Source organism: Temnothorax longispinosus, chromosome 2 (assembly GCF_030848805.1).
Source record: "Temnothorax longispinosus isolate EJ_2023e chromosome 2, Tlon_JGU_v1, whole genome shotgun sequence".
Classification (NCBI taxonomy): domain Eukaryota; kingdom Metazoa; phylum Arthropoda; class Insecta; order Hymenoptera; family Formicidae; genus Temnothorax; species Temnothorax longispinosus.
In genome coordinates this window covers 13,190,323-13,330,931 of record NC_092359.1, presented here as the reverse complement: position 1 = coordinate 13,330,931, position 140,609 = coordinate 13,190,323, and the positions used below count along the sequence as shown (strand labels likewise).

The following is a 140,609-nucleotide window of genomic DNA, read 5'->3' as shown; positions in this document are numbered from 1 at the left end:
ATATTGAGCTGCTATCTTAGAGGCACACGCGGCCGCCACACCATATATTTAGTAAGATATATCTTATTCAGTAAGACATTTTATAATTATACAGAGTAAGCCAAAAGTCGGGGTACAGTCGAATATCTCGTAAATAATGCATTTTAGAAAAAAAATGTTTTAGACAAAAGTTGTAGGGTTTAAAAAGATATATTTATTGATCTTATTAGTTTGATCTTAGGTGGCGTACTTAAGGTCAAGTTAGAGTCACTTTGAATTTTTTAAATTAGACCCTCTATTTTTAATTGCATATTCTTGTAGCTTTTATCGAGACATTTTCAAAACTATAATAAAGCTCACTTTTGTTAAGAATTTTCTGAGATGTTTTAAATTTTGTCATGATATTTTAAATATAAAATATGAAATATCTCGTAAAGTATTCACTTTTCGATGACTTTACCTTGATACTTTTGTACGTAGAATAATGAAAGGAATCGATTGTTGTAAAAAGAGATTTAAAAAAATTCTATTGCGTTTTGTAGACGCATTAAATTTTGCAAAATCGCAAATATAAAAATTTATATTATTATTCGCTTCCTTTCATTCTACGTATAAAAGTCTCAAGGTAAAGTCATCGAAAAGTGAATACTTTACGAGATATTTTATAACTATATTAAAAACATGAAAAAATTTAAAATATTTCAGGAAATTCTTAACAAAAGTGAGCTTTATTATAGTGTTTCGAAAATGTCTCGACAAAGGCTACAATAATATGCAATTAATAGGAGGTCCAATTATATATATATATATATATAATTTAAAGTGACTCTAAACCCTAACTTGACCTTAAGGACGCCACTTAATATCAAACTGATAAGATCAGTAAATAGATCTGTTTCCCTTTTTTTCTAAAATGCATTGTTTACGAGATATTCGACTGTACTTAGACTTTTGGTCCACCCTGTATATACATATTTTATTACATGCGTATATACAGGGTGTCCTAAAATTGAACCGAAAAACTTTGTGTAGTTATAAAGGACACTATAACAAGCATTTATTATCAATGAAACCCATGTCCACAAATAAACCGTTTTGGTTTTTGAATTGAAAACAGTTATTCAAAGTGGTGACCATTTATTTCCATACTGAAATTGCAACGTCGATTTATGAATTTATGAACCCTGAAAATAATGTTACTTCAACTAGCTAGATATAAATTAGTCTTTGATTCACTCTAGTGCCAAAATAGGTCATTTGCGGACATGAGTTTATTGATAAAAAATGCTTGTTATAGCGTTTTTTATAACTACCCTAAACTATAAGTTTGTCGGTCCAGTTTTGGGACACCCTGTATATCTAAGAAATTTTATTTTTGAAGATTAGTAGGAGATGCTTTTAAAGATTCAAAACTTGCTTTATCAATAACTGCTTTTCAACGAAATTTAATACATATATATACAGTTTATATTATCTTTTACCGTTGTCTACTGCTTAGTTTCTCTGGGCTTTTTAATAAGTTTAGTTTCTACAAGCTCGAGCTCATTAGTCTTAAGGCCTGTGTCTACGATGCTAGAATTTGGTCCAAGTTCTCGATTCAAGTTCTCAAATAGAAGTAGTTGTACTTTGATGACTCTAGATAGCGTTATAGTAAAAAAATGTAGGGTCGAGAGCTGAGTATGTCCTCAGACAAGTGGAATATATACATATATATAATCCTCTTTTCTCTATTTAAGATTTATGAAAGTTATATACATTTCCGTTGTCCAACGTCACATTGACCATCATTGATTAGCTATTTATAAAGTAATAATGTTGGCAAAAAGAAATGGAATCCGTATGAATCTAGTAACTAGTACGAAAAAATGGGACGTGCCGCATTTTTTCATTCGAGGTTTTTATTCGAGTTTTGCCTCCAAGTTCAGTGTGTCCACGATCCAAGTTTTAGTAACTTTCCCTTGGTCCGAGAACTTGGACCAAGTTCTAGCATCGTAGACACAGACCTTTACGCCTCAATCTCTTATGACTTATAAAATGTGAATGGGATAAGAATCGGGGGGTCGAAGATTGAAGTATATGTGGAACGAGAATCGGGATTTGCCGACTAGAGTCAACTGCTCTTGCACGAAATCACGCGTCACCGTGTGAAATATAATAATATAATTATTAAAATTCATGCATAAATTCACGTGGAAAAATATTATTAGACACAAAAGATCCAGCCCGACCGTATATTGGCACATTTTTTATTTACTTGATTGTTACATCATAACGGTTATGACTCACTTAATATGATATTAAAATACTATTCTACTTATCATCACCATCATTAACGGCATTACAACTTAATTTGAGTCTTAGTTCTTGGAGAAAAACGAATCGCTCATTTGTTACAACAATGACATAACTCACAAATTGTTATTTTTGAACTCTTTGCAAAAGAAGGGTGAAAATTCAATACACTGAATGGGGAGCTAATATATAACTAGATATTTTTGTTCCTCTACAATCAGTTCTTGTACCAAAATTGCATTTAAAAGTATAATATTAAAAATTTTTAATGATTCAAAACATTCAAACTTATTTTTTGGAAAATTTTGTTTTCTGAGTTATGTCATTGTTGTAGCAAATGAGCGAAATCTACGATTGGGAACATTCAACACTCTCTATACGTCTATCAGATTTATAAAGATCAAAAACAGACTATTTGCATACGTTACGCATTGATTTTTTATTTATATTTTGTATTCTCACACCTCGTTTCTACGTGTCACAGTTTTAAATATATTTTGGAGGATTTTTAACGCAAATAACAGTGTAAATAAGTTTAAGATTCTATTTTTCTACAGCATGTCTCGGCATTTTAACATTTTCAATATTGGAAATTATATTAAATAATAAATCATTATAAATTAGCTGTCTCGAAAACTTATATAGACTTATTTATATGCTCATATAAGTCTGTACGGTCTCGACTCTCGACTGTATGTCTAGTATCTATAAAATCATTTCAAATTTGATTTTTGAGCGCAATTACTGCGCCGATTGGTTTGCTGCTTTGACCAATAGACATCGAATCGCGAATCAGCTACCGAACGTGCCGCAACAGATCGCGAAGTCGCATTCAAACTGTCCCGTTTTTCACGATTATAACTATGTAAAATAAGTGAATCTCGTTCCCGAAGGATTATCGGAGGCGTCTCTCACAAAATATACCCAACGTGGATGTTGTGCACAATCGCGATTATACGCCAAGATCGTTATTTCGGTATCGATGACTCGCTTCTGCGCCCGGGATCAACCGAGATATTCGCCATGTGTTTTAATCCAAGTGCATCGATAATGCAACGAGTCCGCGATTGTTATCAGGTATGTATATACATGCGCTTCGTTATTCTACAATTAAGTAAAAACATCTTGAATATTCATATATTTTTTGCGTCGAGTACAACTACCGCGTTCGGTTCACGTTACGTCAACGGTATCGATACTTGAAGAATCATGATATCGCTTTTCGATAAATTCCGCGTCGCAAGTCGCGGTCGCAACGCCCGCGGAAAGTTGCATTCGAATTGCTCCTGTGGTTTCTATCGCGATTGTCATCATTTTTATAAAAACGCATGTTGCGCGCGTGGGCAAAATCATCGCGAATGTCTCGCGCGGCATCTCATCGCACTTGTTATCGCACGCATTGGTCAATCGTGCGCAACTATACTAATCCCACCGAAGATGGACCGAGAAATCGCCAACGAGGATGCCAGCCCCATAAATACGCATCCACGTTATTCTGCAATTATAACCCCGCTCCACATTCGTTCTTTTTTTATATTTAGAAATATAATATGTGGCACGAGTAAGTATCAAGTATTTTGGCGTATATACTATATATATACAGTTTTTATATCAATCGTAATTCGACGTTACACTCCTCGCATTCCTGTGGCTGCCCTCGCCATACATACACTATACGAGAAAACAACGACGTTCACGCGTCACTGTTGGTAATTAGCGACACGCGGGCCGTCCGGTTACTGATAGCGGCCGGCCGAGACCGCCACGCGACGAGAGGCGAGAGCGAGGGCGAGGAGACGTGACGTGACGGGGTGGCTTGTAAGGGCCTTGGCACATAGAAAAACTTAAGCAGTAAAACTTTAAGCAGTAAGAAATCAACAGTATGGATTCGCTACCGCTTAGGGCCGTGCCTTAAGTTCTTGACTGTGATTGGCTGATTTGCTTACTGGTTGAGTTTTACTGCTTAAGTTTTTCTATGTGCCAAGGCCTTAATTGTAAGCGGAGTAGTGGCACAGACTGTGGTAGCGGAGTAAGCGGCAAGCGGCTTGCTGCGGCGCGCGCGCGCGTATCGATCGCTCGGCCGGCCAGTGGCAGCGGCATAAGCATAATCAGACGAGGCGCGACGTCGCAAGTCGCGAGGAGCGAGGATGCCGCTGCCGCCGCTTCCGCGCGGCTTTTGCAGTTGGTGCGCGGCTGGCTGGCCTACCGGCAGTACCGGCTCGTCTCCATTCACGTCGCTACGAACCTGATTCACCCCCGCGCCGTCAGGCCGTCAGGCAGGCTACCACACAGGCTACTCAGACTCAGGCTACTATGTCGCCGCCACCGCCGCTCCCCTCGTAGTGATCGTTTAGCTGTCATCTGTCGTCGCGGGGCCAATCTCTACTCTCGACGGGCAGCTCGCGCCCGCCTCGGGAACGGATTTGCGCCTCCTCCTCCCCATCATCCTTCCATCCCCCGAGAGACGAATGTCCGCAGGTAAGGCGATCATCCCCCGTCGCTTTTCAGCCGTAGGCTCTCGTTTCGTCCCACCGCGTTTTCGACGCGCGAAGCGCGTTTCGCGGGACTCACGCGCGCGAGAAAGAGAAGAGAGAGAGAGAGAGAGAGAGAGAGAGAGAAGAGAGACGAAATGTCGAGACTGTCGAGAGTCTGTAATTGAAACGAACAGGTTCGATCGTCGCTGCGCGCGACGTTTATAACCTGTCGCGAGCACATTGGCAGTCAATCGCCATCGACTTGCCAATTATACGCGACGACGAGCCTATGCCCCGCGACAAAATTTCGAATTTGCTAATTTGGTTTGGTTTATTGATTGTTTGGCCGCCGGAGATAAAGTCGCGGTAATACGTCAATCGTTTTTATCACCTTCACTTCTCTTCGTTTTCCTTGGCGTTTTTTAATAACGGCTAAACTGAGACCTATATATTTTTATTTTGTGTAGGTGTATATGTCAGTACATTCGTGCATTTATTTTTTGCCGCGTACATTTTGTTACATTTTTAAATCATTTTTCCCGCAAAGAACATGATATTCCCGTATATTTAATCAAATGAAAGATATTAACGTATTCCACACGCGCACACACACACACACACACACACACACACACACACACACACACACACACACACACACACACACACACACACCACAACAACAATAACGCAAGTTAATTAATGAAATTAACGCCTTTTTAAAATGAAATTAACGACCTCTGCCTTTTTCAGTTCAAATCCACAGACAAAAAAATCAGCTAATTTTGGGCTAATCTGTTTATTACGATTTCAAGTAATGAATTATTTATATATACATATATATATATATATATAAATTACCTACGCCACACATAATTCTCAGTTAATAAATAATTCAAAGAGCGATCATTATTTCTCGATCGAAATGAAACGTTGGTCATGAACGGATTTGTTACAAGCGCTCGCATACGCATACACCTGTACACGCACACATACACCCATATCCACATTTACCGCCGCGACGCAAAAGGATGATTTGTTTATGCGCGCGATCTCATCTTACTGTTTCGAATTTCGATGATTCTCAGTGCTGAGATGTCCTACGTGTACGATACCGATACCCATACCGGCATTGACACCGACACCGACACCGACGCTGATACCGATACGACGGCTTTACGCGCGCAAATCGCGCGGCGGCGCGCAGCAGCGCCGATCGATGCGGCCCAATTCTGAGCGTGCCATAAATTTCGATCGCCGATACTATCCGAAATGTCTGACGCGGCACGACCGACGACTCTTCGTTTCAGACCCGGTATGCCAGAACCGCCGCGCCGTGCGTGATCCGCAACGACGATCTTTAAGTCCGAACGCGAGAAGTTACCGGGGGAGCCTAACGCTCGGTGGTCCGACAATCCACGATTTTGCTCCGAGAATGTCGGTTTTCCGAAAAATCATTAATCTCACTTTGTCGAGATAGCAGAGGAAATGTCAAAGACCGGTACGTCTTAAAATATACAGAAATCAGATTCTACATTTAACGAGGAAATCTGTTTTTAACATTTTATTTTAATTACACGCGTGGAAGACGTCTTTCTTTTCTCTGGGAAGAGTTGATAAATGATAAAAATGGTTATATATATATATATATATATATATATATATATATATATATATAAACATTGAATTTGTTTTAATATATAATCATTGTATCACAGACTATTTTCTCATCTAATCATGATTATTTTACATAATGTATTTTCATTATTTATTAGGATCTGTACTTTTTACATCTTTAATACTGGATTTAATCGTTTATAGTACAACTTGTAATTCTTGTGCTTTCTCATTTTTTTCATTTTCCAATGCTAATGTTTAATTATACATTTATGAGTATAAATTTTTACAGGCAGATAATACCGATTTATATTCGACAGCGAGTTTGGAGGAAAAAAGTGGAGCAAGTTCATAATTTACGACGCCCACTTTGAATATGAAGATATATCTAAAGGAAATTTTACAAATTATGGACTTATTCTACTCTTATTCCGACTCCTTTCATTCTTCTTCTTATACCCTTCCGCTAGAAGTAACTTCTACTGAAAGTCTCGAACAGTCATTTACAACCACTCTTAGCTATTATAATCAATTCACTTCAGACTAACGTTAGATATATTTCAAACAATTCCTAAGGAAATCTCAAAGCGAAACTTTATTCCGCGAAGTAAGTCTTCGTTCGCACTGGTTCGGTTTATCAGCCTTTTCGGCTTTATCGACTTATCGGTCTTACATTATCTTTATTATGACCGAGTTTTCTCGCTCGTGCAAATTGACGCGCGGAAGGGATGATTTTGTGACTAAAAGAATATCCCTTCTAGATCCCTCCTATCTCTATCCCGCTCATCCGGCATGCCATTGTCGAAGAATGGTGGATTTTAATATAACGCATCCACGAACGCAAACGCATCTTCACGACGACGAGTTTTTCATTTAGTGCTACTTGTCGAAGTGGGATCTTCGGGGACAATCACGAGCAATGTCGGGAGAGGGCTGAGAGAAAGAGAGAGAGAGAGAGAGAGGGGGGGGGGAGGATCGAAGAAAAGCTGGGCACAGGACGCTTTCTGTCTGCGCGCTTTGCAATTTTAATGTCGAGCGGCGATTTTTTGTTCCCCTTCTATCCCTATGTTCGAATCGAGTTCGAACATCGGATTTACGTGTCGCGCTATTACGGAAATCCGCGAATGTCGATATCGCTTATTAAAAATTCTGAGAAGCATCGCAGGAGCTTGTCCTAATCCTCGTTTTCCCTAAAGACGCGGTAAACACTTCTTTACGCCATCCATAACCGAAGCCCTAAAATATGCCAAACGATATTTTCATCCAGGAACTGAAGCACGGAGAGGGGTAATCAAATTTTTATATTATATGGACACACAAAGTGTTACACAACATATTGTACAAACTAAAGGAGAATGTTTTTAATATAAATTGAAGTAGAACATGTTTTATAAGTGGTCCAATTTCAAACAGTTTTCCATCTACAAGTGTTTAAAGATTATAAATAATAGCACAATTTTTTGGGGAACATTTTTTTCTCAATTTTTTTTTATTTAAAATGGAAAATAAAAGAAAACAAAAATCGCAATAAATTATTCAAATTGATATACTTTGGTATTAATACGGTATGGTGTGATCTAAAATGAATTGAGTAGTCGCATGAAAACCATGATTATTGCTTACTTCTTCACACGCGTCATTAATATGCTGTATTAATTCAGCTTGAGTACCTATTAATCTTTTCTATATCACTTTTTTTACATGGCCTACAGATATCAAAAGATGTGAGATTTGATGATCTCGGGGGCCAAGCAAGATTGATAATCATTTGTGAACAAAATAAATAATCATTTTGAATTAGGCTTATATTTAATATTTATTGTACATTTTCTGATTTATATTAGAAACATGCTCCTTTAGTTTGTACAGTATGTTATGTAACATCCCTAATAATTATATAAATAATACTTATTCAGAAAAAAAATAAAATAACTGATACGACTCGCATAAAATATCAAAAATGGACTTGTGTTGCATTTCACGATTTTAATGCAGTATAAATGTTAAGCTGTCATTTACCGTTGCTCGAATATGGCGAATGATGTGCGCATCATTACCGCGGTATGCGTTTATGATTCTAAAAAAAATCGCGTCTGACCTGTCTAATATTGTACGTACGCTCGAGTAAAATTACAGCATGCTTGCCTCCGTCTTCCTTGCTCTTTTCATTCTTTTTTTTTCTTTTATTTTAGCCTACCATCTGGCCCTTTATGTGGTCTTTATATGCGCGCGTTACGCGAGGCAAAATTACAGGAGGGCTAATTACATGCTGGTCATGCGATTCGCGTACTCGGGGAATGCGTCGACGACGATTAAAAGGCTAAAGAAGCGTGTCGCCGGGTCGTTTTGATGACCGACCTAGCCTACGCAAATGCCTCGGACCGACGCTGATGACGCTCATATTTGCAAGTCTTTGCGAAATTTTCTCATATTCTCGCATCTATTAAATCGGTCAGTTCGAAAAGGAATACGAGATATTTTTACGAAGTTTAAGTAAAGAATTTTATTATGAAAATGAATGATATATACATATATAGACTAGTAGATAGTTTTTTATCCACGCTAAGAGATATTATATTACCAATAAAGATAGGATTTCTATGCATCTGAGAAGTTCCCATTTTTCTATTGCATTGTAATAATCTGTGGAAAGAGGAAAGCATATATACTATACAGTAATAAATAGTAGCTGCAACTTTTATTTCTTAGAAAGAAGTTTACCTTTAACAATTTATGCCTTTCCTGAAACAATTGATTCAGTCATATATGTATATATATATATCAATGAAACCAACTGACATTTTCACAGTCATGCGATTCGTGTTACTCAGGAGATGCGTCGGCAACAATTAAATAAAGTAGCTAAAATAGCATGTCGCTGGGTTGTCTTGATGACCGACCTACCCTATACGAATATTTCGAACCAATATTTATATTTGCAACTTTTTGCGAAATATTTTCACCCTGTCACATCAGTTAAATCGCTTAATTTAAGAAGATATAAAAAAATTCTTTTACGAAATTAAGGTAAAATGTTTTAGAGGAAGTTCGGGTATTTTGAACCATCCTAAGCCTTTTTCAATATAACTTGAAAACTATTAAAGATAGCTGAACTTTGTTTACGCATTGAGTTGTAATGCCAAATGTTTGTTACAACGTGTTCCTAACCAATTTTGTTTATTTATAGTGAGTTTAATGTTATAACAAAATTTTCGAAGGTAGATTTTTGTCGGGTAATTTAAACCATGTCGGGCAAGATAAACCACTTTATTAATCTTGCAAACAAATAATTTTTTATCGTGTTTTGAGGCGTTAATAATAAGTGTTTAAGGTGTTAATAATAAATTAGTCTATAATAATAATTATATTATACATTTATTTTATTGTAATTTATTATAATCTTTACCAGCTTCTCCATCATGAAATTGATTTTTTAGCTTATTTTGGATAGCGAGTTGATAGGCCATGGATCTCAAATCTCGTCTTGTTAAGCCGTAAATATTTTGCTTCCATTATCTCGACTTATCCGACATCACTATTTTTACCTTTTATCGTATAAAATAGAAATGTAACCATATAACACTTGCTAAATATACCACACTATACTCCGTTCAACGAGAGATTGAGAGTAGATCGGACGAAAACTCGTCCGTCTCGCGCAGGTTTCCCCCCACGGAAGGCCTAGAAAGCCCCCCTCCACACTGTCATGCCGTATACGAGCGCGCTACGCTCTCCCCACTTTACCCGCCTATGCGCAGAACTACTCTCAATCTCTCGTTGAACGGAGTATAAAGCGGGGAGCACACACTTTTGCATAACGCATAATGCGTAAGCATAAGAAAATTGATTGGTCTATTTCCTTATGCACATGTGTATGGACCAATCAATTTTCTTATGCTTACGCATTATGCGTTATGCAGAAGTGTGTGCTCCCCGCTCAAACTTCTATCTTAGTTTTACATGCAACAAAAAGCAATTAAGAATCTGTTAAGATAGATTAACTGCGAAATAAAAGTTTATATGTAGGTATGCGGTATATGCCAAATTTTCAATTTTAATTTGTTATTTAACGACAGGTTGTGCCACGTTGCCGCTTTGTACGTTATGTTATGGGACCGGCAGCTTATTCTAATTCTACTGCTGTCCGCTAAATTGTAACACTTAATATTCTGTAGATAACGTGGTGGTTCTATTGATAAGAGTATTTCACCTTACCCGAATTTCCTCTATTATCAAAATTAAAAACATTAGAATAGTTTTATAGCTTTATACTTATACACGCAAAAAGATTTTAAATTATGTTAATTACGCTAAAAGACAGGTTTTCTATTTAGCTTAAAATTTTTCATTCTTTCATTGCGTTGTAAAAAGGAGAAAGGATATAGTAACAAATAATAACTACAACTTTTCTTTAGCTTTTATAAAGAATATAAAGTTTACTTTGACGTCTTTCCTGAAACAATCGATTCAATCATATATATGTAAGTAAATAATATCTTGAGACCATTGACATTTCTGCGGAAATCTGTCGCGAATGCAGTCTCCGATTACTCACACCGTGAATTTCGCGACCGCGAAACGACGTGCTGTTCGTTTTTGTTCGTAACTCGTGAAAGTTTTTTGATCGACTACGCGAGGAACCTCTTTGCGTCCATCGCATCCGTCCTCAAACTCCTCCTATCTCTAGTTCTAATCATCCGAACGTCACAAAAAGCGCAGTCACGGAAAATGATCCGTCGTTTCCACCGTTCTCGACCACAACGGCAAAAAGAGCCGCACGTGGAACAAGCAATTTATTGCAGGACGGGATCGCGACGTTTACTTTCAGTCATTAGTTATCACTCATGTTTCGCTTTATCTCCAAATCTACGAAGCGTCGACCCGTGAATTCGTCAGAGTCGATAAGAGAGAACGATAAGGCATGACAAGAGTCGTGCAAATGAGATATTCAAAGGCGTCGATCGCGAAACCGTAAATATTTCTTTTCACGTAGACTCAACCATTTTCACAGTTCTTCTACGATTCTTCATAAAAAAATCTGAAAAAATGAATCGAATTAAGCATAAAGAAGTGATCTTTATACGGAGAGGTTATATTTAAAGAATTTTCATTCCATATTCGAAATTTCGCGTTTGATACGCTCGCGCAGATACACCGACGACAATGTTACGTACGCGCGGAATATCTCTTTGTCTCTCTTCGATGAGAGATGGCGTCCGGCCGAGCGATCAAAGCTTTCCAGAGGCCTAACGAGCCTCGGATGACGTCGATCGCTTCTGTTTTCCGTCGTCGTCGCAAGCTTCGATGAGCAGCTTTTTCCATCCCGCTGTGGGCAGATCGCGCAAAAGCTCGGTTTTCCCTTTTCACGGTATAGGAAAGAGAGAGAAAGAGAGTCCTCCCTCTTCGGGTTCGGTCCACCGTGACACGGATAAAATTAGATCGACGACACTGCCGATCCTATCTATTCATCTTTCTCTCTCTCTCTCTTTCCACTTGTCATTTTTCTAGCCCTATCTTCCTCCTTTTTTTTACGCTATCAGGCAATTTGGCGAAGCGCGCGCGACGACTAAGGCTTTCGTGACATTTTTTTAATCAAACTTACGAAACTAAATTATGGTATCCTACATGTTGAAGGAAATTGAATATTTTCACACCGATCGATATTTCTTTCCTTTATACTGTCGTTCATTATGTCAGGATTGAATATCACAAATAAGGAAAGAAAAATCGCTCTGCGTATCAGTTTTACTCAATTCCGTAGGTACTTCTCTCGCAGGCGAATCGTGCGCTTTGAACTATCGAAATTAGAACCATTTATATTGATACAATGGAACAATATACATTTATGATAAAAACGCTACATCCTACGTCATGTGATCATTATGATTTATTATATTTAGGAATGGTGGTTATCAGAAAAAAGTCACGTAGTTTTGCGATGTATTCGTTTGTTACGCAATCTAATTTAAAACGAGATGAGAATCTGTTTGCTATTCTTAGAGGTACAAACTAATTCATAGTGACGTACTGCGTTTCTTAAGGACACTTTAACTTTAACTTGTAGCTATCTAAAGAGTTGTAGATATATACACGCGTCTCTAGCTCTGCCGTCTTTAGCTCTGCCAAGTAATTCGTTTAGATTTTCCCGTTTGGACGCTATATCTATCTTGGGTCCACACTCCACACGCGCGTCATTGTCGCGTCGTGGTGTCGGTGACGTTGTTGGAAACATAACTCCGTCCAAGAATACAATAAGCGGCCAGCATTGTGGAATGTAATTAAGCTAGCGTCGCTGATGGAAGACAGCTAATGTCAAATTACAAGGAGCGTTAATGGCCACCACTTTCTCTCCCTCTCTCCTCTCTCTCTCTCTCTCTCTCTCTCTCTCTCTCTCTCTTTCTCTGTCCCTCTCACTCACTCACTATCTTGCGCTTCCTCGTCGCTTGTCGCTCTTGTCAAACGATTTACCTGCCACCATTCAATCTTGCTATGACCTAGGCTTCGGCTGACTTATTACCTTATTGACGAATATATGGGTGCAGTATATTAAAGGAAGAGAAATTGAAGCCAAAGATGATTAAGTGCGTTAATTTGTTACTCGATGAAAATTCCCGTTGCGCCATTTTAACCAGCGATTATCCCGCAAGTCCGTTATTGAATTACAGAGCGTGTGGCGCGTGCTGTCAGAAGAGCGCGATCGATTTTTCGCTATCATACTGATGGTGGCGGGAAGTCCGCGTGCCGGTAAACTGCTCCGCGGTTCTAAATTATAGTAGTTTCGGGTCGAAAGTTCGGCCTGAACGCCGAGCCCCGTTCGCGGACAATGCGTTCTCGATGCTCACATATGAAGGTGTGTGGGAATCCACACGGCCGGTGAATTTCGCCGTACGCGCCGGCTATTGCCAAAGTTTTGAGATATAGGAATACTTGTTTTTACAAAAGCGAGGCGCAATCACGTTAAAAGCAAGAGCAAAATCCAGCGTCGTTTAAGCACGTCGGTCATGAATAATCTCAGATGGCACTGTGACTGTCTGAAAGTATATGACGTAGGGTAGACCGGGGACAAAAGTAACAAGGTACAGTTGTAACATCGTGAATATTTTTTAAACTATAAAAGGTACGTGTGTATGACCGCGAGGCGAGATCCGCTAGATAGAGCGGCATTTGTTCCTTAGTTCATTGCCGCCCCTCGCGGAACGTGCACGTGTGCAGGAGAAGAAGTTACTTTTTTCCTTCCTGAAGTAAGTTTTCTTACGTGCATAAAATATGAAATATTTTTCTTTCTTTATGCCGAAGGTATAAGGTTTTATTTTTATATGTTTTAGTGATTATTTATGTTGATGATTTGCATAATACGATTGACTTTCATCCAGATATTTATGTAAAAAATTTACTTCGAATCATAAAATATCATTAGGGGACAATTGTAACATCAATGCCTGAGAACAGTTGTAGCGTTACAATTGTCCCCGTTGCTCGGGGACAACTTCAACTTAACCTAACCCTTTAAATATATATGATTATAAATAATCTTTCAGTTGAGAAAACAGTATTATTTGTTTTTGTTTGCTATAATGTAAAAATACTGATATTGTCATGTAACAAATTATTTTATCATTAAAGTTGCATTTTTTATAGAAAATTCGTAAGATTGATTACATAAACTTACTAAATAACCATTATTTTGTTTATAGATGATGTGGTACAATCGTTCCCCTCTGCTGTTACAATTGTCCCGTGGGTTGGGACGGTTGTAACAGTATTCCTCATATTCTTTAAACAATAATAACTTTTTTCCTAGTTACATTACTGAATTCAGCACAAGAAAATTTTGTAGTCAAATAAATTCTACATCTAAAGGTACAGGTCTTTTTTAAGTAGATATTATATTTTAACTGTTATAAAATCTTAAACTCAAAATGTTACTTTTGTCCCCGGTCTACCCTATATCCTGTTACTTTAGTCTCGATTCTGAAAATCTAAACGATAGTTATTCACTACTAACGGATACATTTTAGATGTTATATTATTTCAGAATTGACGGTGAATATACAATGTTATAGATTAGCGTCTGAAAGTAATGTTAAATATTATAGTCAAATTTTCGCCGAGAGAGTCTTAGATCATTAATCTCAAATTTCCTACATTTTAACATTTTACTCATAAGATCAATTAGGATTAGACTTTAACGAAATCTCTAACGAATTATGGGTCTCATGAGAGATTCACTTCTTAATTCTAAAAATTCTTGATTCTCAATAAATTATAAATCGAGAGCTATTAATGCCACTTTCATTGGTAAAAACAGACTTTGGATATCACGAATAATAATGCTATATGCTCACGGTTCTGGGACGTTATATATTGCACTCCGTTATTCGGCACGTTGCTGCATCATACGGCATCAGTGCATTATCTCGTTTCCGCACCAAGTATGGTATAGTCGCGCGTAGAAGCGATTAGTTTTGCTACTTTATCGTTTAGAGAACCGCGTACAATGATGCGACGCGGACGGGGCGAAAGGTCGGCGATGCTAAACCCAAACCCTTTAGTAACTCGAGCTGTCGTTAGAACCATCTGCCATGATCCCACTTGCGCACCTCGTTTCCTTGGCGACAAGGCTTGTCGCCTATAAATGTAGCAAAACGGCCGAATATCAAACATAAGTATGGGTTACGTCTCGTCCTCTTCGCGTTTTGGTACCTATACTCGCTGACAGGTTTATCGATACTTAATAAACAAATAAACGTAGATTAAATTTAAAACGTGTTGCCTCGTTGATTTTATTCCGACTCGTTACCTCGTTAGATATTTATTTTGTTTTTTTAAGGCAAAATAACAAGTTGATGGAATAATCGATGCCATGTCGGTATTTTATTTAAATAAATAGGATTTAATTTGCGCTTAAAATATTTCAAAATATCAAAATTTATCTTCTGTCAAACTTAAATAATCAACATCTTCAGTTCGATCGGAAATGTAATTTACTGTCGCGCCGCGCTGATTGACACGCTCACTTTCGACAGGACAGATTTTTCTTCTCCAAGTTAGCCGTAAAGTATCTGTTACAATTTTACGGAAGCTTTCTGTTCTCGAATTGCCAGGATAAGGAAGAAGATTCAATTGGCGGGAAACAATTTGCAGGCGGACTCGATCGTGAGTCGTGACATATTCGTCCGATCGTCCCCTATGGGACCTCTCGAGTCTGACCCTCGTAATTGTGTCGAGCTTCCTTTCCTATCACCCACGCACATGGTGTGTGAGATTAATTTTCCGCTGCTCGTTGTAGTCTTTATGGGCCGACGAACACCTGCAAGCATTCTTAATCAGTCATCAAGGCCCGCTCTCACCTCGAATTCCGAAACAAATCTAGCAAATAACTTCTGTTCCGATTTGCCACTCATCGTTACGTCCACTTTCTTACGCTAAGGATAAGGTGATGATTAAAGTAATTAATGAAAGTCTTCTTTTCTTGAAAGAAAAAGAAAGAGAATCTTGTAAAAAAAAAATATATATATATATATATATATACAATGTTCAGTATATATGTCGCAACGACCGAACTCTAGACACATTTTATCGATGTAACCCGATATATATATAACGTGTTACTCGTTATATCAAGATAAATACCACGCTGGGAAGTATACCTATGTATTTTTACACAATGGGACAACACGATACTTTTTTGCTCTTCGCGTATCATAGAATTACATTTTCTTTGATTCCTCATCTTGATTGTACCTTATTTCGCTTGAGTATTGACCGACCATGTTTATTGCGGAAGACGAGAAGCTGGGAGCATCTGGAGACGAAATCGAACAAAAAGAAGGCCCAGAAAAGAGAGAGAACAGGAACGAGGAGAAGAAAGAACCTAAAATAACATACGAGGCTAGCGTTCAAATCCTCTGACACTGCGTGCCCCGACTGTCCCACATATGGTTTACACATATATATTTCCTTCTCGCCTTCGATCCTCCAGGGTATTACGAAGGGATCTCACCGGCTCCGATGCGCGAATCCTCGCGGAATCGTGAGTTACGGTCGCGCCAGCGTCGCCTAGGACGCCTCTACGCCGTTATTTCGCCGTTGACGTGTTTCTCCCGCGTCGGAATGGAAGCCGCGGGATACGCATTTCGGGGAAAAATAGCGTCACGAGACTCACACGGCGCTTCACACGTAAACCGCGCTCAGTGACATAACGTCAATATAAAGCGTAATGGTGCGGCAAAAGATGATAGAAACGGAAGGTAGGTGTGCTAAAACGCGAGGCAAGATCCGGCGAGATCGAGGAAACACAAGGAGGCGAACGCAGAGCGTAAACACGAAGAATGTCCGTTGTAAGTTGTAAGTCTCGCACGGAGCTCGCCAAAGTACCGAGGGTTTACTCCCCCCCCCTCTCTCTCTCTCTCTCTCTCTCAGCACTTTAGGGAGCCAAAATCAGGACGAACTTGTTTGACGTTAAGACCCAGGAGACGGGATACAATGTGTCAAGTAGTTGTTGCATACTTCTTGTTCTTGGACGGGTAGCGCTTACTTTGACGCAGCGCCAGCGCCAGCGCCGCAACGCGGAAAACACAGTGCATATAACGAATCACCTCGATAAAATGTACGCGCAGAATTGCTTCGTCACGATGTATAACGGATTTGGTATCGAGTGTCCTTTTTCATTTCCAGCGTTGCTCATGGCGAATAACGTGAAATCTTGCTCGATAAATTCCACACGATTTTCCGAGTTTACATCCTCCGCCTTCTCTCCGTGCATCTTGGGAACGTTCTATCCGTATATTCACTAACGTGAATATTATGCATCTCGATTGTTCTCGAGCGAAAGTTCGGGAAAGTTTTCACCGTTTACCGAAGGTACCCAGGTGTCTTTGGCCGCTACTCTCTATAAGCTATGGAAAATTGAGAATCACCAAGTTTCCGGCCGCTCGCTCTATCCTTTTTCCCCCTCCTTTAATTTATATTCATCCCTCCGCCCTCCGGTCGATGCGATGAAGAATCTCGAAGCAACCGTGCATTAACAAATCGCTATCGAGAAACATGGAGCGGGGATGGAAATAATTGTATTCTTGCGACAATGCGTGCGACATGCGATTTCATGCAAGAGAGATTAGCGAGCGAGATTAGCATAATCGACGCGTAATCAGCCTACGGACTCAATTCACACGCGAACTTGCGACAGCAGGTACTCACTGGCATCATCGATGTCAATTGAGCTTGTCACGTCGTGCATATGTTAAACGATATATTTTTCCTATATCTGCGATAGTATATCAGTGATAAATTAATTGAAAAATTATTATTTTGTTTTATATCGCAGTGAAAATATAATTGTAACAAGGCTGCAAAAGGCAACAGCGAGACAAAGTTACTGATCATACGAAACATCCAATTATTCGTGTTTGGACAAAGAATTGGCGCGGGTCGATATACCTCATAATTAATATAACAATTTATCGTGTGCGGCCGTATATATACATATATAAAGGACCTACGACTTACTTTCATAAAAATTCCAGAACCGTTGGGAAAATATGTAAAAAGTGAGGAAGCGGTTGGAAGGGAGTGGCGGGTATACCGACCCCATATTCCGGGAAAAATGTTATTAAAAGTACCAGGCGGCCACACACACACACATACGTGATTATAACGGTTCGCAAGATAACTTCGATTTTTGAAAAATATTCCAGCAGCTTCGCCGAGTTAAGTTTCGTCGTTTAAATTTACTTCTAATAAATTTATGCGTCCACGCTTTAACATACGCACATCTACGTTTTAGTATAATTCAATAAGTGCGATTAGGTCAGAATTTCCATTTCGAGCTATTTACCAATTTACCAGGGTGCTACCAGTGGACTGTACAAATTTCTATTCATGCACAATGCCGTATGTAATAACCACGATAGAATGTATTATTTAGTCCCTTTGTTATTACTCTGAATGTTTGTAATTATCGATAATTTTATCGGTTAGCCGTTCGATAAATCAGTAAAATAAACCCAATTAAGAATTTAATGAATTTAATCGACTGTACTGGCAATGATTATAATCGTGGCAACGATTATAATCGTCGTGACAAATTGTCACCGCGTTTCGACCAAGGATTCTGGTCATTCTAAAATTGATGTAATTTTAGATGCTTATAATATAAGCATCTTAATTAAATAATTAAATTTATTGCGAAAAATATTACCTCATCCAGGGTTCGAACCTGGAACCTCTCTCATTCCGTGACGGGTATCGTACCAATTCGACCACTGAGACATGTGCATATGGTAATATTTATCGCAATAACATGTATTAAGATGACAAACAATAATAAGATGGAAAACACTTACTTTCAGTCAAAGGTGTATATTCAAACCGAATAAGTAACATTTACTTCGCCAGTCAATAATTAACCCAATTAAGAATTTAATCGATAATAATCGTCAATAATTGGGTTAATTATTGACTGGCGAAGTAAATGTTACTTATTCGGTTTGAATATACACCTTTGACTGAAAATAGGTGTTTTCCAACTTATAAATTTTATTGTTTGTCATCTTAATACATGTTATTGAGATAAATATTACCACATGCTTCAGTGGTCGAATTGGTACGACACCTGTCACAGAATGAGGGAGGTTCCAGGTTCAAACTCTGGCTGAGGTAATATTTTTCACAATAAATTTAATTATTTAATTAAGAAGCTTATATTATAAGCATCTAAAATTACATTAATTTTAGAATGACCAGAATCCTTGGTCGAAACGCAGTGACAATTTGTCACGACGATTATAATCGTCGCCACGATTATAATCATTGCCAGGACTGTCGATTAAATTCTTAAAACAAAGTTCATATTTTACTACAATGGAAAAAAAAGAAAACCATCAAAAGAGATCATAATTGCGCAGCATATCTGGAGTTTCGCGCTTTTTTTTACAGTCCAACTGTCAGCGATAAAAGGGTGAAGGCATAAACGGGTAAAGTCGCTGCCTAAAGCTTACGACTCGGTAGAAAGTTCGCAGGCCAGTAGAATAAATTCGTCGGACGCAGACATTTTTATAGCGTGTCGTAAATATTCCGCGATGCGTGTTAGTCACGCACTATCGCGCAATACCGGAAAAATTTCAGATAAATTGCTATAAAGAGAATACGATTTCGATAACAAGCGATAGTCGACATTGTCTCCGGTTTATGGTAATTATGCTGATAATATCGCAACGAGATTGATATCGATGATCTCGTTATCTAACGAGCGTGATGAATAATTAATTGCGCTTGATGAATCTGTCACTCTCTCGACCGCTTTGACGAGCACGCAAAATTGCGGTATGTAATGTAAACGTTACGATAGACATCAATTTTCTGGCGTACTATGTTTATTTTGGCGCCGCTACTTCGAGATACATTACAAACGATCGTGCGTACGATCTGTTTGCGAAGTTTATCGCCGCCCTTTTCGCATTCGACGTCCACTCGACGACAGAAAAAGTAACACAGAAGGAGAATTTATATGAAGCGCGCGCGCGAACTCTTTACCTCTCTTCACTTCTCGTCTTTTTCATCGAGTACTCTCGCAGACTCTCGCTCTGTTCTCGTCACCCGATTTATCTTGAGTCTTGAGACGAAAGTGTCCTCTGAATTCTGTTATATTCTGACTGAACATTGATTAAAGAATGTACCTAGTCTTTTCAAAAAGATCATATCTTCGAAAGGGAATTTTGTATAAGAGATATTATTTTTTCTATAATGAGCCGAAGGAAAAACATGTGATTATTTATTTCACAAGTCTAAGAAAGTTACTATTTTTTCGCAAGAAATGAATATTTTTTTCCCGAGATTAATACGAGTGTTTTATATGACTATAGGAAAATAGTAAAAAGTAAAAATACAGCTTTTTCAATATAACAAATTTTGTAGAAATAGATTTTAATACTATTTATTGCTATCATATTGAAAATGTGTTTAATTTTGTGATTAATAAAATAATGCAAATGTAATTAATACAATAATTGAAACAAATAAATATAACTTTGTGATCGACTTGTCGTAAAGCATTAATAGTCGCTATTTTATGTCACATTTCTTTCTAACTTGTAAGTTGCGTTTCTACTTACAATTAGCGAAATTTTTGGAATAAATGAAGAAGTAAATCTCAATCGCGGCGCGTATTCGGCGAACGTTTCGCTCTTTCCCCTGTTCTTCTTACTTTCCGCAGGTGGTTCTACCACTTTATCCTCGAGTTTGGTAAATCCGTCATACAATAGGCTTCGCCGTTTAATCCGGCTCGCGACTAATCCAGTTGGGAAACTTGTCTCGATGCAACTTCGTCTTCCTGCTTCCTACGAGACCGGATAACCAGTTATGTCGCGAGCGAAAACATATTCCGCGTATAGATGAAAAACTTTCTTTACGTCGAGCTCTTTGCGAGAAACTGAAATACTCGCTGCAAGAAGAATGGAAGCCTTTCTTTCTTCAGCTTTATCCTCTTTAAATCTCAGATAGATATGTTTTGGTGATTAAATATAGAAATAGGATTAAACGCGCGAACTTACGAATAAGAAGTCGATACGTTGGTTGAAGTCATTTATAATTTTTTCCTCAAAATATTTTTCAAAGTCGCATGATTCAAAGTCGATATGACAAGCTGACTCACACCGTCCGACAGGCTTACTCACCGCTGAAGAACACGCGTTGAAGAACTCTTCAGTTTCAAATAAGTAATGCTATAGCAGTAAAAACGCTGAGCTATGGGTTCCGTAGGTATCATATGCATTAGGGGAGACGCAAAGTGCTTAAATCTCGAAGAGTTCCATTGTTTCACGCGACTCTTTCTCTTTGATTTCCTTCAAAATCTATCATCGGCCATATCTTACGTGTAAAATTTAATCAATCTCGAAGGGTCTATAACGTGCGTAAAAAAAATTCATCAACGTGATGGATTTGATCACCGTGTGTGTTAAAGGGAAAAAAGATATTCAGCTCGAAACTGATTCCGCAATAAAAATCCTCGCGATACCGCTATAAAATTATTAAATACCTGAAATTGGTTCAAACGTAAAACGTTTAGTCGTATTTTAGCACGGTTTAAAGTCAATGAGCCATCTGATATCATTAGTTGTTCGCACCGGAAGATCGCACAAATTATCTCTTCCTTCGAAGATGAGGACCGAGGGAAACGCGGATCGTCGTAATGAACGACTAAATAAATACCGTCGTTATCTCGATTATCGATTGCCGCGGCCGCATTGCACCGTAAATCGAAATATGATGTGGCCCGCACAAAGGGGGAGTGCGAAAACGAAGAAAAGACGCGTATCTTTCCGCGTGAGCACGCACGGGAAAATGCGAATCTCCGCTTAGCTTCCGTCTGCGTCCCTGCGTACCGGCGCAGGGGTACGCCCGTCGCCGTTAGACTACTTAGTCTAACGAGAATATAATCGATGATATACTACCTCGCGGCTTAATCACGCGAAGAGATAAAACCCCTCTCTCTCTCCCCCCGCCCTCGTCCCCCTTGTCGGCCCTTTATCTCCCGCCGGGAGGAGCGAGCGCGCGGGGCTAAATCTAATTCCCGGCCGTGTCATCCCCGTCTCTCGTCCTTTCTTACTCCCGTAGCCGGAACGCCGCTCATTATACTCGAGGAGACAGGAAGATTTTATTACGTCATCCACAAAGACTCTTTACACGGTACTTTTTTCCTTTCGGCCGGTCGGGCCCTCGACCGGAGCGTCGTATTTCACCGCGACATGTTGAAGGAAGAAGGAAAATGGAAAAGGAAAAAAGGAGAAGCGAACGTCGCAATGGCGTAATTTCGCGGAAATTGCTACGTTAGAATCGCGAAGCCAAATTAGCGCGCTGCATCTTGAGACAGTTAGCTCGAATACGGCCCACTCGATGCTTTACATTTTTTAGCTCTCCAGATGAAAATAACCATTTCCATTATGGATAATTTTTTGAGTACTTATACCTTATATATACAAGTACTTGAGGAATGGGGTGACGCATGGCTCCATGCTAGCGCGGAAGATTAACAACTGAAGGATCCTGGGTTCGATCCCGACCCGGCCTTTATCCTCACATTTTCTTCGTTTGAAGCACTGATTGTGAAATATAGAAATGTGCCATTTTCCGATATAGGTATCGCTAGCACCACAAGCAGGTACTTGAGGAAACGTCATGCTGATACGATTCCACTAATATTTTTGTTGAAAGACAGACAATTTTCAAAGTTTAGTTGGGCTATACTAGAAAGAACACCGTGTTTATTAGCACCCGCTTTCAGCAAAACTCAATTTTCAATCAAAGTATCGTAGAAAATCGCATTTCCCAGTTTTCGCTGTGTCTGAAATCTAATGTGTCGCATGTGTTGCATGCCGTAAAATTTTATGCTCGTAAAAGAACATCGCGCAAGTACGTAAATTCTGGCAGTACACAACAAAACAGTCAATTTTTACGAGCAGTTTCACGAAGCTTTTCGGTAGCAAGACGATCCGGCCTTCCTTCCCCTTTTCCTTTTTCTTTTCATCATCTTCTCGCGCTCTTCCTCTATTTCTCGTCGTTCGTAAAGATCGGTTAGCTATTCCGACGCAACCGATCTCTGTTTGCACTTCGTGAGCTTCCACGGGAATGGTCTCGGTTTTAACACTCTCGCTGTAGATTAGGCACGGTTTCGCCTCCTCCCTTTCTCCCCCTCCCTCCCTCCTCTCTCTCTCTCTCTCTCTCTCCAACATTTTTGAATTTACTCGACTAGTATAGAATTTTCGGTGGCTTTTACTCGTCGCGTCGAATAAACGAGCTCACTCGCACAAGACCCTTTATTAAATTAACAAACGAAGTACCGTAGAATTATTCATCGCGGTTTCTTTTTCCATTGGAGAATATTCAAAATTTCATACTAAATATTGCTTTTCATTTTTTTACAGTAACACATTTTCCTGTACAGATATAATTGACAGAATTTATTTTAGAAAAAACTTTATTCTAAAAATGTAAAAAATGTTTCGCTCTAGTAACTTTTTTTTTATGTAGTTGAGCTTTTTATATAAACTCACGTTTATGTATAAAGGGGATTCTATTACAGCTATTAAGGTGATTGGGCCATGTACCATATGAGTCAATATAAGGCCTAAAATTTATTTTAAGAAAAACCATTTTTATGGATATATTCTAGACACTTGTATAATTACTGATTTTATAATGTAACTTTTCATTCGATTACGTATCAATTTATCTACTGATAAATGTAAACAGTTCAAGATTTGACTTCAGTTGACATTCGTACAAGAGAAATGTCGCGACATTGCATCTCTTCGCTGTAGGCAGCTATCATGCCAGTGCCATGTGTTTGAGTGAGGTTATGTATTGTGTTTATGTTGAAAAATAATGGAAGGTAACAAACAATTTCGATAACGGGAGATTTGCTTGCAAAAGAATAGTGCTGTGGAAAGAAAACACTACACGGTGCGGCGTTGCCACATGTCCACGTCGCGTACAGCTGATCGAAAGGCCGACAAAAAACGCGACGATTCATCAACTTTTGATTGAATTTTTGGCCTTATTACACGTCAACGTCGTTTTGTCTTATACTTAACAAGTGCTAGAAGAATCAAATAATGTTATTTTCAGTTTTTTGAACTTGTTTCTTTACAGACAGTGAGTGAACTTCTCGAAAAATGTATGTTTCCGGTACAATTTCCCATAAAACCTATGTTAAAAATGCCAACTTTGAGATTTAATATCTCAAAAACTAGACGTCAGATCTTCTCAAAATTGCAAATTTAAGCGTATTTAGGTCTTTTTTATAACATATATTTAATTCGGATTTTTTTCTTTGACATGCTCTGATGGCCCAATCACCTTAATATAGAAACAATAATGGAATAGAGTGATACTTGGAATGGAACGTTTTTATGAAGTCGAATTAATGTTATCGAATACATTTTTAGTATTGCCTAAAAAATATAGATTTTTTTCGAACTGGGAATGTTCTCCGAAACATATAACTGGTTTAATTACCTATTTGAAAGAGGAATCGATGGGTGACTGTTTGTACGGCACGGCCAAAAATTTTCCCACGCAAGTTTATTCGCGATACACTGTTAATTGATTCTTATTCCGTAATGAAGTATCGTTTCGATTGTTGGACCACCTAAATGTGATTCACGAGCGATATGTGCGCGCGTTGTCGTACGTTTCGCACAACGGCGAACGCCATTTGCATACTGCTGCAGCTTTGTGAGAGAACGTACGTCGGTGTGTCGGGGCGAAGCTTGTGGAGCTTGCAGGGCTCGCTGGGCTCGTAGGGCCGCAGGCGGCTAAAAGGGGCAAATACAATGTTCTCGAATACCTACCGAAAATCACTCGCGTTACAAAGCTATCGTGCGGACGCGGAATATTTGTTTCTAGCAAAGTTCCAAATCCGAATACCGACCCGGTCGGACTTACAGCTCTTCACCCGAAAAAAAAACAAAAAAAAAAAAAAAAGAAAATAGGTAGGATGGTTCTAATGTGTTCATGAATCTCGTCGCGGTGGACACCGAAACGCATCTCGCTAACGCAATGCGCGCGACGCAAATTTCACAATTTCGTTCGTAATTCCACGTGAAATTCCACGATGATTCTCATCCCGCAACGAAGAATTTAATAATGAAGTCCGTAACCGAGTGAAAACATTTACATTTGCAATAAACACGTGTAACGACCTGTTTTATAAAGCTTTGTTCGGAGCAGAACGACGTTAAGCGTAAGTCGATTATAACAGAATCGAAAAATATTTGTTGGCTCGCGAATGTGAGCAAGCGGGCGAGCGTCAAGCGTATCGAAAATCGAAGTCTCTCCGCTACGTACGAGAGTACAACCATCTACCTTGATGCAGCTATTCCGACCGACCGGCCGATTCGATCTGCCCGATAAATTCAGCCTTCTGGCAACAATGAGCCACGCGGCCGGGAAAGGCGACGATAATTTTCGTGTCGTCCATTAAATCGTCCTGGTCATCCGGCTCAATCAACCGTGCGAGAAAGCCGTCAAGCTCAGACGTGCCTTTTTGCTCCTTTTTTCCTCTTTTTTTCTTTTGTCACCGCCGTTTCACCCGTCTACGGATATTGGACACAGGGTCAAAGGTGGTCGTTACGACGCTGCGGCATGAAATATTGTAAGTAAGGGAAGCGAGAGAGGAGAGAAAGAGACCGATAATATATATATCTTGATCTCTTTTGATATATATTTAATATATATATATATATAATATATATATATATATATATATATATACATATATATATATATATATATATATCACTGGTCAATTTGCGATTGACTTCGCGAATCACCAGATATTACGAACAAAAATAATATCTTTACCATATCCCTCGAGGCAACGATTCGAGACATGGCAATAGTAGTGGATTAAGGTTAGAACCTGTTTAGAGATCGGTATGAATTTTAGTGCTTTCAACGCGCGCTGAATTTTTTACGAATAACATATATGGTCGTATGGAGCGAGAGTCCCTTTCATTTTGCATGCACGATTCTTTGAAAAATGCAACGAAAGTATTCTCTTATCTAGAACAGAGTGCAATCCGCCTGACAGGCGAATATAAATTACGGGTATTCAGACAAATTAGATCGTATCGAAATGATACTTTCTTCCTCGAATGTAGCGTTTTATGTGGGATATCAAACGAATTTTAACGGGTACAATGATCGAGACGAGAATAAAATTTGTTCCGTACCGTTACGAGGACCGTTACGGGAAAGTAAGCTTCGAGCAAAAATAGAAATTGTACGAACATGTTTCTTTTGAAGCTCTTACACGAAAAGTTAGGTGTAATATTAATCAATACCTATTCTATTGCATATTGGAAGATAAGTTTGCGCTTATAATATAGATAAATAAGTAAAAAAAAAAGAGAATTGCATCTCATCAGCCTCACCTATTGTGTACTATACGCTCGAATTCTTTATCTAAGTTAAAAAATTGCGCATTAATTGTATTATCTTCTGATGTAGCAAAAATCGTAAATTCGAGGCAGTAGATAATACTACGAAACGAGAGAATTATAATTGCAAAAATTATTCTACATATAAAACGCGGACAGATAAATGAACGTTTTAATTGTCTCAATGCGAAAAATGCCTTATATAAATGGATATTCGTATTCTCCCAGTAGTTCATTTCGTGCAACTTTCGCTGCTGATTACCGTGGAATTAAATATATATCGAGAGGAGCACTAAACGGTGGCGTATATACGGTGGCCCGGATATGCACTCGCATCTAGATCCAATTCCATCCCGACGGAATTTCACGTAGCCGCAGGTGCTCGTTTTTCCATGGTGGGAGGCCGCAACTTATATTAACCTCAGCGGAACCAGACCCTTTGCCACAGAGTGGAAGGGGTTTCTAGCTTTTCGCTAGATTAATTTCGGTAGCCGGCTGATATAAATCTCCCAATATCTACTAGGAAAACCGAGTGTTACGCAAAGACTAGTCAGTGAAACCAGTCGAAGGCACTAGGCACCATCGGACCATCGCTTTGGCCAGTTGCCAAACACGTCATCTGAGTGTCTATCGATTAAAAATTCCACATAGTTACGCAAAAAAAGCATGCGAAAAAGGTTTCCTCGTTGACGCAATCGCTCGCGTTAAACGCCCTTCTGCGAATCGAGTCGCTTTAAACCGATTAAGAGTTCGAATTATATATGCAAATACAAAATCGTTGAATTCATATCCGAAGTACATTTAAGAGTCAACGTAATATCGAGACGCGTACTCAACGGTTATTCCGCCTGAGATAGACGGCTTTATCCGACCGGGACCGATTTTCCTGTCGTCCTAATAATGTTCGTGAAATCGAGCGAGAATTCCCGTTGTTCTCCTCTCTTCTTTCGCCAGTTTCGCTGGAACTCTCCGTCGCGACGTTTTTTCCGGCGCGATGATTTTTCGTGGTAGGTGAATTACACGCCTGTCGGACGCAGCGCGCTATGCTTCGCCACACGACGCCGATGGAGAGGTCTCGTTGGAACTTGCAACGGGGCGAGTCGTGACGAACCGCAAAAAGAAGCAGGACGAAACGTAGCGGTGCGGCGCGACGGTTTATCGCTTAACGTGGCATTAACGAAATCGAGCGTGACGCGTGTCGCGATAATTGCATCACGACAAAACGTCTGTTATCAGTGTGCGCAAAAATTTCTGACATTTTATACATTGTTTTGTTCACTCGATACCATCGTATTCTCTTTCAATGATTAAAAAGTAGATTAGATTATTTATTTCGCGACGAGTCGTGAACGTAACGTTTTCAGATATGCAGAATGACAATCGAGAAATTAAATAGCTATTATTTTGTAGCAAGTATGAAATAAATTTTAATAAATTAAACATTATTCACTGGAGAAAAATCTGTCGTTAGCACAAAATGCCAAAACTCATGTGAATATAGAATCTTTTGTGCTCTGAGCACTGAGCACAAAGCACTGCTTTTCTATGTGAATATATATCTTTTACTAATTGTAAGCAGATTCGAGATGACGCTCGTGTATGCGATTTCGAGATGTGACGCTTGTCGTTGGAGAAAGGCGAAGATATAGATATAGATTTTGGATTCTCGCGTTTACGTTGGAAGGCGAAATGGAACGGGTACTTGCATCGCGAGATTAAAGACGTCAGTCTGGAAGAGACAATCTTTTAAAACAACCGCGCGTCGCGTGTAATTTGCGAGAGGAGCTCGGACGTGCCCATCGCTGCCGCGTTCTGCAAGTTGTTCACAATCGGATTGAAATGCTCGGCACGCAGCTCCGCTCCGACAAAGTCCGTCGCGTGGAAGGAACTGAAGGAAGGGAAGGTCCCGCCCGACTCTCGCGTCGCGATGCCACGCGAAAGCAATTTTTATATTAAAGCTGCAGCCATTATAGACGAACGCGTTGCATCACAAAAAAAATCTTACCTATCTAGTCGATGATATCCACTTCTCTGCCTTGTACATATGTATACAACGTTCCGAAGTTTTCATGTTTCAACTATAAATTCATCGATCAATCTTTTTCTTTAACCCTTTTCGGTCACACTTCCCGAGAATCCCGTACCGGTCACACTGGGTGAAATACACCCCCATCGTGTTTGCACGTGTATAAAAAATTGTAGGTGACCTTAAGGAAAAAAAAATATCCTGTCGTAGTTTAAGTCTTTCTTACAAAGACTGTATAGGTTTGATTTGCAAAAAATTAATTTAACATATGTAAAAAAATTGTTGAAAAAAAAGTCGGAAAAGTGACTTTTCACAAAAACTAATGTAACTTTTTCAATTTTTAAGATATTTTAATTTTTCAAACGGTTTTTTCATCCTCAGATGACGCACTTTTCACTCATTATTGCAGTTTATGCGGCCGTTCCAAAAAGTATGTTGATTTTGAGGTATGAAGGTGCGATTTTTTGCAGAAAAAAAATGCCGAGAGAGAACTAATGGGCCAAAAAATATACCACCGACGGGAATCGATACTTGAAGGTCCCAACTACCTGTAGATAGCGGCACAAGGCCCAATTCCATTGGTTTACTGGGTCGTTTTCGAAGTCAAAAAAACGCTGGGGTGTAGACCCCATAGTGTGACCGTTAAGGGTTAAAAATTTTTCTTTCCTTTTCAGCGAAGATTTCTCTTATAGCGCCTTTTGCGAATTAATATATATTTTTCTTATTAATTTTATTAATTAAAAAATATTTTTTTATATTTTTTAATGAGGAAAGAGCGGTGGATGCGGACACGAGTTCGGAAAGGGCTTTTGAATAGCGTAAAGTCTCTCGGGTTGCTTCGCACGTTTCGTTTTCTCTTTCCTTCGCCTCACAGCCGAGCCGGCGGCATACGTGCGAGACGGAGTGCAGTTTATGGCCCCGTGCCTCACGTAGATGCATATTTATTACCGCATTAGTAGCAGGCGACGCGTAGGGGAGCGCATCATACAGACACGCGTATACACATCCCCGGCGAAGACTGCCGGGCTAGGATTCTGTTGGTTTACCAAGAAGGCTTCTGTATTTTCCTACCGCAAAATATCCCGCCTCAAGGATTTAGTCGTCCCGTTTTCACATTACCGGAAACGACCAAAACCCGTAGGCGGAATTTTCTCTCTTCTCATTTTTTCCATGTTTGTTGTTCTTTTTCTCCTCTGTGTGTAATAGAAGTGAAAGAAGCGGTGATTATTCAACGTCTTCATTTTTATATATATGTAATTTCTAAAGTACACTAAACATAAACTATATATCAGAAACTTCTGCTCTGTCGATACATGATGTTATCAAATTCTGTCTATAGCTATCAAAATCTGAAAAAATTGATAGCTATTCAAAATGAGAACCACGGAATAAACTTATAATTTTATTTATAATTATAAAATATTTTATTTTATAAATTTTATAAACAAAATATTTTAAACGAAAAAAATTGTAATATAATCGCTTTAACGTTATTCCTGAAAATATAATTCAATTGCACTCTAAAAATACCAGATGAGAACATCATTAATATTTACATTTTTCATACAAGTTTATCGAATATGAGTGCGAATTATATATAAATATAATAAAACAAAAATTTTGTATTCCCACATAAAAGTACATTACAACGTTCGTCTGTTAAGCTTCAGAGAACATGTTATCCTTTTGTAAGCTACGCACGACAGTCAAAACATGTTTTCCATTCCGACCTCGATTCTACTTTCATTCTTTACGTAACTTATCGCACAAGAGCCGCGACGCAGTTTCCCGAACGAAACGAAATGATTTTCAGGCGGCATTCTCGCGGGCGCGGGCAGCGACGCGCAAAATGACGCACGAGCGCGCGTCGATTATACTTACCTGACGCGAGGACGAATAATATGAGGAAGGGCAAAAGGACCATTGAGCGCAAGTACATTATTCCGTAATGGTGAAACGATTAGTCAGATCACCCTCCGGACCCTACCCAGTGCTGACAGTTGCACGCGCAACCTGCACATGATTAATAATCACGCGTCGGCCATCGTTATCGGCGCGCGACCGTTATCGCTATCTTCCGCTTATCTGCTCCCGCACTTTGACGCGCCATTTTCGGAAATTAATCCATTCGGTGGTAGAGAGAAAAGTACGGTTCTGTACTCGCCTGAGAATCTATTCGAGTCACGTACACCTCCGTCATTGAAAGTTAGACAGTCAAAAGTCCGGCTCCGGCACATCTAGCCCGCGGAACGAGGAATTAAGATTTTCTATCTGTCGGTCCCTTAACACGTGAAATTAAATCAACCGCCGCGATTCGGCGTTCTGTACGCGAATTTTGACCATCAGCCACCGTAAGACCCATTTTGTCGCGCAGCGTGGGACACGTATTGATCCAGAAATATGGCCAATAAGAATAAAGAAATGTAGATAAAAGACTTCTTATTGATCAAATAAAATAGAATTAGAAAATGCACCAGACATTTGCTCTTCTATTTTTCTTTTATCGGTAAACCACTTCAAAGCTGTATCAGTTGATCCCACACTTTTCCGAGGGAAAACTCGCGTCTTCCGACAGTTGATTAAACCTCGACGTAAAACGTTGCGAATCGTGGCAAACTGATTGTACTTTAATACGGTGACACGCGATGCACACGCCGTGATGAATATCACCGCGGCGGCGACGGCATGTGCAGCACATTTTTCGAGACAAAGAGACGACGGAGAGGTGGAAGAGTGGCGGGGTTAGGCGGGGCGAGACGAGACCAGGGCAAGGGATGAATTATTCGTTGTCTCTTGCACTCTGCACCCTCGGACACTGACGCCACGTTATCCTGTCTACCGTGTCGACCCTCTGCCGCTGACAGTGTCATCCATAATGTCCGTAGCGAGCGCGAGTGACATTTGCACCCCAGCGCTCTTTCCGCGGGAGAATTTTTACCGCGCCTTTCCGGGAATACTTTTTACGAGTTCTTCCGTCGGGCAACGTAAAAATACGTTAACTCTTTCGCGTGAAGATAACGAGTGAGCAGGGAGTTGAGATGCGTCCGATTGCAAAAAAAATCAGTCTGGATTATTAAATGCGTCCGTCTGCGTTGGAATCCATCTTTTTCTCGATTGTTGCCTCACTTAAGAGACACACACAGCAGGAAAAGAAAATTAATCAAAGTTCATTCCAATTAAGCGATGATGTTGGCATAAGTCGTCCGAGCGGACGACGAGAGCAGCGTTTATGTACAGAGCTTTTTCCAATATTTCCTCCCCTCCCTCTTTCCCAGAAACTTTCGCAGTTACTGGCCGATATATCCCGAAGTCGATATTATCCTACCATATAAAATATCGCCAACGCGGATTTCGACGAAAATACAGCTTCATCGTTCGTGCGCGTGGGTATCACGCGGGCGTATGGGTATGCGCGTTCACCAAATATCTAAGCACGGCGGCAGCGCTAATTAATTGGCTCGTAAATTAACGCGGCAACAATACGCGGGCGCGGGTAGGCTCCCTGTGCCGCCAGCCACCGTCGAATCACGGAATTACCGGCACGCGTTGCGAACGTAAGAATATGCGTGATGTATGCGGTATTCCGACCGACCGCCCTCTCGGTCTATTCTCGCGTACAACGCGCCACCCCCGTCCGCCCTTCGCATCGCCGCTGCTTTCCCGCATCTTCGCAAGGATTTTAACACCATCGACCGAGGGGCTGCTTTGTGTAATATGACAATTCGACGCCTAAGCTTACGCTTTATCAATGACAGATTGACCCTTGAAGCAACGTAAGACAGATTTGGAAGAAGGAAAGAGAAAGAGAGAGAATCGTCTATAAAGTCCGTTGTTCGCGATTTTGTAAAAATACGCTAGGCATTCTTAACGCGACGAGCATCGGAGTGTCACATAGAAGGCAGGTACATCGTATCGCGCATAAAAGCAGGTCGCGAAGGGTCACAAATTGAGTGCACCTGTTGCAACAACGCGGCAACTTATGTACACGCCTCGTAGGTACTTCACACGGCCGTCAAGTCGAGGAAGTGCTCACCTTTATTGTGCCCCATCGTGCTCGAAGAGAAGTCCAGAATTTTGCAATCTTTTATAAAAATTACGTCGCGCGTCGAGCGTTGTACGCGCCATTTCCGCGAACGCACGCAAGTTGCACAATCGATTGTACGGAACATTGATTGCCTCTATTATCTAATAATAGAAATAAAACATTTTCCAAAACTTTCCATGATAAAGCTGAAAATGTTTTCATACATGCAAGTTTAAATAAATTTTTTCGATTTTTTTTAAATTTAATTAATTATAAAACTAGTTTTAATATAATTATTTTGGCAATTTTAATATTTATTTTTGAAAAACTTTTTAATAAAAATTTTTCATTTTTTAGTTAGAGAAGCTTGCTAGGTTCCTTTATTTACAGTTTACACCTGAAAACGATAAAATACAATAAAATACCAAATAAAATTGCATTGACGCAATATTATGAAAAATTAAAGAACGTTAGGTTTTGCTCTCATATTCCCCACTTGTGGTGAGAGGTTCGCATTTTGAAAATTTTATTAAAACATAATGATCGGCGTACAGGAAGCAGAGGAAGAGATCGATCATGCAACAATAGCGTCTAACCGAGACGAGAAGGTACAGCAAGTGTCCGTGGAGTATCCGGCGTGTCGTATTTCCGTGCATCGATCCGTGTCCTCCCCCCCGTCGTTCATCGACACCGACATTGTGACGACCTGCGGTTTTTTGTCGCGGTGATCGTTAAGTGCGTAACAGCCATCGCGCAATAGATAAGCCTTTTAACACTTCACGGGACTCGGCACTGTATAATGCCGCGTGTACGCGCGATTCGTCCGATTCGTCGTCGCGCGGCTCCGCTCCGCGTTGTGTGTTATTGAGTGGAAGACTGATAACGGCGGCAGAGAGAAGCCGCCCTCGACGTAACATCGTGGCTGCAACGACGAAATGCAACCGCGATAACAGTGTAATCGAGAGCGGACATAGCGCGCAGGGATGTTATTGACGTGATCGACGTTGCGTGAGCGGCAACGCACTCGGGGAGCGAAGGGAAGCGGGACGAATATTTTCTCTCGGCGATACGTTTCTCGCCTACAATTTTATCCCAACATTTTTAATCGCCACGGCGATCCTGCACAAGTTGTAGCTGATGCGTTTTCGTTCAAACTGTATACGATCGAATTCGTTTACGATCAAGGGCTTCACTTTTCGCTCGATCCCCTATGCGAGAACGATGAATCGAATACGAATGCGAGTTGGAGAGAAATACATTCTTTTAAACTGAATCAGTGAAGATTGCATTGACAAAATAAAGATTAGTATTTCACTTATCTTCAATGTAAACGCTCACACTTTGTTCTTCCATCTTATATCTCACTAATTATAATAAGTAGAAATAAAATGTAAAACTAGTAACAGTTGTACATTCGTAAGATATAACTTGAAAAGTTTCCTAAATTAAAAAAATTTTTTTTTACAGAAACCTTTATATCTATCGAATGAAATTCATATAACTATTTAATTCAAAATCATATTACATTTTTCTTTACTCTTAAGCTTACTGTTCACAGTCAGTAGTCTAATATTGATTAAAATAGTAATCTTACTAATTAATGAGATTTTACTGTAAAATTATACATATTTGTAAAATATAGCTTTCGAAAACTTTTTATATTTTGGACCGATATTTTTTGAGGAAAATTCTTCATATATTGTAGAATAAAGCTGACATAACTCAAATTCAGAGGCATATGTCATGTTTTTTTACTCTTGAGTTTTCTGTTAATCCAGCAATTATAATATTACTGGATTTGAACAGTCTACTACTAACTGATTCTTTTCGGAGAGATCTCACTAAATGCAGCGCTATATTTTAATTGCTACTATACTTTTCGCTCTGCTTTTAAACAATAATATAATAAAATCGTTTGTTTAACCTTTTGTCTGTCTAAAGAATTTTATATGTTTTACCATGTACCTCTACGCCACAGTAGAATTTTTATTATCATAAGCATATATACGGAAAGAACGGTTTTGCTGAAGTATCTAAAAATTTAGCTAGATTTTGTTGCACCATCAAAATAATTATAGTAGATCGCTGAAGTATGATGATAATACTGTAAAGAATGTTGACATTTTAGCAATCAGTTTGAATGTTCTACATAATTATTTTTATGGTGCAAAATTATCTTCAGATCTGTATCTAGCTAAACTTTTAGATACTTCAGCAAAATCGTTCTTTCCGTATAGTGACAAAATATAGTATAATATGATTAAATAAGACTATATTCTTATGTGTTGAATTACGCACTTCTTACTTTAAATACATCGTTTATTTACCTATTTATCATTAAAAATTTTACATTCCGTCCATCCAACGGCATTACAGCTCAAAGATCAGGCTCTGGCATCATTTATTATTACATTAAACGTCGCCCTCAGTCAAAATTTTATATTAGACATTTATTTGTTACAAGAGTTGAAAATTTTCGATTACGCTGGTCACTAGATGATTATTAGGGCATTACTAAAAAATCAGATGTCGATTATGGATGACTACAATGGCAATCACATGTTAAGAGAGCAATGTCGTGTACAGATGCCGAAAAAATGCGTTGTTTGCGCACATACGATGCGGCAATCGAAGTGTTAATGCGTTCCGCGTGTGCTCTTATTATTTACATGATCGCGACGACGCGACGTCGACGGCGCGGTCATTTTTGCATGCCAAGTGTCAAGCCGGTCCCGCATTAAGATCCACGTGTTGGCAATGCTATGCGTTCCCGCTTATCGTCGCTGCCGTTTTATCTGCTACGCAAGTCCGACTCACATTCCTTTCATCAGTAACAAATGAGCCGGTGTGCGAAGCCGCCACGAAGCCACGTACGTAACGCCGTTGCGTTGGCAGGTGGACGGAGACAGCGCGCAAATCGATGCTCGCGCATTGATTTATTAACGCGATACGCCGCGCCGCGCCGTACGGTATAACGTCACATTCGCTCGGTATTGTGATACACTGGCTGCTTGGTAATAAATGCAAAAGTTGAAATAACTTTTTTTCCATTCGCATTTCTCTCCAGTCTCTATTTCTTGACCTTGGATTGCGCCGTTTCGAGTCCAGCTTATTGATCTCCCTGGCAATATTTGCTTTGAATCTCGATAAATAGTATTTTAATCTCGAATCGAAATTCTATTATAAACTCTACATTGAGATGACAATCGGATGTTATTTCTGGCATCTACAATTCCCACATAACAATTCACCGAAATATCTACTAATTTGATTTTATTTGTTAATATATAATTACGATTGCAACTGAATCAGCTGAATGCTAAAAATAGCTGGTCTCAATGCGCCAATTTGTATATGAAAAATTAATGGTTGAGAGCTTGCAATAATGCAGCATGCCTGTCTATAGATCGAAAATTTGAGCGCAGCGGTGCGAACGACGGAGACAGCTAGAGTGGATAAGAAACTAGAGTTCCCCGAGAACGACGTTAGCGAATAAAGGGTTAAGTAGTTGTGGCGTCTGGGGTGCGTCATCAACGCGGCAGTGGCAGCGACAGAGGGAGACTAGACTAGACTCGACTCGCGGCTGTATCGGCTTGCGGCTGGGCCTATTAGCGTGACGCGATGCATCGTCTACATAAATACCCACCGACGCTGCGGCCGGTACCACCGGTTGCCAGTTGCCACTTTGTGGCAACGCGAGCTAGCGAGCGAGCAAGCGAGCAAGCGAACGAGAGGACAAGCGAACAAACGCAACGCACGAGCGGAGCGCCGGGCGCAAGCGCTCTGACGTAACGTTATATCACTCTCGAGGCTTTATACATACTCTATCGAGAGGAGGTCTCCCCCCTACCCCAAGCGCGGCTCCATGTGGCGCCTGAGCAGCGCCGGTGGGGGTAGAGCTCTCCTCTTCCGCGAGACACCCTCGGCGGCGACGATGTCAAACTCAGTCGCGAGTCGAGTATCGTGTCGCTCGTGCGTGTGTCGTATCGCGTAGTGTCGTGTCATTGCGCGTCCTCCGTGTCGTTGTATCGCGCGCGCGATACGATAAGACAAAGGGCCGCGTTATCTTTCGCGGCCTTTCTCGAACGTGGGAGAGAAAGAGGGAGAGAGACAGAGAAAGGGAGAGATAGACCGAGTGCACGTCAGGTTCGTCTCTACAATTCTCACCCCACTCCAGTCCTCTCTCTCTCTCTCTCTCTCTCTCTCTCTCTCTCTCTCTCTCTCTCTCTCTCCTCTCTCTTTTTTCTCTCTCTCTTTGCCGTTGTTGTCGTTTTGCGATAGTAGGGTGGAAAAAGTAGTCGAGTGAATAAAACAGCGCGCCGCTTCAGCGCTAACTCGCTCCGATAACGTTCTCCTCTCTCGCGGATTCTTGATATACTCCGATTTTCTCGTGCGCAACGTTCCACGGTGCATCTCACCGCCGGCGGTAGTTGACGAGTTTCGCGAAATAGTCCGATATCGGAGCGATTCAAACCGCCCAAGCCCACGACGACGGATTCTCGCGAAGCGCTCTCGGTCCTTTTCCGACCGGGAATATCGGGAGGGATATCGGAAGATTTGGTATACGTGCGTGAGCCAAAATCGATAACCGTGGGGCACGGATACACGAAACGTTCTGGCAGACGCGTCGCGACGCCACGCCACGAGTCGCGACACTATATGTGAATTGTACGTATACGTTTAACCCTTAAATTTCTCTCTGATGAGAATTTTCACATCGAGGATGCCAAGGCGTAAGAATATATAGGACGCTACCAGCGTATTTACGTGTTTCTCTACTTGTATTTCAGACTTTAAATAAAGATCATTATCTTGCTTTATATCTTGCTTTACATTTCAAGCGCGATTGTAATTAATAGTAATTACATACAAAATCTAAATACAAAATCTACGAGTACTATCTAGATTGGTTAGTTGGAAATAATTTAAATTTTAATCATTTACTATTATACATATATGTATAAAATTAACTTTACATCGAAAACTCGAATACAATTGAATTAAGGGTTAGAATTTAAGGGTTAAATGCATGGTTTTGGTTACTACAAAATTGCCGTATAGGTAACACGCGATAATTATTAAAAGGTATAGAAATTAGCTTCGCGAGCAATAAGCATTTATATAGCGTCATCAACGAAATATATAAACTCCGATTTTGCCGCGATGCGGTAAGTCGCTCTAGTTTTTTGTTGCACTGTTGAGGCAGCCACGTGTCCTCGATCGATATAGGTTAACGAAGTTCGCACGTGCAACGATTATGTAGAATTGTAGATCGTTAATCCGGTGGCAACGAGCTAGAGAAGTGACGAAAAGCGGAAGTATTAAACCGACGGGGGGGGGGGCAATAGATGAAGGAGGGAAATGGGAGGGAGAACGGAAAGAATGGGACGAAATGAGGGAGAGATAAAAGGAAAGCGTGTGATTTCCCAGGAATGCACACAGCGATCGCGGATACCGGCCCATATAACTGAGGGAGAAGCATGCGGCGTGTACAGCGCACACAGAGAGATACCCGTAACCCGGGTGCAATCCCGATTGCAGTGCTGATGTATCCCGGCGCTCCGAGAATCGCCACCGATCGCGTTGTCCTAACATCGTGTCTCTCCATGTAGGTATATAATATAAGGTACACAATACACTCTGTATTGCATTCTGCGCGCGCATATGGATTTTCGAGAGGGGATTTAAGTTTGGATTTTCGTTACAGCATGCCGCTACGCGTTTCGTAATAAGGCGCTCAGCGAACAAAACAAACGTGCATGCTTATGCAAAGAGCCGCAGTTTTATTTGAAAGCTATAACACGTATTTCCGCAATGAGCGAGATACGAGGAATTTAAATTTTTCCCATCAAGTGACTACACCGATCTGAAAGCGTGTTCTGCGTTTTCGATTAAGAGAATTGCGCCGTTAAGTCCGTTGGGTCAAGATACGTCTTCCTGGACCGGTATACGGACCGGCGAAATCGCGAGATACACGCGAAGACGGGATGATAGTTATTTCGAATCCGATCGGTGGTGCTTTGCCCGCCGAACCGGCGAAACAGACTGGACCAGATGTTGTCTAAATCCGTACCATCACGCCGACATGAACTTTTCTCCTCGCCTCTCTCTCTTCTCCTTTGCTTCTCGGTACTACTGTGCAGAGCCATTTTCCATCCTTACTACTACTAGCTGTCACCGTCAAGACTAACATCCGAAGATTCCCTATCTTTCTGTCTAAACTAAGATGTACACCGGCGAAACTTCCCACTTTTCACATTCCGAGATTCAAGGAAAAAAGGAAAGAAAAAAGTAAAGTAAGAAATGTTTATGTTCAAGTTTCGATTAGTTCCTCGGGCATTTTTGCATTCAATTATTTGGCACGGAAGGTAATGTGGAAGTTTTAGACGCGATCGATTGGGCACGCGCAATAAAGGGTAGTAAAGGGACAATAGCTATCAAAAATTTGAATGTATTTATCGCGCTCCCCATCTCGTTACTCGCTCGCTACATTCGCGCGTGGAGTCGCGCGCGTGCGGCGACGACGGACGCGGACGGCGCGTGTATATTTCTGGCGGAAAGTCAAGTGGGATAAGAAGAGTATTTCTCAAAGCAGTTGAGAGGTGCACCGGCCGCCTCGCAAAGGTCGAGTTTCGAGGGACTCGAAACGCGAATCGAATGTCGTTTACACGTTCTAAATCCCTAGCGTCTTTCAAGGGAAAAGAAAACGTACACGGAATTGCGATTACAGTTGTCGACGCAATTGACGTACGTGGACGTCGTTATTCTTGCTGAAAAGATTAATGCGGCTCAAACACGTCCAACTTACGTCCGTTCGCTTCAGCGTCATTGGTCGGCCGAGCTGAGAGGATCGTTTAGTACAGGTCGCTGGGTTGGAGAGTTTTTCTTCGAAGACCTCTGAAATTTTATTTATTTACTTATTTAATGACACGAAAGTCCGAGATGATGTTTGCTCAACGTCAACCGTGCGTAAATTTACTTTCTTACGTGCAAACTTTTGTTTGTTGTTCCATTTATTCAACCATTTATTTTCTGTTAAAAGACGAACCTTGTAAAGAATAAGTAACAAAGGACAAAAAACCTGTGATTTTGTTTCTTACAGATATATACTTATTCATATCCGCGCAGAAGATTGCCGGACTCGATATTACGACGCGCGACGTTACGAGGCAATTGCCGACTTCAGTTGCGTTGCTGGTTTTCACCATTTCGGTGAATTTTACCGCGCACGTCATAAAACCGTACGAATCAAATGTCCAAGTTTACGGTTCGTAATGCGGAACGACAAATCACTTCAGACATCGTTGTTGATAGGCGAAACGATTACGTTGAAATCCTGTAATAAATCGCTCGCGTGACGCGCGTTGGCAAAACCGCATTTATTTCTCATATCGCTGCGTGCGATTAAATGTGTGTCTTCGCAATTGTCATATTGCACGTACGAAGATGCTATTTATTATCAGGTTATGGAATTTATTGTACCATTTTTTGATCTTAATCTACTTGCCGTGACATTTGTTAGCGCCAGTAATATTACATTATTAATTTAATAATGTGATATTACATTTCCAGCTTTGGCATAAAACTGCATTTCAAGTCTAAACAGTAATCGCATGGTTCAAAAATATAAAAGCGAAATTAAATAAAATTCCCTAAAATTGTTGTAAGGCTTAAGATCCCGCCCGATGACCTGATAAAAATAAATATTTAAGTATTATTTAGACGCTTAGCGTCGTAAGTTAAATCGAATAATCGATTTAATTAGGGGGATGGAAGGGGTTTTTAGGTACTCTAAGCTGTGTTGTAAGTCTGACAAGTTAATCGGCGCGCAGTTTATTAAAGTTGGAAAAAATAGATGTGTAGTACACAAAAAAATATTATTAGGCTGCTAAGATCCAAGCTCGGACCGTATTTGGCTTGTTTAAAATTGATTTATTGTATATCATAACACGGTCGTGTTTTCTCTTATTATCAATACTTATTTATTTATTCTATGTTATCTCTGTTGCCATATACAGGGTGTTTTCTAAGTAAGTACAAAAAATTGGAGGAGATATTCTGGGGAGTTTATTTTAGGAAGAAAAGGTTTAATAAAGGCTTAATAAACATATGCTCTAGACTGCTTTGTTTTCAAAATACAGGGTGTCAAAGTTGTAAAAAAAATTAAAAAATATGAAAATTTCGAAAATTTCAAAAATGTTTGAAGATATTTTATTCAAACAAAACAAGTAGCTTTCTTCGCCAGTAAATAAATTCAAAACAGAAGTCGTTTTTTTGACCCAACTGGCCAAATAATTAATATATTTAAACTCACAACGTTTCGACCGGAATTTCGGTCCTTCTCAAGTGAGAAAATTAATCAAGCCATACATCCTCAAAAACCGCGTACAAAATATCCATTACGTCGCTGACATCGTGCCCTAACCACATCATGCATACGTAAAGCTAAAAAGTGAAATAAACTGACGATAGTCAATAAGATAAAATAATTGCTCAGAAGTCATAAGATGAAAAGTTAGAATAAAAAATAGAATTAAATTAAAGTGAAAAATGTACAGAGTAAAATAAAAAGTGAATAGGAGAGGCAATTAGAGCCAAGCGCGGTAATCAAAGCGCAAACAATTTGTAAAAATAAATATATATATATTAACGTACGTTTCGACACATTATTCGTGTCCTCTTCAGCGTTAAAAGTTACATATACGAAGATTAACAAAGATAATAAAAAGAAGTCGTGTACAAGGCGTAGTCAATAGACGAACAAAGCATAAAAGACGCAGTCAAAATTAAAAAAAACAAGGATTGAAATCCTATGGATGTACCGTTGTCGAAATCCCAGATACGCCGGTAAACGCTCGCTCCGCATCCCTCGCATCTTAGAAATAATCTCGCCAGGTTGAAAGACCAGGTGGGTAAGAAAGATTCGAAAGCCCTACCTGTACCATCAAACGGAGTCGCAATGTGGTAGAGGCGTAAATTATTTATGTTAAAATCCGATGACTAATAGATTTACTTACAGCGCAATTGCAGACCGGAATATCGCATTGTCACAACAAACTTCACGGTTCGAAACGTCGCGAATGAGTGAGGCATAGGTGGGAAGGTTAACATAATAGAGACTGGTGTATAAGCCAGAGGAGGGGATAAACTCTCGCATCAAGTTATTCTAAATTTTAGACAGTCTCTCGATTACATTTAAATACGCGTCCGGTAAACTCTCCGCATCGGTCTGTAAATTCAAACCGTTTGCCTGCCTTTTTATGTATATCATTTCCGAAATCAGACGTTTATAACCATAGGATTCATTATCTAAGATTTCAACGCTATTCCAATCGAAATCATGATTCCATTCTAATCTGTGTTCAGTTATGACAGAATGATTTGGAGTACTCCAATTAATATGATTACGATGCTCCTTGATTCTTGTTTGCAATTGCCTACCCGTTTGGCCCACATAAGAAGCATCGCAATCATTACAATTCACCTTATAAACCACGTTACATTTATTCGGCCGTGGGAGACTGTCCTTGTGCGCCTTGATGAATGTACGCATTTTATTTAAGCTGTTATAAGACAGTCTCACATTCAAATCCCTTGTGGCGTTCCTAAGCTTTTCAGTAATCGTCGGGACGTACGGTAACGTGAAAAAAGGAGCAACTTCCTCTTCACTCTGTCTTACATTCGTATTCGAGTCTCTGTTAAACAGAAACTTAAGACGATCGCGTAAAATTCTAAAGATGAATTCCAATGGGTAACAATTATTGAGTAAGATTTCAATGACCAGTCTGAGATTTTTAGCATGCAAGGACGGATGCGACAACAAAAATGCCCTATCTATTAGGCCTATGGCCGTACCTCTTTTTGGCATGCAGGATGCTGCGAAAAAAAGTTTAAATATCTGCCAGAAAATGTCGGTTTATGGAACCAATCAAAAGTTAGCCTATTGTTGTTCAATATCATTGTAATCTCCAAAAAATTCAACGTGTCGTTTTCACCGATTTCTATGGTAAATTTCAGCCTAGGATGGAAGGAGTTAAAAACATCTAAGGTATGCTGTAAAAAAGCCAAAGGTGCAGCAAGTGTTATGTCGTCAATGTACCTTTTATAAAACGGTGGGATATATTTCAAGGTAGCGAGAGCTATGGTCTCCAAATCTTGCAACACTATATCCGCCGCCATGGGGGAAAGAGGAGAACCCATGGGAACGCCGAAAGTCTGTCGATAGATTTTCCCATTAAATATAAAAAAAGTGGAATTTAATACAAGCCTGACAGCAATAAAAAACTCCGCTTTAGGGATTTTGCAATTTTTGGAAATAAAATTCCATCTGACTGTTATACTGTCCAATACCCTTTCAATGGGAACATTCGTAAACAATGAAACGACATCCAATGAAATTAATTTGTACCCGTCATTTACATGTGCGTTCCCAAGTTCTTCCACTAAATCTATGCTATTCTTTACAAAGCTGCGGGCTTTCGGAAAGCTTTGGAACATTATACGGTGGAGGAAGGAGGCCAGATCATATAAAGGGCTATTTATAGAAGATATAATAAGTCTAAAGGGACAGTTCGGTTTATGGATTTTTGGAAGTCCATATGCCCTCGGTAAAACCCCGTCGCTACAATAAAGAGATTTGTAAGTTGACCCTGTGATATAATTAGCGTTCTTCCATCTAGTTAGTAATTCTCTTGAGCTTGAGATGAGTTTTTTGGTGGGATCCGTCGTGATGGATATGTAGGTGTCTCTATCATTTAGCATTGTTTCAATTGCAGAGATGTATTTGTCTTTGTCGAGCGCGACTGTTACATTCCCTTTGTCCGCCCTTGTGAGAATTAAATTCGTGTTGTTGTTGAGGAATTTTTTAGTTGCGGACAGTAATTAAGGATATTGTTGTTAAAGTTGTTTCTGGGAATTGTATAATTCGGAATATTGTTAATGATAGGTGCCACTCGATTCCTCAATGCGGCCTGTTTGGCAAGGGAAAACTTTCTCAAATTATTTTCTATGCTCTTAATGAATTCACACGTCAGATATGAAGGCTTTGCTACAGGAAGGCTGAAATTATCACCCAGCTGTAATAAACATTGTATATCTCTTGGTACAGCTATAGATGATAGATTAATAAACCACTTGTCATTGATTACGTTTATCGATGATTGTGTTCCATTAAACGATTCCGGATTGATTTCGACCTCTATCGAGGAATGGTCCGGGGGAATATGCAAAGGCTCGAAGGAGAATTTCATGCTTCGTTGTGTGGGAGGGATCCTACAAAAATACTTTATCCGATTGATATTTCTCGACTGGTCATTGAATCTCGAGACAAGTAACGCAAATTTCTTGTCCATCCTAGCCCGTTGACTCGCAAAGAATGAATACATTGGTCCGCTTTGTCTATTAAAAAATGAATTACAAATGGACATCGGGATGTCTCCGTATAACGATCTCGATATTTTAAAAATTTGTGTGTGCGCAAACCTAACATAACAATATGTGTCACTGAGTTCGATATGTAGAAGTTGTCTGGTGAAACGGCGCTTATAATGTTTATATTTACCCATTGCCCTACGATCGAACCAAGCGTTATCGAACTTCGTTAAACAATTCGAGATGTGCGACGGTGTGACGTTATGTTCAATGCATTTACGTAAGAAATCGATTCTAAGGTTGCATTTGATAATGATCTTATTGTACTTAATCCAATGCTTAAAAGATTTGACCACGTGCTGTCCATAATGATATTTAATACTTTGAAAGAAAGAAAGACGCATTTCTCAGCCTGCGTAAGATACAATAAAGAAAGATATAGGCTCTCTAGATTAATAATGTGAATAGGAGAGGCAATTAGAGCCAAGCGCGGTAATCAAAGCGCAAACAATTTGTAAAAATAAATATATATATATTAACGTACGTTTCGACACATTATTCGTGTCCTCTTCAGCGTTAAAAGTTACATATACGAAGATTAACAAAGATAATAAAAAGAAGTCGTGTACAAGGCGTAGTCAATAGACGAACAAAGCATAAAAGACGCAGTCAAAATTAAAAAAACAAGGATTGAAATCCTATGGATGTACCGTTGTCGAAATCCCAGATACGCCGGTAAACGCTCGCTCCGCATCCCTCGCATCTTAGAAATAATCTCGCCAGGTTGAAAGACCAGGCTATATCTTTCTTTATTGTAAAATAAAAAGCTTACATATCCTGTGCGTCAAGTTGTTCCACGCTGTACTGTTCTTATTTTTTGTCTTGACGCACAAGATATGTGAGCTTTTTATTTTACTCTGTACATTTTTTACTTTAATTTAATTCTATTTTTTATTCTAACTTTTTATTTTACTAGTTAGAAGAGGATGATTTCTGAGCAATTATTTTATTTTATTGACTATCGTGAGTTTATTTTACTTTTTAGCTTTACGTATGCATGATGTGGTTAGGGCACGATGTCAGCGACGTAATGGATATTTTGTACGCGGTTTTTGAGGATGTATGGCTTGATTAATTTTCTCACTTGAGAAGGACCGAAATTCCGGTCGAAACGTTGTGAGTTTAAATATATTAATTATTTGGCCAGTTGGGTAAAAAAAACGACTTCTGTTTTGATATTTTATTCAAATTTGGTATGCGTAATGTAGTATTAAGAACCATTTTCCAGGACCAATAAAACATTTTTAGATCCACCAGGGGCGAGCGTATAAGTAATTTTGTTTTTGAAAACGAAGCAGCTTAGGGAATATGTTTATAGAACTTTTACTTTCGAAAATATGCCACGGAATATCTCCTCCAATTTTGTGTACTTACTTAGGAAACACCCTGTATATTTTTAATTTTTGAAATATTTTGCATACAGTGTTGCATTCAAGTGCAAATTTTTAAATGTTCGGCGAGGAACGGGCATTCCCGGTCATGGCATTGTGCTAAAATAAAATATCTCTCGCGTCAATTAAACGTATTTACGTCTCTTGCTAAATGCGCACCGCAGTAACACGCGGTGGTTAGTTTCTTGCAGTTTTCAATGACGTGCACGATGGAAGTTGTCGGTTCGAGGACAAAAGCGATTCGAGCCGGTGTCTTCTGGTTGCAGGTGGATTCTCGAATGAAAAAGTGGAAGCGCGGGGAGGGAGAAAAAAAAGAGGGAAGAGAGAGAGCGGGAGTGAAACAGTCTTCGACTGCGTGGCTTTCTCATTATCGCGATTGTTCTGCAATGAGTACCGACAATGGCCGACACAACGACAATTTTTTTCGTCGCGACTTGAAAGAAGAATACCCTTCCACTTTCCACCTCTATCCGCGCATTCCCTTCTTCCCCGCGACCCCACCGTCCCTTCGCTCGTCCGGTCACATCTTTCTGTCGTGATTGAACGTAACTGAAACGAGGTTACAGAGCGTGTCAATATTACGTCATCGGTTCCTGCCTTCTTGTTTCCTACTTGAAACGGAGTTTCGTTGTCGCCTCGTCTTGACACCGAACACAAAGATTCCGCGAGTCAAAATCAGGTTTAAATTAAATAAATAGCGCAGGCAAACCCGCGTGTTTTTTTTATCTTTACGGATAAACTTGTAAGGGAACTAAGGGAAGTATCTTGTTGGCGGAGCGATATTTTTTTTTAATCTGTCGAAATTAGGCGCGCGTGTGCATCGGTCGAGAGGTTTGGCGCACATTCAAAAGTGCGGGTTCCAGTTGGACCTGGCATTCGAACGTCCAGACCTGTGCCAATTTTTTCTCCAGCGACTCATCATTCCTCGCGGTCGTGGGTTTACGATACCTCGCCGCGATAAATCCGTTCCAATTTCTTTATGCCGCTGAAACGAGAACTCGAGAAACGTATTCATAAATGGAGAACTTGATCCGAGCATGAATCGCGGGGGTATATCCGGAGGCACCATTTATTGGCGTCCGGAAGGCATTCCGATAGAAAAGGGAGACGCGGGGAGACGCGAATACGATCGATAGCCGGTGTCTTTCCCGATCGTGTGTAAAATGTCGCTCGTTTAATAATTATTATCCGCGCTTAGGCTAAGAGCTACTATTTGATGCATGATACAACGACGTGGGTTGCCGAGAGGAGAAATTTATGGTGACGTTGCCGGCCTTGCCAATTTCTTATTTATCTCTATTTACGCGTCTACCCCCGTGTAACCGAGCTGTAACATTTCATAAGTTCAGTCTTTATTACTGCAGGCAATTACTTTGCGAGTGCCGCTTCGTGTTTCATGCCTCCCCGCTTTTCCTTCGAGAGTAACGAAGATCGCCTAACGTTTGTCAAATTTATCGCTCTGTCGAATCTGTTACGAGGTCGATTAGTTTCGTGAGTTCTACGAGAGAATCGACGTGTCAGTTTGGGAAAAAGACTATCGATGTTTGGAATGGAATCTATAAAATTCACGGGAGTCTTTCCGAGTTTTTCCGACGCATACATCGCGTTAATTACTAACAAGATGAGAGGCGAAGATCTTGTTGGCAGTTCCTCGGCCAAGTTCTTTTCCTCATCATTTATTTAAGCTTCCGTTAAACCATTTCAATCACTCACCTTTAAAAGACTTCAGTTTAGCTAAGGGACCGCGTTAGAGTAAAGACCACGGGGCCCATCGCTATTCCACCGTCCGGTCTCGTTCTCGTCAAGCTACGTCCGTTTCGTTACAGCGGTGAATGATGTCGCGAAGACGACAGGTGGAACTCAGGAGAACGCGGCCGGCCAAGGAGACTAACCTAATTTGCGGAGATAAAACGGTAGGCGAAAGTGCGCGTACCCGGGAAATCCATTAAAGTTTCTGCGGCTTTTCACATTTTCTAAAATTAAAGTATTACACGTGATTCTCGCGGTATCCTTGGTTAGCCTCGAAATTCGCACTTGCGCGATTATATCTTGTCTCAGAATTTACATATGTATAATTATCAAGTTCTCTATGGACTATGAGCGTTGCATATACGTATATATTTAGATGCATTTTTATCTCTTTGAGTTTTCAAATCGAAAGATTATAGGAGGTTTTCTAGAGGCATCCTATTATCACAAAACAATAAAACATAACAATTGTCTCAAATTAGTACACGGAAAGAACGGTTTTGTCGAAGTATATAAAAATTAAAGCAAATATTGATCTGAAAATAATTATGTTAAGCTGTTTAAATAATTACGTAGAACACGCTCAAGCACATGATGGCAATGCTGTAAAAAGTTTTGATTTAGCAACCAGTGTCCAATATAATTATTTAGATGGTCTAACATAATTATTTTTCTGGGCAACGATCACGTAACTTTTCCCGTAGGGCGGAAACGTGAAAAATGAAAAGTTTCATGTAACTATCTCTCTTTCTATTGGTGTTGAATAGAAAGAGATAGTCACATGAAATTTTTCACTTTTCACGTTTCCGCTCTAGGGGAAAAGTTACGTGATCGCTGCTCAGATCTGTATTTAACCTAATTTTTATATATATCTTTAGTAATAAAACCGTTCTTTCGGTATACTATTTAATCAAAACAAATTCGCGACGCATTCTCTACTCCTAGTTAACGTTAATTCACAAAAATTCAATGTATATCAACTATCCATGTTGTCATTGCCTGGTATCAAAGCCTGAAAATTTACGTTAGTAGATTGAGTAGAGATTAATATATTTAAAAAAAGCTGGGGGAGGGAAAGAAAGAGGAAGGGGGAAGCTTGAGCGAGAGAGCGTGTCTCTCTGACCGCGAGCGACGTTTAATCGGGCCGAGCGGTACGTGGACCATGACCAACGAGAAACCGTGCCCATTCTGGTTCGCCCACGTGACGACGACGACCACGGCGATTCTGGCACGGTATCCGATCCGTGCCGAACGTTTGTCGTTGACTTTCGCGACGCCTATGATGGATCGCCGCTCCGGGATTACCGCAGCAGCCGCGGCACTCCATTCGTTCAAACAACACGGAGATTAAATCCAAATATACTCGCCATGTCAATTTGGAGCAATGAGCGATCTAGCGAAGTTCTCGAGACCCGCGTACGTCGATTTCCCGCCGACGCGCGACGGATGGCGATGGAAATGCCATGATGGAAGTGACCACCGATGACTATGGAGACACGTGCGAGCGCATCTGAATGTCTTTACGATGCATCGATTAAAATTTCATAGAGACCATGCGGTAGACATATCTCACAGAGATTTCACTATACGGAATAAAATTTATTTTGCTGTCTATTCGATAACGTATCGCGAGTGTTTTACGTTACAGAGAGAAGAAAAACGGTTACAACGCAACCGTAAAATAGATTCTAACAACGATCGCGTTATTTATAGTTAGCGGGAACGTGCGCGAGATTTTTCAAAAGACATTTACGATCAGCGTACAACTTTGCATACAGCTGTAAAAATCTACGCGCACGTATATTATACGCACGAGCTTATGCCAACTTCATTCATTCTATACATTTACATTTCCATCGTTTTAATACTTCAATACAAGCTACAAATTATTATGCGATGCGAGATAATAAATCTTTAATAAATGAATCGTAAATTTTATTTGTGGCTTACAAATCTCAGAACTCGATCGTTGATTCTTAACATTTGCTGTTCTCGCATCGTTCATATTATTGCCCGCTGAAAAGTTGCCGAAACGCGCGAGACACGCGATACGAGATTACGAGAAAGAGAGAGATGAGTCGCGTCGTCTGTATCCTGGCACCGTGCACCCATTCGATCGCATTCGTTCGCATTCGTTCGCTTTTATTGCCGCGGTACACTGCATAAAATGCCTGCGCCGCGCACCGTGCAAATGGCGAAAGAGGATTTACGACTTCCTAGTCAGACCAGATGGAGAAAGTAGACGCGATTCGCGCCGTGCCGGCCGGCGAGCCGTGCACCGTCTTCCGTTTATATAGTCGAGAACGACCCACTGTGTAATAGCTGTTCCATCCTGGCTGTCTCGATGTTATAGCGTATCGTGTCTTTTCGCGGCATTGATCACAAACCGCGAGCAGCAAACACGCTATTTCAACAACGTCATTTTTCTTCCCGTCTGTCGTGAATCGAAATATTGTACATTTTCGAATTAACGCGGAAATATTTACGCCGGAATATTATGAATATTACAAAATCGATAATCTATCGACGCGATTAAATGTGGCGAGCGTTGATGCTTCACGGTTGAAACTGACGCGATTGAATATGACGGATCTTCGATTTTTCGCGATGAACGAGACGCGGCGAGCACTTATTTCATTATTTACGGCACACCGGCTGCATTGGTTATAATAGCACTTTGATTTTGTCAATGTTGATTAGCCCGTTCGGGCGGGCAGTATACATTTCTCGCATGTTTGTTCGCTATATTCGCCAGTTAGCAAAGTTTGCGCCGTAGAACTTGGACGAGTGGCGACTAGCGAGTGGCGCCGTGCTCTTCTGCAAGTTGATAAATAAGGAATAATCATGTTGATAGAAATAATTATTGGCGGGGAACGCTGGATTTTCATGCCGCGCCGTGCCGCGCCGCGTCGCGCCGCGCCGTCGTGAAAACGCGAAGGTTTTCGTGATTTCGAAAGCGAGGAAACGCGTGCGCCGGTCCATTTCGGTCCTCGCAATATGCGGAGAATAAATTTCAAGCTGCTTTCGAGAGGAGCACGGCGGATATACGACTTGTTTCCTTCGTCCGCGTTGCCAATTATCTTTTCGAAATGCTGCTGTTGAAAATATTTCAACGTCGTTGACGCAGTACTGCAGCAAGCCGCTCATTCCCGTCAGGCATTTTGCAGAGATAATAGCGTTGTCTCTCGGTCGCTGTCATTCGCGAGCCGGCGGAATCGTGCCCCTTATCACCGCCGTACGAGCGGACAAACAATGGCGGCGGACAATGGCAGCGCTCGATCGACGACAATGGATTTTGTCGTGTTCTCTCTAATCCGCACCGGGACAGGACGCGGCGCATCGTCCGCCTCGACGAGATGCGTTTCTCTCTGCACTCGGATATTCTCGCTAATTAGCGAGAATTTGTCTTCTCATTCTTCGACGCGATGTACGATGGCGCGCGCCAAGAATTTACCAAATTTTTGCGAGCGTAATTTTTGTTTATCGGTTTAAACCTCTCTCTAAACCGAAAAAATTTGAACCTTGAATTTTTTCAAGTACCGCTTGAAAATTTTAGATACTCCTAAATATCTCGAATTAATAATTTCTTTTACATTTATTCGGATTTTTCGTTGCGACTTGACGTTTTTACGTCTGGCTGCGATACGCTATACATGCACGTACGAGAAACGATGTATACAGTAGTCTCTGCTAATCCTGCTAATCGAGAGTTAACCCTTGCTCCAGGAAATCACCTCGGAAAGCCTCAACGAGATTTCCGCGCGCCAGGGATGATCCCCTCGTTATTATACGAAGAGGGTGGAGTCAGAGGGTAGCGGGACTCCCCGATTTTTCAATATTTGTCCTGCGTCTCGGCAGGATGACAGTCGAGACGCTAAATGTCGGGATAATTTTTAAAGAGCAGAAGTTTTAAATTATTTTAATAGTCATTTTGTGACTTTGTTTTCCCTATGTAAACAGGAACTATAATGTAAAACCGATATTGCTAAATTTTTCAGCAGAAGCTATGTGATTTATTAACTATTGTATCTTGTGCTTTGAGCATTCCACCATCTAACGCGTTTGTTTGTGGAGCTAGTATTTTCCTACATGTCACTGAAATGGATAAATATTAGAATAAAAGGCCATACTAATGAAAAGATAAAATATACTACATGCATACTTGTAAATGTTTCTATTTTTTAAACTTACTTCCCTCTTTCCCCAATCAAAAGTCCCGATTTCTGTTAAGGAAAAGGTGCAGGAGAGAATTTTTTGTTATATTTTACCCTTAAATTCACTATAAACTTGGGACAACTTTGGCAACCAAGGAATTTTTGAAATATACAAAAGACATTTTACAAACAACGTGATAAAAATTACCAAGCAGATTAGTAATTTTGAAAAATTATTGAAATTTTCTAGATATATTTTAGTGAAATTAATCAAACATATTTTGTATTTTAATATAATAGATATTAATACTTTTTATTATGGTATAGATATTAATCAGAATAGCTCACACAAAATTCTTGGTCGATACATGTTGTCCTACAACTACCATGATTTCAGGGTAAATTCTAAGAGAAAATTCTCTCCGTGTGGTAACCCTGGGTAGTGGAGTAGATGATCGAATAATTTCGCTATTACCGACATCGATATCTACGACATATCATGAAAACCCGACTGGAAATTGGCCCGACATATCATAAGGACCTGACCGGGTATTCTTAAGGCATGCCTTACTAAGGCCAACCCGATTAGGTCCTTATTATTACTCAATCGGGCTAATTATAACACGGTTGAAAGTAAAGTTTAATCAAGTATTCTGATCAGGTCTTTATGAGGACCCTGTATACATGCCTTATCGGAAAATTAATTACAAATGCCGAATTTTATAGGGTTACATAAACAGGCCCCGATTAGGACATGTTAGTCTTGTTCTATCAGAAGTTTGATAGGGTTATATAATTAGGTCCTGATCGAGATAATGTACATGTGCTTAATCGAATAAAAGTTGTACTTATAATGTATATAAAAGTTTTGTGAAGCTAATACATCTAGGATCTAAGTAGCCTAATGATATATCTGTGTAAATTTTTGTATACTGTTTCCAGCTCGTGTTGCGCGCCGATTAATAATTAATTATTAAAAATGCACAATTTTGAATATCCTTGAAAACGATCTTCTGATGCTATCTGCCAGACATAATGTCAAACTTCACACAGTTAACTGTACTGCCAGAGTGCGTACACATTATTCAAAGGATTTTGACAGTTTTGACAGTTAAGGTTACAATTACGGTGGTTTATTACAATTACGGTGGTTTTTATTTACAATTACGGTTTACTTATATATTCATTAACATGGATTTATTTGATAGAAGATTGGCAAGAAAACGTGCAGCAACACGTTTAAGAGTGCAAAAATATCGCGTACTTGGAAAAAGAAATTGGAACGAAAATTCTTCTGTAGAAAATAGCATAAGTAATAGTCTATCAGTGCCGTCTGAAATAGATAATAAAGAACAAAACTATTTTAACATGCAGTCATCAATTAATGTACAAAACAGTCTTTATTTGGAAAACGAAACACATAATTCAGATGATAATGCTACTAGCGAAGACAATAATAATGCTTTGGATATATCAGAAGATGAACCTGCAGATATTGCTTCTCTCTCTTCGATTTCATCAGACTCAATGAATAATAAAGTAATACTGAATAACACTATAAATGATCTTCGAGAATGGGCATTTCAATTTCCACCACTTGCCCATTCTCGCTTGGATGGTTTATTAAATATATTACGACCCATCATACCTCAATTGCCCAAAAGTTCAAAAACATTTTTACAGACTACATGTGAGAGTTATAAGATTGAGAAACTTGATGAACATGATGATGGCCTATTTGTGTATTTCGGTTTAACTTCACATCTTATAAAGTGTCTTAATCCTGATTTACATTTAAATAGTATACAGTTAATTATAAATGTAGATGGTTTACCACTATTTAAGTCTAGTTCAACGAGTTTTTGGCCAATTTTATGCAAAATTTTTCACCAACCTGACATTTATAAACCATTCCCAGTGGCAATATATTGTGGGCTTCACAAACCAGGAAATGTCAAAAAATATTTTAAAAAGTTTATTGAGGAAATAAACCTGCTCCAAATTGAAGGATTAAATGTAAATGTTCTTTCAAGTTTCTATTAAAGCTTTTATTTGTGATAGGCCAGCTCGTTCGTTTGTCGAATGTATAAAAAATCATAATGGATTTTGGGCATGTGAACGTTGTTTTGTACGTGGCGAACGATATAAAAATCGAACCATTTACCCAGATGGTAATTATGAATTAAGAACGGATCGTTCCTTCAGAGAGCAAACAAATGACGAACATCATAGAGGAATATCTCCTTTAATTAATATTGAACCCCCAATAGACATGATTAACAGCTTTCCACTTGATGCAATGCATCTCCTCTATTTAGGAGTAATGAAAAAACTGTTGGAGTGCTGGCTCGAGGGTACGGAAGATAAAAAATATATTAAAAAATTATCATACGGTTCAAAAGCACGATTATCATTTTTAATGACGAAAATTCAGTGATGCATCCCTGAAGAGTTCCAAAGAACAACTCGATCCCTTTCTGATTTTAAGAAATTTAAAGCTACCGCGAATTTCAGTTTCTCCTATTATATATTGGGCCATTATTTTTTTAAAAAAATTTACCAAAAGTATTTATAAGCATTTTATGCTTCTTCATACAGCTATTCGAATTTTGTCGGGAAAAGACACAGCGTTAAAATACTATACGCATGCACGAAACTTGTTAAAAAAATTTGTACATCGTATACCAAACTTTTATGGAAATGAATTTTTAATCGGCAACGTTCATAATCTGCTGCACATTGCTGATGATGTATCATTCATGCAATGTCCTCTCTCAGATATTACATCATTTCCGTTCGAAAATGCATTAGGAAAAATGAAAAAATTATTGCGTAATGGTAATAAGCCATTATCACAAATATGTCGTCGTTATAATGAAATATCTTGTGTTCATAAAGCACAACCAAAGATATCGCCTCCAATTGTAATTCTAAAAAAATTAAACTGTGAACATTTAGGAAAAATAAATATAAAAAATTACGATATAAAGATGTGCTAATAACAACAAGATCACCAAATAATACAGTTTTACTCTCTAATGGTGAAATAATACAAATTAATAATATCTATCTTCCTGAGAACCGATCTCAGTTAAAATACATAGAAATTTGTGGTGATAAAATCTATGTATAATTATCCATGTGATTCGGAAGATTGCTAGCCTGGACTGTAACTAAGAGAAACAGTAAAACTGTTACATGTAAAGTGAATGAGATTCAAAAAAAAATGCTAACTATAAATCTCAGTGAATTTGAAAAAGAAAAAATATATGTATTAGGACTACTGCATATGTAACAAAGTATAATGATATAATTATAATATAATGATGAAGAGAAGTTGGCGCAGTTGGCGCCTACGGGCGTTTGTTTTATCTACGTAGCAACTATTATTTGCGAGAAAATTCACGTTATCTTCTTGTGTCGTTATCTTCTCGTATTCTTTGGTGTTGGTTAAAATTTAAAATTACTTATATTACTACATTTTGTATTCTAATAAAAATTCACGAGTTACATAAAATATCTTTTTTACTAATAAAAATTCTTGTTGAGTTTGAAAAAAAAAAAATAATGTTAAAAGTGTAGATATAGTGCCAAGCCAATGAATTAATATGGGATGACAAAAAAGTACTTAATGTGCTATTTTAAACCGCCTTATAGCAAAGAAAAATTAATAAAATTACGAAATCTTATAAAAACTTGTAGCGACCAGATCACAATCACGTGGAAAAGCAAGTAAGTTACGTTCTCAGAAATATTACTTTAAAATATTATACATATGTGTGTGTGTGTGTGTGTGTGTGTGTGTGTGTGGTGTGTGTGTGTGTGGTGTGTGTGTGTGTGTGTGTGTGTGTGTGTGTGTGTGTGGTGTGTGTGTGTGTGTGTGTGTGTGTGTGTGTGTGTGTGTGTGTGTGTGTGTGTGTGTGTGTGTGTGTGTGTGTACACATGTATATATACTTACAATTTTTGAGGTATTTTTTCATTTAATTTCAATTTTTCATCAAATTGCCTCATGCTATTACATGACAATTCAATTAAAATAATACTCAAATAAAATAATAAATTAAATAATATTCTAAAAACGCTATTTAACACTCTAGGAATATATACTGAGGCGGAAGAAAAATTAAAAAAATTAAACGTTCAACAATACGCGTTTACAACAGACAGTGAGTTGGATGCTGCGACAAAATCAAAACATGATTTAGAAGAGTTAAAAATAAGAGAAACTCAAAATAAAAAAAGATTATCCACGCAAGAAATTTTTAACTCTTTGCGCAGATTAATTTAAAAAAAAATATTCATGATGAATCTTTTCGTAAGTAATAATAACAATTTTTTGGTTTTTTTTTGCTTTTTGGTTTTTTTGTTTTTAAATTTTTTGGTCTTTTGGGTTTTTTATTATTTTCGTTAATATCGGTATATTTAATTCTGAAAATATTTATTTTATAGAAAAAAAAAATAAAAAATCAAGTATTAAAGGAAAACTACCAGTATCTTCTTCTTCATCAGACGATTTAGAGATACCCTGTAGTATTCCTCAAAAATCAAATAAAAACCAATATTCAGCAAAAAAATCACCACCCCCTTCTAAAAAACATAAATTAAACGAAAAAAATTACGAACATGAAGGTAAATCTAACTAATTGTGAAATGTGGTTGATAATTTGTGTACTTATATTTTGGAAATATACTTTTTCATGACCTTTCAGAAACTTTTGCCGAAACAGACGTGCAGAGACATTCAGAGACATGCAGTACTTCTCAAAAATCAAATAAAAAATATCATTACTCAACAAAAAGATCATTGTCACCTTCTAAAAAACATACAGAAAGTAACTACGAGTATGAAGGTAAATATTATTTATTAATAATAAATAAATAAATAGAAAATAATTAACAAATAATAAATAAATAAATTATAAATAAATTATAAATAAATAAAATAAATAAATAATATAAATAATTAATAATTAATAATTAATAAAAAAATTTCAATAATTTACTTATATTTGGGAAATGGTTTTTCCAGAACTTTCAGAAACTTTTGCCGAAAGAACGGAAGAACAATTAAAAGAATTAAAAAACGAATTAACTCTTCTTAAAGGATCAATTTTAAAACTTACAGTGGATGTGGAAAATATTTTATCAATATTAAAAAAACAAGTGAAAGTTCAATCAGGAATTTCATCAGAAGACGAAGAAAATGATGATGATTTAATTAAATTGCCATGTGATAGCATAGAGCAATTTGAAAAATTTAATAAAAAATTAAAATCAAATAAAAATACCAAAAAAAAATTGTAAGTATATATATATAATATCTTTCTATCTATGAGGTTTAGGTTATCCGAATAAATGAACCAAATTTGTTTCTCTGTAAATAAGAGATTTTATCTTATAATCGATGTTACTATTTACAATATATACACAAGTTACCAGTTACCTGTAAATAAGAGAAACGACAATTAAGGTTAATTATTCGTCTCTCTTTCACAACTCTTCTTTAATCACCTCTATCGTTTATAGCAATTGATTCTCTTTATGTAACCTTTTTATTCTCACACGTGTTTTCTCTTATATTTCTTCTCCCTGCTCAGCTGTTCCTTTAGTGGTCGACGGGACAGCCAGCGGGTGTCATAGAAACGCGCGTGGAGCCTACTAAGCGCGCTAGATTTAAAGAGAGTGTACTCTCTTTACATATATACATATTTATGTATACATATATGATATACTAGATATTTAGTATAATTTATATATTGTATAGATTACATCTATGCACACAATTCACATACACTATATTGTATGATTTTCGTGGCGATCGTGGCAAACCACCGAGAGTATCTTGCCATGAGAACCCCTTCTATATTTGTCGATCGGAACCGCGTTAAACTGTAGGTCTCATTTTTCAGATCTATCTTATAAAACGTTCCATCGATGAATGTCGTGCATTAGCCCGTAATATTGGCACTATTATGCGACAATACATGTGCCAAAATGTTGCGCAAAATTTTACTGCCGTCAAACAAGTCCCTGGAAAAAGTATATTTAAAGGGACAGACTTTTATAAATGCATAGAAGGTGTTTATTAAAATTACAATTTTTTTAAATGTAAAAATTAAAAATTGTTTCATATTATAATTAAATATTTTGTTTTATTATTATATTCTAGCTGCTGTATCAACAAGATTTAAAAAGGATGATAATCCGTTAACTGAGAGGCAATTTAAGCAAGCAATTCAGGCAGTATTAAATAATGTAAAAAACTGGAACGGAAAACGGACGAAACGTCGCGGCGTCGGGAGAACGCCAAAGATGCTACTGCTACACCCGAGCGTAACACTGCTACACCCGAGCGTAACGCTGCTACGGTCCCGAGCATAACACTGCTATGCCCGAGCGTAACAGTGCTGAAGAAGATTCTACAGATTATACTGATAGTGATTATTTATTTTTTTAAATATTTAAATTCAATATTAATAACAGTGTTGGGTAGTATCTAGATACATATGTATCTAGATACTACCCAACACTGTTATTAATATTAAATTTAAATATTTAAAATAAATAATACTACCCAACACTCAGATATGTTTTCACGTATTTTTGTTTTGAAAATTAACAGAGATATTGCGAGCGACCCAACTGGCCAATTTTATTGATTTACAACGCTACGTTTCGACCGTGGATCCGGTCCTTTTCAAGCGCTCTCTCACAAATATATTCGTCAGGCATAATGCCCTAACTACGCCGAATCTAGAAACTAAACGACATATTTCAGTACTCCGCAATAAGTAAAAGACAATCAAAAATCCGTAATTATACAATTAGAAACTTACATATTTGTGCGTCAGGATCGAACAATACAATATAAAATATTCGTTAAACGGCATACTTCGTTAGATGTTTGTGTCATGTCAGAGCCGTGCGGTGGTAAAATTTAGACTGACGAACTTGACAATATAAAAACAAACAGTTGCCGTAGTAATAAGCTAGGACGTAGAGAGGGAAGTAGCGAAGAAGGGGAAGGAGTTATAATTCTTTTATGATATGTTCGTAGAGACGTTAAGATTCTCCGTGTCCTTTTGTAAATTGATAGTGCCGTCAAATTTTTTAATAAAAACATCTCCGCTAATTCCCTCTTTCTAGTATGTCTTTCTTGGTGTAATATTTCTGGCTTCCCCCAGTCAAAATCATGCCCATAAGACATTCTGTGTTCGCTCACTACGGAATGATTACTAGTGTGCTTTCTGATATCGCCCTGGTGTTCCCTGAGGCGCGTGCACAAATGTCTCTTAGTCTGCCCAATATACGTAGCCTTGCAATCCCTGCAGTTTATCTTGTATACTGTGTCGTTTTTTTAAGGTCGTCAATTCTATCCTTACCTCGTCTTATTAGGCAATCGAGTTTTTTAGGGACTGTAAATAAGGTGGTAATGTGGATTTCTTTTAACGTGCGACAAATGCTATCACTCAACTTTTGATATAAGGTAAAGGTATGCAGTTTTTAAATCGAAGGTTGCATTATGGTCAATCGAGGTGTTATGTGTATTGTTGCGTGTTTTGAGAATGTTTAGACGCTTGGCGATGTGTTTATTAACGATTGGTTTAGGAAAGCTATTATTGTACAAAATTTCTTTGACTATTTTAATATTGCCGTCATGAAATTTTTCATCTGAGAGTAATATGGCGCGGTCAACCAAACTGGTGATAGTGTTTAATTTATATTTTACCGGATGGTTAGAATGAAAATTTATGTACCGTCCCGAGAACGTTGGTTGACACAAACATCTAACGAAGTATGCCGTTTAACGAATATTTTATATTGTATTGTTTGATCCTGACGCACAAATATGTAAGTTTCTAATTGTATAATTACGGATTTTTGATTGTCTTTTACTTATTGCGGAGTACTGAAATATGTCGTTTAGTTTTTAGATTCGGCGTAGTTAGGGCATTATGCCTGACGAATATATTTGTGAGAGAGCGCTTGAAAAGGACCGGATCCACGGTCGAAACGTAGCGTTGTAAATCAATAAAATTTGGCCAGTTGGGTCGCTCGCAATATCTCTGTTAATTTTAATTATTCACTGGCGACTCAAATTCTCTAATTTTGTTTTTAAAGTTTAACAATTATAAAATAAATATAATTAATGTTTAATACAATTTTAAATGTAATACAATGTTAATGTTAATTCAATTTTAATGTTTAATAAAAAATAACGTTTAATAATAATGTTTAATAATAATGTTTAATAATAAATAATGTTTAATGTTAAAAAATTTAAATTACATCACAATATATGGAAGGGTAAAAACCACAGTGGTGTAAGTCAATTTTTTAAAAATATTTTCTCGTGTACATAGATGCAATTTATATATTGTACAGATTGCATCTATGCACACAAGGAAATATTTTTAAAAATTTGACTTACACCACTGTGGGTTTTTACCCCCTCCATATATATTATATTCATTATCAGATCCTCTTTAGATTACATTATTCATGACCTTATTTCCCTTATGAGGACCTAATATAATTTTACAAGGGCCTGATTGTGATAACTTATAAGGACCTTATAGAAAAACTGCGTTACACGATTACTTAGGTACCGATAAGGCAATAGTATCAGTTCCTGACAACTAAATCAGGCAAATATTATATGGTCCTTATTTGGACCCTAGTTTAATTTCCAGTCGGGAATCGTTCGGCCGTTTGTCTTACGATTGTTACAAGTCGGAAAATACGGCGTCACGTCGAACAATGAGAATAGCATACGACTATACCGAAGTTCGTCGGGATTTACATGTGTAACGAGCGAGCTGTACTCCGTGAATGTTTAAAAACCAGCGCGCAAAAGTGGGCATTGCAAGGAACACGGGAAAAGAATGGAGAAAGAGAGAAGAAAGGGAGGGAAAAGACAGTAAAGAGAGAGTAAAGGAGTCCAGGAGAATGGGAATCCATTAACGAGTGCCGTTTTCATACCTCCTCTATGCCGTTCTCGTGCAATCGCCCTTCGCCTCTCAGTCCTGGTCCTCTCGCCACTCGCTCTTAGCCGGCTGTATATCCTCCTCTCTCTTTTTTTCTCTCTCTTTCTCCATCTTGTTGCATTCACCGGCACAATAGATCGTTCATTACCGATACCAGGATTCGCAAAGCAGAAAGATAGTAATGCGAGAAAAGGGGTGGCCGAGGGGTGAGTTTCTAAGTGTGCGTTTTACTCCGGAAACATATAGTGAGAACGTATAGGAGGCGGGCACAAAGAGAGGCGGTTGGTACTTTTAAAGAAGATAGCCGGATCTCCATATTTTCTATATTTATAAAAGCAACTTCACAGATCACAATTATGACAAAATCATGTCCGATATTGATTTAAATTTAAACTCGCTCTTCACTTTTAACTGCTTTACTCAACGATTTAATCGGTAGTCATATATGTATATGTATGTATTTATTTAATTTTAATATATTGTATATGTATATTTAATATGCAATATATAAATATATGTATCAGTTTCTCTCGATATTATGTATATAAAAGATTAAAGTAATTTTATCTAAAAAATTATTAATTTACGAGCTGTTTCATATTTTATTCTGACACATTTTTATGTAAAATACAAAATATTCGGTAAAATATTTACATTTCGATACCTTAATACCATTAATAATATCGAAAAAAAAACGACTTATGTGTAAGATTTGTGTATGATTTTGTGTTTTAAAAAGTGTGGTTGAGAGAGAGAGAGAGAGAGAGAGAGACTTTGACGTAGTTTTGAAAAATTAAAGAACAAAATTATTTGTTCTATCAAATTCTATATAAAAAATGATAAAAACACACGGAAAGAACGGTTTTGCTAAAGTATCTATAAAAGCTAGATATAGATCTGAAAATAATTTTTTGGCACCATCAAAATAATTATAGTAGGATGATGATGCCTGAAGAATGATGATAATGCTGTAAAAAAATATTGACATTTTAGCAATCAGTTTGAGTGTTCTACATAATTATTTTGATGGTGCAACAAAATTATTTTTAGATCTGTATCTAGCTAAATTTTTAGGTACTTCAGCAAAACCGTCCTTTCCGTGTGTACAGTTTGTTACATTCTTTTCATATGTTTCCTCTCGTTTAGCAATTATTTCAAACATCACTTATCTAGAGATATTATGGCCGGTATTCATAGTCGGTTCTTATATATAAGACCGTCTTAAGATGTCATGAACCAATCACAGAGCCGTATTAGCATCTTAAGACATTACAAGACGGTCTTGAAATAAGAACCGACTATGAATACCGGCCTATGTATATCTAAGAATAGTTGCAATAAATATTCTCGAGAGAATTACTTTTTGGTTAAATAATAAACTAAAATGTCATCCATGTCATAGCATATAAAAACATCTGTAGTATATAGATAAAGTCATATTTCTTTCGTGTATTTTAAACGAAATTTAAGATGTTTATAATATACCTATATTTTTGAATAATTTATTTCTATTATATTTTCTTCCGTGATAAAACTAAAAATGTTTCAATACTCTTGACAATTTATAATTGATTCTTGCCGAAGATATTAAATTGAAAACTTTTCAGTTATGCCGTAGCTTTTCTCATGGTTTTTGGATCATAATTTTTGTTTTTTGTCTATTCCAGTGATGTATTAGGACTGTGAAGAGGATTCAGAAGTGACGGAACTAGCGGACATTAGTCGCGACCATCGATGGCGGCCGCGAGTTTTCCTCCAAACTTCTCGAACGTCGGTGTACTAGAGAATTGGTAAGTGTATCTTTATCCTAAAATTGTTAGAACATAAATTTGCCTCTACGACAAATAAAAAGCTGAGATCTTGTTTCGTCGTCGCGCTCCAAATCAATAGAGTAGCTATTATTTATACATATATATTCGTAAAACTAATCTTCTTACAATATTGAGCTTCGTATTTGTAGACTCTTATGCTAAGACTTATTAATAATATAACAATCTGCTGCAATAAGCGATAACAAATAATTAACGGAAATCCGGGAACAATTTATTGATGATTTTCGCGGATTAAACTTCCTGTTCAAATCCCCTTCGACTGCTTAGCATTTAATAAAAAAAAAAAAAGTTACTGCAGTGAGTGATAAATTTATATCAGGCTGTTGAGTTTGTCCGTTATCTCAGGGCTGTAAATTATTGCTTACTCGGCAATATTAATTTTAGAAGTATACATATTTATATCTGAATATAAATTGCGCGACCATATCAAAGATATTGTAATTGGTTTTAATGCATGAGAACTCAGCTTTAATCGCAAATAGATTAGGCTTACACTATGTCTGCATGTCGGTAATGCGTAAACTTATACTACCTGTCTCAAGCTGTTTTACGATCATTGTATACACAGTGCACGATACACGTTGTAAGAAGATACATTCTCATCTACGATGATCTCGATGGTATCGCCATCTATTCAATCAGCTTAACGAAATTATCTTATTTGCATTTTTCCTCGCTATTGAATATTTTTTCACAGAATACAGTTGATAAATTACAAACTGTCTCTACATGCGAAATCAGTATTTGTAATATCTACAATAGATATTTAACGAACCGTTTCTGAAATATTTTTAAGGATGTTGGAACAGCATTAATCATCATCGCATCTTTTAAACATTTTGATGGCTAAATTAAGAAAATTAAAATTTTGCTAAAGTCTGGTCTGCTCGAATTCAATCGAGGAACAAAATTCTGTCACCTAATTATGCAGTCCTCGAGCTTAAATCGCGAAAATTTCCTCATTTCTCATTAATTTCGTCTTAATCTTAATCAAGGAGTCCGTTTCGCTTATGTTAGTTGCAAATCGCCCTGCATACTCGAGCGAGTCGAGATCCGGCATGATATTCGGACGTCGCCGAGCACAATAAAGTGGCTTAGACAATGCGGCATTGTTGTATTCACGTTTCGAGATATCTTACACGGAAGGTCAGACGCCGTATTATCGTCCGCCCGTTACGGACGGAATGGAATGGTTACGGCAGCGGCGAAAAGACAGCGGAATGAAAAGTAGGTTTCTTCTATTTTTCAGTTTTGATTAAAGTTCCTTTAGCAAGAACGAACATAACGATTCTTCATGCGCGCGCGTATATACAAATATATATGTATACAGGTACGGAACACATATAGCGGATGAAAGAAAACTCGTGCGCCACGCATGCCTTTATTCGTATCTCTTTCTCCCTGAGACATTTCCGTCATGTTTCCGCGATTCTCTAGCCGAAAGAGAAACAGGGAGATTCGTATATTTGCGATTAGGCCTTTCTCCTAACATCGCCCTTTGTTCCTGACCTGCGAACCTTATACTCGCCAGAGATCGAACAAGGAGAATAGTAATCAGAAGGACCTTTGTAGCGAAGTAGTAACAACGCGAATGTTTTTCTTAGGAAAACCGTGTGCCGATGTGTTGACTCGCTCGCGAGATGAATCGCTACTATCTACGTGACTGCTGATTATCTGTCGGCCGCGGCGGGACCGTAAACGGGAAGCGCCAATATTACATGTCACGTTACGCTTCGTAAGCGAACGCAATTCCGAATCCCGAAATAGTTGAGAAGTCGCGCGTGGTTTAATCGTACGTGAATTTGTAATATCCGGATACGTGCGCGTGCATATGTGTACATACATATATGTCGTGAGATACTTAAGCGATATTTATAACCGTATATGTGCGACGAACCGCTTCGTAACGCTTTTCATTATTGCGATTAAATGCCGCATCGATCCCTCGAATGTCGATTAGCGACATTAGCGCCGAGAAGGATTATATCGTTCACCGCGACTGATTCGCGTCGAATTCAGCCGTATATCGGCTTGTATCTATCTCGTTAAAAGAATTTAATAATAGATAGGCTCTCTACGATCGATGTAATGAACATAAAACGTTATATTTGCCATTTAAAATCGGACATTGCGTCGCGCAGTGTATATACTACTTTAATGTGCTCCGATTATTATATTCGTACTTTCCGAGAGATACTCTTGAAAAGATTTCTTTCTTTTTTTTTATATATTTTCAATTTTGATCCGCCGGCCGCGACGTATTCTATATATGCAGTTGTAATGTACTTTGAGTCACATTGACTCGCCATGTTTTAAAACACGAGGTCTCGTTTGTGAACATTCCTCAGGGTTCAGGCATTAATCTATTTGCAGACGTGTTGTTGCAGCAGCGGGTGCATCCGCTGCGTTGGCATATTTGGCATTTCGGCGCTTCCTCGTTACGCGCTTATATCCGTAACGAGAGGATGTTAAATGACGAAACAACGCGGCGCGATTCATTCTCATTGTACTTTGTTGCGAGAGCGAGAACGGCTGAGCGACGAGCGGGCCCGCTCGTATTTTCGGACGGTCCATTGAGAAAGGAGGCAGTCGCGCTCTCGCTGACAGCCGCGCGTTGACAGGTTCCTTCGCAGTTGACGCGACTGAGGCGCGCGTGTGTGAGGGCGACGGGCAGGTGCTAGGTCGCCCACGCGACGTATATTGGTCGACGAGATAGAGTGGGTGGCGTCCACAATTAGTCGACGTTAGCGCGCGCGTACGTCATAAATTGATATTACGCCAGCGGCGGACGTGAACGTGTCGCGCGTACTCGTGTCGGTGACAAACCGTTCGGATTTTTGCTAGCGGCGCGTGGAATTAATTTGCGCGACGGTGGCGGAAATAGAGATTGAAACGAATCCGCCGGCCGAGATTTTCCAGGGGAGACGAGGCGGCCGTATCGCGACGCCAGCCGCTCGACCCCGCTCTCGCACCCGCACCCGTTCTCGCCGAGAGCCCAGCAGAAACTTCTAAATGAGTTTGAATATTTGATAAATTCGGGAAACATCGCGTCGTGCTATTTCGCATGTCCGCTTTTATTTAGATCTATTACAGTGACCTGGTTATCAGCAAAATAGCAACGTCGTCATTGTTTTTTTTTTTTTTTTTTTACCTTTTTCTCATCCGGAATGTCATTTCTTTCGCGCACTTCTGCTATTGTTCTATTTTATCTACGGACGAGTGACGTAAGCGTGTCACTTGTAGAGCAGTCGTTTGGATTACTTCTGTTTTCATGCATGAGAGACTTACACAGCGATGGACATTTACGGAAATTTTGAATCTTCGAAGCTGTTTCGAAGATATTTTGGAATGCATTTTTTGCGCACGATGAGTCGATGAAGACTCAACCGCATGCGTATCCGGCAGACTTAATATCGGATAAAACCTTCCATCTTTCGGTCGATTTCCATTCCATCGGAGCTTAAGATTTTCGTCGGGAATTCTATTAGCGGTATTAACTCTCGCGCGGATATGATTTTGCACATTGCGCTACCACTATCTTGAATTTTACACAAGCCAATGTGCTCGTTGATAATCCCTCAAAAGCAAATCCGGAACAAGAAATCCCAAATGGAGCCAAATGGAGGGCGATCAAAGTACTCTCTATATCGACTTTGAAAAAAGTAATCTTTGTAAAAATAAAAATATCGTGATTAATCAGAAGGTATCGCGCATCTATCTGACGATATGATGTGTATTTCCAGAACAAAATTATAATGTTAAAATCTGTCACAAGGATAAACGTAACTCGTTATTTTAATTAAATTAAATTAAATTAAATTTTAATTAAATAAAAAAAATTTTTTATAGAGACCACATGTATAAATGTGAAAAATAATATTAAGTATCGCGGGGAGAAAGGCCAAGTATCTCTGTATAATAGGATTATCAAGATCACGACTGCGAGAAAATTGCGCGAAATCACTTTTATTGCGTAATCCGTGCGCGAGGGACAATCCTCGAAACGATCTTAGTGGCTCGGAAGAGGGTGTATCACCTCTTGTATCGCACGTTCTCGTTTCCACCGGCGGGGAAACCACAGCGATGGCCCTACATACCACATAGCAGGGTCGTATAAACGAGTTTTCGGTGGAAGTGGCTCGACCCACGAGTTTCCGGTGTCGCAGAATTGCCTTGGCCGGTAACGCCTTTGCCACGGTGTACCGCACGGCCGCAATCTGTTCTACATTATCCCCATGTCTAAAATCGCCGATAGAACGTCACTACGTGATCTCGACATTTTATTTTGAGCTGTCTCGTTACGATATAATAGCACCATTGACATACTATCGCATTTGTAACTTATACCTCGTTAAGATATAACGCATTATCGACATATTGATTTAAATATATAGATACGTGACACTATTCATAGCTGAATTTTCATTTTTGGATTCCTATATATAGAGAAAATAGACACTACCGTTCAAAAGTTTGGAAGCACTACTTTTTTAAGAAAAATAAAACAATAATGTTAATACTTTCAAAGAAAAATGTTATATGAGAAACTTTACTGTCTGTTTTAACTATTATAGGTATTTAACACAATATTATTTGTTTCTAATTATTTTTCAAGAAAGTATTTCATTAAAAAAATTTTATCGAGTGAACATGCTATACTACATGCTACATGTTCTGCTATGAAGAAAGAACAAGTTTTCATGGATTAAGTAAAATATAATAATTGTTAAAAGGTACCTATATGTATTTTCATTTTTGATTAATTAATAATTTTTTGGTGGTCGATCACTAGCCTTTTTTTTTATTTAATTTATTATTTTGTACACATACGAGCGAGTAATTCATTTATTTTAATAATAATTGGTATTGTCATACTTATTATATTTTACTCAAACCATGAAAACTTGTTCTTTCTTCATATAACAGAGCAGTAGTATAGCATGTTCACTCGGTAAAATTCTTTAAATAAAATATTTTCTTGGAAAATGATTAGAAACAAATAATATTGTGTTGAATATAATAGTTAAAACAGACAGTAAGGTTTCTCATATTAGAACATTTTTCTTTGAAAGTATTAGCACCATTGTTTTGTTTTTCTTAAAAAAGTAGTGCTTCCAAACTTTTGAACGGTAATGTATATCTAAAAAAATATAGTGCTTCGTTAAATTTTTAATATTTTCAGAAGTTTGAACGTTAAACATTAAATAACCGTTGCTAACGATAACATAAAAATATCTCTAATCTTTTTATATATATAGAAACGTATTACGATATTTGTCTAATTTAATAAAAGTACCAAAGACCTCTTTTTCGTATCCTGTGCCGTAAGAATACCAGAATATCCATTCCGATTTCTTTTCGTGGTGACCTCCCAGATCGATACGATATCAAGCTTGACAAGCGAAACAGAAAGTCTGTGTTTACGGTAAGCTTTTGGTAACGATTTCACCGGGTGATATCGCTACCAGGATATCAAAAACCGATGTGGCCGCGATACACGCGACTATACACCGGTAATCCTTTGCGGACTACATATTTTTCGTTAGGTCATATTTCTTTGCCGCGTTATATTATTAAGAATTGTATGAAAAGGAAACTAAAAGGAAACTCTCAAAAGTCTTTTAAAATTCAATATTTTTACTTAACAAGACTGTTACCAACAAAACAATTTTGCTTGGCAACATACAATCTTCCGGTTTTATTAAATTAACAAAACAATTTTGTTGATTTTTTAATTTATTGATCCAATTATTTATTTTATTGAACTAAGTACACGTCTATTATTTGAATAAAATGAAATAATTGAATTCTGAAAATGGTATCATACAAAATCATTTTTTTTCAAGTTAATGATCAATTTTGTTAACTCAATAAAATAATTTTGTTGAACCAAGAACATACGTTTTTAAAAATAGTAAATTTATTCAAAGAAATATTTAGTTAAAAAGAACAAATCAATATAGTCAACAAACAAAATAGTCAAAAAGAACAAAGAACAAAACATTTTATACAAATATTTTGTTAAGCCAATCAAATCATCTGCTTGGCAACATACAATCTTCCGGTTTTATTAAATCAACAAAATTTTTTTTGAAAAAAATAATTATTTCTCTCAGTGTATCAAACTTTCCAGTAAAGATCTTTGAAGACAAAATAATTTTAACAATATTAAGAGAAACCAGACAATATTAAGATAATTTTAATTAACAAAATTATCATTAGATTATTTTTAGAACATTGCCTTTCTCAAATTACCATTTGTTCCTCTGTTATTTAAAGAACATCGCAGAATAAACCAATAAAATTACAATGACAAATTTATTGACCAAGTCTTTAAAATATAGCATGAATCATTTCTAAGAGCGATTAATTATTTCGAATATATGTATATAATCCGTTTCATTCCTTTCCGTCATATATTAATTGTATTAATTCTTAATACTTTTATGAGCATGGTATATTGCAAAATGTGTGTCATTTATACACGAATCGTCTATATGGCATCGTGGTACAATAATTATTTGATTCTTCTACACAACCATACATTTGTTTGCTTTACACAACCAAAGTAGATAGTTGTCTCTGAAGGGAAACTCGTCACGGCGTGTACCAGCTGGCACGCCAGGCACAAGACAGGTTGTACTACTTGCGAGAGAACCTCCTCCGCTATACATCCGTTCGCGATACTCCTTTTTCCCCTCTGTCGTTATTGAAAACCCATTATTATGCATTTCGCTTTCTCATTTTACTTTTTCAGGTGAGGAAATATGAAAAATGTATCAATCTCTTTATAAATCTGTATTTCGCGCGGTGCCCTACATGAAAATTTTTAAGAGTAAAATTTAATATCGGAATTAAAATTTTATGTATTTTCTGCCGCGACTAAATGATTTAAATTGACTATAACGTATCGCACTGATGCCAAGTAATCTAGCCTGATTATATCGCGAAAATCACAGATCTACTATCATGCCCAGTTTCAGAATAACTGGTATTTAGAATCTGAAAAATTTTACCATGATTTTATAGAGCTAATGCATTAGCTCAAATTTAAAGTAAAATGATGTTATGCTATTCTCTAAAAATTATTTGAAACTTTTATAATACCATTTTATTGGCAATACTCGCTTCTTAAGGCTCCTGGTCTTTGAGCCGAGAACTCTGCGTTGACGGTGGCGCCATACCGTCGCGGCAGAAATAAGAACTCTCTCCTCTCACTCTCTCCAATGGAGAATTCTGTCTTGTGACATGTTGACAACCTTATTTTAAGTTGCGGTATATTTCTTTATTATTCGCTCTGTACTTGTGCTCTAACGTTTAACGTATTCGTGAAACTCGTAAAATTGACCGTATGGTAAGATTTGCAAGAAATATATATGCGGAAGGAACATTCACCACTCCTTTCGATAGTCGTCAAACGGCTTGTTTTCCGTATGTTTAGGCTTCGTTTTATGGCTGTTTGTTTATTGTCGAGGGAAAAGGATAGTATCCGGTCAATTTTTGAAGTGTGCTGAAACGATCTGTCGTGATTTCTTATTGAAATGTCTTTTTATTTCGGAAAATACCGCAACTTAAAATTAGTTGTTTTCCTCGCCTCGATAGTAAGAATCCAATATGGCCGCGGTGACTACCCAGGAGCCTTAAAAAAGAAACAAAATACTCCCGGCACGAGTATTCACCGAGTTATCACTCTATTTGTCTACGAATTGTTTCTCGTAAGTACTCGTTAAACTATGACGATAACGAACGATATAACGTTGAATTTTGGAAAATAACCGCTTTGCGAGGGATGCGCGAAACATTTTATATTATTGTCGAGAGGTAAAAGCACTCGCGTTTTCTCCGTATATTTTCTTCAATACAGTGATGCACTCAGCCACCTCCTTCTCTTGCTCTTTAGTAAAAGCTCTTTTGCTACGGCCAGTTCATATCCTCGTTTAACGTCTTCCTACTTTTCAATTATTTTGTTATCGCTCACATTTCAAACTACGAACAAATATGAATTTGCAGACGATATTTCACTATTCATATTCTTCCTATGAATGCTTTATCATTTAAGAAATTCTTCCGATCATTTAAGAGATGTGAACTTGAGGACAAATATTGCCGATTCGAAAATAATACAGATTTTTACACCTTGTTATTCATATATATGTATATATACATATGTATATATGTACATAGTGTTTATATATGTATGTGTGTAAGTATAGTATATGAAGGATACAAAAGGGGAAAAACGATCAATGTCCATCCGGAGTAATTTCGAGAAAAATGCAATTTTAAGTTTCAAGACATCAGATATCTTAGGAAGTTATTGAAAAAAGTATTGGCAGTGAATATCGGAATGCATAGTGTTTGCTTAGTGTTTACATTGTATGTTGGACACTAATAGTCCACAAGTGCATGGAATATGATCGTTTTTCCCCAGCACGGTACACTTTTCGGCTTTATTTGCAATGAATTGTAACTGTTCTTGATTAAAACAGATAAGAATTATGACAGTTCTTTGAAAATGCCATAAAATAACATGATCTGATCAATTTCGACAAAAAGTTGACAGTTTGATCGTTTTTCCCCTGTACTCTTCATATGTATACTTATTTGAGTTCATTGAGATTCATATGTATACTCAGGTATACTTATTTGAGTTTGAAAACGTTATAAGTTTACAGAGTCACGCTCTGGAAAATTCCTCAAGCATTTACAACGTAGACGCTATGACGTCTTACCAATTTCAGAGAAATATAAAAAAATATTGTAATGAACATCTCGTACATTATGCACATATTTGCTAGACGTCGGCCGTGTAATCGTTATTTTACGATACTTATGGGGTTCTTATTCGGTTTCCCTATGGCACATGGGCACACCAGCTTCGTATTTCTTGCCCCAGTATCTCGGCATCTCGCGACCTGTTCTCGAAGGTAGGAAACGTAGGTAGACGGAAGATGAAAGAGAGGGCCGTCGTTTACGGGCGGTAAGTCGGCCAATTTATGGCACTCAGAAATTTATAGGTTCAATTTCCGCGATATTTAAACGACTCGACGGCAAAATCCCCGCCCGCCCGCCACCAAGCTCACTTGCGCGCACGCACGAAGTTTTCGCCGGTTTTTATTACTCCAACGTGACATAATTAAATAATTATTATTGTTTTTCCACGTATCTTCCAAGTGTTATGCGGACTATTTTGAACTATATATATATATATATATATATATATTCGCGGCTTGAATAAAATTAACAATTGGAATAATTTTTTCTAGTTTTGTGTTACTAGCGATTTAAATCATGAATGCATTTATACAAACTTTTATTTAGTATATATTGCATATTTTATTGAGTAAAACTGACTTAGAATATAACGACAACGACGTTTAATTGCTATTATGCTTAATTTGGTTTCAATTTACCGCTTACAAATTTCGTTGCACGCCGTTAATAATTGTTGCTTTCCGTTGCGCGGATCGCGGTATTTATCAAAACATTGTACTTTCCGGTATGCGTACGTTCTAGAAACGACCTCGATGGAGTTTTCGCGAGGCGAAGTACGTACAACACAATCCTCGGCAAATATACAGACACGTTACTCCTGCCTGGAGAACGACGAATATACGAGCGCGCTGGAATATTAATTTAAGCCAACATTATTTCGCACACGCGGCATTAGAATGGGGTGTGATTAAGGTGAGCGTATAATTCGAAGTATTTTGATTTCGAGACGACAAAAGAAATAACGACAGATAAGCAACGAACAAGGATTTTAAAGCCGTTAGGCTTATCAGGAAGGATATTTTTTTGAACGTTTTTTGAGGGTAATCGTTAACGCGGCCAGTAACCCGATGTCTCTCTAATGATACGTCCTCTCTCTTTCCTACCTCGTTTGGGTAAAATCAATTTAAATATAGTTCGTTAGCCCGACGCGTTGTTATCTCCCAGAGGAAAAGAAACGCGGTTATATAGCGACGACGAGTATTGGGAACCACCGAGGAGCTGCCGAGTAACGCCGCCGCCACGCCGGTCGCACTATGCAAATTGAATTTACGTAATAAAATTGCGCGATTCTCCATCGTCCCGGTCGGAATTCAGAACTCGGAACTCGCAGTGTCTTTACGGAAGTGACTCTCCCTCACTGTTGCAACCCTCCCACCTCTCCCCCTCCGCCGGTGGAAGCGCTACGAGTGCAGGGATAAACCCCAGGTGTCTGCCTCATCTCGAGTGGAGTGTCGTGTTACAGGGCTGCGGAGGACTGCCGGAGAGAGCAGCATTTCCTGCTCTTTGTCTTCGACGATTCGTGCGGAAATCGTTTGCTAGCAAGCCGGCGTGAGTATTCGCGAGTCTGTTAGTCGCGTGATACCATCCGCGAAACTCATTCGCAGACAAGCTGACTCTACCCGCTTGTCGGTAGAAATCTTTCTCGAGGCTCTGCGCTCGTACGCGCAGCCGTGGATGTAAAATTACACGAAAGTCAGGCTACTTGCTAAAAAGCGCATTCGCATATTTTTACGTACGTCAATCTGCAGACGGCGGCGCGGGCGCGTGTTACGAAATACTACTCGCGAAATCGATTTTGTTTTTCCTTCCTCGCAGTATTTTCGTTATATTGTAACGTCTTTCGTAAAGGCTATTATACGTGAGAATATTACGAAGTAAATTTTCTTGCTACGTATTGCGAGACATTCTATTCAGTATATCTGTTGCAACGCAACGTTAGTAAGACGTTATTTTGCAAGCAACGACAACGACGAGTAGCCATCGCTGCCCATAATTATATGATCGGCGTTCGAGTCGTCAAAACACTCTTTATTTAGTAAATCAAAATCGATAACGAAACTTTACTAATAGTCTACTAATGTATTTTCCGAAACAAAATAATTATTACTTGGATAATTACTGCCGTTCTCAACTTTTCTCAACCTACACGTACCTATTAGTCTGTAAATCCGCGGTATAGCTACTAAAGAAAAAGCGTCTCGAGTCTCGACTATTCTGGCGTCAATTATACATATTATTTCAACGAGGTTCGCTCATACTTCCGGCCTCTACCCGGCGCACACGTAGGTACGTCCAGAATCTGACCGGGGCAACCCGGGCAACAATTTGGAGGCAAGCCAGGGCACGCTGAATCCCGACTTGCCCCCGTGTAACATTTACGTTGCGTTCGTGTGATTTCCGTACCACGCGAGTCCGTCGTCCAAGCGAGATGGCAAACGAGGGCGAGAACACGAGCGTGAAGATCGGTTACGTGAGCGTTGCAGGAAAACGGGCGAATTCGAGACGACGCCGACGTGGCCGCGTCGCGTTCGTAAAGAGCATTGTTACATGTATAATCTCGGAGCATCATGTATCCCGCATCCCGTATCTCGCATCCTGCGCACGTTTTCGTCTCGCACGTTATCACCCGCCGGTTTACGTCTTTCCGCTCTCAATTATGCAAAATCGCAGAGGTGCATTTTCGTAAAACACGCCGAGGATCCGCGATTAAGCCGCTCTCCTCTTATCTCCCGAAACCTGGCGAAAGTGTTCGCGGCCGCTTAAAATTGCTCGATCGAGGGAGCAAAGGTCGGAGTCGTTACTTAACCAGGAATTTAGGCAGGAATCGCGAATAGGGTGGAAGATACTCGATGAGTCGACCGTTTACTTATTCGAGCCATAATTTATATCATAAATACGCTTTTACCATCACAGAACTACAAATTGACCAGGTTAGGAGCACGTCTCCAATCATCTGTATATAAAATAAAAAGTTCCGCGTCGAGAAACATCGAGAAACACGTGTTAATTCGACGCTTCTCGCATACCTCGATTTAACAGGGCACATAATATTTCATTCAAATTACATTTCCCATGTTTGCTTAACACATATTGTGCGGAACGTGTAATCGCGATTATTGCATAACCAATGGCGTCGGGCTGCAATATCCTTTCGCTTTATGGTCTCCATACTGGTTTCTTCGTCGGGCCCACGTTCCTTTGTGTCTCCGCACGCACATGACCGGATTTGCAACAATACCGAGGCGGCAATTTTCTCGTGTCGTTCCCTCGCGAAGACTGTCAGCTGCAAATGTGAATCCAAAAGGAAATAACTTGAACGAATTTGTCGTAAATTGGGAGCCTAACATTTGTAAAACGGCACGGAATCGCGCGAATGAGCCCGCAATATCGTCAACTGTCGGAAAATACAGTTCCGGAATAACTATGGGACACCCTGTACATCCGCCTCGGTCTAATTATACGTTCGATATTGTAAAATTGATTACGCTCTAGGTGCGGCATCGGAGATTTTATCTACTATCAATTTTCTACTACGTAACCGAGCAGAAGGGAGGAAGAGGGCAGGTGCAGTCGCTCCGGTTAATCGAAGTCTGCTATTAATTAGCAAATATTATGAAATACATCTTCGTGCATTTACGCAGGAATGTCGCAAACATTTCGCGCTTATGTAAAAACACACGAGTTACGCGAGATAAAATTACGAAGGTGGGCGAATGATATCCTGGATGGTTTAATTCACGGGATATCGTCGGAAGTTTAAATTTAAAATAACCGAGGGGGGAGGAGGGCGAGAAAACTGAGCGATGGTTTTAGGTTTTAGATTATCAATTTTCAGATCTCGAGGATCAGCCCCCCGATCGTTCTGCTCGGGAGGCCTTTTCGTAAGAAATCCTCCGAAATTATGACAGGGGCCGAAAATGGGCGGTTGAGCACCGCTGCGAGGACTCCTTGGGCGTCCGCGCCGCGCCGAGCCGAGCCGCGCACGGCCGCACGGCCGCACGGACGGCACGCCATGCGCCAGTCTTTTACCAAAGCGAAGGGCAGAGCAGCGAAACTGCGAACCGGCGGCACCGGCGCGACGCGGAGGCCGGCGGTATATCGCATCGGCACACATTCTACTCCGTCTGCACGGCGCGGCGCGGCCGGAGCGGCGCGCATGCACACACGTGCACACGCACCAGACACCACACATACACACGTGGCGCTCGTACGTAGTACGCGCGGCTGCCGCGGCGCGTAAGGGTGCGCTGGCATTCCCCTCGCGTCCCAACCTAACCTACCCCTACCTCGTCTGGGATCCCTTCAGCCGGCCGACCCCAGACCCAGAACCCCTATCCCCACCCGTCCCCGCAGCAGTTGGCGCCCCACCATTGCGGCGTGTAGACGACTGGAGCGGAGCGCGTACACACAGCTGCCACACATCGCCGCGCTTCGTTCGGAGTGCGCGAGGCCCGTCGCGAGAGACGCGAAACCGCGAGACCGCGCGCATCGACTCCGTCGTTCCCGTCTCTGGCCGGTCGGCCGCTAACCTAAAAATCGCCAAAAAACTTGAGGGGACCGGGACGCCACCGGCGCGAACCGGCGGAAGCCCCCGCGGCACGTAACACGCCGGTTCTTTGTGCGTCGCCGCGCCGCGTCGCGCCGCGTCGTGCCGTGCCGTGCCACGCGATCCTTTGTCTCGAGTCTCTCGACGCCTCTCGGCCTCTCTCGCCGACGGTAAACGTCGAGAGATCGGCGCGAACCGGTGTTCCTCCGTGCGCGCGCTTCTAACCTAACGCCGTACGCGGACACGGACGTTCATACCTGCCTGCCTTAATCTACCGCGACCTTGAACTTGTGTGCCTGTGCCTGTTTCGCGGCCGATCGCCCTCTCTCGAGACGGCAGCCGAGGGTGGGAGGAACGAGGGAGAAAAAGTGGGTGAAACCGAGAACGAGGCGACGCGAGCGAGGGAGCCGGCGACGTCGGGATCCTGGAAGTGAACGAGAATGTTCTCCTACGCGACCTTCCCGGCAATGGGGTAAGATGACCCAAGCTCTTCTCTCTACCGTGTTCCGCGTCCCGCGAGGGTGTTCCGGTCCGGAATTCACCCTAAAAGCGCGATCTCGCGCCCACGAATCGCCTTCTCGACGTTTTTTTTCCCCGCGTGGATACTTTTCGGGCGCGGGCGAGTTTTTCGGCGCCGTAAAAACATCCGCCTGCGTTTTTGCTCTCCCATCGGAGGACCACGCGCCGCGGACGTTAGTTGGACGGTTCCTCGATTGAGTTTCGATTCCCAAAAAGCCCATCGGTTCTCCTCCTCCGCTTCCGCGAAACGCGATTTTCCGAGGGCGGATTTTTATTTTTCCCGACCGTGGGAAACATCCGCATCCCGGCGACGCGCGTTTCTATTTTGTTCCAAAACCGGAATGGACCGCTCGGACCGCTTCACGCCGCACTCCGCAGCCGGCCGAGCGCGCGGGCCGGGGTCGTCTCGAGAGCGGCGCGATTGTGATTCAGGTGAGGAAGAGCGATGGCATTTCGTGAGGAAGCAACGAACGAGCCACGTTGTAAATCTCGAAGGCGAAACGTAGCACGTAGCTGCTTGCCGCGTGCGTTTTCCTCGAATTCCCTCTCGACCTTCCCTCGGTTTGTTTTTGTTACGCTGTCACGCTCTCGGCCGTGCTTCGATCGTCGTTTTGTGTACGTATCCGCTCGGCGTATTTCGTTAAACCGTATTTCCTTCAAGAGAGGTACGTTAAACATCCGTAAATATGTCCCGTTACTAAACAGGAACGTCTCGGGAGAGACTCCGTTGTTTGACCAGTTAGAAAAGTATTAAGTTCCGAACATTCTTATGGCAAATGTAACGTTACGTTTGAGATTAACATTGATGTCAAACGAGTTATCAGAGATCGTCGCAAGATTGACACCTGCTAAAAACGCTTCTGTCTGTTCTTCGCGTTTGTTGCGTCTCGAGAAGACGTTAGTTTATTAACGGAAGACGTATTTACGCGACACTCCAAATACGCTCTACGCTTGCTTCTTTCTGTCTCCTTTATCTCGCAAACATTCGACAGTTTCTCGGTTTCTTCTTCTCTCTCTCACTCTCTCTCTCCTTCCTTTCCCGCGCGATCATCTGGTCGCTTTTTCGGTCGCTTTCACGCCGACGCCGACGCCTCGTCGCGGAATCGTGCCTCGTGGACGACAAATCGTGTTTAAATCGATTCGACGGGGGACGGGGATCAAACCGTCAGTCGTCACGCCGATCTCTGTGTGTCGGGGGTCGGGGGAGAAAAAAGGCGAGAGGGAACTGAGGGAAAGACGGGCCAAACGGCGGCGGCGATCGCGCCTTCTCTCTTCTTCGCGCTCGCTTCTTTTCGTTGAAAAGCTTCTCTCCGTTGTCCTGGCAACGGGATATCGCGCCGTGGTGGGGAGGCAGAGAACACGAGACGACGCGACGAGCTGTCACGATCATGTTAGGTTAGATTAGGTTAGCTTAGGTCGGCAACTCCTTCGTCTGCTTCTCTCTTTCTCTCTCCCATCCACCGCGAGATCGGGCCGTCATGGCAACGTCAAAACAAGACGCGGAATATCCAATGATGCACGGAAAATCTTGACGGTTCCGCGTCAATCGTGCGGATGATCCGTCAATAACTTACCCTAGGTAGGTTCGTCCCTCGGTGAGAAACGACCGCTGAGTCTGTCGGGCATTAGATATATCTTAGGTACACATAACTTCTCTCTACCGATTTTCGGTGAGTTAACTCAGGTAGGCAGCTTCCTCGTCTCTTTTATCTCTTCACTATCAAGTTGTTATGACGTTATATGACTGCCGAAACGCATTCTTTCGGAATCTTATATGATATCGCAGAAGAAAGTAACTAATAAACGGTACGTTTACATGCAAAAGTAACGTGAAGTCTTAAACCGGTTCTACAATACATCGCAAACGATGGCAACTGCTAGTTGAAAAGTGTTACTTTTGACTGCCGATTGCCAGTTACTGATCGTTACCGATCGCCAAAAAATTTTAAAAGTTCGCCAACTCTCTTTTGACATTTTGACAATCGCAATTGACAAGCGCAACATAGAAATAACACTTTTCAACTAGCAGTTGCCATCGTTTGCGACGTATTGTAGAATGGCCCTTATTTACACGCAGATGATTCCAAATGAAGCGAATTGCAATAGTATTGGTGTCTTTTAGTTTACAAAAATAAAGGTTATTTTTTTATATATCGTGTAACGCGGACGTCTTTTTTACGCGTGGATTGTCCGGAGTGAGCGATACAGCGATATCGAAAATCCACATAGTTTCACGAGGTGGATTCGCTTCGCGTTTCATCGCCGCTCGGGTTTCGTGCGTTCGCGTGATTTATATTCCGTGCGTATTGTCGAAATTGAATGCGAAAACGAGCGCCTCGCGTTCTTGCTCCGTCTTTCGCGGAACAAAGGATCGCGGTCTCGTCTCGATAACTTTTACTCGACGTCCACACGAGCGCTCGAGCGTCGGGGAGTCCCGTGCCTCCCCGACGAAACAACGCGATATCTCGACTGTTCTCGATACAGAATTTACCGTGCAAAAAAAGAAAGAAAGACGGAAAACAGACGGGAGAATCGATTCTCGTCGGTTTCCAATGACACAGACCTTGGTCGGACGCGCAACACCGTCCGCGGGCTTCTCTTCCTCCCTATATATTCCTTTCTCGCATCTCCCTCATCTTCCCGAGTTTCGCTTCTACTTTCGTAGCTCTTCGTTTTTCCTGTTGATTGCTTCTCTCTCTCTCTCTCTCTCTCTCTCTCTCTCTCTCTCTCTCTGTCTCTGTCTCTCTTATTCCTTTTTTTGCGATCTATAAGATCCCTGCGCAGATTGAAAACAGTGCTATTTGTCTTTTTTCTTAGTCGTAGTTCGTTTCAAGTAAATTGGATTATAAGTAGATGTGTTAAACACTGCATGAACGTTAAGTTTTATTAAATTTTATTACGTTTATTTGGGCGATACTGAACCGTGAATTAGAATTATTCCTGATGGCTAAACGTTAACGTGGAGGAATCTTTGCCGTTTAATCGGCTATTATATATGTCGACGTTACATATAACGTTACAATCACGCGGTTAATTTCTGATTGCATTTTAGTCATAGGACACCTGCCTAATTGGAGTTGTAACGGGCGGTCGGTAAAATGTTGGAAGCGAATCGTCGAGCCGCTAAAACTATTTTGTCGTTCATTAACGACGACGCGTGGTACGATTCTAGCGAATAACGCGGAAAATGCGGTTACGCAAAATTTGACGCAATATCTTGATGAAATATTCCGCGCGGATATCTCTCTGCGCGATATGTTAATTGATTCATTACCATTATTTAAATCGACACGAGAGTGAAATATTGAAAATAGAAATTCTGGAATTGCCGAGAGTGTATCTTCGCCTTACGAGATACGCTTCCGACTTTGAAATGCAAAAATAACTTTAGACCTTGCAAGGTTAACCTGCATGACATAGAAATAACTATGTACGACATGTAGAAATAATAGTACGTTGCGCAAACCGTTAATTTAGCTTACCTCGCGTCAGTGCACGCGCACATCAGATTTTCTTTTTTTTTTTTTCATCGAGCTAGTGTACGTTTCGAGACGAATGTCTTCAACTGTGACTCACGGTGATCGATTGACAACTATTGAGGGATTTATCGTTATTCAGCGAAGTCTCTCTTTCTCGTCATTTCTACTTGACTGGCGTTGATAATTCCTTGTAAAAGGAATCCAGATGGGGAAAATTACTCGACTGGACCAGTTGAAATTCGACTGACAGTCAAGTCTAGCGAAACATGTCGCGGCCGACGTAGCCGGGATTCTTATTTGATCGAATCCGTTTTATCGATCATAAAGCTGTCATGACGACGACATTGCCTCTTGCGTAATACCACTTGGAAACGTGACTCGATGGGGTTACTTTTGCCGAGCATCGAGTTACTCGACGGCTTGCTCGACAACCTGCATGCACACACAACGTTCCACAATCTTGTACTCGGAGCAGCTTCGCGATCGATATTATGCAATCACGTGACGAGCACTATTTCGTACTGCAAAATTCCCTCGCGTTTCTCGCATTCTTGTTTACTCGGGGAAATTGCCAAATAAGTATTTTTTTTTGTTTTTCGCGAAGCACGCGATCGAATTTTAATAACGCGGAATGGTACGAAGCGACCCGGATTAAACGTATCGAATAAAGGATGTATGAGGAATTATTAAACTATCCTTGGCAACATATAATTAATAGTATTAATGTCGGCAATAGGCTGGCAAGTTATCTAGTAATCAGAATTGTCATTCTGATTATTGAAAATCACTTGGCAACGCACCTTTTTCAATTGAATGACGTTAATGTGTGTACGATTTCTTCGATCTCTTTCTTATTTCTTCCTGAATTGCACCCTTGAAATCGCTAACGACAATGGCGCCTTCGCGTCGGCTGGAGCTCCGTTTTTTGATTCGTAACGGCAAATGTGCATAACGGCGAAGGGGCGAAGCGGGAATTGCGGTTGGTTGTTCTTTGAGAAAAGTCAGGCCACCGCTGAAAGCCAGTTTTTGGCCACGGAACCATCTTTCGCTCCTTTTTCCCTCTCGAGCTTCGACGCGATGCATTTGTCCTGTCTGCAAAATGTCCCGTTTTAACGAGCGAAACCGGGCGAAGGGGCTGGAAGGGGGCAGGCCGCGCGCGTAGCGCGATTTCGCCCGATATCGTTTCGCGTACGCCGAATGATTTATGAGGCGACGCGTTTTTCCCTGCGTCCCACTTGCGCGCGAGAGAGATTAGTTCGCGGAGCGAATACGACGAGCGGTTAAAAGCGACGCGTGCACGCACATAAATACGCGTCGCGTTACGTTCTGTATTTCGTCACGCGTCTCGCCCGCCGCTCGCGATCGCTTCCCACGCGCCGCGCCGCGCCGCGCGTGATATTTTGCATCGGCAGCGTTAAATTGCGTAAATTTTCTCGCTGCGCCTGTGCGCGAGATGAAATTTCTACGTTTTTGATATCGGGAAATCCGGATTTGCGCGGAAATTACATCAGTTTCGGTGGCAGCGGTTCGCGATTACGAGACTCGTATAACGCCGAAAAACATCCGGTTGCTCGTGTAAACATATTGCTCCTCCCGTTAGAATTCAGTCCAGTTGCGTTAACCGGCTTTAATTAACTCACCGCGTGTACCGTGACATAAAAAGAAATCGTCGCTTTATGAACAATAAAATGTAAATGAATGATACATTACGGTACCACAAGCTTAACCGAATTTGTAATAACTTTCGAGCGTCAAATGAGCCGGATTTGAAAGTTTACTATTGCTTTTTATAAATATGTTGCGACGTTGACGTTGCGAGAAAGAAAAAGTGTATTTGTGTAAATGTAAAATGATTAAGATTGATTTCAAAGGTCGTTAGCGAAATTGAGCCTTAATGATCGAAAGGCATAATGCGCCAATGAGATTGGCTGCAACCGTTGCAACGCTATTTTCTCTCTCTTCCTCTCTCTCTCTCTCTCTCTCTCTCTCTCTCTCTCGATTTCATCTGGCCTCTGATTGAGAAGGTGCCATAGTCCTCGCGAACGAGACGCCAAGGTCGAGCATTCCTTCACCTCGCTCGATTTTTGTTTCTTTATTTGCTTGTCCGCGCGGCGCGCCGACCTCTCCGTCTCTATCCTCTCTCTCTTTTTCTGCTTTTCGTCTCTTTCCTCATCTCTTATGTCCGATTCTACATACGACGGTCCGCGCTTCTCGCCGATTTCTCTTTTATTCAGCGTCTCTTAGGTCGATCTTTCTTCCCCTTTTTTTTTTGAGGATCGATATTTTAGAATAATGAGATCTCACTTTGTTTCTCCAAACAGACTACTACTGTCTATAAAATAAAGAGTTCTGTAATCTAAGCCTATACTCTTTAAAAGGTATGTGACATGTATGTAATGTAAAATTATAAACAAGCGTAAAATTCATCTGATTTTTTATAATAGAAATGTATTTCCATTATAATAAGTATAATATTAATTAAACAGTACAATATTTTACATTTGTTGCTCGTGCAATTTTATGTATTACTATTCTTTTTTACAGTGCAACGCGATCGCTAGCGTATGTAATAATTTTGCATTTCGCGATTATTGATATCTAATAACTTATGAGAAATAATAAATCATCCGATCAAACCTAGATGTCTTATCTATTTTATTTAATCTTTTTTTTAGATTAGATTTTAATCGACAAGTTTATTTCTTGTTTTATATTTGCATGAACAACAATTATTCTTTGCTGCGGATCAATGCCGACAGTCTTAATTTGGTAAGCAATCTTCAAGAATATAAGTAGGAAGTCTTGGTAATATGGTCGCTAAGGAATATTCGAGAGTCCGATCACGATCTGGCTTTATCCATAATTAATGTTAATCTGATTCCTCATTGATACCTAACTACCAATTGTGCTGAATTATTCACTTCGGTATGGATTACGTACGCGCGAGTACATCGAAATTACGGATTTCCGTTTATGAGGTCTTCTGAGTTACCGCAGTAATGCGTATTATTTATGCTCTACGTTAATAATTCCTGAATCATTCCTCGTTCCTCTTACATCACGGTTCGCGGTGCAAACTATTGATCTTTGTAACGAATTCAAGTCCATTGGAAATAATCTTCAAGAAAGTCAATGCGATATGGAATTTAAATTTCATTCCTATATAGAAATTAGCGTTGCACTCTTCGTAGTTTTAAGTGACGTCCTTCATTAAGAACGCAACGAACAATACAATGAATTCTAATGGCGTGGCGTGGCGATTGTATTGACTGAATTATCGCTATAAACGCAGAAACAATACGTTAACTTGTTGTATTCAATAACGCGGATTAATGCATTTCAAACAGTCAGTGGCGAGATATGGATATTGCATATTCGCGTACGAATCGCATGATATCGCGATTCGTTGTTGAAAGCTCGGCGCGCACATATAGAATCCGCGGTGGGTTCTGGAGGAATTCCGCATAGCCGACCCGTGGTCCCAGGGGCTCCAAAATCTTTGCCAGGTGTGGGAACAGCTGCTCTCTCACCGCGTTGGGGATACGTGCAAAACTTCTTTCTATACGCGCTGGCACGAGATGCATTTTATTTAAAGATGACGAATGCGAAATAGATTTATCGCCCTGCCGAGACGCGTTTCGCCAGCCGTTCTCCGTCGTTTTTCTTCCCGATCGTAATGATACAGTCGCATTGCGATCCAATGCGAATCGTTTCTATACCTATACTTTTGTAAGTCACGAAATAAAAACGTATTTAATACTGTCTACTGATTACTAAATTCAATTTAATAATTTTTACTCATAAAACACTATAATTTTGTATAATCGTAAAATTTAATGATATCTTGTTCTATATACAATATTTTATATTTATATAGGATGCGTGCGAAATCGTAGTACAAGCGAAAACATTGATTTTTCGTGCCAAAATAAATTGAAATTGTAGAATGATTTTTTTTTCATACGAGGATTTGTTTTCGAAATAAACGATTTTGAAAATGTATCAAGTACACGTGCGCTTAACTATGTTTCGACTAACGGATCTTGCTATAGACTGTTTTAGCTATTAATTTCTAATGCTAAGTTTAGAGTGAAATAAACGAGCCATGAACGAGCATTTGCTCCACTCTTTATATCATTCGTTTATTAGGGTATCGGTGATTTGGATTACCGCCACAGATTCCTAAGGAAGAATTATATCAGCATATTGCTGATCCCGATTATTGTATCTTGCCATTACGAAAACTTGGCAGAAACTCATAGTTAATCGAGATAATAGGACTGATAGGTAACAAATGGTTGCCGATGTCTACAAACGTAACGGAACAGAAATAGTAATGTGTAGAAAAATTTGTCAGTCGAAACTCAGTCAAGTTCACGTATATTTGATAGATTTTCAAAATCATTTATTTCGAAAACAAATTCTTGTACGAAAAAAATTATTCTACAATTTTAACTTATTTTGGCCTGAAAAATCACCTTGTTCTCGCTTGTTCTTGCTTACTACGATTTCGTTTTCATCTTGTATGTGTATAATTCTATTAAAGGTCTTTTGTAACGCTATTAAATAATTAATTAATGCTGCATAGAATTTTTAGAGATTTTCACGCAACGGAAAAGAAAAGAAAGCCGTAAGGACTGCCGCGATAGTTCGGTCGAGAGAAGATTGTCGAATCCAAATGAAATTTACGAATATCCCTGGAATACGAACGACGAAAGTCCTCCGATCCCCGAAATCGAGCATGAAAACCGTCGTGTAACCTGCTGGCGTGTACCAGCTGGCTCGGTCTCTTCCGGTACAGGAAACGTACAGTTACTTCGGAAAGTGCCTAATCGTGTCTGCCAGACGAAACCGCGACGACTCCGAGTGGAATCACTGTAAATCGAATCGAGTACACCGAGTACGAGTAAGGGGAAACAGGAATGCATTTTCATATTCTGCGCATAACTACGTCAAACGAAACGACGTTGATCTGATTAACGTTAGTTTATCAAATAATTAAGCTAAGCCAGCCGATTAAAGCAGAACCAAGATGCCGATTTCACGCGCGGAATCGAGCGAATATCGTGTTACGCGATATACGTTACGAGACGCGCTTTTCCGACTATATTTGCCGTTTTTCTTCGCGGAACGTAACTTGCGCAACACAACCGCAATCGCGATTCTATCCAGCACCGTTGCTGGAAAGCGAACACCGACCACATCTAACGTGTCCAAGATTGCATAGCCAAATCGGCTACTTTCTCGCTCTCGGGCGCACCTTTTTCATCCGAGTCTCGCGTTCTTTTTCCGCTCTTGCTTTCTACAAATGTATTTGCGAGTAAACGCGCTGCGCCGCAGTAAATTATCTCGGAAAGTTCTGTTCAGCTAGAATTGAGAACTTTGCGTGACTAATCGTTTAGTCCTTTTCGTTCTCTCCCTCTCTGCGTGCGCGCGTTAATTTACAATCGTTACTTTACTTTAGTTTACACAAAGACGCGATGACGAATCCGAAGAACGTATCGCAATTGGGTTGCGCTTCTATCTGGTTCTATTCTGATTGGTCGATAATTTCGAGAAAATGTTATAGATAGCTGGGAGATTAAGAGTTTACAATGTTGTTATCGAATTGTCTCAATTATATTATTACGTCTTATTATTGTGTCTGAAACGTGAACGCGAACTGTTCTTCTCCGTCGCATGTTAGACGTGTCCCGAAAGAAAAGCGGATCGCGCATCGCGCCACCGCATCTGCCGAAGGCCGTATTGTGCGACAGGAGGCAGACAGGCGAACAGACCGGGCAAGCAAGCGGCCTGTTGCCCCTATTGGCCTACAGTCCCCGGAGCAGGATCGTCGTTGTACGTCGTTGAATGGGCTCTTTGTGTCGGGCCGATGATGATGCGAACCGCGCGCTATGGCGCCGACACCGGCTTCTCCTCTAGGCCTCTCCTCCAGACCTCGAGTGTATCGGCGAAGATCGAGAGCGGTGAACGGCTGGCGGGGAAGGGTTAAGCCGTTAGTCGAACCGGTGCCGAATTGACCCCGCCCGCGCGCATTAGGCGATGTTGCAGTCTAATGCAGCATCGCGAGACCGTGCCGATCCTCGTCGTCTAACGCGCGCGTATATACGGTCTCGCGTATTATTACGGGACGACGATCAACAGCTGTCGCATGGCCGCCGCGTATGGGGTAAGAGATGGGTGGGGGAGCAGAAAAGGGTCTGCGAGACTGGATCTGCACGAGAGCTACCACCTGGCCCGGCGCAGGGCACAGACCACCATTGCAGGCTTCTATTACCGCGTGGCGGTTACCGTAGCGGAGATCCGATTCTCAAACCCGATTCCTGTGCTTCGCACCTTATTCCTTAGCTCTCTCGGCGCTCTCTGCGGTTGTAATATCGCGCACAGGACCATCAGGGAGCGGATATCAACCGTTCCTCTAACATACATATACCAGGAGCAACGTCATTACTTTTTGAGAGATAACTGATGACGCATTATGCGGATGATACATTTTTCACGGATGATAAATTCTCAATTTCCATTTTTGGCTTCAAAACGAAGTGAGTACGGATTCACTGAGGAATCTTCATTAAAATATAATACGCAGCTGGAAACGGGACATTACGGGATATGTATATGCGCGCGCAGGCGTGCGAGTCGCGCGGATATGAGACAAAAATCATGTTATGCATGTAAATATGTCAGTTTTAAATACTAATATAAATGTCATACATCCTCGTGCATGCGCCGGGGAGTAGTATTCGCGCAGTTATTCGCCAAACACGCTTTATCCGATTAAACGCAAACGGCCGCTAAAATCCTGTAGCGGTAATAGTGGTATTCTGGAAATGGTATGCAGTATTTTTGCATCATATCGTCTGCTTGGGGAGGGAACGGGGCGGCGAAGGGTAGGGATGGATCGATTTATAAACAAAATTCGACGGTAGCCAAAGAGACGACGACTCATGCCGGGATTACGATGAATTTAACGTAACGGAACGCGACGGACGCGAAGTAACGTAACGTGAACTTAAGAAATTACGATCGCCGTAACGTGAAGCAGCGTGAATTTCTAACCTTCTATTCACACCAAGCTGTCAAATCATTTCTGAAATGCACGCTGCTTCACGTTACGGCGATCGTAATTTCTTAAGTTCACGTTACGTTATTCGCGTCCGTCGCGTTCCGTTACGTTAAATTCATCGTAATCCCGGCATCACGTGGCACCGCGTTCGATTGACGTTTTCTGCAAATATAATATTCGCGCATCAAATGACACCTTATGCCGGGATTACGATGAACTTTACGTAACGGGACGCGACGGAACGCGACTGGACGCGACGAAACGCGACGGGACGTAACGAACTTATCGCCGTAACGTGAAGCAGCGTGCATTGAAAAATGATTTGACAGCGTAGCGTGAGTAGAAGGTTTGTTGTCATTCTCGTTGGTAACTACCGTTCTTGCTTGGTAATTCCAAATGAATTCTCCTATGAGGCATTATCAGTTTCTTAACTTAATTTTGGCCGGATATTTGTATCTTTAACTGCGAAAGAAGAAACGAGTACGAACCGTTGGTGTGAGAGAGATTTTTCGGAGAAGAACCCAGTTTGGTGATGGACATAATTTACTTGAAGAACTCCGTTTCCGTGATCCACTCTTTTTTTTTATTTACACAAGGGATGAATGTCGAAAGGTAAGATTTAATGATTGCCTAGTACAAAATATAATCATTTTTACAAATTAATGTCTGCTTTCCTACATTCTGGTACCTCTTGATCTTGCTTGGTCTACTGATAAAGAAGCGCAAAAGATAAATATTTTTTGGCAGACATTAATTTGTAAAAATGATTATATTTTGTACTAGGCAATCATTAAATCTTACCTTTCGACATTCATCCTTGTGTAAATAAAAAAAAAGAGTGGATCACGGAAACGGAGTTCTTCAAGTAAATTATGTCCATCACCAAACTGGGTTCTTCTCCGAAAAATCTCTCTCACACCAACGGTTCGTACTCGTTTCTTCTTCCGCAGTTGAAGATACAAATATCCGGCCAAAATTAAGTTAAGAAACTGATAATGCCTCATAGTATAGCAGAATTCATTTGGAATTACCAAGCAAGAACGGTAGTTACCAACGAGAATGACAACTAACCTTCTATTCACGCTACGCTGTCAAATCATTTTTCAATGCACGCTGCTTCACGTTACGGCGATAAGTTCGTTACGTCCCGTCGCGTTTCGTCGCGTCCAGTCGCGTTCCGTCGCGTCCCGTTACGTAAAGTTCATCGTAATCCCGGCATTAATACGTTAAATTTCATTTTATTGACCTATAAGGAACTCTCCCTCCTATCATCATCATTAAATGCTGTTAGCATCGTTACAATGTAGGTATTACAATAATTGCACGTATTTAAATTCGAGACAATTAAATTCGTGATTACTCTTTTCAATATATTTCGTCTCGATTAACAATCTTCTCCAATCTGATCAGTTTCGTTGCCGTCGGCATCTAGCATCGGTTCGTGCCTCATCAGTCTGTAACGATTGTCCAAATGAATGGCTGGTTTCCATTCGGTGAGCGTTATCAGCTAAAACAGATACAGGGGATGCCTTTAGAAACGTAAATTGTAAAAAATGTACTTTCATACAGTATTAAAACCATAATTATCAACGTGCGAGCAAATCCTCTGACGATAAACATATGGATTTAGTTTTATTATTTTCTTTCATTTATATTTTATTATTTATTATAGTATCTGGCAATGAGTATGCATGTATAGTATGTGTATGAGTGTGCGCGTTATCTTTATTATCAGTAATGATATTTAATAATTCGCAGCCCTATGCAGAATATATATAACAATAGCAGATAAACTAATAAAGAGATTGAATAATTTTATTGACTGATTGAATTGATCGACCAATTGAAGACTCTGTCAAATCGTCATTATTTAACAGTTCTTTGAATATCGATATCTATACCTGCCCGTTTTATTGATATTCTTTGAAATATGTCAAATTTTTGCGAGCGTGTCTTACGTCGCGTCTTGACGTGACACGGAGTTTTTAATGAAAGACAGGAAAGAGCAGCAAGGACGATGGTGCATTATCGTTCAAAAGTCGACACGACAGCCATGCAGTGTCGTTACCGAAAATCCTGACGACGTCGCTCGCAATAAGCTGCTTACCACCCAGTGTACTTCTCCTATCCTCTTTTACAAGCCGTCTACCCTCCAGGCGACGAAGTTTCGCGTTGTCGCGACTGTCAATATTAAACCGAGCCGCGTTTCGTGTGTCAATGGCGACAATAGTTACGAGAATCATATGACTTTGGCGATGTCGTGTTTAATTATTTGGTAGTCGCGATTGCGTCTCCGTTCTCCTCACTGAATCGTTGGATCGCCGAATAACATTGCGCAACGATCGATTATTCAACGATCCAATGAAAACGACAACAAATCATATTTTTTCCCTTTTATTTTATTTTATATTTTTGTGTTGAGGTGTGTTATTATGAAGGGTCTTGTTTATCTCGCGATCGCGTCAACGCGGGTTCCGGCCCCTGAAGCGGGGCGACGTCGTCATCGATAAGAGATTTTTCAGATTCGAAAGCGAGCAACGAGGACGTGCCTACGTGGCGTTTTTCGTATTTACCCGAGTTCTTTTGTGCGCGCGAAGGGATGGCGCGATGAAAGGCTCGGGCCGAACAAAAAGCACAAAAGCTATCTCGGAGCCGGAGCAATGGCCGCCGACTTCGCACCCCTCTTCCCCTCTCCCATAAACGAGATTTGTTGTAGCCTCTCGTCGAGTCCTCGCGAGAAAGCTCGTCCTTATTGTTGAAATAATGACAGCCGAAGAGTCAGGCGTGTCAGAAAGACGAGACATCGAGGCACTTTTTCGCGTATCGGGGTCCAGGGATCGCGCTAATTAATTCCGCGAAGTTTACTCCGCCTTCGACGGTCGCAAATCAAGAGGAACGGAACGATCGTATACGAAACGTGCACGCCCTACTTTTGCCGCGAGTTAAATTTTCGCCGTGGGCGAAAGCGTGACGACAATCGTTTTACAAAACTTATCGGAAGCACAATCGGTGGATCAGAGGTGATAACGAGATTGGCAACTAGGAGGAGATTTGCCTGTGAATATGTCCGTTCGATGAAAGGCCGCGTCTTTGCGAGGCGTTTTCTGCAAGAATGTTTGAAAGAGTGAGTGAGCGAGCAGAGCGAGTGAGCAAGAGAGAAAGAGAGGAGGAGTAGCACGAAAGCCGCGCGCGCGCCCGTGCGTAACATCGCCGAATATGGATTTAATGCGGCACGGCGGAAATCGAATTATGTCATTAGAAGCCACAAAGAAGACACTCGCGTGGAAACCTTTGCAAAATCTTCCTGGTAAGCCGAATGCCTGACCCGAATACACACGGGTCTTCACCGACTGGCTTGTTCGATCGCTGCCATTTTTTTATGGTTTCCACCGCGGATTGAATAACATAATTGCGTCTAAAAATATCTCTTTTTTTTTTCGACAATTTAATCGACTCGTTGCAAGAAGGGAATACAACGAAAAAGATATTTGGTTTCATTTTTTTATTAAATTAACCGTAACCTTCACAAAGAAATAGCATTTCCTTCAAAGCGACTGTTAATCGATCGTTGATTGCGTAATCTTTCCTTCACACTTAATCTGTTTTCGTAATTAAAGACTTAAAGGCTCGCGAGTAATGCTCGAAAATCGTACGACCTCATTTATTCGACGTGGCCGGTTCTCATAAATTTTCGTTAAAGTTAATTGAGATTTAATCAATCCTTTGATCCCGTCCCAGTTCTATTTTCAGGCAGAAACGGCAAATTTGTTAATTAAATCGTGATTAGCGTTAATTAATATTTACGAGAACAGTCGAAAATAGTATTGTGTAATTCAATGGCAAAACCATAACATTTTCTTTCATATTTGACTAAAGTGTTATGCGAAACTATGCAGATACTGTATACATGCACAGATGCGCACACACATACGCAGAGTACATGTGGGTAGAGTCGATGTGGTGCGCCGGTTGCTCGCGTATAAGCTCCGACACTTTGGAAAATGTTCGTTATACGTGTGCCCTGAATCGGCTGATCAGATTCCGATAGACTTTGTACTAAATATCTAATATCCGGCGAAGCCAAGGGACGAGATTTACGGTATATTCTCGTGTCCCAACCCCACTGGCCGTCGTTATGTACCCTATTCGCCTCTAAGTCGTGTCGCTCCGTAATATATATGTGCGACGTACTAAAACTTGACGCCTGACGCCACGATATGCCGAAAGTACTCTCTTCTGTTGCAACTGCTTGCAACTTTTTAATCCTGGCAGAAGCAATAAAGTATCGAGCCGAGGGAGCACGAACGTTCACGACGCGGCAATAATTCAACCGGGTATTCCACGTGAAAAGTTAGCGAGGCGATCACCGCTCGAAGGGTTTTGTCCGAGAGGGATGTTTAATTTAATAAATAACGAAGGCGTGACGCGATATTCTCCTCCCGTTTCCTTCGCGCGTCTTCGATTGTCCGGAAAGATTAAACGCGCCGGATTCCTGGAGCCGCTACGTTGTATTTCGCAGACCCGCTGTCTACCCCTACAGCGTATTGATCTCAGGGGGATGATTTTTAAGACGAGTTTCGCACCAAGTGCCACAGATGGCATCACTTTGCAGCCGAGTTTATAGAAACCCTTCAATTTATTGTGTGCGCTGTCAATTCGGATTTCGTATAAGTATCGCGGATAAATCTCTGGAACGGAGTCGTTCAGAATTAACAACTGACAAATTTTCTTTATCAACATATCTTATCGCATTTCCGATCGATTAATTTTATATTTGCCCATGTGCGAATTTCAAAAAGGCTCAGTGCTGGCTTGGTACTGGTGCCAGAGTTACCAGTACTGGCTGACGATTCTGGGCCAGTACAAGCTAAAATCGGGGTCATTACTGGGGCAATGTCGGAATGATAACACGGGTCCCAGTCTTGGCGCCAACTTTGGCCCGACACAGAGTACTAGTACGGGGACAACACAGATTGCCAGTATTGGGCTAACTCTTGGCGCCAACTTTGGCCCGACACAGAGTACTAGTACGGGGACAACACTGATTGCCAGTATTGGGCTAACTCTTGGCGCCAATTTTGGCCCGACACAGAGTACTAGTACGGGGACAACACTGATTGCCATAACACTCGCGGCGTGTTGCTTTCGTGCCGCGGTCGTTACCTCCGGCGCCGCTCGAGCAAAAAGCTTTCTAAATCCCCTCGCGGCGTGTTGCTATCGCGCGGTTGTTACCTCCGGTCCCGAGCAAAAATTTTCTAAGTTGACCCAATACATCCCCAGTACTGAGCTAACTTTCGACCGTAGATCAATATCATTTCTGGCCTTATACACGGTCAGTACTGAGACGAGACTCGCCTCGGAATATGGTTGGGAAACGATGCTCCCCGCATCGACTTCGTCGTACGTGCCCCTTTCGTGTACGTATTCCACAAACGTTTTACACATTCGTACAGACCAAGCGAAACGCGTTTGCACGTCTGTACGTATCGCTCGTGTCGCTCGGCTCGCCGAGCGCACCGAACCTCTTATAGTACCCAACCGGCCGGCCGAGCGATCGGCGACGCACGGTCTTACGCACGGTCGCTTACGGGCGCCAGAGGCGAAACGCGAAGCGAGACGAATGATACCATAATTCGGGGTACTTGTAACCGAGAGGCACAAACGCGGTCGTTACCTCCGGCGTGGGCTCTAGCGAAAAGTCCTCTCGCGGCGTGTTGCTTCCGCGCCGCGGTCGTTATCTCCGGCGCTGCTCGAGCAAAAAGCTTTCTAAGTCCCCTCGCGGCGTGTTGCTTTCGTGCGGTTGTTACCTCCGGCGCCGCTCGAGCAAAAAGTTAAGTCCTCTCGCGGCGTGTTGCTTTTGCGCGGTTGTTACCTCCGGTCCCGAGCGAAAATTTTCTAAGTCGACCCAATACATCCCCAGTACTGAGCCGACTTTCGGCCGTAGATCAATATCATTTCTGGCCTTATACACGGTCAATCCTGAGACGAGACTCGCCTCAGAACAGAGTATGGTTGCATGGGAGTACTGGTCACCGAGACTGGCACAATACTGATCTAGCGGTTTATCCGTACTGGGGCAGTGCCACCCATCAAGTCTTGGCAGCCAATATTGTGCCACTTCTGGGCCATGCGGACAACTCTGGCAGAAGTCCGACATTCGCACATGGGTGCATATTATATATTCACATATTACATATAATATATATAATATATATATATATATATTATATATATATATAGTATTATTATTGACGCACGGCTTATTTGCCGTCCATAATTTAGGATAAATGAAATACCAAATGATAATCGAGAGAGAGGAAAATTGTAACTTTAAAATACTTTATCGGATTTGCGAACGCGACAGCATGCCTCGAAATAAAAATTAAGAAGTATTTATCTCGTATAAAACCCCTCCCAGCACTTTGCTACGAGTTAGCTCGCGGCAAGTTCGTATTAACTTCGTACTTACATTCCATAATAATTAATAAGAGACAGACATAAATAACGGAACTTTCTGGATGTACAACGCAAACTTTTGAAAGCTCACTTTGCGGGAAGGCGTTTTTATTATCTCCTCGCGTAGCACGATATTACGAAGTTTGGAGGAAAGGTCCTTGCTGCACGCCGCGCGATAAAAATACAGAAACGCTCGTTGGCTGAAACTGCCGCGTGTTCATTTCGAGTTCAGATTTTCGTTTCACGAATGTACACGAATTGATGATTCTCGCATTTATTCAATGGACAATTTCACAAAGTTTCGCCATATACTCACGAAAACTCGAATGCCGAGATTATAACGATTTTAATACGTGAAAGAAGAATGACAAAATGTTGATAAAATATAACACAGGTTCCGTCGCGCAATGTGAGAGATGGTGCGAACGAGCACCATTTCACTTTCAGGGGCTGAAGGGTTTAACGCCACGTGACGAGAAAAGGGGAGAGGGGGGAGGGTTCCCGAACGACACATTTATCCCGATCGCGAACGTTTGACGATTATGTCGCGTACACGCTGCCGAGGTTATTGACCAGGAAGTCAGCTTCGTCAGAGGGGATAGGGATGGAAAGGCGGTGTCGACGACGGCGGCGGCGCCAACGGCGGCGGTGGTGGCGGTGGTTTGAAGGAAGGGGGTGGAGAGGTAGCAACCGAGTTCGCCCGCTGTTCTCTCAGAAGGGGTAGGAGTATTACAGATCTGCAATACAGTCGCCGTTCCCTTTTGCATGGCGGTTCGTTCACGGCTGTTGTATGTGTATGTGTGTGTGTGTGTGTGTGTGCGCGCGCGCGCAGGTATATGCATGTTTATGTGTATTTGCCTCCTTGGAAGGAAGCACGCCGCCAACGGGGAATGGAAACGTTTTGTTGCGGAGGGAGGGCGAGAGGAAGTTGTGGGGATGAAGGAAGAGAGAGAGAGAGAGAGAGAGAGAGAGAGAGAGAGAGAGAGAGAGAGAGAGAGAGAGCCGTTGCGAGAGGGTGCTGTCGGTGGTCGGGCCGCGCAGGGTGGTACGGAATCAGACAGATCCGCAGGTGGTTCTCAATCCGCTGCCGCTCTCGTGTACGTCACATTTGAATCGCGAAAATTCCCTGTGAGGCCTTGCGAAGCTCTTGGCCCTTTTCTGCGACTGAATTTGCGTTTTTATTTTACCGCGCTGACTATTCTCGGAAACTAAAAGGGACGCGAGAAACGTGAGTGGTAGTCGTTGAGTCGTGCAAGCGCAATGCGATCCGTGATGTTACGTTGCAAATGAAAATGTCAATGGCGTACAATATGTCGTGCCACTGATGATCCACTGATGCCATGTCACGATAAATTTCTCTGCGCGATCAAGTACCTGCGCGCTTATCGTGAATTTTGAATTACTCTCGTGCCATTTAATTATATTCGTTCATTTTATTAAATTGAATATTTTATCGAATGGTTCGCAAATTAGCGGTAACGAGCTTTTGAATTATATATGGTACAGGTATAAACGTAATAAATTTCAATCGTTCGATTGGGATATATGCTATATCGTGCAAAAATTTTTACAAAGTTCTCGGCAGAGTATTCGACTTTTATCAACATCCGATAGCATATTGAAGCAGTTATTAAATCCTTGTAAAAAGTAGTTATTAAATCCTTGTGAAAAGACGCTTTTCGTAATCTGCGACGGACTAATATCGGGTTTAAAATCTCATTATGCTCGAGTCATCTTCGATCTCAATATTAGAGATAATACAATTTTTTCTTTATATAAAACAATATCAGCGAGGCACGCTTATGTCGTTTACAAGTTTATGAGATCAGTTAAGCAGGAACTATAACAGGGAAATAGCCAACGTCATCGGAGGGGGAGGAGTGTGCATAGAATTTTATCACTCGGAAATTTGCCGATAAGGCAATTTAACGTTCAATAAAAGGTTTAGTGTGGGCATTTGTTCAAAAACTTATCGCGTCCTGTTTTCATTCAGTTTTACAACAACTTAACTATGCTGTTTTTATTATCGCGAGATTTTGTTTTATGTTTTCTTTTTTTTTTCTTATCATACACTATGAATAAGATTTTATTTTGTTATTTATTTCGGTAAAGTTTAATTGATATTAATTGACACAAATCGCGGAAATGTTTAATATCGCTAACGAATGGGCCCCTTACTGTTTGCGAAATAATCTCGTCGTTATTAGAATGTTCAGTCATTGCGATAAATAATAATTGCAGTCGGAAATGATCGCTCGATCTCGCAAGATCGGTGTGGGGTGGGGGAAGAAAGACGGTAGTCGCGAGACGTGACGTCTCGCGTTAGTTAATTCCGGGGCCGGTTTGGCGTTTGACGGACACTGCCGGAGGCCGGAGGTGTTCCTTCGGTTGCCGGAGCAGGATTAGCCGAGTCACGGGTTGGAATTTCCTCGATCCTGGAGGAGTATCGACCCGACCGGTCGCCCGGCGGTGGTGCGGTCGTACCCCTTCCGCACCTCCTTCACCACCACCGGGAATAACTGGCCGCGTAGGCAGCGCGCGTGGGTTCGCTGCTCCACGTGCATTATTCGCCTCCAACCTTGCACCGACGGCGAGTCCGGGAAAATCTCCCGGATGACCCCGATTTTCCACCTCCGGGAAACGCCGAGGTCGCGTTTCATCCCCGGCCGGATGTCGGATCGCGATTTTCGGCGCGATTTCCTCGATTGTGGCCAGCTTCAAGCCACGTAACTCTGTTACGGTTATTGATTTCATTGTGCTTGCATTACGTTACACGCATATTCGAGCAACGCTTTACAGGTCTAAGGGATTTGGCAACGTGAGCACATCCGACCTTTAGTATACAAATTTCCACAGCATATATCTCTTCGTCTCCCTTTCCTCAATTTATTGAGAATTTTAACATGGATCGTTTTAGGATCCTTCCCTTATCTCTTTATCATAGATTTTCTTAATGGAGTAGCTTGGTCTAGATAAAATTTTCTGCAGTGTAATTTTTAGCGCACCTAAACAATATATATACATATACATATATATATATATACATATATATATACATATATACATATATATGTATATATATATATATATATATATATATATATATATATATATATATATATATATATATATATATATACATATACATATATATATATACAGTATATATATATATATATATATATATATATACTGTACACATACACACACAAATCAATATGTATGTTGAGTTGAACGATTGCTAAAAGAAGACGAAGAAGCGGGTTCTCTGGAAATAGGGTCATTAGTACATAGTAATTTTGACGAATATTCCTTCTTGTAGAACGCTGATTAATTTGCAATGCGTGCTGCGGTCGTAAGTGTTTAGTACAATTTGTTAGTTTTGTCCGAGAGATTAACGAAAAGTAGTAAGAGAACGTTTATGTGACTGTAAGCGATAGGGATACGGCGACAAGTATCGTTATCATGATCGGTCGCTGTTGTAGTAATATCGCTTGTAGATAAAAAACTGTTTTACTTTGATCTGCGAGTCTTTCTTAGTAATTTAGTATTGGTGAAACGCACACCCTATATGTCTGGTAGTGCAAGCGAAATGGTATAGAGAACAATATATCGCTTGCATTGGTGCTAGTGTTTTCGCGTTACTGTTAAATATACGCGCCGTATATTTGAGTAGTTGATTAGCGATCGATGTGTGTTTATTACTCCGTTCATTAGTCCAGCGCCGCCACTTTATTTAGCATCTCGCTTCTCTTTCTTTCTCTCTCTCTTTCTTTCTCTTTTTCTCTTTTTCTCCCTCTATACATATGTATATATAGAGCCATGTTTTTTTCGACGGTCGCTGTATTTTGTAACTTTTTCTCCGGCGCGTTGATCGTCGATAACTCTTTTTTTCCGCGAGTCACGATTATCATGATAATTTTGCATAAAAATCAACACACCGTTTTTAAAGTTGTCGAGACGCGGTGCTACTCGCCCGTCGATTTTTTTCTCGCGAAAGCTTTTTCCATGGCGCTTTTCTTGGTGAAAAGTGGAAAGGCGGCGGCGACGGCGACGCGACTTAGAAGACACCGAGGCACCACCAAAGTGGTTTCACCTGAGAACCCCTGTTGTCTCTTTTTTTCAAGGATGCAGGTACGATTCCCGGTCGCCGGGCCTGCTGGTAAAATCATGCTGGTGGACCACCAGGTGCGGCCACGAGCGACGGATCATCGGTGACCATCGGGACGCGGTGCATTAACTCTCGTGAGTTCCCTCCTAATTGCCAAGAGACCCCTGACTCGAGATTCAGGTAAAGAGAGAAAGGCAACGCGCGAGGCTGCTGCGGCGAAAACGCCGAGGAGCCGGGAGGTGTTGTCCCCCTCCTCGGCTCGGATTGTGGAACCAATTAGATGCAAACGAATTCGCCCGTAGCTTAAATTGCCCGCTGATTATCATAGGCGCGTAACCTCTTGACCGCCGCGTATTCAAATCTCGCGTTTGCAATATTGTAATGCGCGCTTATTGTTCTGCGTTGCGTATTCTTCGTTACGCGGCTCAGAATTTATTTTCTTCATACTTATACGTATTCGCGTTATATATTATACAGGCAGGCAACATTAATGATAACTGTTAGAAAGCTAAACCTCTAATTTTATGAATAGTCTTTATATACTTTTTCTCTCTCTCTCTCTCTCTCTCTCTCTCTCTCTCTCTCTCACTCACTTTCTTTCTCTCCCTCTCTCTTTCTCTCTCTCTCTCTGGTTAAATGTCAGTAGTTTAAATAAAATAAAATGATTTTTATTCTGAGATGAAAGCTTTTATTTATATAAATTTGTATAAATCGTTAAAGAAGTTTTCCATAGTATCGAAAGCCGATCGCAGTCTCTCTACCTTTACACTATAGATTAGGACATTCTAAAGTGCGCGAAATGTTGCGTTATCACGTCGAAAGTATAAGAGTAAAAGGAAAGATTGTCTACCAATCGTTCGCGATTGTATCGTGGATTGTAACTTGCCATCGAAGTTACGAGTATTAGAGAGATTTCGCGCGTTCGCTATGTTTATATTAATTAATAGGAAACATTAATTAAAATAGGATATCGCTTATATCGGCAGGATTTCACGTTGACTCGTGCCAATTTTCCACGACAGCTAACAGGATTCGTTACTCTTATCGCCATATCGATCGCTTTCACATTTGTCTTTTTCCTCTCTTTATCTTCCCTCCTTGCCTTTCTCTCTTCATCTGTTTTCTTATTCATCACAATTATATCTTTGGCTCTTATACGAATACCCATATATACGTGCACTATTTTTCTTTACTCCTTTTCTCCTAACCTTCCTCTTTTTCTCCTTCTCCTTTCTTTTAGCTTTTTATCAAGATTCTGGAAAGGTAGGGTAATGCTTTTGTTAAACAAGAAAAAATGACGAATATGTATATAGGGTGTTCCAGATCTGACGAGGCAATTCTTATCCGCAGAGTTCTCTTGATAACAGTTTCTTAACGAAGATCTGTACGGACTATAGGTCAATCAGTTTCAAGCAATAAAAATTACAGTTCTGTTAATCGGAATTAATTAAGGAATCTGTGAATAGAATGTCACTTAATAGATCCAGAACACCGTGTACATAAAACGGCGATGAGAATCATCTTGGAGTGACCTAGATTATGGACCGTTAGATCTGGTCGAACGGCGCGTATACATAGTGCATTGTGCACTGTGTGTGCACGTACTATCACAAACATTTGTGCACACACCCATACACCCATACAAGAACCGGTACACGCGCGCGTATGTTTAATTGGCTCCCCGATAACGAGTTTGTCTACAATGTCCACGAAGCGGGAACTATATACGAAACCATACGAGCGAGTTTCCGGCGTGACACGTCCGACTTTTGCAAACGTTATTCCTGAGTTAATGCACGAAGGACCTTAACTCTGTAACGACTTTCAAAGCGGATTAATATACCGTCCGTTCCTTACCGCAGCATGGATATATAATAGCGCGCACGCCTCTTTGCTAAGCTAACGATATTATTAACCGGCGTCTTTGAATTATCGTTTATCGTTCGTTGATTTTTATCGGATTCCGTCGAGGAAAAGTGTTGCGGAGTTTTAGAAGAAGTAAAAAAAAAATATCGTATTTGTCGGAAGAAACATGTCGATTTTACCCCCCTTTTTTCTCTTTCTTTACTCTCTCACCTAGCTATCTCAAACGCCTCTTTGAGAATCGATATTCTTTCGTACCGAGCAATTAGATCGTAACGATCGACCCTGTTGCTCGCTTCAAAGGCCACGGTTGCTGCCGTCGCTTGTCGTGCCGGCGAGAACACGAGAGATCAAGGAAAATACGCGAGCGAAAATTGCTGAGATCGTAGAAAGTCGCACTCTGAACGATTTTCACGGCGCGCGATTCGTGCTCGACTCGCCGAGTGGTGATTTAAACGGCAAGCAGTCGACTGCGCAAATTTCCAAGAGCGGGAACTGAAACTATTACGATATATTTTTCTTTTAATTTTAATAAGTTCACATTTCGATGCCGTAGAAAATGCGCAAAATGCTTATCCGCGTGGAAACGCGACAGTGACGTAGAATTCTACGGGATACTTTATTTCTATCGCGTTATTACTTAATAGCAGATTCTTCGATCGATTTTGAATTATGTGTCATTTATTGCAACCGTTTCAATAATCAATTGCGCGTATTTATAATTTTATGATTAATTCTATTTTTAGGCAAAAGAATGATTCTCAAAAACCGTAGTATCGTTATTCGTTACGATTCTCCTATCGACTATAATTACCTCTCTAAGCATTGTAATTTTTTCCTAAGCAGCTTTTTATAAACATTTATATTTATAAACAATGGCGATACGCAGGTGTTCACATTTAAATGCCTCACCGTGTACACAGCGAGATCAAAGCATGGTTATTATCGAAATAACCCTTGTATATTTATGAGCGTATATAACTATACCTCCCTCGCAGAAATCGAATTGTTCCCTTGACAACAAACGAGCCCATATGGCGCGCGTACGGAACAATTAGCTCTTAACTTATAACCCGGGTATAAAGTGATTTTCTATTTGGACCTGATTCAGGACGTTGAGAGAGCGAACAAAGCCTATTGAAAGAGAGAGAGAGAGAGAGAGAGAGAGAGAGAGAGAGAGAGAGAGAGAGAGAGAGAAGCAATAAACAGGAAAAACGAGGAGCTACGAAAGTAGACACTTGAAGGTGTTCGTCGTGCGCGACTTGTTTCCTTCCACGCCCCGCCCCGCCAAAGGGTTGGCGCAAGACACCTCTTCTCTCTCCCTTTCCCCCTCTTCTCTAACCCCCTCTCTCTCGTCTGCCACACTTCGCTTCACCGAACTACAAAAGAAAAAGGGGCATGCAGGGGTAAGAAAAGGCGAAGTTCGAACCTTGTCGATACGCATGGAGAAGCCTGAGAGGAGGTACTTGTACGCGGAAACTAAAGAAGGAGAGGGGGTGTCGTAGATCAGCGTGATAAGGCGCGAACACGATCGACGAGAGATCCACGATTAAGCAGATGCGAAAACGCACCCTCCCCTTCGTTGCATTCTCGTCATAAGAGAAAGAGAGCAATTTTCGCGCGCTCCATCGCGTCGAAGATTACGTTACGCGCGGTAGAAAGATCGCGAACCACCATGTAATGCCGCTACGAGTCATCGCCGTCCCAACGAGATATGGCGAGACGAGAAGAGGACGATGCCGATACACGAGTACACGTATTACCCGCCGCCGATCGGTCGAGAAAGTGTCATCGGTATAGGTCAGTAAAAGCATCAGCAAGCAAGCGAGCAAGTGGCCAACAATTGTAGCATTTGTTGCCGTATATCTTTTTTCTCGTCTTTTTTTCTATTTCTCTCTTTTTCTCCCTCTCGTTCTCACTGGTCTCTGGACTTCGTTTAACAATAGTTGTATTGATTACCACAGATTAACACAGTATAATAGACAGTAGCATATACGTATCTTGTTATCTTTCCTCTTTGACGTTTGTTTCGTTTGATTTTGTTGCGAGTGGTTAACGTCCGTGTCCGTGTCCCTTCTTGCCCCTTTTTTCTTATTTTTGTAATCATCTTTCTCTTTTTGTTCCGGTTCGTCGAATATCGTAACAGGTTGAATTTTTACACACGCTAGAAGGGATCTTGTAGAGACACTTAATTATCGTTCCCTTTGTCACCCGTCCATGTAGGTCTTATAATAGGTCTCACAGTTGCGCGCGATTTTCGCTGAATTGGTTGATTTTTTTAGTTGTTTAGTTTGTTTTGTTTAGTTGGGTTAGCAAGCAAAACTTTACCTAGAAATTAGAACATCAAATGGAGAGATAGGTGCGCTGTTTTATTATACTATTTTATAAGCTTCTGATTTTCTAGAGACGGAAAGAAAGATTTACGTGGAGACAGAGAGAATTTAAGTATGCATAAAAAATAAAAGAAAGATTAAATATCCCTTGTTAATTAGTAATTATTAGAGGAAAGTCTCCTATTATGAGATAGGGATCTTAATATGAGATGGCGGGGTTTTTTCATGGTAGGATCAACAGATGGGGCCTATATAGGGCCTTTTAGCTTAACATATCTTATATCATAAGGATCCTGTCTCATAATAGGGGATTTTTCTCTACATATTTCGAAATCAATATTAATTTTATTCTGAGAAAGTTGTTTACTAAGTGTTTACTTCAGTGTTTACTAAGAAAACACTCAAGATCTATAGAGAATAATGATAATATGATAATGGTAGCAACGAGAGCAAGAGGTCAGGATACGCTAAAATTCCTTTACATGTGCTCTCTTGACAAATGCGCGCCAGCGCGACGCAACGATCAATGAATGTGAGCCAATCCTGATCAGACCGCGTTAATTAATATGAGTTTTATTGGTTCTGTCGGAAAAGTGGATCACGTATTCGTTAATCCGCGTGGCGCATGCTCTGTTTCTACGTGACTTCACTAACTCGCAATCGTATTATTCCAGAGAAAATGTTTACATCCAATTAATGCACCTGAGAGAGGTTATTCCTTTATACCTTTATATTTATTTTTCGAATATATCGAAAGGATAATCGATAACGTGTATAGATATTAATATAATTCTTTGTATATCTATATATATTAATACAATTCCTATATTGGAGCAATTAGAATTTTAAAAGACAAAAAGTGTGATATAAGAGTTTAAGACTCCTTTATAGAATCTCTTAGGATCGATTGCATTTAGGTTCTAAAAAGAATTATGCTAACGCGGATTTTAGTGTTTAAATAACATAACTTAGTGTCGTAGAACCAATTTGAGAAATTTTTTAAATTTATGATTTAAAATGATATCGGAAATCGCAAAATTACCAGACATATTTAATCGGGACTTTTGAGCCAATCCGATCTTAATCAAATCGCATTCTCGCAATTCTCTCGCTGATAACGGCCGAAGAATGCCCGACCGAATCGATATAGCCGAAATAGTGGAATGATTATTCGGTAGCTTACAGTAGCTTACTGTTTCCCGCAACGCGCGGTATCTGCTATTAATCTTCTTTGATGGAAACTATTCCGAATAACTTGTATTAATCTTCTACTACCGCGTTTACTTCCCATCTGATACAGTTATTAGTAGCTTTTGGTTATTTTCTTTTAATACAGCTTTAATATATATACAGGGTGATTCAGAAATACTTGTACAAACTTTGGGAATGAGTTCTCCACACATAAACAAGAAAAAATGTATACATATATACATATATGTCCGGAAATACCTGGTTTATATGTTATAATCGAAAGTTTACATTTCAGGCCTACACGTTTGCCTGACCTAAATCCATTAGAGTTTTATCTGTGGAGACAATAAAAAACTTTAGTTATGCAACTGAAATTACAAATAAAGAGACGCTTCACCAATGCATTATAGATGTCTGCGAAACCATTCGCAATCGTCATGGGAATCTTTGAAAGGGTGCGAAAGTCCATGATTCGACATGTCCATGCGTGCATTGAAGCAGGTGGAGGACATTTTAAGCATTTGTTATGAATTATAAGTAGATAAACAATTGAACTAAAGATGTATTTATGTATTACATTGGTTATGTGTCATTGTAGATGTATCCTGTCAGTTTTTGTCGAAAGTAATCTTTCGATTATAATTCATAAATTAAACATTTCCGGACATATGTATATATGACATTTTTTTCTTGTTAAGGTGCCAATTCATGAGACGCTGAAAATGAGCGTCAACAAGGTGAACGTGGTGGTTTCGCTTTGACACTAGCGTCAAAGAAATGAAGTTGAATTTGTTTAATATTCAGCGTCGTCGCTGAATCGTCGTTAATCGTCCCAGTACAATCAAACATAGACTTCAAAATACGTAAAATATTAATTATTTTCAAGTAAGATCTTCAAGTAATAATATTTTATGGATATATATATAAATAAAAGATATTATTTCTGAAGATTTTTACTTGCTAAAAATGAGCGTCGAGCGTTAACGTGAAAAGGCACCTTTATGTGTGAAGAATTTATCCCCAAAGTTTGTACAAGTATTTCTGAATCACCCTGTATATGTGTATGTATGTAAAATAGTAACATATGTAATTTATATAATTGTCAATATATTGATCACATTTACAATTAATTATAATATTACGTTTGAACGTGATGCAAAAAATAATGTTTTATTTTATATAATAATATTATTACGAAACTGTGACTACATATAAGTCATACACACATATGCCACTAAATAAAATATGTATATGTAATATATGTAAAATAATACATATATATATATATATATATATATATATATATAAAATATAAATTCCATATACATTATTTTATTTAAATAATATATATTTATTTAAAAAATAATATATATATATATATTATTTTATATACACATGTACATACTGTTATTGTTACATGTGCGTGTATATGTGAATAAACATTAAATAAACTTTCGGTATTTATCAGCACGACTCTGTTGGTATATCGGAATGAAAACGCGTGTGTTGGCAAGGTAGGAAGCTGTAGTTATATATTGCCGGCTGTAGCTTATCTACCACGGGTAATTTCATTATCAATTTCTTGTCGCGCGTGTTTCTTTCGCATATCCTGGAAACATCTTGTATTTATCGGATGCCCACACGAGTCCATTCCTTTTTACCACAAACCGCTCGTTATAATAACTGCTATGAATTCGATGATATAATTATAATTTAAATATATATAATAATCTCTAAAATGCAAAACAATGATCTGACAATGAGAGGAAGAGAGAAAGATGCAGCGAGGTCAAACCGACGAGATCTATATTTTATATTAATATTCACACACAATTTTAGAATTTTGAAATAATTGTAACAGTGTTGATATATACGACATTAAAATATCTTTCAATAACAAGATTAATGGATAATTAAAAAATGAATAATTAAAAAATTCAACTGTTTACAATAAACATTATAAAATTGCGAAGAATCATGTAGTTGTCCTTTGTATCAATGAAAATCGCAGCATCGCAATAAAATTATCCCAAACAATTCCATGATTTTCAAATGTAAATTCAAAAGTTACTGCTTGGAAGTTATTGCTCGAATACGTAACGCACGTGGCAAATTAAATTTAGCCATGTGAGAATACGTCGGTAAATATCCGCTGCAACGAGCCGGAGTATAATGCCGTATAACAAATGATTTCGAGACAGCCGGCGGATCGATAGAATCGCGCGGTGGTATTGTGCCGCACCAAGATGATTAATTAAATGCAAACACCGCCACGCCCACGTGCGACGAATTGAGGTGGATAATATAATCGCGTGGTCGTATTAACTGCGTGGTGACATGTAATGCGGCCGATCCTCCAAGGGATACTCGAGATGTCGCGATAAATGTAGGTCGATGTCGTGTCATTTGAGGGAAGTGACTTTCCCTTTTTGCGGCTATCAGTTCTAAAATACGCGCCACCGCTGCACCGTAATGAAGACTTGCGAGCGTTGAGACGAAAAGCGATCTAGTGAGACTCACGTTGGAACGGTAGTTTGTGATTAGTTGATTTTGGAAATTACTCAGGGATAAAGTCTCGATCGAAGATATAATAAACGTGAGGAAGAAAATAAACGCTGCATTATAGAGTAAATATCTGGAATATGCAGATTTTATTGAAGTGACATAGGAAACAACGTGATTAGACTTCATTCTGATTGGTTAATTCGGTTAGAAGAAAGAATAGAGGAAAGAGAAATATTGGGAGGGGGGCTGGCCTAGATAGAAGAGGGCTGCTCTGAAAGGACAATGAATCCGCGCGAACCGCAGGTGAAAATTGTTTCTGATCGATCCGCTTAATGATACCATTAGCGGCGTTCCCAATCTCGATCAAAAAAGGAATGAAAACATTTTCACGATTTGCATCCGCAGCAGTCGTTCGTAATGGTTGTAAAAAAAGCTATGCTCATGTGTAGCTCTACACATTTTATAGCACATAACTAGCATTTTTTACAAATTTTATTCTAATAAAGACACAAAACTGTACGATCTGTAAATAGATTGAAAGCGCGATCTATCTTTGGATGTTTACATTATGATTCTTTTAATTCTGTCTTTTTAAATGACAATGGTTTATGCAATTCATTGATTTATTATCTTTATTTCATTGTGTCTGAATTGTGCAACGCTTAATAGAAATTTTTTTTATAAAAATAGTTTGAATAGAGAATAAAGAAATAGAAAAGGCATCAAACAATAGAAATCAATATAGCATTAATGCTTACGTATAATATTTCAGTTAATTTGCTCTCATCAAAGCTTACATTGCGCTCTCTATTGATTATTTTACTATTTAAAGATAAGTACATGAAATAATAATATACATATCGTACATCAAGTTAACGTGCATATTAATGTTTGCATAAATTTTCAACGCAGACATTTTTAGGACACGTATATTGTGCACTGTATAATGCGTGAAACGATGATATGGTTTTGGGAGGGTCGGTATGGCAGGCTATAGTGTTTTCCGTTGGCCATCTGTCGAGGGGAATACCCCCCGTGGATTAATTGGAACCCCGCGTATTGATCCAATAACGTGAGTGCTGGATATAAGAACCAGAGAGGGAAAACTTGGAAAGAGGGATTCCCGAGAGAAAGACGGAAATTCCGGAACGAGTTCGACGTTATTGTTAAATTAAAAGTGCGAAGAGAAAAATAAGCTGAAGCGTTATTGTTCAAGTGAAATAAATACAAACACAAATAGGAGTATTTTATTAAATCGCTGTAACACGAAAAACTTGAAGTAGTAGACGCGTATAAAATCTTTTGTAGACAAAAAATAACGGAATAAGAATTAATTATATTTTATAACACAATGAGATAAAACATTTATTCTTTTAAAATATCTATTTTAAATTAAATATTTATCTTTTTTTATACATATATCACTAACCATCTCTTTATAATCTTTTTTCATGTTCATCTTAATATAATTTCTTCTATAACGTTGTATCAAATCAAATTTACTGAAGATATTCGACATGTTTCGCATTGTAACAAATATACTTTATACTTGGTAATAACCGCACAAATTTTTCTCTGAAGAATTCTAATAATCGAATATCGACTAAAACGCGCACATGTACAATATTCTGTAAAAATAGCGTGACATCTCTTCTAACGAATACGTCGACAATGCACGATTAATATTTACACCTCAGCTGAAAGCCATTCGGACTTCTCAAAGCTTTTAAAGCCAGGTTATCTTCGTCTCGTTTATAGAGCGTCGTGTCACGAGCAGACGACGTGTTCTGCGTTAATTGTGCGCCTTAATTAAAACTAATATTGTCCAAATTAAAATAAATTAAAACGCGGCGGCAACCCCTCGTTCCGCCGTGCTGTCATTTCCTCTAAAGACCGTCTTTAAAAAAGGGTTCTAAAGAAAAAGGTACACCGTTTGTCCGTATGCGCGAATTGTATGTATACGTGTAGCTCGTAGTCGTTCTTGCATTCTTTCACGCTTTGAATATTTTTTTTTGGGTCTGCTTTTTCGTTCGCCGAAACTGCGATTTTACATTTTCTTACAATACTCTGCGGAATATGAGCCGATACTTCTTTTTTTCTTTAGCCTGGGTGAGCGATAATTTCCTTTCGTCGGATAGGCAGGCATGGAACGTACACAAATAAGAAATAGATGAAGAAGATAGGAAAGAGGTGCGTTGCTTCAGAATACACACTATATAGGTGTTTGACACGTATTTACGGAATGTGTGCATAATCTAATTGCTTTGATCGCAACGTGCAAAGCATGCAAATTGCTCGGGGAAATATATCTTTCTAATGATTTATGTGTTTACTTTGCTTCTCCATTCGCGTGTTTGTTCGTTGCTAAGATATTTTATCTTCTATTTCTATTTTTGACTTATTCGCATTTAATATCAATAAATTGTGATAGTATCAGAGAAACATATACATGGACATTCTTTTTCAGAATTTTCGTAGAATTATAAAGTTACCTAAAATTACCTATTTTGTAAAAAAAACGAAATATAGCTGCGATTTAAGGTGAGTGAATCTCTCTCAAGCGACGGATCAAGTTCGCTTAATTAGTAAATTGAGTTAAGATAATGAATTATCGATAATTCTATAAGGTCCGATCGAAAGCGGAATTGGAGCGGCCAGTTGAAGCGTCCAATAAGCAACAGAAATATCCGATAGTGGTATAATTTATTCAAGATCGTACAGACTCTTACAGCGGAATATCTAATAATAATAATAATAACACGCTAAGAAACTACACAACACATCTCTGCGAGTGCCAGATAGTGTATACTCTATGCTCTACACATTTATAGGATTCTCTATTTAGATAGAGGAAGGCCTCGCTATGTTTAAATCCTCGTGAGAATCTTTAGAGACTCTCATGAGTATTTAGACGTGGCGAGGCCTTCCTCCTTCACTCCCTTTCTTTTTCCGCCAGCCACGTCCCAATGGTAAGGCACACCGAAAATTTTCTCTGCGTCGGTCCTCTTTCTCTTCTCCCGGTGTTTATGTTCTTCGCCAAGGAACATCCGTGGATCATCCCGCGCGTAACCCTCCGCCAGCACGAGCGGTAATTCGCTTCCTAGCGAGGAGCGTTCCTCCTCGGACGGAGACAATGCTGCCGCCTGGCGGCGGTGCCCTGAGTCATCTGCGCGGGTACCGGTAGGGTTGCACGACAAACCCACCCCAACGTTCACCGGCTCTGTCGTCCGTGTCCCCCACACTTGTATATCCCCCACGACGAACACACCGACCATCACCGCATCACCACTACCAAACCGTGCGAAATCCAACCTCAGTAGTTTTATCAACGTGACTCGACGCGGAACATTCATGTTGATAGGGCTGTTGCTTTTCCTACCCGCTGATATGCCTCGTCCGATTAACAAGCAGCATCAAACCTTAAAAGAAATGGTGCCACGTCCGGTTATTATTCATTCGATCGTTTGAGGATGAAAACGCGTCTTCTGGAATAAATTCTTCCACCTTTTCCGGCTTAACATTTTATTATACTGAGGTTGCGTTCCGATATTTACTGCCAATACTGAACATCTATATGTACGTGACGTAAACTATAGATTTTTAGTACGGGCAGTGAATATTGAAACGCAGTCTGAATATGCACTGACTTCGAAATTCCTCATTTTGGAATTGTATCTTCGATCTTGTCCCGTGACGCGTTCGATTTTTACTCACGATGCGATTGTAGCCTCACGGTGGTGCACATCGAAGGTACTGAATAAAAGATGAGAGTGCTACAGATGCATCCGGCAGTGTAGTTTCTGAATTATCGCTATGTAAGAATACTATACAAAGAATAGGGCAATGCTACGGATTATACGATAAGCAAAATCGATGCTTATCGAAGAATATTTCTTCTTTGTTATACTTTCATGAGAGGAGCTGAAGTAATATGCGACGATATTCAAGTTTGCGAACAAGCCTTCTTTTCTTATTACAAATAAAGTCTCATCGAACAGATTACAGAACATTCTTTCCTTGAAGTTTTATTTGATCGAATATATGGAGGGGAACGATATTTTCGTATCGTCTATAATTGAAGAACAAATTTTTTCAGTTGAATCTAAATACATGCTGCTAGAAATGTAAATCGATATCCAATATTACCTAACTGAGTCGAGAAAAACTGGACCACCGAATTATGCGGACGAAATTAGCAATGATGTCTCTGGCTCGACAACGAAGCTATTTCGATTCTTTTCCCACGGCATTGTCATGAAAAAAGAAACACGGTAAAACGTAATACTCCGAGTGGGAAAATAGTCCACTTTAGCCGTTTCTGTTTCACCAGAAACCTGTACTAATGCTCATTGTTTACAGTGTCTGATGAGATTTGTCCTCAGATTTGTTCTCTTCTTTTTTTCTATGATGCCTACGGTCTAAGCGATCAATTTCAGAATGAATAGACTGCGAATTTTGACCGGATAAAAACTGAGTCGAATACCGCATTTAGCAAAGACCACATCTTCTATGTTGAGGTTGAAGTAATCGCGAAGTGGTAGGGGATAATAAATAGAGAAAGGGAAAAGAGAGCAGTGACAGAAGACCCACGCTCGACCTCAACCCAGCGTTAACCTTTTCATCGACCCCGTTGTCCGCCACCCCTTCGCATTGCTCCAATTCCGTGTGCTAAGTTATAAACGGAAACAGGGCCGATTCATTACTCAATAAATGGCCAGGATGTATTGTAGACGTGGGATTAATAGAAGAAGATATAATAAATAAGTACGACGTACGGTGCCGCGCCGCCGCCTTTTAATCTTTGATTACTTGGCAGCCAAGTATCGAAGCATAGTAACGAAGTCACGAAGAGTATCGAAATATCACGTAACGATCGCAAAAAATGAATCTTTCGATGAATCCTCGAATTTCGATACGTTTTTTGGACTGGGTTTTAATGAATTCCTCACGTTTCGGGTTTCGCGCGAGCCCGCCAGCCGACCGGAGCGAAACTTGCCCTTCGCGAATCCTCTGCCTATTCGAGTATCGATCTCGTACGAGTGACGAGTAGACACATCCGACCTCCACCGAAACTATGTTACAACCTACGACCTTCTTTTAGTTCCGACTTTCGATCGGGTTACCCATCGCATTCGCGCGATCGATGACAGACGAAAGAATTTCCGGAGCGCATCCGAGTGGCGACAGCAGCCGCAGCGGATCCGCGTTTTCCGGATTAATGCAAGCGACACGCGATGTTATTTCTCGTCGAGAGGTCACTGCGCGACGATAACGCGCAGGAATATCCACGGACGCGCTCCGGCCATTTTGCGGACTATAGGCACAACGTAGATGCGTCCCGATAACGGAACGCCTCTGTCATTGCCGTGATTTCGTGATCCTTGGCGATTCTTCCTGTAGGACAAGCCGATCGCGCGAAAATGACTTCCACCATTTTAAGAAAATAACTCCGTGTTTGTCTACGTTTTAAAAAGGGGGGGGGAAGAAAGAACTGTTGACGGTTGACGCGCGACGGCGACGAGAAGTCGGGTCCTTGAATCGACCAGGGTGGCGAGTAGCCGCGCCTCTCGGAAGCTGCCTTATCGACTGGAAACACCATCGCTGTACCATGGTGTGTCCATGCTGACGAGTATCGAGAACGCTGTAATAGTTTACGAGAGCTAAAAACCCGATAGGATGTTGTACTTTCGCCAGGATGTTGGAGTCGATGTGGCACAATAGTCGAGTCGCGTTCGGGCGTTTCCTCCTTGTTTCCCCTCGTTCGCGAAGATACACCGTTATCGTGCAAACATTCGTAAAGTCCCTTGTCCGTATCGACCCCCACTGGCTTTTTCACTCTCTGTCGTTTCCCTCGACCGCGAAAAACGTCCAGTGAAAGCGCGCCCGACACCAATTCGACTTTTAACCGGGATACACTTTCCACATCTTGTATGTCTTGACGAGTCTCGATAGTGATGACGACGACGCGATTGGAAGTGGATCACCAGGACGAGGACAATGTCCCATCACACCAGTAACTCTTTAAAGGCGTACTGCTGTGACAGGACAATATCCCCGGCCGGTGGGCAGATTTCTCTCCGATGTCTTCCTCCTCTTTCTCGGAGTTAGGGTTGCTCTTCTCGATGCTCCCTCTCTCTCACGTCTCTCACTCTCTCTTTCTCTATCTTTCTCTCTCTCTCTCTCTCTCTCTCTCTCTCTCTCTCTCTCTCTCTCTCTCTCTCCTCTTCCCGGTTGCTTCTCAGCGCGGCAGTCGAGCGGATTGCCGAGCGAGATATGGCGGCCGGCGAAAAGTACCCCTTTGCGAAGGCCGTATCATTCGGTCGAGCGTCCCGACGGCACTGCGTCGCTCGGTGGCGGCGGCGCCTCCGCACCCTCTCCCCAATCACCCACTCACCCGCCCGCCTCCGCCCCTTCCCCCACTAGGACTGGGGCTCTTCTACCTTCGAGCCTCTCCCACCGCGAGGGAAACTCACCCTCTTCGTCTTCGATATGATCCTCCAGTCTCGTGTACACGAGAACGCATGCGCGCGAGGGAGAGAAAGCGCTCGCGCGCGTGTATCTGTGTGCGTATGCGCAATAGGGAGGGATATACAGGGGGCTCAGGGTGCGGAAGAGTAGGCGCGAGAGGGGGACCAAGTACGACCCCTCGACGTTGCTGGGGGCGGACGCGGAGACTGCTGCTTGGTACTAGGGATGTCTAGCGATACTGAAAATACTAAAACTACACACGATCTCCCTACACCGGTCGCCACCCCTCTGCCGTTCACCTATCTTCTTCTCACCCCCTCTCTTTCTCTCGTTGCTTCTCTTCTTCTCTTTTTCAGTGCCCTCTTTCTCTCTCTTGTCTCTTTTCCTTTTCCTCTGTCTTTTTCTTTCTCTCTCTTTCACTCACTTTTTTATCTGACGCCCCGTCCTCGCCCCGTCGTAACGTAAGACGATCGAGGTCATCGGGAAAGAAGGATACTCGGCTCGTTGCATTATGGACATTCGTGAATTTGATAATCGCTCCATCGAACGATTATGAATCACCATTTGTATTCTTACGGAAACGCTGTATCTATCGCTGGGGTGCCTTTTTTCGATGACAATGTGGCTCAATTAAACAATCGACAAGCCGCATCACGTTGGCCGATTGTTCGATCGTCCACTCGAACCACATCAAACGGGTTTTTTAAATCTCAGTTTACTCGGTAATGTTTCGATTTCGCGGCGATAGCTCGATAACCGCAAAGCGCGCGACACACCAACGAGATTAAATCTGCAACGCGCGGAATTATTTCGCACACAATTTTAGTTTCGTGTGAACGAACAACGAGGTGACATGTACAAAGATATGAATTAAGGCAGTTTAGACTTTGTTCCAGAATAACTTGAAAAGCGGAAAAATTTAAAGAATAATTATAACTCGTTTGTGATCAATCCTGGCGCGAATCTAATTACGATTCACGGAGTTTTTTTCTTAGAGCTTTATTTTGCAACATTTCGTCTGCATGATTCAATGCGTACGAGCGAATGGACGAACGCGCGATGGATGTCCCATTGATTTTCTCTTTGGACCAAACGGAAGACATTCTGAAGATATCGCCGCGTCGAAAGAATTCCGGCTCCAAGACACGACTATTGAATTTCGAATATTGAGAGACGGGCGTTGATTGACGCGGGAAATCGTGGGAAAAACGCTAAACGATGTATCGTGCCTTAGACCGTTTCTCTTCGACTTGCATTTTTTACGTGGATTTTCTACCTTTGGTAAAAAATCGTCTAGGAGAATTTTTCGATACCGACGACAATAAACATTTCTCTTGGAAATAAGTCGTAAGACTGAGAGAGATAAAAGGGTAGAAAGGATGAAAAAGAAAAGAAAGTTTAATAAACATGATGCTCCGTTGAAGAAAGCGTATAGCGAGAGAGAGGGAGAGGAGACGAGGAGAAGAACACGCGGTGGCATCATAAGACGTTCCGCGCGGAGGCCGATCGCGGCTTCCTCGGAAGGAGGGAGATCGCGGGAGACCGAAGCCGACATGACCGAGCGAGCAGCGTCGAGAGCCGTGCGGTGGTGTGAGCCACACACGGCGAGAAGATCGTCGCGGAGGGGTGTATTGATCCACCGGCTGCGCGTTCTCGTCGGCGTCGTGCCCCACAACGGGCAACTACCCGCTTCCCCTCGCGCCACTTCGTCCCATCGCTACTGCTGCCACCACCGCCGCCGCCGCCGCCACTCCCAACCCCAAACGACTCGCTCGTTTCGCTTCGACCCTCCTGGCTCTTTCTCCTCTCTTCTCTCGCTCGTCCGGACCTTCCTCTCCACCCTTGCTGCTCTCCATTCTGCTCTAACCCCTGCCCTACACCCCCGCGACATCCTTCGTCGCGCGCATGTCGACCATGCCGCTCGCGGCGATATATCCGAACCGGGCTAACGCACAACCCCCGACCGTCCGCCCCGCTGCTACCCGGTGCGGCGCACCCCGCTGTCCCGTCCACTCGCCATTCTCTCCACCCCTCTCCTCCCCGCGCGTACGGCCGCAACGCCGCCGGTGCTGGCGGTGAATGTACGACGCGTTACGACGCTGGATCCTGAGGGAAAAGGCATCGCGACGGCACGGTATATCTCCGGTTAGATATACACGACGGAACGACCATAGTTTCTCTTAGTTTCGTATCTCTTGAGTCACATGCGAGACACGAGATGGGCGAGACCACCTCCCCCCTCTCACTATCACTCGTCGGCGAAATTAGTTTGTTACCTCCGATATATAAGATATCTGCCTGACTAGGGAAAGAGAAGGGATGCATCTGACGTGCGTAAAACACGCACGTAATGTCCGCGGATTGTCTTCCTTTTTGTGGCGGCGAGCTCGCGACATGACTCACGTCACGTTGTCACGTTATCGCGTGGATACGGCGCAGGCAAAAGACAAAGTCGTTCCATCAAAGATGAATGTTGTCCAAGACGATCGACAATCGTATAGATCGTATACGGATCGTACGTTTCGCGTTTGATCGAGAATGAAATTATACTGCGAGACGATTAAGGCGACGAGAGCTCTCGAAATAAAACGTGTAATAGAATTTCAAATGTGATAAACATAGTAGGCGCGTTCGTGAAACGCAGCTGTAAGGTAAATTATTTAGCGACGCCAAATATAAACGAACGTAGGCAAGACAACGATAACGCGATGCGCGATAAATCAATATAATTGTAAAAATAATTAATCGGGGTTAAGACTGATAATGGTATCGCTGTCAGAATTGATCTCATTTGAAAATACAGATTACGCGTCACTTATTTAGGCTGTTTTTAATTAATTGCTTTAACTGAATATTTTACATCGAGCGCAATAATTAATCAGATATTGGCGCTCATCCGTGTCTCCAGGCATTAAATGTAAGCGCGTTCGATGGCAACAGCAACCGATCGGAGATTTATGGATATTGAGAGACAAGGGATGGACAGATACATTGTTTTTCTTTTCTCATGAGATTATCGATTATCCTATAGCTTGAACAAAACGAAAGCACTATCTAAGAACTTATTTTATGACAGATAAATTTTATATAAATATCAAAAGTTCACGGAGGAACAGTTTTGCTAAAGTATCTAAAAATTATTAGATATAGATCTGAAAATAATTTTGTTGGAAAATAAAATGTCAAAATAATTATGTAGGAACGCTGAAACGCTAAAAAAGATAATGGCGCTGCAAAAAGTTTTCATTCTAGCGACCAGCTTGAGAGTCATAATTATCTTGATATTTCTCCACCAAAAGTATTTTCAGATCAGATCTGCATTTAGTTAAATTTCTAGCTACTGCAACAAAACCGTTTTTTCCGTGTAACTATTAAAAAATAATTTTTTTAATTAAAACTAATTTAAAAAATAAAACTGCATCTTGCGAATAACTTACCTTCAAAGTACGAGGGTTCCGCAGGTCGAAAAATCTCGGTACGGATGGAATTTCGAATCTCTGATAATCGGTCAGCCTAAAAAAACAGTATTATCCGTTTGCTTGGAAATATACATTTTTTTCTCGCGTGTAACTTTTACGTAGATTCTGACGAATGTGAAAAAATTGCAAATGCGAAAAAACGATATACGAGAAACGTTATCTCCCGTTTTTACTTTTTACTTGATTCGCGATAAAAACATTTGTATTTTTTTCAACAGACCGGTGATCGCTTGGCATTACACGGCATAAGTAAAAATTTCTCGTATAAGTGGACGTAAAACATGGCAGTGCCAAGGTCGTTAGCTCTCGGCAGACACAGTGACCTTAACACATCGGCGTTATACATAGAATGTAGATTGCTTACAGGAATAGACGGGCCGCGCTATTTTCCGTCCAAGTTCCAGGGTTTGCTGACGCGAACGTTTTGCGAAATAATATATTATTTTTACACCTTGTCGCGCGAGACAGAGTGTTTGTTTTACTTTATCGTTAGCCCGAAAGAGCGTAGAACCCGCTACTTACTGAACGTCAATCGTGGTAACGAACAATCTATGATAGGCCATGAAGGGTATGGCGAGCATCACGCAAGTTTGCACGAAGACGAGCGGTATCAGCTGAAACAAAAAAATATGAGCACGAACTCTTAATAAAACTGTCGATATTTGTGAGATATTTATCGCCATCTGCACGAACGCTTTTCCCATGGAATGGTTGCAAAATGTAATAAGTAGAAATCTGTCATTATATAACGCGATGTATAATTTGATACGCGCACGCGAATATGTTAGCTCGCGTCAACGTGACACACGGAAAAAATAATGTTGTATTAACAGTATTAGCTAACAGCAGTCAAATTAAAAATAATCTTGTTAATTTAATAACAATATTAAGAAAACAAATACGTTATACTCTTGTGTTCTAATAAAATGTCGTTTCTTTTATTAATAGATACTATTATTGAATTAACAAAAGATTATTTTCAATGAAAATAGGGCTGTTAATATAGCGTTATTTTTTTGTGCACAAGCGCTTTGTAATTAAAAATGCAAATCTTTAAATATCGTAAAAATGACATTGTGTGTGTATAGGCATAAATAATTGGTAATTATATATATATATGTATGTATATGTACACAATTTGCAAGCTTTATTATAACTGTTATAAGAAATAGGTAGAATGGTAGGTATGTTTTACAATGAAACTCCTGCAATATTTAGCAATGTTTGACTCTTCATGGAGACTCCAACGCGAGCCAAAATGGCACGTGGACTTTTACTTGACGGCAAATGGTCTAACGATCGATTTATCTTTGATTGTTCGCAGCGCCGGCATGGAAGCGACAAACGGCACGATCGAGCACGACTTCCACAACACGCTGGTGCCGATAAACGGTAGTCACTCAGGTAGTTCTGGCAGGAGTACGCCAAACGGCGGCGACCCGGCGCCGGGCAAGCTCTTCGTGGGCGGCCTCTCCTGGCAGACGAGCAGCGAAAAGCTGCGGGAATATTTCAACATGTTCGGCACCGTCACCGATGTCCTCATCATGAAGGATCCGATGACGCAGGTCGGTCTACTTATCTGAGCATAACTCTCGGCTTGCTCGCCCGATCAATTACGATTGTTTATTGTACGAGGCTGTTCTCACGCGACACCATTCGCTCTCTGTCGAGCTAATAATCAAATCAATCGTGCCTCTATCTTACGTTTTTATCGGTCACATCCCGATAATATTTCACAGCCGCGTAATCGGGAGGATACTAGCTGTTACTTAATTTAAACTTGTTTGAGAAGATTTTCTAATCTCGTTTCCTAGTTGAACGTTCCTCAGTTTATTTAGTACTTACCTGTCTTAATGCTTCGTAGGTAGAATTTATATAATTTAGAAATTTATTTTAAAAAATATTTTCTATTAGTTATTCAATATTCCATTGATAACGAAACGTTATGGATATGATTAATTTGTATTATCCAATTTACAGTGAGAATAGCCTCGTATATTGCCCACGCGTTTCCAAATCGCGTTCATGCCGCGCCAGTTGATTTGCCGATAACGGTTTTCGGCCCGACCCCGACTCTCGGTCATCGCGGGGGGTCGGCCGCGAAGATGTCGCGAGAGAAAGGAGTTTACCTCGACAGGATTCGATGCACCAAGCAATCTCTCCTTCCACTTTTGCACGAAACTATATACCGTAGTAGACCGTAGTAGATGAAAAGTTGTACTAATCGGTGTAATTAATTGCTGATAAAGTATCAAGAGAAGTAGATTGTATTAGGTATTATTAATCGCATTAATTGCATTATATATTAAAAGAAGGTGGGAGAGGCAGCAGTTTTTCGTTTGTTCTTCTTTTTGTCGGATTTGCAGGCGGTAAATGTCGAATGCGGGTGTAATTTCGGAGATTTCGCGAACGAGAGTGGGTGGGACAGACGTAATACGTATACATGTGCATATACATATACATACATACATATATATGTATGGATGTATATATGTATATGTATATATGTATACATATGTATATATTTCAGTAGCTTCTTAACGTTCGTAATGGATTTGAATCTTATCGCAGTCTTTGTTTCACGTAACATTAGAATGTTTGTCTTAAACATTGGCTTGGACAGTTTTGCATGCAAATGGTAGTTTGGTAGCACTAGTTAACCGTTTTATACCAAGAGCTACGAGAAATCATCGAAGGCAGGATTATTAAAGATCAGATTAAAGAATAACTTCGCAATCATAAAGCGTCCTTATATTCCGGACCGAACCCGCAACGTTAGGAGAAAAGACGAACGGATCAGTTTTGGTGACCATTCGCGCAAGCTAGAAGTGAACGTATATTAAATTTATGAAAACGTGTGGTATTTTACTTGCAGTAATCGATGAATTATATAATCTTTGTCCCACCGCGATTGGGTCGTGAAAAGTTTTCATGGTCATGAAAACTCGTCCTAAACATGTAGCGGTCTTGCGATGACCAAACAAAGGCGAATAAAGACGGTTATAAAGGTATCCCTCGAGCAAGTTGCAAAAGTCAGTCGGATGTCGGAGCGTTTGAGCCGCGAGAGCGAGAAAGAATCGCAACGAAAGAGGGAGGCACGCAATAGACGGTCTTTGTGCATCGTGCCGGTTCTCGGCTTGTTCGGTTACAGCGTAGCCGCGGTTTCGGCTTCATCACGTTCGCCGAGCCCGGTAGCGTCGACAAAGTCCTCAAGTGTCCCATCCACACCCTGGATGGCAAGAAGATCGATCCGAAGCACGCGACGCCGAAGAATCGCGCGAAACAGGCCAATCGCACTAAGAAGATCTTCGTGGGTGGTGTCAGTCAGGACACCAGCAGCGACGAGGTCAAGGCCTACTTCAATCAATTTGGGAAGGTGGAGGAGACGGTGATGCTGATGGATCAACAAACAAAACGTCATCGCGGCTTCGGCTTCGTCACCTTCGAGAACGAGGACGTGGTGGACCGCGTGTGCGAGATACACTTCCACACAATCAAGAATAAGAAGGTCGAGTGCAAGAAGGCGCAGCCGAAGGAGGCGGTGCAGCCAGGCGCGCTCGCGCTCGGCAAACGGGTAGTGCTCGGCGCTTTAGGCGTGCGGCTCGCGCCGCAACCGCCGCTGCCGGTCGCGGCGGCGGCCTCGCAGTTGGTGGCCGCGCAGGCACAAGCGGCGCAGGTGCAGGCGGCCGCGGCCGCGGCGGCGGCCGCGCAGGTGCAGAATGCGGTCGCGGGATACGGCAAGCTGTTCGCCACGAGCTATCCGGCTCTCTCGACATATCGGTACGCGCCCTATCCGATACCGGCGGCGGTGGCGGCGGCGGCTGCCCGCGGCAGCGCCCACCGGCCCGACAGCCCCGACGTCGGGACCAGGTGCCGCCGCGGCCGCTGCCGCTGCCGCGGCGGCGGCTTCCTCGCCCGCTGCAGCCGCGGCCGCCGCCGCGGCGCCCGGCAATCCCTATCAGGGCTACTCGCTCACCAACGTCGACATGTCAAGCTTCCAGGGCGTCGATTGGGGATCCATGTACGGGATGGGAATGTACGTTTAAAAAGGAGATACACACATATATAATACCGCACGCGCTCCCGCTCTCTGATCTCGTGGATCCGATGGATCCTCCTTGGGGAAGAGATCATTTTCCCCATGTACGATACGATAGAATATTCGTTCTTCGAGGTTAACCGGGCGCGTACCCGCCTTTCGACTCTTATTCGGGGATTTAGGGTCTCTGGAAATGGCCCACCGCTCGCGCTGCAAGTGCGAAATAATTATACTCGACGAAGGGATGACTTCCGTTAATGCTTCTGGTCATTTATCCGTCGTTTACTCTCTTATCTTCGAGAAACGATGCTAGGAGAAGTGGATTCTTCGATACTCTTATCATGGAATGGCACCGTAGGAAGCGGATAAAGCAAACAGGATCCAGTGAAGAAAGCTGAAATTTCAATCGATTCGCGTTCGAGCGAAGAATGAGGAAGGATGAGAGCAAAGATTGCCAAGAGAATGAACGATTTCCGATGTACGGAAATCCGGCGAATGAGGAACACACACGAAGAAAGAGGATCCAAGGATCAGAGCTATCCGCTTAATCTTATGTTGTTATTCTAAGTGGAAATCGGACCAACATATTTTGCGTTCAATTCTCATGCGTTACTTAATTTATTTGTGAGGAGGCGCAACTAGTTACGTATCACGTTATATAATATGTATGTTAGTTCTTTCGAATCCCTCGTCTTTCGCTTTCACGCGTCACTCACATCATTTTTCACGATCACAAGTCATTGTCATTCGATACACTTTGGTTCCTATTTAGATTAACGTGTACGCATTAGAGTCAAAAGCGCGTGCGGAACCGCGCGTTTCATCCATGTCGCCACGCCCATTACGTTAATCATCGATTAATTAACGCGATCCATTAGTGGCACTCGTTTTACGGCGTTCGCGGCAACCTCGGGCCTCCTGAATGTTCCCGCAACGGTCATTCTCTCGGCCATGAAGCAATAAAAGGAAGAAAACCGAGAAGCAGCGAACGCCGTGAACGACTTACTTTACCAGAGGAGAACATTAAATCGTTTCTCTTCTTATTTCCGTTCTTCTTACTTTTCGTTATGCGTCTTTCTTTATTTTCCCATGTTCTCATGATCCTTTATTTACATATATATGTATATTCTCTAACACTTTCGATCGAGTTATCTCTGCCGGGGATCAGCGGAAGCACGCGATGCGACGAGCAAGGTATGCATTACATCAAAAAGATAAAGCGTCGATTTTCCACATTCAATTACTAGCTTTTTCTGAATAAAAATTAGTCACGTTCGGGCCCTGGCCATCAGCACGATTCGAATCGTATAGCAAAAAAAACTAGTGCTAGAAAAACTAGAAGTCGCATTCGCAACGCCAAGTGCCAAACGAACGAACCGAAGGGAGACCCATCCACTTCAGGTGGCCAAGTGCGTAACTCGCGTCTTGCCGTTCCCGAGCAACGGCTCTCCGAGCTTTCCTTTCGATTCGCGTCTTTTTCCAGGATCCGAGCGACGACAACAACAACTCGACAGGACGGACTCTTTTTCAGTCTTTCTCTTCGTCGCATCGCTATTGGTGTTTTCGCTCCTCGCTCTCGGCGGAGAGTTTCGCGTTTTTTCGCCTTTTCAGAGGCAACAGGTTAATACACACAATCCACTTTGCGCGAGCGGGCAGACTCTCCCGATATACATACATACGTACGACACACACAGACACACATACGCACTCATACACACAGCGACAACACGAGGGGAAAACACGTATATAACTATATATAATATATAGGTATGCATATACATATACGCTACACACGTATATACACATACATATATATTTTTCTTCAAATAATGGAAGACAATATTTCTCCGCTCTTCATCGCGTTAAATAAGAATAAGACTATAGCGATACACGAGTGTAATTCGAGTAATTCGAATCGCGTTAATTTTTAAGCAAGACTTTTAGCGACTTGCGAGTGTAATCCGCGCACGAGAGAAGTCGCGCGTATATTTGTTAAGACTAATTGACAGTATCACACCCGCGACATCACATACACGCGATCGGCGTAACTTAATGAGCTCCTAAGAGAGTAAGAGATGGCGAGTCGACGAGTTCTATTTAAGTTAGACTTAAGCGGGTAGCATTATTGATAGCGGGTATAGTTATTTATGAGAGAGAGAGAGAGAGGGGGGGGAGAGAGAGAGAGAGAGAGAGAGAGAGAGAGAGAGAGAGAGAGAGAGAGAGAGAGAGAGAGAGAGAGAGAGAGAGAGAGAGAGAGAGAGAGAGAGAGAGAGAGAGAGATTATTACGCATCTTTATAAAATATACTTAAGAGTTTGTGCGACTGCGCCTGCGAGAAATGGGAACCCAAGATTGAGATTAGCTCACGTAACTCAAGCGATAAATTAGAATTTAAGTCTTTAACCGCGTAAGGAATTTGTGAGAAGTATTATAAAAGGATATTAGTTAAGGAATTTGTGAGAAAATGGATATTTAATTTATATATATTCACTTGTAGAATACGCCCCGAGATCGACTCGACGGCGGCGAGTATACAATCGATGGTATTTTCGCGAAGATACCTATTTGTTTTGTCAGATTCACGTGTAAAAAAAAGCATGCAAAGTTCCTTTTGAATCGATATCACCATTTTTCCTTTGTTTTATTACTAAATTATTTGCCAAAGTGCCAACGTTGGAAATTATTGTTTCGCACTTTATAGTTCCATAAGCGAGTTTCGAATCGTTTAACACGACCGTATGATATTACCGCGCGATATTCACTTAATTTATTTTTTTACTTTCTATAGTCTTTCCTTTTGTTTCATATTATTAGTAGTTTGTTGTAAGTGTTAAGTGCGATTGCATGCGTCAATTTGCCCCTTAAATGATCTCACGTCAACCGATGCCGACGAATCCCGAATATCCGCATGAATCTCAACGGTCCCTTTTGATCGAATAAGGATCGCCGTCGGCGAGGACGAACGCGGGGCGTTCTTGACGAGGAATCACGTGAGGGATATGAGGAATTTCGAGCAATAAGCGATTGACTCAAACTTTAAACTGCGCTAGATTATTACGAGTATTACAGTAACGATAATACAAAACGTCGCGGTAACGCTTGTTTGCGTGCGCGTGTAATCGATATAGAGGGATAATCCTAGGTATATACACAAACGAATACTCGATGCGAAAGGATTTGGATAATAATAAACGTCGAAACGAACGATAGAGCGTCTTAGGAGAGCGAGGGAAGGATCGAGCGATGAGAGTTCGGAAGGATCCATTCCTTTCGGAACACACAAGTAATATTCTCTAGTGATACTATATACTTTAATATACATATAAATATATATGAACAAAAAAAATATAATTATATACATACACCGTGACGCGTTAAGTATAACAAAACTCGCGAGTGATATTTATGACATATTAAGGGGATATTACAAAAGTAGGAGCGAACGTAGAAAAAGAAAATGTGGGAGAAGGAGCGAACGAGTCATGTTAAATACACGTAGAGAGAAATGGACGAAACGAAACGTGACGGACGGTGACGAAGAAGGTGACAGATGAGCGCGAAAGGTGATGGAGTGAGAGCGAGGATCAGCTGAGAGGCATACGTCTCGTTCCAGTTCCCATTCTCAGGGACTCTGTGTACTCGTATGCCAATAATGTGCGGAATGGGCGCGTGTTTAACGAGCCTCCCGTCTTGGACAACCCCGCGATATCGGCGCAACACCTTAGCTCTCTCGTTCCTGCTCCGCCATCGATCCATCTACCTCTTTTTAGCTTCCTCTCTACGCTATTCCTTCTCTCTTTCCTTCTCTCTTTTCTCTCTCCAAGAAATTTCCGCGCGAAAAAAGAAAACGAAAATAATTAGGACCGAGAATATTTGCTCGTGTTCCATAGCGTTTCTCGGCGACGTTTCCACGAGGGGTAGAGGGAGAGAGAGAGAGAGAGAAAGAGGGACGCGCTGTTCGGGAGTTGTTCCGGAGGGAAGTATTTTTCGAGCCAAATCGGTGTCGTCGGAGCATCTTGAAGCCTCTATCGATGTATTTATTTCAAAGTTGCCTTCTGGAAGCGTAGAAATCCTGTGAGACGGGCGCTCAACGGGAGCTCGACGATACCGTTTTGTGCGTTTTCGCGAGACCTCGAAACGCGGAGAACCGGGTCAACCGGGGATTGGGACCGGCGTAATTTCGGTGGGTTCAATTTTCGAGAAATGTTCCTTTCATCTCGTTCCACCCTCTTCCCTGCCACGAAACGCCGAAAATTATTCCCACATGTCCCCGGCCATCGAAATTTGATCTCGCCGAAAGTTTTCTATTGCTCTTTCACTCCCTGATTGATGATAGAATACTTCGCCTAGTTTCTATACGTTCTACATACGGGTCGAAACAAGCCTCACAATCGTCTCGGGGAAGCGAATTCTCTGGGCGGATCGTTGTCGAGACTGCAAATCGGAACTATCGTGCGTGTCTCGGATATTTGGCGATGTATGATCCGGTATATGAACGGCGCGCGGTTGTAATATTCCTCTTGGCTCGAGATGAAGGAGTGGAAAAATTTCACGTGGAATTTCAGCAATAAATTTAGCTGTACAGAGCGGGTCGTTTATCCGCGTCGTGAAGCGTCGCTTGACGTTTCTCTGAACTATCATTTCGGAAATGTCGTATCGCAATGTCGTGTGTCGCTCCGACAAGAGACGTGACGATTTTACCGAATACTGTAACGATTTTGCAATCTCCCTTATGAGCTGTAATGGGAAACTTTTAATCCTACTCGATATCGCCTTCAACTCAGAAAAGCAGAGTAATATCACATGATGTACAATGTCAATTCATTACGCGACATATGAACTTTTCTGCGTTCTGTGAATATACAATCTATTAATATTAAATTATAATTGTACGATCGACTTGTAGTCAAGGTATAATCTGAACCATTATAGCTCATGAAACGTATCAATTATCGCGATATATTGTAATGTCGTTAAGATACGTAAGGGCTTCGAGCTTCAGATACGAGATTGATAATAGCTTAAGTAATATTAATCCTTTATAGGGCAGGAAGTCGAACCGGTTTTGGAAGAACTACTTAATACAATTAACACAAAGTTCTGTATATTACATAAAATGCAAGTTGCTCTGTCGCGTAACACTTTTGACCTTTCACATTTTTTTTTTTAAGTATCAAGTATACTATACGGGTGATCAAATGATGTAAATAAAAACGAAATGCCATTACGTCGATGCCCTATAAAGTGTTAAGGAATTATGGGCGCTGATAATCATCTCGTGAGGTAGAGTCATTGTGCCCGTTATTTTCGAACTCGGCGAAATCTTGCAATATTGCAAAACAGTGAAATCGTCACCGCGTCGACGACAAAAAAAAAAGAGTATTGATATTCGCGCGGCGAGAATCGACATCGATATCGGATGATCGAGTCTTACCTTGTCTGGGGTTTATCTACGCTCTATAATATCTGCTCAGTGACAAAAAGATAACATCTCGTCATCGTCGAGAAATATGTCACCACGGCGAAAGCCACCTCTCTTTCCAGATCAGCAGTCCTTCTTCCCTCTCCCCTCGATTTCTCCTGATTTGTCCCAGTTCCATAAGCCCCTTTTACAATTAGTATATACATATATACATAATACATATATTTATATTTGTATCTCAGTCTGATAATTATATGTATCTTATATTGCGAATGTTGATATAGTAATTATTAGCGTAGCTGATATTTTTTGATGAGCGCTAACCACCATTAGTTGTGTATGAAACGTAGGTGAAGCATGCTGTTTGAAATATCTCTCCTTTTATATAATATCGTTATCCACTTATTTCTTTTTGGCCCTTCGAATCTCCTTCCCACTTGTCTTCCGCTTTTCTTATTAACGGTCCGCTTGCGATTCCGCTTTCCCATCGACACGAACGTCATTGCTCGAGCATTCAAGAGGGATAAAATGATAAAATAGAAAGAGATAATGAGGATTCTAACTGCCAGGGTACCGTATTGAGGGTACGCTCTCAGTGTTCGAGCTTCGCATCGCGCGATCCTTTAACGATTTTCCGTCGTTGCGTCGCTTTATCGATAAATCGCGTTCTTCCCGCGGCTCAATCGAATCTTCTCGCTTAATCACGATTGTTTTACGTCGCGATTATGGTAATTCCGGCAATCGAATATTACGAGCGCACTTTCTTAATTCCATTTTCCCGCTTATAGTTTTCTCATTCGGGATTCATTCGATCAACGTTGCTCGACATTAACAAGAGATCATTGAGGAACGAGCTCGGCGCGAATACGATCGCTCGATTCGATTGTTGACAAGAACCGTGATCTCCCCGCGATTAGCGATTTTTTTACTTTCGCCCCATCCTTATCCCCATCCCGTCTAATTACCTCGATCCAAACTACTTCCGCCTGACTGTGAGAAACGTCCAGACGAGAAACCCTCGCGAGCGAAAGCTGTCGTTTCGGATTTCTTACGAAAGATCGATAATGATGCAGGAAAAAGGTGAAATGAATCTAAGGGAGGAGAGAGAGAGAGAGAGAGAGAGAGAGAGAGAGAGAGAAATAAAGAAAGTGAGCGTGAGAGAGAGAAAGAGAAGACAGGGAACGAAACCGAACTACGTAGTATAGATACGATACACACGCAGAGCTCCTCCCAGGACGACTAATTGCGTAAGCGCTGATACTCGATACTCGAGTCGTATTACTATTACTATTACTCATTATCATTATTACCGTCATTATCATGATTATTATTATTATCTACTATTTGATGATAATTATTATTACGCATCAGCATTATTATTATGCTTGTCATTACTTATGATTATTATTATTACTATTATTAGCTTACATAAATGCAAAACACACTCGTATTACGTTACTGTGACACGCTTAATTATACGCGCGAGTGTGCGCATCGCGCGCGTGTGTGTACGTCCGCGAACCGTAGTTTTTTCAAACATCCTCCTTCGATCTAGTTTCCCAGTCCGGGAAAAGTCTTTCTTTTTTTTTCTTCCTTTTCCCGCATGTTCGCTCATTATTTGTCGCCACATTCCTATAGTGTGCCAGCCACGTACGTGCCATAAAGGAGATAAGTGTTAGGCCAAAGCCTATTAATAGATGCGACGCGCCGCGACGCGCGTAACCGATTTGACCACCGATTGCTTCCTGAAAAGAAGAAAAGAGAAGGGAAAAAGAAGAAGCGTCGCGGAAAGATCCGAGGGGGTGCGCGAGAGGGTGATTCGCTATGTAAAGTCACGACGAGATGGGGTACGATCGATGATGGGGACTCGCACACGACTCGCGCCCCCCGCGCCCACCTTTCCTCATATCCTGTCGCTGGGGTCGTGACTCGAAATTCGAGAAGACGTTTGCTCTCCCGAGCGTCTCGTTTTTCTTTTTCCTCTCATTTTTTCTCTCCAGATCGGTTTAGTCGCTAGCGACACATATGGAAGCCGATGTAAACGCGACGTTCGATTTTCCAACTTAATTCGCGTTTCTATTTTGTTTGCCCCCGTTTCTCTTTCCGCTTTGCTTGATTCGTTTGTTTTGACTTTTCCGACACGTTGTCTCGTTCCGATGAAAAAGGAAAACTCCGACGGATCGTCCAGCGACAATTTTCATATTTGCGTTAGAGCACGCGCGCGATGAACACGCGTGTACCAACGAACAATACACTCTCACACACACAGGCACACACACACACAGAGACAGGCACACAAAAAACATATACGTACATACAATATATACACGCGCGCGTACATACAAGGCAGGAAAATATACGATATTAACGCAAGAGTACGCTCGATGGCGCACGCCAAGAACAACACACGAACGAAAACGTAACGTAAAAATAGTATAGGTTGATGCCTAGAAAAATTGCCAATAAAGTAGTCGTTTAAAACTTGTAGCTAACCTCTATTTGTGTATATCTTTCCTTTATGTATTTTCTCACCTAACCCTTGTCCACCCACCCCCCTCTCGTCTCTATATATAGCTATAGATTCCTCCAGGAACTCTCGGTCCACATCTACGGTCCATCTCTTGTTTATTTATTATTGATAAACCTCGTATGTCCTGCCTAATTTGTTGGCAACAAGTAATTACATTGGTACTGTGTATATACTTGATTATCCTATCTACTTATTGTGTACGTTTATTTGTTCCTTCCTTTTATCTTCTTAATTAATGTACATATAATATACATATACATAGTTACGTCTTTTATATATTATATTATATTATATAGAAGACGTATATATGTAGCGTACTTATACATCGTATAATCGGCCTTCTTTTTACTACTCCTCGTAATAATAATCATTGTTTTTTACTTCTTATCACTAACGCTCGATCAAGCGTCTGTGTTTTGCGCCCCGGTAGAACACGCGGCGTCGCGCGCCCCGCGGAGGTGGCAACTCGCTAATTGGCAAATTAATATTAAACTGTAATTAGTCTCGTTAACCCCGCTGGGCGCTCGTTTCGAGCCGCTTTCTGGTTGGTCCAAACTCTCGTGGCTCATTCCATACATGTTCTCATACAGAAAAGAGGGAAATAAGATACCAAAGTTTTCGAAATCAAAATCAAAATCTGAAACCTCCGAGATGTAAGATAGTAGTGACTCATCAAAGTTTCGTAAAAACAAAGATTTTGTACGACTAATGCTACGAAAGTGATTTTTTTACATGCAAATAGTATGCTCTGGATAGATAGTCAAAATGCTACGAAGTTGATGAAAATTTAATATCATATTCTGTATTCTCTTTCAAAGTTCGGGGCCAAATTTCAAATCAATTCATAATTTAGATAAAAAGTTATCAATTTTTGAATATTCGTTTTACAAAGGGTTTTACCAGAGAAAAGTATGAACATTAAAAATTTCTACCAATATAATAATATTTTACACACAAGTAGATCATCAACAAACAAAAATATAGCAACAAAATTTGAAACGATTTACAATTTTTTTTTCAAGATTTAATTTTTTTTTTAATAGTAACAGTTATTTACAGTCACTAAATCTACGTCTTTTACATTCTATTAGTGCCCATCTACAATAGATGTTTTAAGCTTTAAGCCTTAAAAACTTGTTCAATTACAATTGAATTTGAAGAGAATAATTGACTGTGATTGGTCAATTTTTAGGGCTTAGGGCTTAAAACACCTATTGTAGATGGGCACTAAGATGTGCCGTAACTATTTATATACATTTTTTTGTCTTTTGATCCCTGGAGAATTAATATCGGTGTTTTTAATATTTTCCGGATACTTTTGGTTGGGACGGTACCTCCAGAACATCCTTAACTTTTAGCAACTCTTAATTTTCTTAGAAAAAAAATGATAATAAATTATACAATTTTCATAAATTTTTTATAAGATTTCCTTTATGAAATTAATTCCTATTGAAATAAAATTCTTCTAACGAATGCGGCAGAATTTGTAACATCAAAGAATTTGCGCTATATCTTGTATTTTATAGTTTCGATCATCTTGCGATTATACGGTCGATGTTCCATCAGCGAAATAGTAACATAAATTTGTACGGTCCCTAGTGACGATGTAAAATTCATTTAATCGCGCAGCTGAATTTATTACCTCGCGCGGCGCTATACCTCTGAGATATTGGGCTACCGCCGAGGATATCCCGGATTTTTTATCCTGACTTCTCCTTTCGGAGTTTGTGCCTCTCGAATATACGAGAAAAATCAAAAACCCGCGCGGATCTCGTAAAGAAGAATATTACATTTACTTCGGTAACGTCGGCCGACTTTCAACTTCGGTATCACTTGTTGCTCTATTTGCTGCTCTCTATATAAAGAGGATTACTGACGTGCACGCTATACAGCATGTCTCAAAACCACTGGATGTCTCTCAAGACTTCTTTTACCTTGGTGTCGAATCGTCCTTTATCGCACCTTTTCAATCTGTTCGTCGCAACTTCGTAACTAAGCTTCGAATTAAGATTAACCGAACTATGATTCTGTTAGGTCTTTTCTCCAGTCGAGTTTAGTTCATTAGAAGCCATTTATTTTTAATAACGGAATTATCTAAAAATTAAAAATCTCATATTTTCGCTTCTCGTTGGAATCAATCTCAAAAAATTGCGTTTAAAGGATTTTTAAGATTCTTTCTACCAGCGAGAAAGTTATCCGGTAATTTTGGAACATTTTGAACGTGTCGATTCTGTATGATAATGGAACCATCATGACCATCATTACCAGTGAGTCATAACCATCATAACGATTAAAGATATTGGATCGAGATCGAATCTTTTGAAATCTTTTCCATGTCCGTTTCGGCCAACCAGAGAATAGCGCGCATTTTTTTTCTTTAGATAGCCATCTTGATGATTATGTCTCCTATTCCCCCTATCATCCCTGACGCTTCTTAAGTGGTTTAAAACAATCGGCGAATTTGTTGTAGCGCATGCATCTTAGTTAGACCACCTCTGGCGCACTCTAACCGGCAAGTAAGAGTATATCTCCCGACGTATTTAATTGACACTCCTCCTTCATTATCCATTTCCTGTTAGTCCCCGCGTGAAAAGAACGCAGTTAACCTCGCAGTTAACATTTGTTTATCTCAATTTTTCTCAATCTCAATTTTTTTAAATATATCGATTAAGAGAGAAATGCTCCCTTTCCTGAGAAACGATATAGCTGCAAGGAAGCATTGCCAATTATATTTATTTAAATCTTGCACAAGAAAAAGAGAGAAATAGCAAAAGAAAAGTTAATAAGATTATAACAACATGCACAGTTGGTGCGTTAATTTAAGTTAATATATGCATACGCTTGTTTTTATGTGATTGTAAAAATGAATTAAATTCTACAATTGTGTAATCGCTGAGAATAAAGCGCTAATAAAACTTCACTAGAAAATAAATCGGACGAATAAATAAATATGTAATAAGCACGGAATTGAAATTTAAGATGAAAGTGAACATTAATTAACCTACTTCTGTTATACAAATAACATAATGCAATTGCACAATCCTATTGCTTTTAACTTTGCACATTTGGTATAGAAAACATAGAAAAATACAGTAATAATTCGATTTTATGGCAGCAGCTATACGCGTTCCTCGTATTGTCCTCCGTCCTAGTTTTCGTACCTCTTCTTTTCCCTTTTCCCTCTATTTTCTCCCCTAAATGCGTATCCAATTTCCTCTCTTAACGAGTACAGATAATACATATCCATAGCCGGACGACATGGCGCGTACAGTTTTGCTACTTTATATCGAAGTAGATGTGTGTGCTACTAGCTTTTGGAGGCGCGTAGGTGTATTTTTCGTCGTGTGAAAACGAAACCACACCTTATCCCACCTCGAAAAATTACTGATTCCTATCTACGCTCGATCAGAAAAGCCGTTTTTTAACGATGAGCGCCGTTCTTTTCTCCGCAATACTTGACTAATTGTAAATATTTAATTTATTTTGCCACGTTTTGATGTAAATTTTTTGAAAATTTGTTCACTTGTTGCACAGATGCATATTATTTTTACGTCCGATTTTCAGTAAAATTTATCACGTTTATGAGAAGAATAAGACAAAGATACTTTTTTTCTTTTTCACGCCTCAAGAACGACCGTTTATGCTGGAAACTACAATTGTAATCTTTATAACGGCGAAATCGAGAAGAGCAGCGGATATAAATGATTCATATCTGACGAAAGGATGATGAATCCGCCCATCGGTAAAACGCGCTTTGCCGATACGAGCGCGTCGGCTCCATCACAGCACGGAGAAAGAACTTCCAAGTCCCGAGTATCGTTTCAGAAAAGGCAGAGAGAACCGTATTCCGAAAATATACAAAAGGAAACCAATCTACTCCGCGAAGAGGTTGCGTTTCCTTTCGTTTGTTGCGTGCCCTTCACGCGAGTACTTGTGTCTTGCCGGTGACCAATATCAGACACTGTATATCAGAGGACGTAACGTATATATAGGGTGTAACAAAAAGGTCGGGACACTGGATTATCTCGGAAAAATGACGTTTTCGGAAGAAATGTTTTAGACACAAGTGTTGTAAGATTTAAAAAGATCTATTAGGTCAAATCAGGACCATATTGAATTTTTCAAGTTAGATCCTGTGTGTGTGAAGCTAGCGTCTCATTTTGCGGAAACTCACAAATTATTGAGAGTTCTGACTTCCTTTTCAATAGTTCTAGAGTTCCTGCTAGTTTAAACAAATAGTTCTGGCTTTTAAAGCCAAAAAACGCGTCAGTACAAACTGAGACGCTAGGTTCACGCAGCGTCTCACTTTGTCCTACACAAGTTCCACTACTGTATCTCATCAGATTTTGCGAGATCTATAGTTCTATAACAGTTCTATAAAGAGTTCTGCCATATAAAAGCAAAAAAATTAATTATAAAGTACTAAAAAAAATTACAATGTAACGAGTATACCGAGTTGAGACGCCAGTTGAAATCTCGGAGTTCCGATTTATGTAAAATATTTTTCGAGTAGTTCTGAGCATATTGAAGCATTTCTTAAAGAGTTCCGAGCGTTAGAATATTTGTGTTATATTTTAAAAAATTAATATTAACCGAAAAGTAATCATGACGGAAAACGATGAAACGCTAAGCGAAATCTCGGAGTTCCGGTTTATATAAAATATTTTTCGAGTAATTCTGAACATATAGAAGCATTTTCCAAAGAGTTCCGGGCATTGGCATTGTTGTATAATTTGTAAATAAATTAATAACACTCGAAAGTCAGGAATTTATCGAAAATAGGTGAGACGCTGGCCGTATTTCGACAGTTCTGCGAGTTTTATTATAATTTTCGTACAGTTCTGAACGTGTTCTAACGTTTTCAAAAGAGTTCTGGCGATAAACATTTTTTTTTTTAATAATTTTTATCGCTCGAGAAAGATGCATTTACGGGTATATGGGTGAGACGCTGTAGGAAATCTCGGAGTTCTGGCTTATATAAAATATTTTTCGTATAGTTCTGAACATATAAAAGCAATTTCTAAAGAGTTCCGGGCGTTGGCAATGTTGTAAAATTTTTAAATAAATTAATAACGCTCGAAAGTCAGGAATTTATCGAAAATAGGTGAGACGCTGGCCGTATTTCGACAGTTCTGCGAGTTTTATTATAATTTTCGTACAGTTCTGAACGTGTTCTAACGTTTTCTAAAGAGTTCTGGCGATAAACATTATTTAATCATTTTTTTAATAATTTTTATCGCCCGAGAAAGACGCATTTACGTGTATATGGGTGAGACGCTGTAGGAAATCTCGGAGTTCTGGCTTATATAAAATATTTTTCGTATAGTTCTGAACATATAGAATGATTAAATAATGTTTATCGCCAGAACTCTTTAGAAAACGTTAGAACACGTTCAGAACTGTACGAAAATTATAATAAAACTCGCAGAACTGTCGAAATACGGCCAGCGTCTCACCTATTTTCGATAAATTCCTGACTTTCGAGCGTTATTAATTTATTTAAAAATTTTACAACATTGCCAACGCCCGGAACTCTTTAGAAATTGCTTTTATATGTTCAGAACTATACGAAAAATATTTTATATAAGCCAGAACTCCGAGATTTCCTACAGCGTCTCACTCATATACCCGTAAATGCGTCTTTCTCGGGCGATAAAAATTATTTAAAAAATGATTAAATAATGTTTATCGCCAGAACTCTTTAGAAAACTTTAGAACACGTTCAGAACTGTACGAAAATTATAATAAAACTCGCAGAACTGTCGAAATACGGCCAGCGTCTCACCTATTTTCGATAAATTCCAGACTTTCGAGCGTTATTAATTTATTTAAAAATTTTACAACATTGCCAACGCCCGGAACTCTTCAGAAATTGCTTTTATATGTTCAGAATTATTCGAAAAATATTTTATATAAGCCAGAACTCCGAGATTTCCTACAGCGTCTCACCCATATACACGTAAATGCGTCTTTCCCGAGCGATAAAAATAATTAAAAAAATGATTAAATAATGTTTATCGCCAGAACTCTTTAGAATACGTTAGAACACGTTCAGAACTGTACGAAATTTATAATAAAATTCGCAGAACTGTCGAAATACGGCCAGCGTCTCACCTATTTTCGATAAATTCCAGACTTTCGAGCGTTATTAATTTATTTAAAAATTTTACAACATTGCCAACGCCCGGAACTCTTTAGAAATTGCTTTTATATGTTCAGAACTATACGAAAAATATTTTATATAAACCAGAACTCCGAGATTTCCTACAGCGTCTCACTCATATACCCGTAAATGCGTCTTTCTCGGGCGATAAAAATTATTTAAAAAATGATTAAATAATGTTTATCGCCAGAACTCTTTAGAAAACGTTAGAACACGTTCAGAACTGTACGAAAATTATAATAAAACTCGCAGAACTGTCGAAATACGGCCAGCGTCTCACCTATTTTCGATAAATTCCTGACTTTCGAGTGTTATTAATTTATTTACAAATTATACAACAATGCCAATGCCCGGAACTCTTTGGAAAATGCTTCTATATGTTCAGAATTACTCGAAAAATATTTTATATAAACCGGAACTCCGAGATTTCGCTTAGCGTTTCATCGTTTTCCGTCATGATTACTTTTCGGTTAATATTAATTTTTTAAAATATAACACAAATATTCTAACGCTCGGAACTCTTTAAGAAATGCTTCAATATGCTCAGAACTACTCGAAAAATATTTTACATAAATCGGAACTCCGAGATTTCAACTGGCGTCTCAACTCGGTATACTCGTTACATTGTAATTTTTTTTAGTACTTTATAATTAATTTTTTTGCTTTTATATGGCAGAACTCTTTATAGAACTGTTATAGAACTATAGATCTCGCAAAATCTGATGAGATACAGTAGTGGAACTTGTGTAGGACAAAGTGAGACGCTGCGTGAACCTAGCGTCTCAGTTTGTACTGACGCGTTTTTTGGCTTTAAAAGCCAGAACTATTTGTTTAAACTAGCAGGAACTCTAGAACTATTGAAAAGGAAGTCAGAACTCTCAATAATTTGTGAGTTTCCGCAAAATGAGACGCTAGCTTCACACACACTTAGATCCTCTATTTTTTATTGCATATTCTTGTAGCCCTTATCGAGACGTTTCCAAAACACTATAATGAAACTCTCTTTCGTTAAGAATTACCCGAGATATTTCAAAGTTTGTCATGACATTTTTAATATAAAATATGAAATTCTCATAAAATATTCACTTTTCGATAGAAGTCATCGATACTTTTATACGTAGAATAATGAAAGGAATCGATTGTTGTAAAAAAAACAATAAAAGAGATTTAAAAAATTTTATTGCGTTTTGTAGACGCATTAAATTTTGCAAAATTGCAAATGTAAAAATTAATATTATTATTCGCTTCCTTTCATTGTTCAATTTAAAAAATTTAAAGTGATCCTAACTTGACCTTACGGACGCTACCTAAGATCAAACTAATAAGGTCAGTAAATAAATCTTTTTAAACCCTATAACTTTTGTCTAAAACAGTTTTTTCTAAAATGCATTGTTTACGAGAAATTCGACTGTACCCCCAGACTTTTGGCTTACTCTGTGTATGTATTGTGTATCGTCTTGTCTTTGAAAACAGAGTTATCTCACGCGTATATCGTCAATCGTGACGATATATCGTCAAGCGTGGCGCGATCTCGTCGATCTTATTAATCGTAAGTAGAACAATTAGCGAACAAAGAAAGAGAGGGAACGAGAGTAATTAGCCGAACTGGGGTACTCTAAATAGATCGTAGCGAATTTTTTACACCCCCGTGTCGGTAACGCGATGATACTCGTCTACTCTTTGTCATTCCCCCTCCCTCCTTCTCACCGTATATGGGAAGTGTACGGACACGAGAGCTAAAAATATTCTCGCTAAATGTGATAGTAGAGTGAGTCTATCTTCCGGCAGACGTAGAAGCAATAAAAAGCGAGCCGAAGGCAGCGAGCCGAGGATTAAAGCGACTGCTTTACCCGTACGCTCATCCTTCACCAACTCGTTTCTTCACCCCCGAAGAAAAAAAAAAGAAGGATCCCTTATTCGCCGAAAAGATGCGTTCGAAGAATCGAGGAGGCGACTATTACTTCCTCACAATCACTACCCCCTCGTATGATTTTTCGGTGGTGTACCCGGAAAAATAAACGAAAGTATATATACACCACCCGTTTGACCCGTTCCTTTTCGGAACCCCGTGCTCAACGACGCTTTCCAACTGCTTTCTTCGTGCGTTCACCCTCAGTCCCCCGCCTTCCGAAACCCATTCCTCGATGTTGTAACGATCGATTCGATATATCCCGAGTGCCTTAATCCGAACTCTATCCCCATCTTGCTCTCCACGTGTAACGAAAGAAAAGATACGGCAGGAAAAGCCCTGGGACGCCCGCGATTTAGACGCATATTAATTTCTATAGGCAGTAGAATTGAGTGTCGATTGCTAGAGAGAACGCGAGAACAAGGCTGGCGCACCGAGAGGACTGTTGCGAGGGACGGTGCACATGGCGGAACCAGGTAAGACTATTTTTCATTATTTCTCTCTCCCCTCCCCTTTTTTCTTTTATTTCTTCTCACTTTGATATTGCCCTTGTAGATCTTACTTAGACTGGTCGAGCTGGTGTTTTTCAATCGGAATGTTTTTACCGTGATCAGAATCGGAGATTACTCAGATTACTTTCAAATAATTTTGAATTTGTGTTCTTAAAAAGGTCAATTTTTAAAGATGTAGATTTAACCCGAAAACGTTTTTTTTTTCGAAAGCACATTAAAATTACTGTAACGTCAACTTATTTTTTCGACACTGGGATGTGTTTAAGTAGCCCGTTCTCGCGCGGGTTAAAACAATCTGAGAAAAATAAGTTTTCTTCCCTAATGCGAGCAGCAACTCACGGATTCGATTTAACACTTCGCGTTCCAAACGTATGACGCGAAACGTATGACGAATTACAATCTATCTCTACTTGGGCGAGAGGCCCAAGTAGTTTCCAAACGGTTTTGGCAATAGTTTGAAAAACACCGTGCTCGAACATTACGGAATTAATGTGTTTGGAGTACTGAAAGAGCATCGCATCTGTCAGAACGCGACAGGCATCGCCAGAGGCGTTTTACGCTTCGAGTTTCACGTAGACAGAGAATCTTTGGTGTTACCAATTTGCTGAAAGCACACTTTTATATCATTACAGCATTAACACAATTGTACACGAACATATGCATATGTCTCAAACATATCCACTTTTTACAAAAATATACCTATATATATATATCAACCTTTTATCAAAGTAAAATAGAGAATCGTAATTTTGTTATAGGATAGAGATATAATAATGATGAGATATCTATAATACTTAGCGCTTCAATGTGAGACGAATAGTGAATCGTATCTTGAAAAGTTGTAGGGACGGATGCGATGCACGCGGGCCTCTTACATAGCGAGCATTGGTGTTATCGAATAACAATATCGTTTTCAGTGTACCTTATTCCTCGCTGTTAACACGAAGCGAAGACGTATCACGTATTGTATAGTAAATGTCGCTCGTAGTACTAGCGATAGAGAATCGTCGATGGTGTAGGCGTAGTTATGTGCATAATTGCGACTTTTGAGTAATCTGACTTAGAGTCGGTCTCGAAAGTCGTCGGACCCGAGCGGAAGCCGAGGAGAACGATTCGAGAAACTGGATCGAATATCGCGGAAATTTTCAAGGGGGAATTTCCATGTAAAACCTGCTTATTAAAGAGTCCCATTGTGTGACACGCGGAAATCTCAGAGCGAAACGTGAAACGTAGAAGTGCAATTTACAAAATACGACGGTTCTGACTTTCTCGATTCCGATTCTGGGCATTACATTACTGACTGAAACTCAGCGTGGAGACGATCGCGTTTTGATCGTGGTTCCGAAAAGGGGAAGATGTATCGGAGAACGCTAGTGACAAATGCAATTCAATCTCAAAATCTCGCGCTACAGCATTCTCAGTAGTTGCCTTTATGTGATTTATTAGTAGAAAAACGGCATTAAATGTCAATCAAAATGGAATGTACATTTACAACTCCTTTTTTTTGCACTATTCGTCGCACTTCGATGTAGGACACGCCGGAGTGTCGGACAATTTTGTGATTCATACGACAGTCGATGGAAACGTATCGTTCCCACGGCGATAGTCTACTATTATAAAATACCAATGTCGGGGCTAACTCGTTGACGGGAAAACGCCTATATCGAGGCTGCACAACGAGAATGCGCCCGTGCATGTGTAACGATTTGTACATACTAACATATTTCTGAGCGGCTGTCTCGCGCTCGCGATGAATTCTCAATGGAAATGATCAGTGCCATACCGTGTCGTCACGTCAAACCGGGAAAATGTTCCCTGGGGGAAAAGAAAGCATTTCCGCAAACAAATCTAGATTCGTTATTTACATTTGCCCTTCTTGTAATTCCTATCACTATTACACGTTTCAACACTACGAAAATTTATAGTTACACGATTTCGAACACTTGCTCGTCAGACATCAATCATCATAAATATCTTTAACGAAGGAAGTTTGTATATACTGAAAGTCTGAATATACCGATATGTCATAATTGATGATGCATCCTGTCGCGATGCGAGACAGCCGCTTCGTAAGAGGCAGTGAGGCCTTACGTAATCGCATGTGTGATTTAAATAAATATATATTATTGAATATATCTGTAAAATGGTTCGTCGTTATTGCTGTCATCCAACACCATCAATGTCACCAGTCATTTTCATCACTATTCTCATCATCATCATTATCATTACTGTGACATTTACTATAGTGAGATTATTGAAGAAATCAATTTTAAAGTCTCGCGTGAAAAAACGTGGTGCACTCACACATCGATTTTTACACGGGTGATATGTGTATCGGGAGTAACTCAATTTGAAAACATTCGCTCTTTCAAAGAGGTAATTTGAGCCCTCACATATCGAATAACGTAACGTTATATCACTTATATCCCCGTTACACAGCTACATTCGATCGCATAACGTTAATGTGCTTTCCGCTGAACGTACGATTAAAAATTTTTCGAAAATCAAAAACGTGATAATACTCGTACGCGACAATATTATTATTAACATATCAATTTCCAATTATTTCAATTCGTATTGGACATGCGGTTCAAGTTCGCGAGAATGATCAAACGCGACGGAAATGTTGAGATCTCGCTGTTAGTGAGTCACCCTGTAAGAACGATGCGCGAATCAAGAATTCTTTTGCGTTTTACTCCGACAAGATATACATGAAAACGTTTCGGCTAGGAGGCTGCGAGACCGACGAAGACGTATTGTCGCAACACGACAATAAAGCGAGAAAAAAAAAGAGAGCACCGGAAACGATCGTGCATCGTACAACACGACAGCGTGCACCATGACTGCTCTTTTACTTTTCGAGTGACTTTTTCGAAATGGGACCCACGCGTTTTTCATAGCGCTTTTTTAAAGCCGGACACGCGCGTCGTGGCGGCGTCTTGTTCTTCCAATACGTATATATTATATACACACATATACAGGTACACACAAACATTGACACATATACATTACGTAGACACGCAATTATATTTATAAAAACAAATATATATATATATAAATTATTGATATATATTACAAAAAATCAATCTATATACATATATCTACTTTTATGCGTATATAACGGTTGTACGATTAATAAAGGCGAAAAAGCCGAGCGTGCGCTAGAACATACATATAGATTTCACGAAGGGACGTTTAGTTTCTCGATTTTTTCATACAGAAGAAGAAATTGTCACGGAATTGTTTTGTTACGCGACGCTTTGCCAACGAGCCGACATTGTGCCGCTTTGTTCGTTTCATACAATTATCTCGGTGACAGCAAATAAGTCCATGTATTAATGAATTAATAAGAGGAATCCAAAGATATTTCAGAATTTGCAGAAGCGTGCATATTTTATTCGGCGTTTTTTCTTTATTGTTGGTGTTCTTTAAGAAACACTATATATTGTTGTATATATTTGAATATCCTTTTCACAAGACGATTATTCATTTCCTGAGATAAGTGAATCTTTTTCTTTTAAACGATCCATCAATCGATTTAAATTAGCAATTTGCTGATATTATGCAAGACGTATCTTAATAATATAAATGAAGATAATTATCTATTAAAGGCGTGAACTTGTGTGACAATTAATACATTGACGGTCGCAAGTATCCATGAATATTTATATAATTGAATATTTACAATTTTCGCATATCGATACATATCGGAAAACGGGCGCAGATTTTAGAGTAAAATAGATTTTAATTAACGAGATAAAATAGTGGTCATGCATGTCACTTATAATTGACGAAACGTCGTGCGCAGTGAGAGTTAATAATTTTTGCAACACGCGATAATTTTCATTATAACCGCGGCTTTTGGATTACTTGTTCATCTGTTCAATCTGAGCTAAAAAACAATGCGATATATTTTACAAGAGCATCCAGTTAGTTTTCTCAACACGATAAATATTCGCTTGAAACTGTATCTTTAGCTCCAAGGTTGATTCATAGTTTTGAAAGTGAGAACAAACGATAAATTCCAAAGAATAATTGTCTCGCGTGTAACTCGCGTGTAATTAATTACTTTGTCTTGCTATCTTGTTGCATTTTGTGAAAGCTTTCATAAAGTCAATAATAATGAAATCGCGCGGAAGAGTTTCTTGCTCTCTATGCAACATTATACGATGATATAACATTATAATAAATAATATCTTTTGATTTTAGTAATACATTTTTTCACAAGATTTTTTATTAATGAGTATGATGTGTCGATGATATCGATACACATAAATAATTACAGGTTTAAGAAATATTTATTGAAACTTGCGCCCGTGTCTGAGATATCAACGCAGTTTAATTCTGAGCAATTCTGACTATATTTTTATTGCAAACTAATTTTCACATAAAAATTAACACAGTCACCTCGACGTTTCTATTTGCATAAAGTAGATTTTTTTACATCGCAATTTCTCATGCAACTTCTTTATACCTTGTAGTATCGCAGATTCCACATTGTGGAGTTACATATGAAATATTTTGTTATATTTTATAACAATGTTGAGACGTTTAGATCGAACGGCGTATCAGTGCGACTCGTTGCACGACAATATTCGGAAATCAAAAAAATGGAGTCTTCCAAAAAAAAAAAACAAGAATACTCGTGTATCTTGCAACGACGAGAACGACTTTACGTTGATTCTATCGCCCGCCTTATAACTCGACACACGTTGAAATTTTCGTACGTGATGAGCATGATAGAGAAGCATTATTCTTTTATATATAGTTCACACTGTAAATACTCTTTTCTCTACGATGTAAATATTTTCCTCTTGAGATATTAAACGATATTTATTGGAAATGAGTGAACTCAGTGAGAGAGAGGGAGAGAAAGAGAGTGAGAGAGAGAGAGAGAGAAAGGAGAGCACTTTAGTGAGTTGATTAATTTCATAAGGTATTATACGAAACGTGATAAGTAGTAGTCGGCACCGAATCTTGTGATCGGCTTTCGACTTGCTGCTGTCCGCTACGTCAATTTTCTTCTCTTCTATTTAGTTCGTCAAGATATCGAACGACTATATTACGACAAACTTTAGAAATGGTGTCCTTAAGAGACCGACAGTCAGCAATATATACGCGTATTATACGAAAGTGGAACGAAAACATTGAGTTGGGTCGATTGACCTTCACATAACGTGTCGTACTGTGACAGCGTGATGACAGGTGACGGCCGGAGTGAGTACCGCTCTTCGAAAATCTTCGTCATTCGTTGCGGGAGAACGCGACGTGTGAATGTCGATTATATATGTATTTCCACGGGGATCGCCCTTCTTTCGGCAGTTTCGGCGATTTCTTTCTCTTTTCGAAGAG

At 40.3% G+C, this 140,609-nt stretch overlaps 3 protein-coding genes and 1 long non-coding RNA gene across 4 annotated transcripts; 2 read left to right on the top strand and 2 right to left on the bottom strand.

Moving 5' to 3' along the window:
- The first annotated feature begins 34,800 nt into the window (after positions 1–34,800).
- On the top strand, positions 34,801–126,630 carry Msi (RNA-binding protein musashi). Its single transcript, XM_071771348.1, is given in 6 exon segments — positions 34,801–36,495; positions 37,780–37,957; positions 61,728–61,850; positions 116,008–116,248; positions 117,835–118,508; positions 118,510–126,630. Coding segments are annotated over 4 exon segments (1,191 nt in total). The 5' UTR covers positions 34,801–36,495; positions 37,780–37,957; positions 61,728–61,794; the 3' UTR covers positions 118,730–126,630.
- On the bottom strand, positions 42,193–43,202 carry LOC139825203 (uncharacterized). The gene has a single exon (XM_071797739.1). It carries the CDS (start codon positions 43,108–43,110, stop codon positions 42,193–42,195), a length of 918 nt encoding a protein of 305 aa, XP_071653840.1. The 5' UTR covers positions 43,111–43,202.
- Positions 54,905–56,348, top strand: LOC139808951 (uncharacterized). The gene is made up of 3 exons (XR_011730984.1): positions 54,905–55,702; positions 55,783–55,923; positions 56,103–56,348. It is a non-coding gene; the product is annotated as an uncharacterized lncRNA (long non-coding RNA).
- LOC139808877 (uncharacterized) lies at positions 87,360–115,577 on the bottom strand. Its single transcript, XM_071771364.1, has 3 exons — positions 115,206–115,577; positions 114,642–114,717; positions 87,360–87,784 (listed from the first exon to the last, which is right to left on the bottom strand). The coding sequence occupies exons 1-3, from the start codon at positions 115,385–115,387 to the stop codon at positions 87,662–87,664; spliced, it is 381 nt and encodes a 126-aa protein (XP_071627465.1). The 5' UTR covers positions 115,388–115,577; the 3' UTR covers positions 87,360–87,661.
- Positions 126,631–140,609: the final 13,979 nt, after the last annotated feature.

Bases quoted from the DNA above. Each gene is read 5' to 3' on its own strand.
- LOC139825203 (XM_071797739.1), bottom strand. From the start codon at position 43,110: ATGCTAAATGATAGAGACACCTACATATCCATCACGACGGATCCCACC.
- LOC139808877 (XM_071771364.1), bottom strand. From the start codon at position 115,387: ATGGGAAAAGCGTTCGTGCAGATGGCGATAAATATCTCACAAATATCG. The intron at 114,718-115,205 runs GTAAGTAGCGGG...CTGTTTTTTTAG, and splicing joins GTTACCACGATTGACGTTCA to GCTGACCGATTATCAGAGAT. The intron at 87,785-114,641 runs GTAAGTTATTCG...TATCTGTTTTAG, and splicing joins GGAACCCTCGTACTTTGAAG to CTGATAACGCTCACCGAATG.